At 55.4% G+C, this 140,184-nt stretch overlaps 2 protein-coding genes and 1 non-coding gene across 4 annotated transcripts in view; 2 read left to right on the forward strand and 1 right to left on the reverse strand.

Moving 5' to 3' along the window:
- Nucleotides 1-17,775: 17,775 nt before the first annotated feature.
- TRNAR-UCG (transfer RNA arginine (anticodon UCG)) lies at nucleotides 17,776-17,858 on the reverse strand. Its single transcript has one exon. It is a non-coding gene; the product is annotated as a tRNA-Arg (tRNA).
- A 21,957-nt stretch (nucleotides 17,859-39,815) lies between these two features.
- On the forward strand, nucleotides 39,816-121,674 carry UNC5B (unc-5 netrin receptor B). 2 transcript variants are annotated; one of them, XM_047825166.1, is made up of 17 exons: nucleotides 39,816-40,322; nucleotides 101,371-101,595; nucleotides 105,460-105,603; nucleotides 106,063-106,166; nucleotides 106,923-107,103; nucleotides 107,726-107,893; nucleotides 108,689-108,853; nucleotides 109,106-109,138; nucleotides 110,902-111,096; nucleotides 111,306-111,695; nucleotides 112,351-112,438; nucleotides 113,307-113,475; nucleotides 113,650-113,883; nucleotides 115,257-115,406; nucleotides 116,092-116,256; nucleotides 117,018-117,199; nucleotides 118,034-121,674. In XM_047825166.1, the coding sequence occupies exons 1-17, from the start codon at nucleotides 40,244-40,246 to the stop codon at nucleotides 118,197-118,199; spliced, it is 2,838 nt and encodes a 945-aa protein (XP_047681122.1). In that variant the 5' UTR covers nucleotides 39,816-40,243; the 3' UTR covers nucleotides 118,200-121,674. The 2 variants fall into 2 exon arrangements, with proteins under 2 accessions (XP_047681122.1, XP_047681123.1); XM_047825167.1 differs by lacking the exon at nucleotides 39,816-40,322 and adding an exon at nucleotides 92,989-93,232.
- A 10,253-nt stretch (nucleotides 121,675-131,927) lies between these two features.
- SLC29A3 (solute carrier family 29 member 3) overlaps nucleotides 131,928-140,184 on the forward strand; it is a 43,437-nt gene continuing 35,180 nt past the window's right edge. Inside the window, exons 1-2 of the mRNA XM_047825168.1 lie at nucleotides 131,928-132,025; nucleotides 135,048-135,346. Of these exons, the coding sequence (XP_047681124.1) occupies nucleotide 132,025; nucleotides 135,048-135,346 (300 nt within the window). The 5' untranslated portion in view covers nucleotides 131,928-132,024. The remainder of the gene's footprint in view (nucleotides 132,026-135,047; nucleotides 135,347-140,184) is intronic.

The raw sequence follows: 140,184 nt of genomic DNA on the forward strand, positions 1-140,184 counted from the left end.
CTGAGCAAAGTCAACAACTCCTTAGATCCATTAGACCATTGGGGTCATAAAAGCAAGATGCTGCCCTAAGACATGGAGACAGATATACAGAATCACAGCCAAGGCCAACTTCCCTGCAGAAGCCACTGGAACTGGTAGGAACACTTGGACAGCCTGCTGGAGGCCAAGTTGCTAGACTAGCTTGAAGTGAGAAATTCTAGGGGTTGCAGTGGTGGGGGTCCCTTACTTTTGTAGAGTTTTACCTTCATAAATCCCACCAGGTTCTCATGGTTAAGGTCAGACAAGAAAAAGTCTCCTCATTTCAGGCAGATGGAAGGAAAGGGTTACCATTTTGCGATCTGCCCAGAACATCCTCCAGGACAGAGGCTGGTCTTCCAAGGACCACTACATCAGGAGTCTTACTTAAGAGAAGGCTAGTTGGCCAACTCCAGTCCTTCTAGTCTTCTCTGAAAGGAGAAAGGAAGCCGAGCTAGGCTTCTGAAGTTCAGCCTAAGCACTCAGGCCCACTAGAAGTTCTAAAGCTTAGTCAGGAGACTACGCGTTACTTTCGCTATGGCTTACCCCTATACCCAATAGGGCTCTAGTCTAGAGTGGGTTCCAACAGAGAGCCATAAGACATAGACCCTATTTTAAGGAGTTCATAGGGAAAGTGAGGAACAGTGGAAGATAAGAGGAAACTAAAGCCTCCAGTCCTCACAGCTACCTCCATATTTTGTCCAACCTAATCATATCAGCCCCTACTTTCAACATTCACCACTCCCTCACACGGCATGTCAAAAAGGCATGAAACACCATCTAAGAGTAGACACCAGTAAGATTCAGATAGACCAATTTGGGAGTTAGCAAATACAGAATTTAAGATGACTGGTGAATATGTTAAGGGCTCAAACGGAAAAAGGCAATACACCACAGCAGAGGAGTAACATGCAGAGATGGAAACTCCAAGGATTAAACGCTGGCGATCAAGAACAGGAATAGAATGCCTTTGTTGGGCTCATCAGTAGAGCCGACACCAAGGGAAGGAATGGAGAACTTGAAGTTAGGCCAATAGAAGCCTCATCCTCAAATACAAAGAGGAAAAACTTAAAAATGGACCCAAATCCCTGAGTTGAGTTAGTCTTCTTCCCCAAAGATTCAGGAGCAAAGTGTTCCTGGAATGAAGAGGCTCCTAGATCAGCCACACATCAGGTCCTCGATCCCTAGATCCTGTCCATAGCCAACAGGCAGAACTCTAAAGGCTTCTCCATTCTCTACACATCCCTACCTCTCTGGCTGCACCTGAGGACCAGCTGGGCTTCCCTGCCCAATCTGGCCTCCTGGCTTGGGTCAGTGCTGGCCTCTTTTCTGTTGGCTTACTTGCTCAGGAGGAATAGAGAACAGGTAGGCTCTGTATTCCTGTACTTGTTACTTTCCTCACAGTTGAGGCATGTTCTTGATGATCTCCCAGAACCTTAGGGAGACTGCCCAGTTTCAGTGCATCCTGATGCCCTAAGCTCAAGGCAAGGAGCAGTTAGCACTATAGACCTGCAACTCTCCTTTGTAAGGACTCTGAGGCATATTCTAAATGGCCAGGTATCCTAGTCTTGTTAGCCCCATCCTGAAGCTTCCTCCCCTGCAAGGGGAAAACCTACCCAGATGCCATGTCCAAGGCCAGGCAAGTTATCTGCAGGTAAAGTGGGCACTTGGCCTATTCAACATGGCCCTAGATAGACCTTCCACTTCTTCCCGTAGCCTCTGGTCAACACAATGGAGGGATAGACAGTCAGGAATCACAAAGGATGCCCAAAGTCTTAGCTGGCAGTTTAACCTGGGTTCCCTTCCCAGATACCTGTACTTTGCCACAGGAATTCACTCTTATCAGTAGGGCAGTATTTTATGCACCTAAGATCAGACTTTAAAGACTAGGAATTCTTAAGATGAAAGAGTCTAGAGAAACCAGTCAAGAATTAGAAGTTTTAGCAGCACTGGATGTTAAGTAAACCCAGCCTTTTCACCAAGAAAAAACAAAGCCAGCTTTCTTCCTTCAAGTATGGAAAGCAAAAGGCAAAGCTGATAGAGGGTAAGGGACTGGGCCTCCTGAGTAGGCATCAGGCAGCTGTGACAGTTAGGGAATAGGACTAGGAGCCCCAGGTAGAGCCTGGATGTTTGGGAGCAGGAGGGTTAGTCCCTAACACAACTGGAACCTAGGAGGGGCCACGGGAAGAGAACATCTTCTGACCAGTACAGACACCCACAGAAGGGGACCAGGATGTTCACATGGCTTATGCTTTACTGGATAGCAGTCTACCCTGACTTGATCTAGGACACCTTTCTGGTCTTGGTCACAGTACCATCTTCTCTGGCCCCAGGAAAGCCGCTGGAAGGTCTAGTTGAAGGACCTTGATCTTTCTTCTCCTATACTTCAAGTCCTACCAGGTGTATAGTATTTGTCCCACCTGTTCCCTAGAAGTGGCTCATGAAGCAGAAGCCAGAAGATAAGGGATTAAGCCTTCATCTCCAGAGGCACTAGCACTCAAGCCTCGAGCCAGTATGCTTTTCTTCCATGACCTCCAAAATGAAAGGTACCTGCTGGTTAGTTGTACCCTCCAGGTCCTAAAGCAGCTCTCCCAGCTCAAGGTTAAGCTTCCCACCTTATTGTCCCTAGTATTGGAAACTTCACCGTCCCCAGCTCAGGAAGCAGAAGACCACCTTTCTTCAGGTTAAGTTTCAGCAAAAACCTAGAATTGAAATGGCTTTCAAGACCCCAGTGACTTCCTTTATGCCCAGAGCCAGGACTCAGAAGATCTTCCAAGTGTGGTCAGACACAGAAGAGAATGGGACAAAATGTTGAAAGTGGCCTAGAGCTTTCCAAAGGAGACAAGCCCAGATAGCCAAGAAGTTCAAACTTCAAATAGACGATCAAAATTGATACACCTAGACTTTAAGTCATTAGGTCAAGCCCCAAAAGCAGTCAAGGAAAAGACCATGAAGATTCATGATGGACTTCTCAAAGAGAGCTGGAAGACTAGGATGACCTCTACAGTCTAGAGGGAAAGCCTCTCGACAAAGGTCCTTCAAAGCTTATGAAGGGGATTTAGACAAAAGCTGAGAAGTTTACCAGCTAACCAGCTCTAAGTAGTATGGGCAGTTAAGCCCAAAGGCAAGGGGTTTCAGGTGGAATCCCAAGCATCTGGAAGGAACACAGTCACAGGGAAAGCCTCAGGTCAGAACGAAGTGTCTCAATTCAGAGAAAGTAGGACCACGTAACCGAAGCCGTGAGAAGTTAGCACGAACACCGCGGTCCCACAATGAAGGCTAAGGTGCATATCCGAGTAGCCGGTTACTAGAACAACTTCTCCCTGCAGGGTTGGAAGACCTGGACAAGGCTCACCAGGTCTTTGGGCACAGAAGACTGTAGTAGGCTTTCAACAATGAAGGTAATTAAGTCCTTTGGATCTTGCAAAGGATTTTGCATCTTCCAAAGATGCTGGACCTGATTGTACGTACAAGTCCTTACACAGGGTTTCCTAGGCCTTTCCACTGGCCCAAGATCAGCTGTTGGCCAGTCTTTGCATTTAGCAGTGAGGACACCAGGTCTGGTCTGGATGTCCTCACAACACTTGAGCAAGCAGAGACTGGAAAATGGGAATAAACCAAGGAAAAGACAGGCCTCAGGATCAAGGGTCGGCAGCCTTGCCAGAGAGGCAGCGAAAGCCTAGAGGACCTTCCATAAATAGTTTAAGATAGTTTAGAGAGGCAGTTATAGGAAAGCAGCAAGGACCTAGGAATTTCACCATGTACCTCTTAGTACATTTTGTTAAATATTTGGTTTCGAGTTGCTAGAATGGTCACAACCAACAGTCACGTATATAAGACTTTGTCAAACTCCTTTGGGAAAGGAACAAGGAGTTGGGTCCCGTTCCTGCTCTAAGAATGTTGATTACAACCGCCAGCTCCTTCTACCAGGATCAGGCCAAGACAAGGAACAAGGTGGAGAAAAAGCTGAGCACCCTCAGGGTGGGGGCCATGTGAACCTGTGAGGTGGGGGCTCTCCTCCAGGACAGGAGGCAGCCTGACAGGCTGTGGAAGTTAGGAACCAAAGTCATTCGACTTTTGCTTCCCCATCTCCCCCAGGACGTTGGGACAGGTCCTGCCCTCTACCTGGCCTTCTACAGGTCTCTCACTCATGCCTCCAGACCAGGGGTCTTCAGGAAGACAGCCAGGCAGAAGCCCTGAGCTAAGAACAGAGGCTGGGAATCGCTTGGCAAAGGAACCTCCTCCCTTCTGCCACCTTCTCCCCAACACTGGGAGATTGCAGTCTGACTCCGGCCTAATGCCCTTCTGCCTGGCAGGCCCTGCCCTAAGGGGGGCAAGCCCTTTGTGGGGTGAAGGGTGAGGATTAGCTGGGTTCCCAGCATCTGCTTACTCCATCCCGAGGCTCTCTCCCCTCCCACCCATCATCTACACCAGCTCAGCGAGCCCTTGGAGCATCTGGCCTCCTCTGCCCCCCACAGACCTTATTGGAAGTAGGCACTGCTGCTAGTGAGAAGGACTTCAACTAGTTCGAGATGGCTAATTCTAGCAGATTCCAGAGGTAGAAGCTTTAAGCACAACAAGGGTTTTAACGGTATCAGCTGTATTAAGTTACGCATGAAAATTGATAATTGAGGACCCCACTAAGGAACATACCACAGTAACTTGAGGTTGAAGGGTCTCCCGGAAGGAGAGCAACGTAAGAGAAGCAAAGACATGGAAGGTAGGCCAATATCCAGGGAGGCGACAGCTCAGTAGTATGTAGAGGAAAGCATCCCAAGGTTCAGAGATGTTGACCGTAAACAGGGCCGCAAGGAAGGAAGACAGAAGGAAAACCCCAAGGCCCAGAGGAGTTGGCTAGGAGATTCTCTTACTTTACTATGAAGTCAGAAGCTGGAGGAAGGCAGATGCACACTGTGACAGCTTTGGGGGGGGGGGGTCGGGATGGGTGAGCAGGGGCAAGGCCAGGCTCTCTGGAGGTGGTGAGCTTCCAGAGAACGGAGCCAGGAGATGACTGCCAGGGCACACACAGCTGCACCTGCCTGGGGACAGACCTCCTGAAGCCCAGAGAATGGCCAAGATCCGGGCACCTAAACGAGGGCCCATCACAGCAAGGCTATGGTCAGAAACGCTCGTCGTGGCCAAAGCAGAAGCACCCCGTCTCCCCGTAGGGGCTGCAGAGACAGCCAGGGGCGGCTGTGGGAACAGAGCAGCCTGGCTCATGGGGCCCCCAGTGCCGACCCAGGCCTGGGAAGAGCAGGGCTGCCCAGCTGAAGGGTCTGCTTAGCCAGCTGGGGAGGGGGCCCCTCAAGACATTCGGTGCCGTTTAACCAGCTGCTTGTACTTAGCTTGGAGCCAGCCTCCCTCCAGCCCCTTGCGGTAACTTGTCCTTCCACACATAGCCTACCCACTCTCCTCACCCTCAGCTTTCATTCTAGAGAGTCCTCAGCTTCCTCGGTGGAGCTCAGCTGGGTGTCCTACAGCCCGGCTGCTCTCCAGAAAGGGGAGGGGCATTAACACCCTTCATTGCTGTCAGGGCGAGAACACACTTAACCCCCTCCCTTCCCCCCACCCCCCGCAGTCACCCCACCTCCCTTCTACTCCGTAGAGAACCCTTAGGCCTGCTCTTCCCCAGCAGCCAGCTAATTTGGCCTCTCAGCTCACAGAGCAAGATGGTCTTCATCCTTGGCTCTAGCACCTGTCACAGGGCCAGGATCGTGCTTCCTGGAGGCAGGGGCCTCCGAGGCAATCCAAGGGGCTGCCCCAGGCCAGAGACGAGGGACACGGGGGGAGAGGGGGAGAGAACCCCACCCAGTATTGGGGGGGATCTCCTGCCAAGGAGGCGTGTACATATGAGCAGCGGGCCAAGAGCTGTGACTGCTCATTGAGGAAACAAACACATAGCCTGGTCTCCTCGGTCAAGCCCCCTGGTCCTAGAGCTCTCAGCCATTCCTTCTCCAGAAGGCACAGCTCAAGAACACGGCTGAGCAGGTCCTCGGTATATCCGACTGAGGGGATGTTTCCTGGCCCTGGTCCCAGAGTAGGGAGTCCTCAAGCCACCAGTCTAGACTTCCAAGCTTCAGGGCCTCCTGGCCACAAGCTCATCTTCCCCAGGCAGCACCAAGGAACAGACGAAAATTCTGCCTGCTTTACACACCAAAGCCCACCAGCGAAGCCTGGATGTTGGGGCAGCAGGTAGTCCAAGACTAGGGCTCCCACATAGGAGATGCACACCCAGGACCTGGGTCTCCACGTAGCGCCGCATTTCAAGCGCCAGACTCCTGGCAGGTGCACTGAGCTTTCATTCGCCAGCTCTTTCCCGAGAGCCACGGACTGAAACCCCATGTGGGTCTTCAGGAGAAAGTGAGGCTGCTGGCCACCTTATCATTGGCTTAACAAGCCAAATAGCTGCTTAAAGACCCCGATCTCCTTTCCAAAACCCAGCCCTGCTCAGAGGGGACTTAGTTCTAACAGCCAGGCCTGAAGCATGTGACCCCAGGTGCAACAGGAACATCCTCGGCAATCCTGCCGGTGACATTACTCAGACATCTGAGGCAGCAGGTAAATGGCAGCCCCTTTAAGAACAGGAGTGCAGGGCCCGGAACCGGTCTCAGCTCAGCAGCCAATGTCAGGACGGCCTCTTTTTCCTGGCCAGCTCTCCGAGATCTGCCCAGCCCAGACTGGCCCAGACCTCCTTAGGAACGCAGTCTCTATCCCACACACCGGAGTTCAGGGCCATCCAGAGACTGCACCCAGCAGCCACTCCCCTCCACCTCTTGGTGGGGTCTGCTCCAGCCGCACACTCCGTAGCCAAAGTCAGGGTCCCTTCTAGACCGGGCTCCAGCTTCCTTTCTCCTTCCTACCTCCACTTTCATCAGGCGGAAGCCCTGCACAGCTGTGCCCCAGGGCTTTCTCAGCTCCGTAGTACTTTCTTTCAAAGTGGCTGCTGGACTGAGCACCGTAGGCACCTCCCCTCCCCCAAGCAAGGGGGATGCAGGATTCCCCCCACTGAGGCAGGCTGCCAGGCCCCGTCCAACCAGAGCATCGTGGGGGGGGGGGGGAAGGGCAGGACGCTGACCGAGGTGGGACCCACACCCCTCAGCGCCTGTGCCCCGGCTGGCAGCCTCCCCCGCTGAGTGCTGGTTCACTAGGGAACCCCACAGAGGGCAGGCTGGCCCTCAGGGTTCCCACACGGTCCTTATCCACAGCCCAAATCAAGGAGGCACAGCCAGTCACCCAGCCAGGGGTCTTCTCCCAGCCCAGAGCAAGCACATCACCTGGAGAGGCAGTCTTCAGCTGTCAGACCACATCCCGTAGCCCAAACCTTCGGTCACATCTCCTCTCCTCTTTGCTCGGTGTGCGTGTCCTCCCAAGGTCACGGCTGTTGTAGAGCCTAGAGTCTCCTTCAGTCCCAGGCAGTCAGTGCTCCTCACCCACTGGTCATGGCCCACGAGCTTTACCCTCTTCACTCAGACGCAGAGCGCTTCAGCCCTAGGTGGGCAGGCGAACCCATCAGCCCAGGCAAGGGTCCACTTGATGGTTTTTATAGGGCTCTGATCCTGCCTCTTCTAGAACAGTAGTTCTCAGATGCTTTAACCTATATCAGAATCACCTGGAAGGCTCGTTAAGGCAAGATTGCTGGGCCCTATCCCCAGAGTTTCTGATTCCGTAGGTCTGGGGTAAGACTGGAGAGTTTGCATTTCAAACACGTTTCCAAGTGGTACCAATATTGTGAGTGTGAGGCCCACATATTGAGAAGCACTGTTCTAGAATTTCCAGAGATGCAGAGGGCCTGCGCCTCCCCCTTTCACGAAGACACAGGTGCAGCTGGGTTTATAGGAATAGTTTTACTGCTCTGGGGTTGGTTCCTCAGGGTTGGATAAGGAGAGTGGGCCGCCGTGGGTTTGAAGGGCCTTGGGGCCCCGAACTCCACAAACCCCAAGGGCTACTGATGTCTCTTGGGAAGGGGAAGGCAGTGCTGGGCACTCGTCCCTTTCCTACGTCTGGGCCCTCCTGGAGCAGAGTCTTGGCAGGTGGGAGAAGACAAGGTAAAGAGGGGGGTGGAGAATATGGGGAGCACACCCTGGAGAATAGAGCTGATGCGTCCCCTGCCCAGCTCTGCCACCAGCTCCCCCGGGACGTGGGTAGTCGCTTGCTGGGGCTGGGCCACGTCTGTCATCAGTTCGGCTAACCTTTACTGAGTGCGTGCTGTGTGGCGGGCACCGTGTGCTGGGAGGTGGCCGTAGAAGTTGTAGCCCTATGTTGCCTGGGGGGAGTGACAGGAAAGGGGGTGAAGGCAGGCGGCGGAGGGAGCCCCTCCTTTTCCCCTGCTGGGGGTCCTTCCATCCGGGACCTGAAGACAGGGGAAAGGCAGCCAGGGGGAAAAGGCCAGCACGGTCATTATGAGGCAAGCCGTCTCCCCAGCTCTGCAAAACAAGCACACCAGCTGCCTAGGGGAAAGGGTGATCCTTAGACGCGAAATTCAGCTTTAAAAACTTATTCTCCCCACCCCCGCTAGGCTCAGTCCGAGGCAAACTGCAGACTGTGTGTTTTATTATTTATCCTGAGCTTATAATTGGCCAAGTGTCATGTGGGGGCAGATATGCATGCCCAGGCTCCATCCCAGACCAGTGCCAGCAGACTGTGGGGGGGGGGGGGCAGGACCCAGGCATCAGGAGGCTCTCTGTGCAGAATCCTTGGTTGCTTGGGGAATCACCGGTCTGGATTAGGAGGAAAAAGATGTCCAAAGAGACAGGCAGAGATGGGCACTTCCGGTGGCTGGGGAGGCAGCACGGACAGGGGTCCTGGAAAGGTGAAACCCCGTGGTGACTACGGGCAGGGCAGGAGTAACAGAGTAGAAATGTGGGTCAGGCCCAGTTTTGCAAAGCGTTTTCCTTGCGGAGCCAGGGAACTTAGCTTTCTCCTCGTGGCCGGTGGGGAGCCACTGAAGGTCTCTGAGGAGGGGCATGACATGTCAAAGCTGAGTACCAGCTACAGCAGCCTCGGCCTCCTCCCGCCTCTTCTCTCCCTCCTAGGTTTTATTGTTTGTATCATGTGATATCGAAGAAGGGCTGGATCTCAAGAGCCCATCCTGTCAGAAGGCGTCGCTTTGGGAGGACAAGAAGATCAGAGGCTGAGAACACTCAGCGCTGACTCGTGCCCCTTCAAAACCAATAAAAACCTCCGGTGTGGCCTTGGGCAAGTGAGTTAGCATCTCTGAGCCCAGTGGTCAAAGATAGCTCCTTGTGCCTGCCCAGGAGCACAGTGTGCAGGAGCGTGCCTTGAACAAGCGAAAGCTGGGCCCAGAACAAGATACATTCGGTACCCTCTGCAGGAGGCGCGGAGGGGCCAAGGAAGCGGGTGATTGGGAGAACATCTGAGCAAGATCACCTCCTGTTAAGTCCCAAACCTGGAGAAAAGCGTCAGGGCGGGTGGAGTCAACACATCTATTTTTCATGATCCCGAGCTCAAATGTGAGAAGACGGTAGCAGGGTGATGTGGGATAGAAAGCAGATGAAACATTGATAAGCGCCAGATTAATATTGCAGGAGGGGCCAGGCCGCAGGTGTGGAGGCAGGACCCTAGGGTCCCTCTCCCAGACGAGGCTTATCTGGAGTATATGCTTGGCAGCGGACTAAGGGGCTGGGGCTGGACGGGGCGTTACGATGAGGCGTTTACTCTTCAGAATTCAAGCCTCGATTTTGCTGTGTGACCCGAACACGTGGGGTCGTCTCTCCGGGCTTCATCGGTGTTAATTCACCTGCTCCCCCTCATTAGGCTAGAACTTGAACCCTCACTTGGCTTACCATTCACACACTGCTCTGATCAGGTGGGCGTCCGTATAGGACCACATGGTGTAAAGCGGTAAGAAAAGTCTAAAATGAGCCATGAGAAATAAAAGGCCAATTGGAATTAACCAGAATCCTTCAAAGTGATTCCCTTGGCTCCCAGCCCCACCTCAGCCTCAGGCCCCAGGGAAGACTCAGCCAGCAGGGTGCTCCCCGGGCAGCCAGCCCCAAGGCAGCCCCCCTGTGGTCCTGTCTGATGCATCAGAGTCTAGCTCGTGGCCTGGGATGTGTCCTTTGAGTCCTAGCTCTGGAAAAAAGCTGCCCCCAGTTAAAGGTCTCGTCCCCAGGATGGGCTCACGGGTTGTACAGCCTGAGGCGAGCCAGCAGTCCCACCAGGAGGCACCTCCGCTATGAGACCTCAATCTCCTCCAACCCTCCCCACCCCCCCCACGCCCAAGACCATCCCCCCTCAATTCCCTTGCTGAGAGTCCGGGACTCACAGCCCCACCTCGGCTTTCTTGTTCTTTCTGTTTCCTTTTCTAACAGTTTTGGGTTTGTTTTTTTTTTTAACCAGTATGTCACATCAAACAGCCTAGCAGGTCACCTTATTTTAACAGCTGCCATGTTTCTGTCCCCAACCAAGACAGCAGGGAAATGGAGTGGCAATCAAGAAACCCATCTTCTCTTTCTACGTTCTCATTTGCACAAATGTTTACTGAGAACCTAACATGAGCCAGGCACCTCCACGTATGCCGTCAGCCTGAATTGTGGCAACAGCCCTACCAGGAGGAGGAGAGCCTCTGAGGGACGTGATGCCGGCAAAGCCAGGACCCCAATCCGGGCTGACCATCCCCTGAGCTGTGCTCTTCCCGTGGCTCCGCCACTATGGGGTCAAAGCTCCACCATGGCCTCAATATTCCCCTCTGGACAATGGCTACGGTTTGCTCTGCCCTGCCCCCACCAGGGCAGCCTTGAGGAACTTGGGAGGCAATGACCTTGAAAGCCCCATCGGACCACCCCAGAGGGTGGGCAGGCTTCTCTCTGTGGAAATAACACTGTTCCTTCCTACCCATAGTGGTGAGTCCTGCTCCAGACAGGATCATCAAGGCAGCATGCTATTGGCACAAAAACAGACATGTAGACCAATTGAATAGAACAGACAACCCAGAATAGGACCCACAAATGTGTGGCCAACTAATCTTTGGCAAAGCAGGAAAGAACATCCAATGGAAAAAAGACAGTCTCGTGAGCAAATGGTGCTGGGAGAACTGGACAGCAACATGCGGAAGGTTGAACCTAGACCACTTTCTCACACCACACACAAAAATAAACTCGAAATGGTTGAAGGACCTAAATGTGAGACAGGATAAGAAGCCATAAGCCAGAAATCTAAAACCCGCTTTGGGTCAGAAGACTGCAGCGAGGGATTGAGATTTGGAACTTGGTACACTTAGGTTTGAATTATGGCTCTCACGTTCACTGTCTCACGGTCTGTGTGACCTGGGGTAAGTGGCTTAACTTCTCTGAGCTTTAGGAGTTTCTGCTTATTATCTTTTCTTAATATTTTTAATGTTTATTTACTTATTTATGAGAGAGAGAGAGAGAGAGAGAGAGAGCCCACAAGGAGGGGAGGGGCAGAGAGAGAGACACACAGAATGTGAAGCAGGCTCCAGGCTCCGAGCTGTCAGCGCAGAGCCCTATGTGGGGCGCGAACTCGTGAACTGTGCGATCATGACCTAAGTTGAAGTCGGACCCTTAACCGACTGAGCCACCCAGGCACGCCAGTTTTTGCTTATTATTATTTTTGGCCTCTTAAGTAGGGACACTTCTCTCACAGGATTGGATACCTCTCTCACGTCTTCGTCGTGAAGACGCACGGTTAGTTTAGCAGCATCCGTCTGCCGGGCAGAATCGGGCCCTCGAGGGGTTACCTGCAGGTAATTGCCAAAGACCAAAGAGGCCCAAGGGGGAGGGGCTTCCAAAGAGTGACCCACAGGCTGTGGCCTGCAGACACTGGGGAGACCTGCGTGTGCGTGTGTGTGTGTGTGTGTGTGTGTGTGTGTGTTTGCGCGCGCGCGCGTGCACACACGTGCGTGCTTGTCTGTTCCTGTCCCTTCCTCTACTCCTAGGAGGCACGTCTGAGCCCTTTCTTCCCCAACCCCAGACTGTCTGGCTGGACACCTGCTAAAAGCCAAGCGCCTAGACGCGGCCAGCCCGTCTGGAACTTTGGGACGTTTCCACACTAGCCATAGAGCTGGAGGGAGCCTCCACCAGGCATCAAATCCGGCACCCCTATCGCACAGAGGGGAGATGCGAGTCAGAGAAGAGAAATCGCGCAATCCAAAACAACCAGGCGGGGCCGAGAGCAGACCAGGGTCCCCGACTCCCATTCCAAAGCTCCTTTACTTGCTCTGTGCTGGCTAGAATGAATTCTTTTCTTGGAAGAACCCAGAAAACGCAACCACGGTGTGGCCCACGCTAGTAGCCGGGGCCGATGTGGCCCACTGACGGGTTCGCTTTGCCAGCACCCCTCCTTCCAGTGTTTAAAATTTTTAACCCACATTCAAATAAAGGTCAGAGATTTTTTTCACAGAAATCCACAGTCCCACTTCTCCCTGCTAGGGAAGTGAATATGGTAACACTGGTAGGCACCTATTTGGGATGGGATGTGCCACTTCTCCACAAGCCACAATCCCCACCACTCCCTATAGCCTCACACCCAGCCAGCTTCATTCACTGTATATGACCTGCCTGTCCCCTACCGGGGGGTGGGGGGGGGGTGGGCGTGGGGGGCTTTTGAGGGCAGGGTCTCTGCATTCCTGTGTTCTCTTCCCTTTCTTTTTATTTATTTATTTTTTTATTTTTTAATGTTTATTTATTTTTGAGAGAGAGAGAGAGAGAGACAGAGTGCCAGCGGGGGAGGGCCAGAGAAAGGGGGGAGACAGAGAATCCGAAGCGGGCTCCAGGCTCTGAGCCGTCAGCACAGACAACGCTCGAACCCACGAACCGTGAGATCATGACCTGAGCCGAAGTCGGACGCTTAACCCACTGAGCCACCCGGGCGCCCCTGGTTCTCTCCCCCTTTCTAACCACCCCCAAAGCTTCTGGCCCAGATGCCGGCTAAATGGCAATAGTGCCCACCCTCAGACACGCATCCTGTCTGCAAAATGCTTGCAAAATGCTCTCCCAGCTCCCCAAGGCAGTATCACACCTGCCTCCCAAACCACAGCAAAGCATGCCAGGAAAGGGAGCAGCGGGTATCAGCAGCCCCATTCCGCCGATGAGGAAACTGATGGGCGAGTGGGCGCGGGGTTGGAGCTGAATAAACTCGTAGGTGTCCACTGGGGTGGGCTTTGGGGACCCTCGCTGCCTGTCTGAATTTTAGAGCTGGGAGGCAGGCCGCGCCTGGAGGGGCCCGACGCGAGGCCTGGTCTGGCCACGGGATCTGGAAGAGGCAGCTCCGTGAGGTGGGCAGAGGGGACCTTCCGGCCTGACATCATCCCTTCCCGCCCTGGCTGGCCCAGCTCTTGTCTTGAGCCACTGGGGGGTCCTGCAGGGGGAGGAACCCAGCCCTGCATACGTTAGGAGTAACACAATTGTGTGAGAGCTGTAGAACATTATTGCCTGTGCATTATTGATAGTTATTGTACCCTGCAAGCCATAAATTATTGACAGGATCCAGAGAATGGCGAGGTGGGGGCTGCAGCCTGGGCGGAGGGGAGGCGGCTAGGGCCAGCACGTGCATAATGCCTGCGGAGGTGAGGTGTGGTGGGTTAGGGTGGAGGACCCAGGTGGGGGGGGGGGGCGGGAAGAATGCACGTATGTTCACCCCCAGGCGGAAAAGTAATATGTGTGTGTCTCTCTCTTTCCTTCACGATTCGTCACTCGTTCCTCGATTTCCCCTTCCTACGCACCTTTGCTTCTTCCCTCCCGCCCCTTCTTCCTCCTCCTCCTCCTCCTCCTCCTCCTCCGGCTTCTGCTCTCTGACCTCAAAGATGGCCTCTGGTAGACAGTTGGCATCTAAAAGCAGCCTCAAGGACAATGCCAAGTGCTGGCCACCCAAGTGCTGGCCCAAGATGGGGCAAAGATGGGGAACAGACGTTGGGCGGGTTGGAACACAGAATCCTGTTTCAGTCAGGTTGGCTTTGAGAAAACTGTCAGTCCTCCGGGTGGAGGTGGGGCGGTGCTTCCTCACCTCCACGACGGCCATCACTTAGTGGGTGCTGAGAGCGTTAGGCCTGTTTCCTTCTTCCTCACAGCAGTGACAGGAGGAAACCACAGAGGGGTTAAGGCACTTGTCCAAGGTCACACAGCCAGTTAGTGCAGCCCAGGTAGTTAGACCCCAAGGCTGGCCTCTTAACCATTACCCTGGAAATGTGAATGAGACTGTCCCTGAATGGGGAGATGGGGGGGGGGATTTTTATTTGCTTTTTGTGCTTATCTCTACTTTCCAAATTTTCTACAATGAATATGCATTGGCTTGTAATCAGAAAAAACACACACAACAAATTACTTTTTTAATAGCATCTCCCCTCCTCCCAAGTCCCTTGATGCCTCTAACCTATCCCCTCCCCAACCCGTCGGCAGCCCCAGGGGCATTCCCCAAGCAGGCTGGAAGGAGGGAGGGGAGGAGGAGGAAGAAGGCGGCCAGCCGACCCCAGCATACCCCCTCCTGCAGGCTGGAGGGAGAGGTCAACATAGTGTCGCCACTTCCGTTTACCTCATCCAAGTCCAGGGCCCAGAGCACGGGCACGGGGTGTGGGGCCGCCTCCAGCCTGTCTGCCAGGCCTGGCAGCTTGTCCTGTGGCTCGTCAAGGACCGAGGGTCAGCCCCAACCTCAGCTCTATCTGCCCACAGCAGCTGGGCCGCCAGCCGGGCCCAGGGCCAGGCCGGTACTGCAGAAGGGACCCTGTAAGCCCTTCCCAGCCCCGACAGTGCCTCCCAGAACACCATTCTCACCTCTGGGCACCGAGTTCCCTGGATTGATTAGTGTTCTCAGCCTGGGTGTGCAGAGATTTTTCTCGTCCACACAGCTCCAGGAGAGAGACTCTCCTATGCCTCACCACCCCTGGCTCCCCCTGGAAAGACCACAGTCATCCAGGAGGGAGCGGGAGCCTGGGACGGGGCCTGCCGCCCATCTGCACACCCTGCCTGCCCTCCTTCCTAGCGCCGGGCACACAAGTCACGGCACCGTCCTCACTGTCACCCAGGCCTCTAGGTGGGCGTCGCGAGGAGCGATGTCGATCTTCGTGTGGTGACCTCACAACGTCAGTGTGATCACGTTAGGTGGGCACACAGACTGCGTCCCGATCTAAAGCGTGCATACCCATTTGGTGCTTAAAAGTACATATTTGAGCCATGTCGATATCAATGACGCGTCCGTGTAATCTGGGGAGTTGGTTTGAAAGGGCCCCCTGAAGCTGCTCATGGAGATTAGGAGGCTGGTTGTCGGCTGGGCAAGGACAACACTAAGAGAGAATGAACATGTCTTGTTTTACATAATCCAAAAAAAGAAGCGATGACATTATGGGTTATTTTTTCCTCACCCAGAACAAATAAAACTTTAAAAAGAACTAAACATGGCGGGCAAATTTATGCCTCTAGCAAACTACTTGCAATCCCAGTGGCTGGAGAATAAGCGCTCCAGGGCTCCTGCCTGGGAGCAGTGTCCCCCTCCGGGGGGTGTTGGGCACCCCGTTGGCAAGGGCTACAGCCAGCGGTCCCCGTGGACAGGTGGCTCCGGGCTCCTTGGCAGGACTGGCCTTGGCTCTGGGAAGATCCAATCACCCACTCAACAGTGATGTCAGAGACACCACCCAGGTTCCGCCTCCCTCCCTGGATCCTTCTGTCACCTTGCCGGTCTATGCCCAAAGGCTCCGTGCTGAGGACAGGGACCGCTGAGCTACTCAAAGGAGACCAGGTCTATGCCCTCTTTCCACTTATCAGGCCCCCCGATATGTGCCAGACATCATGCTATGTTCCTCCATTTCCCCCTCTTGACGTGCTTGTGTCACTATTCTCTGGGGGGAGGGATGGGACAGATAGAGGCCTCGGCCAGGGATGAGGTAGTCCTGTCCAGCTGGGAAATGCCCAGCTAACAAATCTATTGTTATAGACACGTCTGTCTTCCCACAGAAGACAGAGGGAAAGTGACTTTTCTTGAAAGGCTCGGAGACACCGGCCCGTTCACTGTTTGGAGCTGGTAGGACATCATATAAGCTCATAGACCAGAATGGGGGGGGGAAAGTCCCCCAAGGGGAAGAAACTGAGGGACAGAGAGAGTTGGTCCTTTTTGGATGGGGAATGGACAGGGGAGGAGCTGGTGGTGAGGTGGGAGCACAACAAAAGGGCCTCAGCTCCCATCTGGGTTGAATGGGACACCTGGGGCGTGGCTGAGCAGATGCTCCTGGTGTCCATGGAGACAGCTGCAAGCATGTCCTGGATTTGGCAAGCCACCCTGCTGTCCCTCTCGCAGGTCACCTCTTTAAAGAATGAGAAGCTCCCGTTGGGCAGATGGAAAGACTGAGGCCCAAAGAGGCTGTCCTGGGGTAACGACCATACCTCCCTGGGTGAGCCTCATGCCTCCTGTGAGCCCCCACGGTACCCTCCATTGTTCTGCTCCTAAGTTCAGCCCTCTGGAGGAGGGGAGCAAGCTGCGTGGGCCACCCCCTCTGCGGGCAAGGCTGGAAAGCCCTAGATAAGGGAATCAGGGAGAATGCCCAGCCTTAGGTCTTAGAGCATTGTGGCCATACCTACCTCCTGTTGTCTGGCCAGGCTCCAGGAGGATGCAGGAAAGGGGACGTGGGGGGAGATCTGGGAAAAGGGAAGGGAACTTTCGGTCCCAGCTCTCCTGCCAACTTTCCGGGTGATGACAGACAGCCCTCACAGGCTTCGAGACAGGAAATGACAGTGACAGTCAGGGACTATCAGGGTGAGGGTCTTGTATCACACTCCCTGCTGGTGGGGGTGACCCCGGTGGGGTCTGGGAAGAGGGCTTATCCATGTGGAAGGGAGGAGAGGGAGCATCTCTATGACGGGACAGGAGGACGGGTCCCCAGGCACATGCAGGGGAGGTGGAGGGAAGGGGAGATGAGCGTTGGGCGGAGGTGGCACTCTACCTGAGCTGTCCCATGAGGCAGCCACCAGCCAGAAGCGGCCACTGACCACTTGAAATGCGGCTACAGTGACTCAGGAACCGAAACTTCCGTTTTAATTTTTTAATTTTGATTTTTTAAAAAAAACTAATTTCGATGCATTTACATTTAAAATTTACTGTAAATTTAAAAACCAATACTCAATTCACTTATTGGAAAACTTTTGAGTATGTTTAGAACAACATGGATACTTTGCTGCTGTAAATTTTGTGAAATGTAAACACTGATCAAGTATTTCAGTTGGAAACGTAGAATTCAAACTGAGATATACTTTAAGTATAAAATACACACCAGATTCTGAAGAGTGAGCACCTTAAAACTGTAATAACTGTTAACAGTGTTCATATTGGTTACACGGTGAAATAAAAATATATTGGGCATATTGAGTTAAATAAAATCATCAAATTAATTCCACTTGTTTCTTTTTACTTTTTAAAATGTAGCTGCTCAAAAATTCTACTTATTTTTTTTAACTTTATTTATTTATTTCATTTTTTTAATGTTTATTTTTGAGAGAGAGAGAGACAGAGCTCTAGAGGGGAAGGGCCAGAGAGAGAGGGAGACACAGAATCTGAAGCAGGCCCCAGGCTCCGAGCTGTCAGCATAGAGCCCGACGTGGGGCTCAAACTCACGAATCGTGAGATCATGACCTGAGCTGAAGTCAGACGCTTAACCGACTGAGCCACCCAGGCACCCCTTAACTTTTTTTAAATGTTTATTTTTGAGAGAGAGAGAGAGAGAGGGTGTGAGCAGGAGAGGGGCAGAGAGAGAGACGCACACAGAATCTGAAGCAGGCTCCAGGCTCTGAGCTGTCAGCACAGAGCCCGAGGTGGGGCTTGAACCCACGAACTGAGATCATGACCTGAGCCGAAGTCGGACGCTCAACCGACTGAGCCACCCAGGCACCACTGGAAAATTTTACATTACATACGTGACTTGTTTTATATTTTAGCTGTGCAGAGCTCAGAGTCTTGAATGCTGGCCTAAATTTAACATGAGAATACACGTTACCCACTAAATGGCTCCCATGTGACTGGCCCTGGAAGTCGTCCTTGCTCCCCAAGGGTGAGTAGGGCCCCTTCTGTGTGCTTCCAGAGGCCCCTGTGTGCATCTCAACATTGAAACACAAAAAAGCACTCTGACTCTAAGGCTTTATAAGCGTATTTTACTTGAGATGTGCACTCTGTGACTGCAGCATGTGAGTTGGGGTTCTGCTTCTAGGCTCTGGTGTCCCACGCCACCACCCTGAGCTGTCAGCAGGCCCCATGCCCAGACTGTCCTAAATCCAGCCAAGCGTGAAGAGCAGGCGTCATCAGACAGGACCGGGGCAGGCGTCATCAGGCCAGGCCTCCGCAGGCTTCCTGTGGCCGGGTGCTGGCGGCGGGGGGGGGGGGGGGGGGGTGGGGGGTGGTGGGGGGGGGGGGTCCCAGGGGAGCACATCATGACACACGACAGGCCTGTCAGCGCTGATGCTGTAGAAGGGATATACAGGCCAGTGAAATATGACCCCAGTTCCTCCCTTGTAATATCTGGGCTAGGGTCACCCGTGTGCAGGGCCCCCTCGGGCTCCCAAGCCCGCCAGAAACTCTCTAGCTTATCACGGATCTGCCTGAGGGGAGAGGGCCCTGAGGGATGAGGAGTTGGGCCCAGAGAGGAACCAGATGGACTTGCCTGTCCTGTTACATTTCCCTCTGTCCCGAGTTTCTCTGGACCGTTTTCGTGGAGCAGGTTTTCACACAGTCCTTCAAACCACCTCTAACCTGGTCCTGCTCCCAGGGAGAGAATGTAAAGGCCAAAATTCCAGACAAGGTAGTTTCTAGGGGCTGCAGTGCAAGACAGGAATTGCTGTGTGGCCTGGGGAGAGTCGCTCTGCTTCTCTGTGCCTATTTTCCCAAGCAGGAAGATAATGCCGGAATCCCCTCTTATGTCCCACACCTGACGTGGACCAGACCTCTACGGAGTGAAGAGATGCCGGGGAGGAAGGTCTGCCGGTGCAAGCATGTAGAGATTGGAGACCTGAGCCCGTGGCCGATGACCCAATCCTAGACCCAATCCCCAAAGGAAGCAGATACCCTGTGGAGAGCTCGGTCTGCAAAGCAAGATGTTAAGTGAAAGCTACAGACATCCTGCTTCCCACTTCTCTTCAAGGATTCCTCTGGCTCTGCCTCCCCCACCCCCCACTCTATCTCCGCTTCTTCTCTGTACAGGAATAGACCCACGCTTTCACTTATTCGGTCAACAAACATCAATTTAATATTTATCATGAAAAGTGGCCAGTACAACGCTGAAAGCACACTGGATTTTATTACGATGATAAGACTGAAAATCACTTGGGTGAACAAAGACTGGGAGTCCGAAAGACAGGGCTACATAGCATAGGGCATTTGTCGCGCTGTGCAACTTCAGGCAAGTTCCTACCCTCTCTGGGCTTCAGGTCCATTCTGGTCCAACGAGGGGTGTGGGGTGGGTGAGTCAGAAGAGATGACCACGATCCTACAACGGGGAGAAGGGAGACAGTGACGATTAGCATGGGTGAGACAGCTGCCTCGCCCTTCCTGAAACAGGTGACCAGGGAGCAGCCGTATCTCTTCCCCATCTGGAGTGAGTCACTGCACACCAGGAAGGCTTTGAGGTCCTGCTTAGACACTAACTGCCCCAAAATATGTCTCCTCTAGTCTTTCACAATGTCTAAAATTCCACCATTAGCACCGCATCCCTTTGGATCCCCAGCACGTTATGTTCCACTCAGATCTCATGAAAATACAGAGAGCTATAGAGAAGAAACAGAAATAGCTCATCGGTAAGACACTGGTGAAAATAAGCTGGCAGGGAGGGGCTTGGTTTGGCAGTCAAGAGGGGGCATCCCAAGAACCAAAGGCTAACTTCACCAACTTCATCATGATGATCAGCCGGGCAAACTTGAGGTCCGGACCTACTTCAAGGCCAACCCAGGGCAGCCAAGTTTGCCCTACAGACACACCTCCCACCCCAGCCCGGTTCCCACCTCTCAACCCGGCCACCACGCTGTGCGAATTGAACAGCAGCAGCCGCCACGGCCCGGGCACCTGCTGTCACCAGGCACCGTTCTCTGGGCCGGGGTTCAACCCTGAGAGGACAGACTGCCCGCTGCCCTTGGGGGAAGACACGCGATAAACGAGTAAGCAAATAAACAAGGTCCCTGAAGTACTACGATCAGGTTTATGCTTTCGAGGGGCACTGGTTGCGGGATGAAGAAGGGATTTTTAAGGGGACAAGTGTAGAGGCATGTGTCCAGAAAGCTCGCCACCTGGTCTGCTCCCCCATTTCACAGCTGGGGAGACGGGCACCCAGCAAGGTGTGGTGAAAACAATCGGAGTCGACTGGTCTCATCATAAACCCCGGCCTTGATGTTACTCACTGGGTGGCATTGCTGGAGTTCTTCAGCCTCTCTGAGCCTCAGCGCCCACGTCTGCTAGTGGGGCTCCCACACCCCTTGTAGCCATTTGTGCACATCCATCCACACCCTGTGAGCACGGGTGAGGTGACCGGTGCACAGAGCCCAGAGCAGAGCAGTGCCCAGTAGACGGGACCGTCCGCATCAGGGTGACCTGCCCAAGTTCACACAGGGAGTGAGGACACACGCCAGAACTGGACCTCCGACCTCCCAGTGCCCTGTGCACCCCAGTGAGATCCAGTCAGCTATCAGTGAAGTTCCCAGGGCACATGATGGAGGATGGAAAAAAATTAATAGGATGTTATGCAATTGACTAACATCAGAATAAGCGATTTTTAAAAAGAGGGCGGGGAGGAAAGAACCTCGGAGGACGCTCTGTCTTCACACGCTGCTGCTCTCTGCTTCCCAGCGTGTTTTTCCCTGGGGTAAGTAAGCTCAGTGCGAAACACAGTAAATTAGTGTTCAACAGGAAAAGACCATCCCAGCCCGGGGCGGGGGGCTCCTGCCTGAGCAGAACCACGAGGAAGGGAGCTTGCTTCTCTAGCAAGAATGCCTGAAGACAGCGGGAGAGTCCAGCCGGCCCTGCAGGCCTGCCGGGATGGCCTCAGGGAGGACAGCAGCCCAGGGGAGGGGTCGGCTCGCGGCACTGGCACCGGCCTGGGGCACCACACGGAGGAAGGTGATGAGTGACCCGAGCCTGGTTCTTGACGCTCCCTTCATGAGCCGGCCGTCTTCAGGCAGGTTACCCAACTGCTGTGAGCCTCGGTGTCTCACGGTGTAAACACTGGGCCGGCAGCACCCTCCTGTGCAAGGGGGCTGTGGGATCCCATGGGACCACCTACTGCAGAGCCCAGGAGGGCTCCCGGAGGGTCGGGGTCTCCCCCTTTGGACAGTGAGGAGAGAGGGGGTTCCTCGCAGGTGAGAGCAGGCTGGGACCAGAGAGTGGGGGCGGAAGGAGCCGGATGCAGGGGAACCGGTAGCTGCTTGTCTGGGTGGGGCTGGGCAGAGCCAGCTGCCCAGCCCCCCCACTTAGTAGGGTGGGGGGTGGGGGCGGGGGCGGGGAAGACACTCAGATACAGAGGGAGCACAAAGCGGGGAGGGTAGGGGACTTGCACTTGGTTGTATGTAGAGGTATTAAAGCAGCACTATAAGGTGCTTGTGTTAGCTTCCTGGGTGGCTCAGTCGGTTAAGCCCCTGACTTTGGATCAGGTCATGATCTCACGGTTTGTGAGTTCAAGCCCCGCGACGGCCTCTGTGCTGACAGCTCGGAGCCTGGAGCCTGTTTCAGATTCTGTGTCTCCCTCTCTCTCTGCCCCTTCCCCCCTCACACACACACTCTCTCTCTCAAAAGTAAATAAACACTAAAAAAAAAATTTTTTTTTTAAAAAGGACATTTATTGTCCCACTGCCCTGAAGGCTGGAAGCCTGAGATCAGCGTGTCCACAAGGGCTCTCGCGGAGACTGGGGACAAACCCTCCTCGGCTCTCCCTGGCTTCTGGAGGTGGCCGGCAGACTCCCTTGGCCTGTGGCTGCCACCCTCTGTCTGTCTGTTCACAGCCTCTTCCCTCCGTGTGAGTTCGGATTTCTCCTTGCAGGACACCAGTCAGTCATGCTGGATTAGGGCCCACCCCAAACACCTCATCTTAACTTGGTTACATCTGCAAAGACCCTATTTCCAAATAGGGCACAGTGTGAGATAATGCGAGTTAGGACTTCAACATACCTGTTTTTGTTTTGTTTTGTTTTGTTTTGTTTTGTTTTGTTTTGTTTTTGAGGATGAGGGGACACAACACGACCCATAACAGTGCTTTTAGACAGACTTACCTATAAGCTGGAGAAAAAAGTGCCAATTTTCTTTACCAAGCTATATTATGTGGGGGACAGCTTGGAAGCAGAGACAGGTAGCAATTACGGGGGGGGGGGGGGACTAAAGGTCCTGCAAGGTCCCTTTGCTGTTGCCAGTGCTAAGGGTTGGGACTGAGGCAGCCCCTCAGAGAGAGACTGGTACTCTGACCTCAGGTCTGGAATAATTAAGACGGAAAAGGAGTTAATGTGTGTCAAGCCCCCGACCCCTCATACCACAAAGCCCAACTCATTTCCTTCTCGCCATGACCCCACAAGGCAGGTGTTGCACCCGCTTCCCGCTTCCCGGAGAGGGAATTGAGGGTTAGCCAGACTAGAGGGCTTTTTAAGGCCACACAGGCATCTGTCGTGACGAGAGCTGGGTGACGTTTGGAACTGTCGAATCACTATAATGTACACCTGAAACTGCTGTAACACTACATCGACTGCCCTGGACGGAAGATTAAATTAAATTAATTAAAAAAAAAAAATCGCGGGGCGCCTGGGTGGCTCAGTTGGTTAAGCGGCCGGCTTCGGCTCAGGTCATGATCTCGCGGTCTGTGGGTTCGAGCCCCGTGTCGGGCTCTGTGCTGACAGCTCAGAGCCTGGAGCCTGCTTCAGATTCTGTGTCTCCCTCTCTCTGACCCTCCCCCGTTCATGCTCTGTCTCTCTCTGTCTCAAAAATAAATAAACGTTAAAAAAAATTAAAAAAAAAAAAAAGAAACACATTGATTTCTAAATATATTGATCTTATATCCTGCAGCCTTGCAAAATTTGCTTCTTAATTCTTGTGGCTGTCTTAGAGACTCCGTCAGATTTTTCACATAGGCCATCATGTTGCAAATAAAGACGGTGGTAGTTATTTCTCACCAATTTCCTTGCCTCTGATTTCTCTTCCTTGCCTAATTGGCTTTACTAATCGGCTTTACTGAGATATAATTGATATATAACATTGTGCAAGTTTAAGGTGTACAACCTGTTGATTTGATACACTCATATATTGCAAAAAAACGGTATCACCTCCATCACACCACATAATGAACATTCCTTTTTTTTTTATAGTGAGGACATTTAAGATCTTAGCAACTTTCGAGTCTATAATATAGTACTATGAGCTATAATCACCAGGGTGTACATTAGATCCTCAGAACTTACTCGATCTTGTAACTGGAAGTTCGTACCCTTTGACCTGAATCTCCCCATTTCCCCCTCCCGCGGCTCCTGGCCACCACCACTCTACTCTGCTTCTATAAACTTGGCCGTTTAAGATTCTCCATATAAGTGATACCATACAGTATTTGTCTTTCTCCATCTGACTTACTTCACCCAGCATAATGCCCTTAAGTTTCATCCACGGTGTTGCAAATGGCAGGATTTCCTTTCTTCTGAGCCAGTGTATATATATCTCACACGTGTATATATATTTCAATTATATAAATGTATCTCTAAAGAGCCAATTGAGAGATGAACAAAAGACTGAAACAGGTGTTTCATCGTACCTAGTAGAATGGCTACAAGGAAAAAGATTGACCATACCAAACATTGGCAAGAATGTGGAAAGACCGCGACTCTCACGCCCTACTGGTGGGAAGGTGAACTGGTACAACCGCTTTGGAAAACAGTTTGTCAGTATCTTAGAAGTTTAAATACACACCTAGTGTACAAACCAGGGATTCCATCCCTAGATAGTTAAGAGAAATGAAAGCACGTATCCATATAAAGGCTTGCACACAGGGGCAGATGCGGCTTCAGTCAGATGAGCATCTGACTCTTGGTCTCAGGGTTTTGAGTTTGAGCCCAACTTTGGGTATAGAGAATGCTTAAAAAAAGACTTGCATGCAAATACTCGGGATAGTTTTATTTGTAATAACTGGAAACAACCCATATGTCGAGAGGCGATTGAATAATCAAATTGCGGTATATCCATATAATATGTTACTACTCAGTAATAAAGAATCGACTATGGATATGCTTAACAACATGCATGAGTCTCAAAATAAGTATGCCGAGAGAAAGAAACCAAACAAAAGAAAAGTACATCTTGTGTGATTCCATGTTTAGAAAACGCAAACTAACACCCAGTGAAAGAAAGCAGACTGGTGTTTGCTTGGGAGGGTGGAGAAGATAAAGGGACAGGAGGGTGGGATTACAAAGGAGCATGAGGAAGCTTGCAGGAGCAATAGATAGGGTCACAATCTTGGGGTGGTCATGGTTCCATGGGTGGTGTCTAAACTTACAAGTTATACACGTCAAATACGTGCAGTTTATTATACATTAACATACATTTAGGTTCCAATAAAACTGTCCACATTGTTTAGAGTATATGTTCTGGTCCACATGTATAACAAATACACAAAGTTTATAGCAATCAATTTGAAAGACTTGTTTGCCTTTTCTCTTATTGCTCAAGGCAGCTATATTTTCTATTTAAAATATTGTACTCTAACATATAAAACACGTTTTTCTTATTACGTAGGAAAAGGTTGTTGCTATGGTAATACCAGACAAACCAGCCTTCAAAAGAAAGTGTTACTAGCAATAAAGAGACATTACACCATGATAAATGGTCAATTTATCGAGGAGACTTGACCTTCCCAAATGTCTATGTTCTAAAGTACTTCAAAGTGCTTCAAAGTACATGAAGCGAGTATTCAGACAACTAAAAGCAATAGAACACTCTAACATTATTCTTTGAGTATTTGAATAAGATTAAAAAGGAAATATGATTTGAACAAAGGAAGTAGATTTGACGAAAACTATCAGTTTGTTAGTTGTTTTCAACAAATCACCTGACATTTATAGAACATTACATTTAACAATTACAGAATATACATTATTTATATATGTACACAGAATACTTATTGTGATATTATATAGATTATGGTTATAGATATTCATCAAAAACACATTATAGTAAATTTTAAACCTTTTTAAAGTTTATTTTATTTATTTTGAGAGATAGAACACAAGCAGGGGAGGGGCAGAGAGAGGGAGGGAGAGGGAGCAAGGGAGAGAGAAAGACTCCCAAGGGGGCTCTGCACTGTCAGTGTGAACCCCAATGTGGAGCTCGAACTCACACACCACGAGATCATGACCTGAGCTGAAACCAAGAGCTGAACACTTAACCGACTGAACCACCCAGGCGCTCCACATTATAATAAATTTTAAAGGACTGAAGTCATGAAAAGTTTGTTCTGTGACCACACTTGGATAAATTAAATATCAATAACAAAAAGGTGTCTAGAAAACATCACATATTTGCCAATTAAATAGCACACGTCTAAATAACTCATTGGTCAAAGAATAATGCTCTGGGAAGTTAGATAATATTTTGAACTAAGGGAAATTATTTTGAGATCTTTTCCTCTTTTCTGACATAAGTATTCAGGGCTATGAATTTCCCTCTCAGCACTGTTTTTGCTGCATCTCACAATTATGCTGTACATCATTATAATTCAGTTCTAAGTATTTTTTTTTAAGTGTTAGGAGATTTTCCTGTTATCATTCCATTATTAATTTCCAGTTTGATTCCCCTCGTGGTCAGACTACATGATTTCAATTCTTTTAATTTGTTGGAATCTGCTTTAAAGTCCAGGATATGGTACACTTTTGTGAATTTTGCATGAGCACCTGAAAGAATATGTATTCTACTGTTTGGGGACAGTGTTTTATAAATACCTATTAGATCTGTTGTCTGACACTGTTGCTCACTTTTTCTATATCCTTATTGATTTTTCTTGTCTGGTAGAGAGAAAGGGATGTTAAGGTCTCCAACTGTAACTGCAGATAGATCTATTTCTATTTCTCCTTCCAGTTTTGTCAGTGTTTGCTTCATAGATTTTGAAGCTCTGTCGTCTGGTGCATACACTTTTAGGATTTCTATGTCTTCTTGGTGTGTTTTCCCTTTTATCAATATTTAATGTCCTTCTTTGTCCCAGGTAATTTCCTTTGTTATGAGGTCCACTTGATCTTATTAATACAGCCACTCTGCTTTTTAAAAACTAGTGTTTGAACAGTATATTTTTTTCTCTTTTTACCTATATTGCTATATGTGAAGTGGGTGTCTTGTAGATACTATATGACTAGGTAATTTTCTATCCACTGTGCCAATCTCCATCTTTTAATTGACGTATTTAGATGATTTACGTTTAAAGTAATTATTACATGGGTGCCTGGTTGGCTCAGTCAGTAGAGCATGTGACTCTTGATCTTGGGGTTGTAAGTCTGAGCCCCACGTTGGGTATAGAGATTACTTACAAACAAAATCTTTAAAAAAAAAATAAAGTAGGGGCACATGGGTGGCTCAGTTGGTTAAGCATCTGACTCTTGATTTCTGTTCAGGTCATGGTTCTGTTCTCATGGTTCATGCGTTCAAGCCCCACATCAGGCTCAGCACTTACAATCTGCAGCCTGCTTGGGATTCTCGCTCTCCCTCTCTCTCTTTCTGCCCCTTCCCCACTCACACTTGCAGCACACTCTCAATAAACAAACAAACAAACAAACTTTTTAAAAAGATAAGGTAATAATTGATATGTTATGGCTTACATTGGCCACTTTATTATTTGTTTTGTTCGTTCATTCTGTTCCTTATTCCTTTGTCGCCCCATGCCTTTTCTTCCTCCTTGTAAGTATTTGAAGAAACTAAACGAGATGGAAAAGAAAACATATCAAGATGAATGGAATGTGAATAAAGTGCTGCTATGGGGCGCCTGGGTGGCGCAGTCGGTTAAGCGTCCGACTTCAGCCAGGTCACGATCTCGCGGTCCGTGAGTTCGAGCCCCGCGTCAGGCTCTGGGCTGACGGCTCAGAGCCTGGACCCTGTTTCCGATTCTGTGTCTCCCTCTCTCTCTGCCCCTCCCCCGTTCATGCTCTGTCTCTCTCTGTCCCAGAAATAAATAAAAACGTGGAAAAAAAAATTAAAAAAAAAATAAAGTGCTGCTAAAAAGAAAGCGTAGCTCTAACTGCTTGTACTAGACAGGAATAAAGCGAAAGATCAACGAGCCAAGAGTGCATGTTAAGAAGTAAGAAGAGCAAGTTCCATGGTAAGTAGAAAGAAATAATTAATAGAGCGGAAAACAGGGGCGCCTGGGTGGCTCAGGCGGTGAAGCGTCCAACTCTTGGTTTCAGGTCAGGTCATGATCTCACGGTTTGTGGGTTTGAGCCCCGCATCGGGCTCTGAGCTGACAGTGTGAAGCTTGCTTGGGATCCTCTCTCTCTCTCTCCCTCTCTCTCTGCCTCTCCCAAGCTCGCTCTCCCTCTCCCTCTCCCTCTCTCTCTCTCTCTCTCTAAATAAATAAATAAACTTAAAAAAAAATAGAGCAAAAAACAATAATATAAAAAATAGAGAGATAAAAGAAAAAGTTCTCAAAGACAAACCTGATCATTTGAAAGACTGAAAAGAGATCTTATCAAAAGACTGATAACCCCTTAACTGGACTGAAAAAGAAAGAAAGAGAACAAGAAGACACTCAAATTGCCAATACCAAAAACAAAACAGGGGATATAATTAGTTCTGTACTAAAACCGTACACAAATAAATATGACAATTGAGATGAACTGGAGAAATTCCATCAACGTAAAGATGACCAAAACTGGCCCAAGAAGAAATAGAAAATATTAACGGGCCTGAATCCATTATAGAATTGGGTTAACAACTAAAACCTTCAACAAAGAAAACACTAGTTTCAAGTGGCTTCACTGAAAATTCTTTCAAATACGTAAGGAAGAAATAATGCCAGGGCGCCTGGGGGGCTCAGTCGGTTGAGCGACCGACTTCATCTCAGGTCATGATCTCGCGGTTTGTGAGTTCGAGCCCCACACGGGGCTCTGTGCTGACAGCTCAGAGCCTGGAACCTGCTTTGGATTCTGTGTCTACCTCTCTCTCTGCCCCTCCCCCGCTCATGCTCTGTCTCTCTCTGTCTCTTAATAATAAATAAACGTTTAAAAAAACTTAAAAAAAAAAAAGAAAGAATACCAATGCCAATCTCATACCAACTTTTTCTGAAACTAGAAAGGAGGAAATGCTCCCCTACTCACTTTATGATACCAGCCTGACTCACCACTGAAACCTCACAACACTATTACAAAAAATAAAAGTATAGACCAACATCCCTCATGAACATCAATGTAAACATGCCTTACCAAAATATGGGCAAGTTGAATTCAGAAAGATACCAAAAGGATAATATAGGATGACAAAATGTGGTTTATCCCAGTAACGAAAGGCTAGCTTCTCACCCGGAAATAAATCACTGTAATTCACCACAGGAACCAAAGAAAGAAGAAAAAAGTTATGATCATCTCAATCAATGCAGAAAAAGCATCGGACAAAATCCAATCCCCATTCATGATCTAAAAAAATAAAAATAAATAAATAAATAAATAAATAAATAAATAAATACTAAGCAAAGTGGGAATAAAATAGAAGGAAAACAGCTGTGGAAAGCTGACGGACGGCTGACGTCATACTTGATGATGAAATATGAACACTTTCCCCCTATGATCCAGACCATGTGTATAATGTCTGCCCTCATCACTTCTGTTCAACACTGCGCTGGAGATTTTAGCCAGTACAATAAGGCGTGAGAAACAAATACAATTCATAACACTTAGTATGGAATGAGGAAAATGCTTTTTATTCACAGACGATATGTTTGCGCATGAACAGAACCCAGATAAAACAGCTAGTATTAATTAGTAAATTTAGTAACGCACAATATACAAGGTCATTATACAGAATCAATTGTATGCTTACACAGTCAATTAGAAAATGCCAGAAAAACCATTTTAATAGCATAAAAACCTGTAAGATACATAGGAATACGTTTAATAAAAATATACACAGTCTCTACATTGAAAATGACAGAATAAGGCCCAGAGAAGTTAAGAAAATGAAGAGATGCCTGTTTGCAGATTGGAAAACTCAATGTTAAGAAGGTTAGTTCTCCCCAAACGGATGTATACATTCGATGACATCTTATCAAAATCTTAACTTTTTTCAGGAAAATTAACAAGTTGCTTCTAAAGGTAATAAAAATGTGTGTGATCTAGAATCCAAAATAATATTGACAAAAAAAAAGAAGAAGATAAGAGAGTTAACAGGTTAACTGTAAATCTACGGTAGTGAAGATGGTGTGGTATTGGGGTAAGGATAGACAAATGGATTAATGAAACAGAACAGAGGATCAAGAAATAGATTCACACTTTCACAGTTCATTGATTTCTGATAAAGGGGGCCAAAGCGATTCAATGCGGAAGGGAAAGTCTTTTCGAAAAAATGACGCTGGAGGCAGTGAATAAAAATATGGGGGGAAAATGATCCTCGACCTCCATCTCACACTACACACTAAACATAATTAGCGACGGATAATAGACTTAAACAAAAACGCTAATGACAATAAACGTTCTGGAAGGCAACAGAAGAATAGCTCTATCACACAAAATGCAGTAATCATAAAAGAAGAAATATAAAGCATTCGATCTTTATCAACGTCGAAAACGTCAGCTCTTTAAAACACAGTTGTAACAAAATGCAAAAGCAAACTATAGGTGAAAGGACTCATCTGACAAGGGATGTGTACGTGGAATGTTCAAAGAACTCCTACAAACCAATAGTAAAAGGAGAAACATCCCAAGAAAGATTGGGCAACAGGTTTGAACAGATCCATCATAAAAGAAGACACCGAGTGGCTAATAAGCATATGAAAAGGTGGCCAGCATCACAGTTAAAACCAGAATGAGATATTACTTCACACCCGCTGGTTTCGTCAAAAACACCGACAATATCAAATGCTGGTGAGGACTAAAACTGGAGCTCTCCAGCATTGAAGGTGGGAGCACAAAGTGAAACAATCACTTTTGAAAAACTGCTGTGGCCATTTTCTCTAAAATTAAATATATTTTTCCCTGAGGAGCCAGCAATTTCACTCTTGCTTACTGCAGAAAAATGGACACCTATGTTTCCAAAAGAAAAAAAACAGAAAAGAATTTGTTCCAGAATATTCATAGAGGCTTTACTCATACCAGACTAATCTGGTAAACAATCCAAATGTCCATTACAAGAGAGTGAATAAACAAATCGGGATATGTCCGAATAATTAATACTATTTAGTAATAACAAGGAACGAACTTCGTTACCACAGCAAGCTGGAGTGGATGTCAGTCATTACGGTAAACAAAAGGAGCCAGTCACAGAAGCGTCCACATTATCTGATTCCATGCATGCGGCATTCAGGAATAAGCAAAATTCATCTACGCTGTTAAAAAAACGGAACAGTGGTTGCCTCTGCAGGGTGAGGACTGACTGGGAAGGAGACCAGGGAATTTTCCCAGATGATGGAAATGTTCATATCTTGATTGGGAGCGTGGTTACTGGGTGTGTTTGCTTGTCAAAGTCATAGAACTTGACACTCAAGATCTGTGCATTTCCTTGTATGTAACTTACACCTCAGCCGAATTTTTTAAAAGACAGAAGAGGAAGCAGTGGGCAGGAACGTGGGTGTGTCAGTTCTTGAACTTTCCTTTCCTTGACCTTGACCTCCTCCACCATTTGGGATCTCCTGGTTCCAGTAGGTCACCCCAACCAGAAAGCACCAATTTAAGTACCGATTTCTGCACAGGTCCTTTTTTTTTTTTTTTTTTTTAATTTTGAGAGAGAGAGAGTGCACAGGCAAGAAGGGAAGAGGGGCAGAGGGGGAGAGAGAGATAGAGAGATTAAGAATCCCAAGCAGGCTCCACACTCAGTGCAGAGCCCAACACGGGGCTCGATCCCACCACCCTGGGATCACGAGCAGAGTCGAAATCAAGAGTCAGAAGCTCAACCAACTACGCCATCCAGGCACTCCCCTGCCCTGGTCCTTGAGTGATAGAATTCTGGACAGCAATCATTAGAATTTTTTACAGCTCTCTTAACTTGGAGCAGAAGTTCTCACTGGTTTAGAAATCTCTCACCATACAACTTACCTAACTACTCGAAAGAAAAGGTAAAGCCCTTGAAAAGCTTAGCCATTTTAAGAAAGAATATGCATACCCATGCACACCCGCAGACTCGGCATCTGCTTAAAAGATACCAGCGGTGATAAAGAGTCATCAACAACCGCAGACTGAGAAGCAACCAATGAAAGGCTTAATAGGTCTAAATTCATAGTTCACAGTGGAATCGATTTTATGGCAAAAGAGTGGAACAAAGAGAAATCTAAATATCCAGAACCAGATGAGCTGACTGTTGATATTACAAGATGGAGCAGAGAAAGTGACAAGGGGTGCTCCCTATATGGCCCTTCGCTGTAGAGTCAGTGTGCAACAGAAAGGAAAGGTTTATACTATCCCTCTCCTCAAATACACACACACACACACACACACACACACACACACACACACACACACAGTCTATTCCACCACGGGGATTTTTTCCTTTCCCTCTTCTTCCAATTAAGATGTTCATTGCCCGTGCAGCCAATTCACAACTTGGGAGGCCCACCTCAAGAATACTCTCCCCAGAATAATTTCTTTGGCATTTACCCTGACAATAGTAGTGAGTTACTTTCAAAAGAACCAGCTACGGAAAACCCAGAGCCCCGCAATCCCAGAAACATGGGAATTTGGTCTCTTACAGATTAATTTTGAATTACCTCTCAGTTTCAGTTCGAGGAACTGCTAGAACTCAGTAATTATACTTTTGCCCAGATGAAAGTTTTACAGAACTGTAATGATCAAGACAGTGATTTGTAAATAAAGTCGATTTACATATTAATCTCGGCAAGTGAATTATCTTATACTCTCTGGATAGTATGAATACTGTGTTTAATTTGATTAGCAGCCCATTATTCCATGAACAATACTAGAAGCATCACATGAGCAGTTCTGAAATCAAAGGGCAAAAGGCATTTCTATACATGCCAAGTGCTGTATTATTACAGTTTTCAGACAAACATGAAGTGTCTTGATGTTTTCATTAGACAAACTAACTTGATGTTACCTGAATACATTTAAACCAGAATGTTCAGTCTTTTTAAAAAAAAAATTTAGTGTTTTTATTTATTTTTGAGATGGAGAGAGACAGAGCACGAGCAGAGGAGGGGCAGAGAGAGAGGGAGGCACAGAATCCGAAGCAGGCTCCAGGCTCTAAGCCGTCAGCACGGAGCCCGACACAGGGCTTGAACTCACAGACTGTGAGATCGTGACCTGAGCTGAAGTCAGATGCCCAACCGACTGAGCCACCCAGGCACCCCAAGTCTTTTTTTTTTTTTAGAGAGAGAGAGAAAGCACAGGAGTGGGGGAGGGGGGCAGAGAGAGAGGGGGAGAGAGAATCTTAAGCAGGCTTCACGCTCAGCACAGAGCCTGACGCAAGGCTTGATCCCATGACCCTGGGATCATGATCTGAGCTGAATCAACAGTCGGATGCTCAACCGCCTGAGCCACCCAGGCACCCCATAAACTACAATGTTTGAAACAGAGAATACCAAAGTTTAAAAGGTCTATCTTGCTATTTTAATAATAGCAAGTCCTTGTTAGACCATACTCTCTCCTCTTCCTCCTCCCTCTACAGAGATAATTCCCCATTCACAACTTTAGACTTCATCAGAAGAGACTGGCAGTGTGGACCAGTCCTAAGAATGTGAGTTTAAAGTTCAGAGTCAGGGGGCGCCTGGGTGGCGCAGTCGGTTAAGCGTCCGACTTCAGCCAGGTCACGATCTCGCGGTCCGTGAGTTCGAGCCCCGCGTCGGGCTCTGGGCTGATGGCTCAGAGCCTGGAGCCTGTTTCCAATTCTGTGTCTCCCTCTCTCTCTGCCCCTCCCCCATTCATGCTCTGTCTCTCTCTGTCCCAAAAATAAATAAACGTTAAAAAAAAAAAATTAAAATTAAAGTTCAGAGTCAGTACTGACTCTGACTGTTCCTTTCCTTCTCCCAGCCTCAGTTTCCATTTCAATAAGTCCAGGATCAACACTCACCTCCAAGAACAATGGAGAGGAAGAACGGGAAATCATGTGGTTACAAGAACACACGGGGAACTTACACAGGCGGTTCTGTGTGTTAGTTAGGTAGTGGTTTGGGCTCTGGAGCCAGACTGCTGGGGTTTCAGTCTGGCCTCTGTCTCCCACTAACTGGGGAAAACTGAGTCACAGTTTTCTCATTTAAAATTTCCTTTATTGTTTATTTATTCTTGAGAGAGAGAGAGAGAGAGAGAGCGCGCGCGCGCGAGCACAAGTGGGGGAGGGGCAGAGAGAGGGAGACACAGAATCTGAAGCAAGCTCCAGGCTCTGAGCTGTCAGCACAGAGCCTGACACGGGGCTCAAACTCAAGGACCACGAGATCATGACCTGAGCCGAAGTCGGACGCTCAACCGACTGAGCCACCGAGGCACCCATCGGTTTTCTCATTTTTAAAATGGGGATAAGCATAGCATCCACTTCGCAGGTCATCGTGGAGATCGAAAGAACTAATTCATGTAGAGCTCTTGGCTTGGTATCTGGCTCGCTGTTAAGTGCTTAGTACACGTTAGCTGGCTTTTTTAAGACAGTGGCCACTCCCCTAAGCACTGGTCAGTCCTGCGTTCACACAGGTACGTTGGGGGGTCCACAGGCACCTCGAATTTACCACGCCCAGACCCCAATTCTCCACCTTCTCCCCAACCCACTCCTCCTACACTTTTCACTACTTTTGCCATTGCAATCCTGCCTTCCCTGCCCGGCTCCCCCGGCCCCCATTCTGTCCCCTAGCCCCAAGTTCCCACGCTCAGTGAGGCCCCAAAGTCCAGAGTCCCCAGGTCCCACCCCCGCTGCCCCAGGCCAGTCACACTGCCTGGGCAACAAACCTCTGGCTTCCCTGCCCTGGGCTGTCCTCCTCAGTCTGCCCCCGACACCCCAGCCTCAAATATGCTCCCACAGCTCAGTTCCCATCAGGCCTTTCTCCAGCTCAGTCAGAACCCATGACTCTCCATTTCCTACAGAATCTCTAGCACAGCAACCCTTGCCTTTGCTGGGAGCTTTCCCCTCCTGCCTTCGCTGCCCTTTTGTCCCCTGGTGGAGCCACAAGGGCCTCGCCACACCCTGACCACACCATCCACATTCCTGACCCTGCAATCTTTCTCACACTGTCCCCTCAGCCTGGAATGCAATCTTCTTCCAGGTTTATGGCTTCCTTCCCACCCTGGGTCTTTCATCCAGCACTCCCTGTACAGAGCTCAAAGGCCCCTCAGGGCAGGACGGAGACCTGCCAGCCACAGCCTGGGGGCGCATCCCAGGCCCTGCTTTGGGGCCTTGTCTCTGTCCTGTAAGCAGGACCTTCATTTGTAGAACCCAATGCAAAATTATTTCGAAGAGGCCTCTTTGTTCCAAAGTTATTAAGAATGTTAAGATGGACAAATCCCAACTGAGGAACATTCTACAAAATACCTGACCAATAATAATCCTCAAAACTGTCAAGATCACATACACAAAGAAAAGGCTGAGAAAATTTCAAAGCCAAAAGTAGCCTCTGAGGTCAGGATCGCTATGTGTAACGTAGCATGCTGGATGGGATCCCGGAGCAGAAAAAGAATATTAAGTAAAAACTAAGAAACTATGAAGTTTAGTTCATAATAATATATCAATATCGGTTCATTAATTGTAGCAAAGATACTACATACTAACGTAAGATGTTCAAAGTAGGGGAAACTGGAGAAGAACTTTCTATACCATTTTGACAATTTTTCTGTTTATCTAAAAGTGTTTTAAAATTCAAAGTTGTTTTTTTTTTAATTAATTAACAGAAGCAAAACAAAGAATTCTGAGAAGGCAACAGCAGAGACAATGAGTAAATTGTCCAAGACAGAGCCAGGATTTAAACCCGGATCTGCCTGACCCCAAGGCTTTTGTGACTAACTGCTTCTGTTGCTTGAACCCCAGGGAGAAGGCCCTCGCCCGGGGACAAGAGAAAAGATGTGTGTCTGGGTGGGGGTGGGGGGGAGGGGGCTGTCACAGTATTTAGCGGAGGTTAAGAACCCAAGCCTGATGGTCACATAGTGTTATGCATCTGTTCATATGAAATTCCCAGAATAGGTAAGTGCACAGAAACAAGAAAGTGGATTCACGGTTGCCAGGGGCTGGGAGAGGGAAGAATGTGAAAGGGACACAGCGGAGGTAACTGCTTAATGGTGTGGGATTTCTTTTTTGGAGGGACAGGATTGCTGTTGAATTAGATAATGATGATGGCCGTACAGCATCATGAGTATACTAGGAAACACGGAATCATATTTATTTATTTATTTATTTATTTATTTATTTATTTATCTATTAAGCTCAATGCCCAACATGGAGCTTGAACTCACGACCCCAAGATCATTGGGGTCTGAATTGTACACTCTTAAATGATAAGTTTCATGTGATACAAAATTGAAAAAGAAGAGTATAAGCTTGAGATCCATTCCGTCTGGATTTGAATCTCCACTGGCCCATCTGCCAGCTGTATGTGACCGTGGGCCAGTTGCCTCTCTGTGCCTCAGTTCCTTTATCTGGCAAATAAATAGGGGTAACAGTGCCTGTCTCATAAGGTTGTTGTCAGCATATAAAGGACTCAGGATAGTACCTGGCACATAGAAAGCAATCAACATTAGCTACAATAATATTACAAAGAGACGGTAGAGCTTCAAAGGCCTCAACGTTAGGTGCCTCCCCACCAGGGTCCAGGTGTTTGGGGTCCATAATGGACTGGATGGGCCAGGGGGGGGAATTACGAATTCATCCTTAAACCTCCCGCCCCATCCCAAACCCCACTCCCCACCCCCTCCTCCCCCCCTCACGCAACAAGATCCTCGAAACCGAGCAGTCTGAGAGCTCCCTTCCCCAGACCACCCAGGGGCCCAAGAACCACTCCTGGGCGGCTCCCGGGTGGAAGCAAGGCTCTCTTCCTGACCCATGGCCTTCTCTCCCTTCCTTACCCGCGGCCTTAGAACGGAGGTTGCAGCGGCAGGCCGCGGGAAATGAGCTGCAGCGCGCCGCCTAGTGGCAGCTGCGAGCACACGGGTCCGGGTCACAGAAGGAGGGGCCAACCCGGAGCCGCCAGCCCCGCCGGCCGAGACAACCCCGACAGCGGCTCTTAAATCAGCATTGTTACTAAATAAATAGCTTGTGTTCAGCCAGATAAGGGGCTTTGTGTGTATTCTTTTTAATTCTAGGAGATAGTGTTTCCATTTTACAATCGAGGAAACTGATGCTAGGAAAGGCTCAGCAGACAGCCCCCCCCTTCTCCCAGCAGGTAAGAGCTGTCCCTGGACCATCAAACGTCAATCAGCTCAACTCCAGATTCCACAACTCTGGCTCCCACAGGCTCTTCTGGTTCGGGAGAAATGAGGGTAGCCCGTGGAAGCATCTGCAGCCCCCAATGAGGGTCAGAGCTGGTTCTGGAACTGATTTCAAAGCAGCTGTGTTGCAGAAAGGTGCCCCCCCACCCCACCTTCCTCCAGCCCTAGGTCCCAGGCCCCCAGGAAATGGAGGGGGAGGTGCAAGGTTCCTTCTAGGGCCCATTTGACAAGTCTGGGGACCCTTTGCTCAGTAGCCCCTCTTTTTCCAGCCTCATTGATGTTTCCACTCAATCAATATTGATTGTAGGCCTACCATGTGCAGGATGCTGTCTTACAAGCGAGATACATGATAGTGAACAGGAAAGGAGGGGCCCTGCCTCTAAGCAGCTCATCACCTCCTCCTCCTCCTCCTTAACTCACAGCAGGAACACCTTTACTGCGAGTGTGATGGCTCTGGGTTTGGGAACACCTTGGTAATTCTTAATCCAGTTACACTAATGAGTCATCCCAGGGCCTGGGCCTTGCCCATTCTTCACCCATCCCAGGGAAAGGTGTGGGCTCAGGGCCTCTGAAGGCCTTTCCCTGACCCCAGCTGAGGGCCAGCACTCACACTGTTACAGCATGGCAGGGGGGCAGGGAATTACAGAGGGATCCCCAGTGTGGTAAGTTCCCCACCCTGATGCTGGAGTCCTGGAGGGAAAACCGGGCCCAGGACCCCCACCCCCCTCCATGGGGATATTTTAAGAGTTGACAGAGTTTTTAGGCTGGGGAGGAAAGTGGGACAGCCGGGAGGAGAGGGGCAAATAAATGACCACATTTATTTTGCTTGCCCTCCCATCCCCCCCTGCCCTGCTGCCAGGAATTAAACAAAGTCATGAAACCAGGCTAGAAGGGCCTACCTGGTGCAGCTACTGCCTGAACAGCAAAGTCCAGAGGACTGAAAGTTTTTGGAAAAATCTCCAATTCCCACCGGCTTTCTGATTAAGAAAGAGAGAGCACGTGTGTGCCCATCAGCCCTGTGCTCCCCGCCTGCCATGTTTCTGCTGAGGTCCCTCCCTGCCGAGTTGTCCAGCATAGTGTCCTTGACCATGTGTCTGCACCCAGACGGTGATGGTCAGTTGTGGGTCTCGGTACCTGTGTTCCTGTATGGGTTTCCTCGTGGTAGTCAGGCATCTAAGTATCTACTGCTTCCGTGTCATCTTAGGAGTATGTTTGTTCTTTTGGGGGTGTATGTCTGTGTATATGTCTGTGGCTGTGACAAGGGGTGTGCGTGTGCCTTTTTTGGTCCTGTGTCTTAGGTATGTGGTTGTCTCTGCAGCTGGGTGCCCGTTTGTAGGTGTTTCTGGGAGGGTCAGTTTGCATTTGCACCTGTGGGTCTTTGCTGTGTGTTTACCTGTGTGTGCTTTTGTAGGTGTGTATCAGTGAGGTATGCCTGTAACTGTGTCCAGAGGTATGTGTACGTATGTGTGCTTATAGTTATATGGACGGGTGGAGCTGGCTTGGTGTGATCAGCTATTGACTCTCTCATCCACTACCCTTGCCTGGGCTGCCCTGGGCCAAACTAAAAATAACCCGCCTACCTTTGCCCACAGGGACCTTTCTCGGTTGGCCAAAGTTCTTCCCAGGGAGTCTGGCACTACCTGCATCCACCCTCCTGATCCTGAGTACCCAGCCACAGAGGGCGGAAGGGGCAGACTGACTATAGGACCCTGCCCCAGAGGCTCCGGACCCCAGCCTGTGGGGCAGGGTGTGTGGAGGAGGGTATGGGCAATACTTGTTGTTCCTCTGTCCCCACCAGGTCCCCTCTGGTCCCCAAATCCTTTCTTCTTCAGCCTAGAAAGTATCCCTGGGCATACTTGGCTCTATTTCAGCCCATCCCCTACAGGCTCCTCGGCCCAGCTGGACCAATCTCAGGCTTCCTTCACCCCTTCCTGAAGCTGCCCACGGCACCTGTATTTGAGGAGCTATTCTAGATCCCAGCTCCAGAAAAATCCCAAGTAGAGAACAGATCAGAGCTAGGGAGAAGAGGCATTCCTGCTGGCTGGCAATATCCTTCTCTGCCAGGCCAGCCCCTGAGAGGTGGGGGGTGGGGGGATGGGTGGGTGGAGGCTCCCCAGCTCAGAGTTTCTTTCTAATCCCATCTTTCCTGCCCCCTTCATTCACTCATTCTCTCCAAGCTGTGTGATCTTGAGCAAATGACTTTACATCTCTGTGCCTCTATTCCTTCATCTATAAAATGGGGATAGAGTTGTTGTGAGGACTGAGGTAATGCGTATCAAGTGCTTAACCCCATTGCTGGGGCACAAGTCTTTGCCAGTGTTAGCTGGTCCACCCCTTCTGACGTCTCTGTGTTTCAATCTTAAAACACCACCATCCCTCAAACTCCACCTAAATGGCCTTTGGCCTACCCTTGGGAGGCCAGGACTTACCCCCCAGGAATCAGCCTGGCAGGGAGGGGAGATCTTGGAAAGAGAGATTACTGACATTTCATGCAGTTTCCATACATAATTTTTTTTCATTCAATCCTATGCCCCCTTATGAAATAATTATAATTTTTTCTCTATTTTAGATGATGATGAAGGGAGCATCAGAATGGTTAAGTAACTTGCTCAGTTCAAGGTCACACAGAAGGTAAGGAACAGAGCCCAAGTTTCTCTGAGCCAAAAATGTTTGTACCCGTGCCCTCTACCCCACTGTTCCTTGGAGGACAAGTTTTTAACGCCCTAGTCCCCTAAAGTGCTACAAGAGGTTTAGAGGCAGTTCTGCCTGAGGTTATTCAGACAAGTAGACCCATCCTGGATGATCTACATCCCAGGTTCATACCCAAGTTCACATAGCTGTAAGCCCCAGCTTGATCACGGCTTCGGTGTTCAAGATTTTCTCATTTAGAGAGTCAGTTTTGGAAACATCCCAACATGTAGAAGGCATGGGACGTAATACAGACGAAGGGAGCCAAAAGTGAGACTCCTCAGTTTGATCAGATGAGAAAGCTGACACAGCCAAGCCAAAGGAGAGCTTAGATACACTTTCTTAGTTTTTGGAAAAGAAAATTGGCCAGACTCCACTTCCAGCTGATTTCCAGCGGCCGTGTTTTCCAAGTCGCCAGGCCCACCGGCTCGCGAGGACCCCCCTGAAAGGCCCCCAGCTCGGCAGAGGCCGCGCCCGGGTGGCCCTCGGTTCCCCCCCTCCGGGGCCCCCTGCCGGCCCCGCCCCTGCCCGCCCAGGCCCCGCCCCGGCCGCGCGCCGTCCCCCTCCGCTCGCGGACTCACTAGGGCGAGCGAGCGGCGGCGCTCGGCATTGTGGCAGGCGGCGGAGGCCGGCGAGGGCGCCGGAGCCGCGGGTAGCGGCGGGGCGCAGAGAGGCGCGCGCGGGGGTTCAGACGGCGCGGCGCGGGCTGCTGCGAGTGTCGCTGAGTGCACTCACCTTCTGTCTCGCAACTTCGAAGCCAGGGCGTGGGAGCGCGGGAAGCGCTCGGAGCCCCAGAGCCTGAGGAGCGCAGAGAGGGGCGCGCCGGAGCCTGGCGGGAGAGCGGGCGCCGGGCACCCACTGCGCTCCGAGCGCCCGGCAGCCCTCTGCGCAGCGTGGCTGCCGCTGCCCCCACGGAGGGCACGGGCTGGCGCGGCCGGGCGCCGGGGAGGACGGCGAGGAGGAGGCGGCGGCGGCGGAGACGGCGGCGGCGAGGCTGGGGCCAGGGAGAGAGCCCCGGGGGAGAGGCGCCCGAGCCTGGCCGCGGGAGCATGTGGGCCCGGAGCGGAGCGCGGGGCGCGCTGCTGCTGGCGCTGCTGCTCTGCTGGGACCCGAGGCTGAGCCAAGCAGGTAGGGAGCGATCGGGCGTGGGGGCGGACGTATAGGGGACATTTGCGCCCCAGTCTCCCGAAGTTGAAGTGGTCCATCACCGCGTCGGTGTGCACAGGGAAAGCGCCACGGCACCCAAGTTAGAAGGTAGATTTCTCCGCCCACCAAAGTGGGCGATGGCGCAGCCACCCCTCGGGCGGCGCAGGCCAGGTGGTTCAGAGTAAGCTTCCTGCCCCCGCCTAGAAGGGATCACTTCTTTTCCTTGGAACGGGTGCCCGAGTCGAGGTCTGCTCCTTCCGGAGGACTGGCCTCCAGGGGACCCCAGGTTCCCCGCGCACGGAGACCCGGGGGAGGGGGGGTGGGGGGGTGGGGAAGACTCGCCGCTTCGGTCAGGTGTGCGTTTATGTGCGGTTCGCCGGAAACTTCCTAGTCGGGGTCCGGGCTCGTCCAGGCTCCTACGCGCTGCACCCTCCGGAATCAGCAAACGGGAAGGAGGGATAGAGAGACCTGCGGAGCACTGGAAGTGCGGGTCTGCTCGGCCTGCCGGAGGAGGCAGGCTTGAAAGGCTTTGGCTATCGAAGGGGGAAGGGCCGAATACTGCTCGCACAGCTTTCCCTGCGACCGCAGGATCCGCTGGTCTGGAGGGATATTTTCTGGGGTTTGGTATGTATGTGTGTTGGGGTGGAGGGGAGTACATAGCGATCCTGCCAAGTTTCCGTCTAAATGGGTCACTGACATTCTCCCGGTCCGGGGAGCGGACGAGGTGCGCGTATCTACATTGGGCCTGTAGGATGCCTTAAGGGGGTTGGTGGGCTCCTGAAATAAAGTGCCTACCGCCACCGCCTCCAGCACCTCGCTGTGGTCGTGTACACGTCTCCCTCGTCTGTGGCTGGGCCCCGCGTCGCTGTCTGGGCTGTGTCTTCCCGGCGAGCCGGTGGACGCAGAGGAGCCAACCTTTCTTTGGTGCCGGAACCCAAGTAGGTGAGCTGGCAGCGGCGGCCGGACACCTCCGCTCCCTGGGCGGGGCGGGGCGAGGCGAGGCGTGGCGAGGCGAGGCGAGGCGAGGCGTGGCGGGGCGGGGCGGGGTGGAGTGGGATGGGTAGGGGGCGTCCCGCGCGGAGCCCTCTGAGTTGAGGCTGAGAATGGGGCTGGAAACCTGGCGCAGAAAGTAGACGAGGTGACGCAGCCCTCCCCCTCCCCCTCCGCGGTGCTGTTGGCATCCGCCCCCCACGTACACCCCAATAGCCAAAGATTCCTCACTCTGGAATTAATGATTCCCACGGCCTTGGAGCGAGGGCTTGGTTTTAGCACATCCTCCACTTTTTTTTTCCCCCAGCCCTGTGTTGTAAAGTTACGACACAATCATTTGATCCAGGTTAATTACGATTTGGGCAGACTCTGGTATTTAAAGCAGTGTTTTGAAGTTGGAAGGTACTGGTGGGGGAGGGGGCAGGCTGCTGAATGACCAACCTTGTTTTAAAGAGCGCAGTTTAATGCAGGAGGTGCTGGGCTGGGGTGTTGGTTTCTGGTTTGAGGGTGTTTGAGGGGAGGTGATTGAAGGGTAGGGTGAAGTCTTTGTGAACTTGGGCAGGATTGGCGCTTGGGAAACTGTTTTAGAACCAACCGGGCAATGGGATGGGGAATAAATACTGAGGTTACTGAGGGTGGGGGGAGGGTCTCCGCTGGGCAGGAAAAAGACAAGACTGGTTGGCCGAGAGTTCTCTGGAGCCAGGTTCCGCTGGGGAGGCTGGGGGTGGCCTGCCTTTCCTGCTTAACAAAGCATCCAGCCCCCACCTTTCCCAGAGGAAACCCCAGGCCCAGGGCTTTGATGGATTTGGGCACAAACGGAGCCCAGCCAGAAATGGCCTCTAATACCAGGCTTTGATTTCTCACTCGTGAGCAGAACCGGTGTTGGAATTGTGCTCATTACTTAGCACGGCAGGGGCTGCCTGCCCACCAGCCTAGAGAGGGGCCAACTGGTGGGGTTGGCCTGCAGCCTTCCCTCGGCCCAGAGTGTAAAGCCCTTAGAAATCTGCCTTCAGGAGGGAGAACCGGCGCCTTCCTCCTACACAGCTCATCTCTCTGATGCCACAGGCACAGAACTTCTTTCAGAATGTTCTTTGGGTCTGCCCATTGGATCCTTCATGAGTCCCATTTCACTGATGGGGAAAACCAAGGCCAGCGTGTTGGCTTTCCTCAAATCTTGCCTTCACTTGACCACAGGTTGCAGACGTGCGCACAGGGCTGCTCCTCTCCAATGGTCAGGCTGGTTCAGGTCACATTGGATTCCTCCTCGGAGCCCTCCTCGGGGCCCCATCCACCTCTGCCTCGAGGTTTATATCAAGCTGAGGGAGATAAGGCTGTATCCGTAGAAGGTGGGGGGGTCTTTCTGGGAGATGTGCAAGCTCCCCTCAGGTAGCAGGCGCCGCTCTTTCCTCTCACCGCCCCCCTCCCTGGTAAATATGGAGATGAGCTCCCTTTACAGCACTGACGATTTTTAAGCCATAAAGTTTGATGGTGGAGAAATCAAACCCAGAACCATAAAACCCCAGACCCTTAGAAGCGGATGTCAGCAAGTGACTGGCCAGCAGAGGCCACTTCAAAAGCCTGGGTTAGCCCTGAGGATCTCCTGTCACCCCACCCACCTGTTAGCCTTTCCTGGAGCTTTTAATGAGTCTTGCCATGGCCTCTGGCTGGGATGGTTAAGAAGGGACCACGGTGTCATGATAACATTTCCTTTTAAGATGCAATTAAAAATCTGAGTTTTCCGAGTGTCTCTGCTCTGTGTGCATGTGTGTGTGTGGGGGGGGGGTGGTAGTGTAGTGTGGTGTGGTGGCCCATCCGTGTCTCTCTCTACACGATAGCAAACACCCATCTCAAAAAAATGGAAAATCTAGAGGGTCTTAATGAGATTTCTCATATAGAGAAAGTATCACAGCAGGGGAGGAATTTCGGAGGTAATTTCTCTCCTCCCCCCTCCTCCACCCCCACCCCTCCGGAATTCCGGAGGACAAAACAATTCCTCTCTTTTCCAACCCCCTTATTTATGCTGAAGCTTTGGAACAGGCCCGGACGTGCCCCCCGTGCCCCCCGGGGTTACTCGGGGACTCAGGGATAGATCTGGAATCTGAACTCAGGCCTCAGACCTCAGGCTAGTTGTGGCTCCTTCATTCCACTAGCCTGCAGACTGGCCAGCATGGATCTGGGACCGAGATGCCAAATTGAGGCCCCGCAGAAGGCCAGCGGCTAAAGATAAGGTTTGTTGGGTAGTTAGGTCAGATGGGACTTGTATAGCAGGATGGGGGAGTGGGTGAAGAGATAGAGTCAGAAACTCAGACCCCAGACGGGTGGAACAGGGCTGGGCCAGACATCACAAGTAAGGTCTGAGACTAGCGAAGTGCCCAAAGGTTGCTCCACTCCTGGTGCCTAATCTGCCCTGGGTGAGACGAATCACAGGCCAAGCTCCCGTGGGCTCTGAGACTACCTGGCTCTACATTTTAAAGCTTTGCCTTCATATAAATGGGGCAGAATATATTTTTACTTTCTATTTTCAAGCTTTGGGGGCTCCATCTCCTCCCTACCCTGTGGCTGTTGGCTGTCGGGCCTAAGGTGAGATCTGCTTCCCATCTCTCCTTCCCTCCTCATCAGTGTCTTCTAAGGAGGGCGTGGGCTGCCTAGGAATTTGGGGATGAGGCTAGAGGAAGACCCCTTCTGTTCCCAAGTGCTTAGAGTAACTTTAGGGATTCTGAATGGCCCGACCTGGAGCGCCCCCCTCCTCCCCTGCCGGTGGCTAAGCGCGTTCTTTAGACTCTCAGCTCTGGAGTTGGGCTGGAGACACCCTGTAGGAAAGGGGGTGAGGCAGGGGCCAGGGTTGGGACTGGGGCTGGGGAGTGGAGTCATCTCAACCAGGTGCCTCGGCTGGGGTAGCCTCCGGGGGGAGAAAGGAGGAAGCGGGCATCCCAGGCCACAGGCGGCGCCTCTCCTGGCCCCCTCTTCACCAGTTTCCTAAACAGCTTCCACAAATGGAGTCATTAAAGCTGTGAAGGCAGAATGAAACCAAACAAGTGCCTTCTGTGCTTTTTCTGTTTCGTTTCTTTATTTTTTTTTAAAGGGAAATTTAAAATACCGTAATGAAGATAATACGAGGAAGGGCACTTTCGGGCAGGTGGGGGGAATTCATGCACTGCCCCCTTCGATTTGCTTCGGGAGTTGCGGCTGGGGCGCCCCCCTCCCCCCCCCCCCCCCCCCCGTGGGCCTGCGCTCGGCGGGGGAGCCCCGGCCGCCCGGGGAATGCCTCCCGACCCTCACTTTGCGGAGCCACTTTGCGGAGCCGGGCCCCGGGCGGGCGAGTCAGATTCGCACTCGGCCCCGCTCCGTCGCGGCCAATGCGCCCCCATGGGGTGGGCAAACCGCGGGTCCCACGGCGCTCCTTTCTCTCCCAGTCTAGGCTTTTCTCTCGCTAATGGCAGCGAAAACACATGCTGAAGTGCAGGCATAAATCAACCACCTCCCTGCTCCCATACCCCTTTTGTTCCCTCTTGCTTCTTTCCGAAAGCGCCGAGGTGCTGGAAGCCCCCGAATCGACCCTTGCGGACAGCGCGGCCTGAGCCCGACCCTGACCGTGATTAGCCCCCTCCGCGGGGGTGGACTCCGTGGCGCCCGGCTGGCCTCGCGCTTACCTGGGGGCCCTGCACCTGGGCGTCCCTGCTCCCTCTTCTCTCCCGCACCCCACCGAGCTCCTCCCACTCCTCCTCGGCACCGCCCTCCCCCCCAACCAGCCTTCCCTTCTTCTCTCCCCTCCCCTGAGCTGTATCCGTCCACACTGCACCGCCTCTCGACCTCCCAACAGCGCGAGTGCGCCCAGCCACCCTCCTCATCTCCCTGAACGGGCTGCCCCCAGTGCCTCACAACTTTTCCTGAGCCCTGTGGCTCGGTTTTCGGAGAAGGCAAGCTGTGGGTGTGAACATGTGTATTAGGGACGTGGGCCGAGGTGGGAGTGTGCGGTGGGAGGTGAGGATGGGTGTGGGGTGTTAGGCTGTGGAGGTGAAGGTGCAGGAGGAGGGGATGTGTAGGGGAGAGGCATGCCTTTTGTATATGGGGGTGTGATGTACGTGGCTATGTGTGTTTGGGTGTGTGCAATGTGCATATGGGCACAGCTGTGGTGTGTTTGTGTATAAATAGGTATGTGTAGTGTGGGGACAGTGAGTCACCACCAGGCATGGGAAGCTCCATCCATTGTATGCTGTTGGGAATGTCTCTTCCTGGTGGGACCCAGGCCATTTGCCCTTCAGCACTAAGGAGGCCTGATTTTGCCCTGTGCTGGTGGGGGTTGTGAGCAGGATTTGGTTCAAGTGCCAGGTTCCGGAGTTGGAAGGGCAGAGGCCAGCATCCCCCATTGAGGACAGATAGAACAGGCCTGATTGAGGGTAGGTCCCGCTGCCCCAGAAAGAGGAAGGTCAGCCATAGATAGGTCCTAAAGCCAGTCCAGGAGCTTGACTGACAGCCCCCAGGACAAGTATCTGAGTCCTTGGGTCGCCTCCAGTTGACTTCCAGCTTACCAAGAACAGTGGCGGCACCTAGGGTTTGGAGATCTGCTCTCTGACCTGGGTCAGGCTCATGCTGCAGCCCTCTAGGGGCAGTGGGGTCTCCTCTGGAATTTGCTAGAGAAGAGGCAGACAGAGCTGGAGTGAGTGGCACCCCTGATGGAAAGCAACATAAGCAGGCATGGCTGGGGCCGGGGCTCTCAGTGGAGGCGATTGAAGGAAGACACATGTGCACCCAGACACACACAGGAGTCCTACTCCACTGTCTTACCACCTCCTTGGTCACCAAGGGTTCCCCCTGCCTTCGCGCTTTGGCCTATATTGACTGCCACCCTTAGCTGTCAGATAAGGGATGAGCCAATGTGGAGCAGGGAGACCTATAGGAAAGTCACAGCGCCACTGCTGGTGCGTATGGCTTTACTGTTATCAACCCTCTTAGAGGTGGGACCTCACTTGGTCCTTGTGAGAACCCCACCGGACAGGAGGACGCTCACTAGGAAACTGACCTGGGACCCAGATCAGAGCCAGAGCCGCCCTGGCCCCAGCCCTCAAGGTGGTGACTATGCTGGATGCTGATGTCCACTTCAGAACCGTGAAATGCCATTCAGGGAGCCTCAGATGCCAAATGGGGGCAGTGACCATATAGGTAGGGAGAGCACAGCAAAGTGTAAACTTTGTAAGCCCTGGGGCTTCCTGGAGGAGGTGATGGGAGCCAGACCTTGACTCTCTCTTTTTCAGGTCTTTCTAACAGCATGTCCTGAAAAGATGGGATGGGGGCTAAGCCAGCTAGCTGGGGCACCTGGGCAGGGGTGGCCGGCCCCAGGCCTCTCCCACTCTCAGAGAATTGGCTGTATCGGCATCTGCTCGGCCACCGTCTTGGGCAAGCCCTGTCCTTGGTGAGGCACCCCCTGGCCATATTTCCACTCCTGGGCCTCTCAGCCTCATCCGAAGGGGTGCACCTTGGGGACCTGACCCTCAGCTACCTCTGACTGCAGGCTGGGACCTGGGGTGGAGGCTTGAGAGGAAAAGATATCTCATTTTTCGATTCGTTCCCTGTGGCTCTCAAAGATGGAGTGAGCTCAGAAAATACTTCTTAAGCACTAGAAGGCGTGGTGTCAGGGGTGGGAGCATGGGGTGGTATGCTTCTGTGCCTTCTGCTGTGCCCCCAGGGCAGACAAGAAGGGAAGGACAGGACCCTGTGCCCAGAACTTCTATGAGCCGGCCAGAGGGGAAGGTTCACTTGTCATTACCGCGGGCCTCAGTTTCCTCATCTGTAAAATGGGGTAATAATACCATCCTCATGGAGCTGTTTCAAGGATCCTGCGCCCTGGTTATGATAAAGTACTTCGCACAGTGCATGGCACACAGTGGTTACTCGGGTGCCTCCTCCTCAGGAGACAGCCCTGTGACGCCAGAGACGGCTTCCTCTAGAGGCCTGGGGGGAGGAGAAAGGATGGAGGCTTATGGCCTGGAGGCCCAGCAACTCCTGGCCTGGGAATTAGGAGGTTCTGGTGTTTGCTGTTCCACCGCTGTGGGACAAGTGTCTTTTCCTCTCTGGGTCCTGGTTGGTCTCCCCTTCTGTAAGTTTAAGGTTGGGAAAGGTGGAAGGATGACCTTTAAGGGCCTCAGGTTTTGTTTTGTTTTGTTTTTGTTTTTGTTTTTTTTTGCTTGATTCCAGCTGAAGAGGCCCCAGCAGCCAGCAAGAGACAGAGGTAGCTGAGGCCCAGAACCACTTGTGTTTACAGAGGCCCCTCTAGAACATCAATATATCGACTGGAATGCCCTTGTGAGCATTATGTGGCCCTGGGTCTCTCTCTGAAGCCATAAATTACCCTTCAGGACCTCACTCCCTTTTTCCTGTTCCATAAGCATCTCCTGTCTCAGAGGCAGAGAGCCCCAGATGCCAAGCAGGGCCCAGGGGGACAGAGAAGGACCCTGTGGCAGACAGCCTGAGCATTTGAGAGAAGAGGCCTTGTTCTCCCCGACCCTTCCAGGCTCAGGGGGGCCCCGTGGAGGATGTGGGAGGAACACACTCTCAGACCTAGCCAGACCATTCATTGTTTCATTTCTCAGGGATGGAGGGTGACTGATCTCGGGGTGGGGAACGAGGGATCTGTCTCCACCTCCCCCCCTGGAATATTGGCCCAGCCCTAAAACTTGGTGCACCCTCACATTCGTTCAGAGTGAGCAGGCACTGGGCTCTGCGGTGAAAGTTGGGCAAAGCCTGGGCCTGACCCTTGAATTGGTTTGTGTCCCTTCTTGAGGCACGAGCCGTGCATCAGGTGTGCGCTGCCGGGTGCAAGAGTGAGTGAGACGGCGGAGAGGAGCTCACTCAAAGACGAGCCAGGCCACGTGTGGCCTGGGAGGGATCCAGTGCCACGCTCAGGGGGCAGGCTGTGCAGTCAGACCGCTTGGGTTCAAATCCTGGCCGGGGCACCCTCCGGCTGTGTGCCCTAGAGCAAGTTGCCCTCCCTTCCTGAGCTTTGGTTTCTTCATTGGTAAAGCGGGACTGCTAACAATGCCAGTCCTCATCAGATTGCTGTGGGGAAGAACGAGGTCACACACACAAGAACTTTGCACGTTCTCAAGTGCTCAGTAGCCTCTCTGTCCTCCTCAGCGTCATTATTACTGGTGCCACGTATCGAGTGGTACAACAGGGAGTGTTGCTCCTGTTAAGAGAAGGCTCCTGGGGGCGCCCGGGTGGCTCAGTCGGTTAAGCGGCCGACTTCGGCTCAGGTCATGATCTCGCGGTCCGTGAGTTCGAGCCCCGCGTCGGGCTCTGGGCTGATAGCTCAGAGCCTGGAGCCTGTTTCAGATTCTGTGTCTCCCTCTCTCTGACCCTCCCCCATGCATGCTCTGTTTCTCTCTGTCTCAAAAATAAATACATGTTAAAAAAAAAAAAAATTAAAAAAAAAAAAAAAAAGAGAAGGCTCCTGTGCGCCTGTGTGGCTGGTCAGGGAAGGCTTCCTGCAGGAGGAAGGGTGTCATTTGGCCTTTGAAAGAAGAGCGGAGTTTGGGTAAGCAGAGAGGGCATTCCTATGAGGGGGTGTATTTGCGACCGGCTGGGGGTGGGGACATCTGGCATGTCCATCCAGGAAACAGATTCCAAATTCAGCCACTGATTAGTATCTGATCATCTGGTACAGTAAGAATTCTGGGGCCAGGGGTCCCTTAGTGCTGTGGAAAGAGCCATGGCTTTGGAATTGAAAGCATTCATTCACTGAGTGCCTGGGCCAGGTGGCTCAGTGTCTCTGGACCTGCACATCCCCACCTGTGAGGTGGCCCGCCCCCTTCACTGGGCCCTGGTGTGCTGTGAGATGGCATATGCCTCTCCCCTACCCTGATCTGGCTGACCCCTGCTTTTCTCCCTGTACATCTCTGGGCAGGAGAGCAAGCGGGCAGAGAGTGACAGCTTCTAGGTTGACCAGAGAGCATGGGAGAGGTGGCAGGATGAGAGAGGCTGCCTGCCTTTTCTGGTCCCCTAGGCCTGGTGGCATCACCAGGTCTGGGAGGAAGGCATCACCAAGGTCTGGGAGGAACATCTTCTACTGAGATCACCCAGGAGCCAGCAACCCCCTGAGGCCCCGAGTGGCGTCTAGAGGCATTACCGGAGTCAGGAGACAGCCGAAGGAAAGCAGCTCTGTAATGTGATCAGAGGCGCCCGCCTGCCCAGCCTGGGGCCAGAGCACCCATGGAAGATGCAGAACTTACCAGAAATTCAGTCAGAAATTCCAGGAAAGTCGTGCCTGGCTCCTTCCCCCATCCCACCTTGGAGCATTCTGTGACACACAGCAGGGCAGAGCGAGGCTCACAGAGTGGGCAGTGGCCCAGGACCAGGTGGCAAGGGTTCCATGGGACAGCCTGGCACCCTTCCCTTTCCTTGTCACTGAGCCAGGGCCCCGGGGACCTGGGTGGAGGCAGGATGGGGTTGAACAACCAGCTAATGAAAGAGCAGCTGTGACACTAGGTGACTCGGAGACTGGGTCTGAGTTCACTCCCTTGTGTGTCCCTGGCACCCAGCACAGACCCCAGCACCTAGAAGGTGCTCGATGAACACTCGTAGAACGGATGGATGCGAACTCGCGGTCAGGCCTTACTCACCCAGCTGCCGCTACGATTCAGTCCCTACCGTGTTTGGACTTGACAGTTGTTGACGTAACCAAAGAGCCAGAAGATTCTTGCTGCTTTGCTTGCAGCCTCCCCACCCCCACCCCACCCCCGCCTTTGCCTGCCTCTCTCCCTTCATCCTCTTCTGCTTCTGCCTCTGAGCACTTACTACGTACCAGTGACAAAAGTCAGAGCCCCCGGGTGTGAGAGAGTTGACTCACTAAGTCCAGTGGAGCCACAAGGAATTAACCAAGTAGTGCAGTCAAGTGCCTTTGACCCCTTTGTGTGGAGAGAGGGGACTCTAGCAGGCATTTGCCGGGCTGGTAAACGTTGTACTTCTCTGCCAAGGTGGCCTTCACCAGGCGCAGCTGGCCCAGGCCCTCGCGCAATGTTTGCTTCCTGCTTGCATTCCCAGGCCCATCGATCATTCCCCTCCAGCTTGCCTTCTAGGGCTCAAGAGAACGCCTGTCGCATGCACCTGGGCTCTGGGGCCCGGGAGTAGGTGTGGGCCAAGAGGGTGTTTCTAAAGGCCCATGGGTAGGGTCTGACCGCAGCCCTCCGCCTTCCATGGCGGCTACTGCCAGCTCCTTGGCTGAAGCTGGGTTTGGTGCAGGGGAGCAGTTTTGGCTGCTGGGCGTGGCTGAGCCAGGTCGTCCCTGGCTCTGTGTTCAGTGCTAACATTCAGGGAGCCTCCCTGGGAGATTAAACACCCTGAGGCCCTTGGCTGAGGCCGAGGTAGCCCTGGCCAGTATCACGCTCCCAGCTGGGCACCCCCTGGTCCTTGCCAGGAGCCCCTGTCCCAGGCTAATCTGGAATTCCTGCCTGGCAGCCGGACAGCCAGGGCTGCTGGGCACAGTGACCCCTGCTGTACATCTGACCTGGCCCCGTGTTCTCCTGCTGGTGCGCAGCAGAAAGAGCCCGGAGCTAAGGGTTGGGAAGCCTGGATTCTAATCCTGTCTACCAGTTAATGTGCTGTGTGGCATTGAAGTGGTCCCTTTCCCTCTCTGGGCCTTCAATGCCCTCCTCTGTCCAAAGGATCTGCCCTAGAATTACAAAATGGGGTTCAAGTCCTGTCTCCGTCCTTAACTGTAATTTTCTGAGCCTACATCTCCTCGCTATAAAAAAAGAAGCCCTGATTGGTTGTTGGGGAGATCGAATGAGATGGGGCACGGTCAGTAAAAGTTGGTTTCCTTTTCTTTCTGCCGAGGAAGAAATCAATCTCAAGTTGCTGGTTACACCCCTTGTTTCTTTCTAATAGTCCCCTCTTGACCTGGGGCACATTAGACATAAGGTACAGGGTGGCCCACAGCACGACTTGGTTGATCCACCTGGGGTTACAGCGAGGGGGAGAAGCCTGCGGGTCATTATGCATTTAGAAGGGCCCTGGACTAGACATCTGCAAGCTTCAGCTCTAAGGCCAACTCTTTGTGACAGAGAAGTCACTCGCCCTCTTTGAGCCTCAGTTTACCCATCAGCAAAAGGAATAAAAGAAGCTGAATGGGGGCGCCTGGGTGGCGCAGTCGGTTAAGCGTCCGACTTCAGCCAGGTCACGATCTCGCGGTCCGTGAGTTCGAGCCCCGCGTCAGGCTCTGGGCTGATGGCTCAGAGCCTGGAGCCTGTTTCAGATTCTGCGTCTCCCTCTCTCTCTGCCCCTCCCCTGTTCATGCTCTGTCTCTCTCTGTCTCAAAAATAAATAAAACGTTGAAAAAAAAAATTAAAAAAAAAAAAAAAAAAAAGAAGCTGAATGTCAGATAGGGCCAAAGGAGAACCGCCCTCCCCCCCCCCCCCCCCCCGGAGTTAGACAAACCGTTCTCCAAACCTCCAGAGCCGATCTGCGATGGAAGGAGGCGGGCAGAGCAGGGTCTGTTGCCCCAGACACCGTGCGGTTCATCCGAGAGTTGCTTGCTATGGGGCTGGAAGGGCCCACGATTTCACTTCCCTGGCTGGAACCTCCTGCTGGTAGGTAGGCCCTGGCCTTTCCCCTAACCCGGCTGGCCATGGCTATTGAGCTAGATGACAGCGTTTGGGTCACTTCCCATCCTTCTGCGTGCTCCACACCCCAGAGCAGAGGAGGCCGGGGTGCCACGTCAGGGAAGGTTAGCGTCAGGGCCGGCTTTGATGTGTCTGAGCCAGCACACCATCTGCCATGCCCACCAGAAGTTACATAATCCCTCGGCCGGCTGCCCGTTCTTAGAAAACGGGGCAGGCAGGACCAGCGGGGAGTAGAGGACTAGGGTTTTCTTCTCTGCACTGTATTCCCTGGCAGCCCTCACCTCCCCAGCCCGGTGTTCGTTCTCTGAGTTGCTCCCACACCATCCGGTGCCTGAGACATGAATGCAGGGTCAGAGCAAGACCGAGGTTGGGTGGGGACGTGGCGGGCCTCGAGGGCTGCTTGCTGCCTGGCCTCGCAGACCTCGGGGGCCTCTGGCAGGCTGTTTGCTGACAGCACCTGGCCCGCAGCTCACCAGCCCCTTGCTCATTCCTCTGCTGAGCTCTGATGGGGTGGGGCCAGGGGGGCAGCTCACTCTTCCAGGAAGCAAGGGCAGACCCTCCCGCAGTTGCTACAGAGACGTTCCCCTTCCCGCATTTTGTCGTGTACTGAGCATTTTTAATATATCTAAGTAACAGCCACATAATGCTATCCACTTATTTCCAAGACCCAAGATCCAGTCCTGTCTTTCTTATTTGCTAGCTGTGTGATCTCGGCCAGGTTTCTTCGACATTGTTGGTCTTTGTTTCCTCATCTGTGAAATGAGAATGATAAAGCCTGCTTCACATAGCTCTCTTGAGGACTGAATCAGATAATAAGGCATGCAGAGGACAGAGAAAGCATCCAATAAATGGTAGTTGTCATCCTTGGTTTCCATTTCCATTCTCTCTCTCTCTTTTTTTTTCCTAAGAAAATGATACAGAATGACCAACTCTGGTCCATTCTAGGAATGCAAGGTTGGTTCAAAATCCATTAATATTAATAACATATGCCAAATTAATACCATATACCATCTTTATGAATCTAAGGAAACAAAATCATATGATTAGCTCTATAAATGCTGAAAAGCGTTGGCCAGAATTCACCACCCATTCATCATATAAACACTCAAGAAACCAGCAACTTAAGGGATTCTTTTTTGCATGATAAAATATATACATACCCTAGTCCTAAAGCCAGTATCTTCTCTAATGGGAAAACACTAAAGGCATTTCCATTGAGATCACTAGTGAAGCACGGGCACCCATCATCTCTTCTATTCAACACTGTGCTAGAAACATTAGCCAATGTGATTAAATGAGAAATCACCTAGAGGCATAAAAGTGGGTAAAGATGAAGTAAAACTATCCCTACCAGATGTTAAAACCATACTGGAGCACCTCCATAATTAAAGCTGTGGCACAAACGTGTGAAGTGTCAGGCCAGTCAAACATAATAGAAAAGTCCAGAATGAGACCCAGTGCGTAGAGAAATCCAGCATATGACAAAGATGGTGTGACGGCCTACTGGGACAAGACCAGACTTTGAAATAACTAGTGATGGGACAACTGGGTAGTCATTTGGAAAAAGGTAAACTTTGATCCACATTTCATACCATAGAGAAAAACAAAACAAAACTCCAAATGGATTAGAGATCCAGATGTAAAGAGTGACACTATACAAAACAGAGGGTGAATTCCTCTTTAACACTGGGGTAGGAAAGGCATTCTCACTAGGATTCAGGATCTAGAGGCAACAAAATAAAAGAACGATCGCGTTTATCATATAAATATTAAAGAAAAAAATTTTTTGACAATAAAGCACCCAAAACTAGTCAAAAGACAAAATACGTGACCAACCAGGAGGAAATGTTTGTAACGGATACCTCAGACAAAAAAACCCTAATATCCCAGTACAGAAAGCACTCTAAAATATTGAGGAACAAAGGCCCAAAAACCTGATAAAAAGGTAAAGGCGGGGGGAAAAAAAAGACATGAATAGATAATCCACAAGATAAGATAATAAAACAATGACCCTTAAACACATGAAAACATTAAAACTTATAGTTAGAAAAACGCAGACTAGGGGCGCCTGGGTGGCTCGGTCGGTTAAGCATCCGACTTCAGCTCAGGTCATGATCTCACAGTCTGTGAGTTCGAGCCCCGCGTCGGGCTCTGTGCTGACAGCTCGGAGCCTGGAGCCTGTTTCAGATTCTGTGTCTCCCTCTCTCTCTGCCCCTCCCCTGCTCACGCTCTGTCTCTCTCTGTCTCAAAAATAAATAAACGTTAAAAAAATTTAAAAAAAAAGAAAAGAAAAACGCAGACTGTTTTAAAACGCAACCCTGAGATCCCACTTTCCACTTTGTAAGACTGGAAAACATTAAAAGTTATGATCACACCTTGTGTTGGAATCACATTGGCGCATGTTCCTGCCTGGAACTGCTCATTGGTGCAAGCCTTCGGGTACGTAATCTGACGATATTTAACAACCGCACATGCATCCTATATGCACCCAACCACCTTCTAGAAATCTTCCCCTTCAGGGTACCTGGACGGCTCAGTCGGTTGAGCATCTGACTCTTGATTTCGGCTCAGGTCATGATCTTGCGGTTGTGAGTTCAGACTCCACATCGGGCTCTGCACTGACTGTGGATCCTGCGTGGGATTCTCTTCCCCTCCCTCCCTTCTCTCTCTCTCTCTCTCTCTCTCTCTCTCTCTCTCTCTCTCTCTCTCAAAATAAATAAACTTAAAAAAAAATAGAGATCTTCCCTTCAGGTACACCTTTATCAATACAAAAATACATACGCACGTTGTTTGTAATTGCAAAATATTGGAAATCACCAGAGTGCCCCGCTGGAGGCCTTGAGTCAGCTACGGGACAAGCACATGCTGGGCACCGAGGCAGCTATGAAAAATGATAGCATTCTGCGGGGACTGATAGGGTGTGACTTCCCGGACGTATGGAGAAGCAAAGGAAGCACAAGATAGTATCTATAGGATGCTACCTTTCACGTAAGAAAGAAGTGGGTGCGAGACCAGGCCAGATCCGCACCTGCCTTCTCATTGTGTTTTCACGGCCATTTGAATACTTTCCGCTTCCTCATGCGTGCTCGTAGGTCCAAGCAGTGAGCGCCGCGTGGGGGGACAGCTTCCTGTGCTGCTCCCAGGGAAGATGGAGAGGGCAGGACCCACAGGTGCTGTCCCTGCCCTGGCTTCCTGTGGTCCTGAGCGCATCCCGTCGGCCCCCTCCCTCGGACTCGATTTCCCCTTCTGTAAAATGGGGGCTAATGAATCCCACACCGCTTGCCTCGCAGAGAGGAGGTGGGGTCATCACAGTTCATGTGTGTGCAAAGGGTTCTGCACGTTATTTATTATTTACCCCCGGGGTCCGCAGGTTGATCTTTGGGCCTCAGATAAGCCTTGGATCCTCCCTTTCCAGTCCCTTGCCACACACACGCATGCACACACACACACACACACACACACACACACCCCTCCATTCTATGCAGAGCCGCAGAACATGCTGAGGTGGCTGCTTAGTTGGCTTTCACCTTGATTAGTGAGGGTCCCACCCGCACGCACTCCATCTGTGTGCCAGGTGTAGTGTAGGCCCTCTGCGGCCCCGGCCTCCCTCCCGCTCTGGGTCTGTTCTCTTGCCCCCATCAGCCAGTTTGCACATGCTGTCTCATTTCGTCCTTTTAATGACTCTGCGAAGAAGGCCTTAGAGGACCAAACCGGGGCTCAGGGAAGTGACATGCATGACCCACCCCAGTCTTCCAGCAATTATGTCAGAGCCTAGTCTGGGTGTTCCCCTAGTCTGGACTCCACATTCCGTGTTCCTTCCGGGAACCCACTCTGCATCCACTGCCCGGGCTGGGAGCAGGTCTTCCCCCTGTGAACGTCCCTGGATGTCCCCGTGACAGCTGGCTGTGCAGTGATGGTGTCTGGAGTGATTGCGTGGTGACGCTCGGGAGCACTGAAGCCGCTTTGCCAAAGGCAGAAGCCCCACCGGGGTGACAATGGTCTCAGTAAAGAGCTGATGTGCAGAACTGGGCTCTTCCCACCGGCCTGTCCCGGCCAGCACACCAGCCTTGTCTCTCCAGCCTGTGCCATTTTAAGCGTTGGTCCAAGAGGGTGCATGCTCACGTGGGTACATGAGGAGGAACATTGGCAGCCCCAGGGGCACCTTGTCTGCATGCCTCGGGCCCCTGCAGGTCGGGCATAGTCTGAGGGGAAGGCGCCGAGGCAGGCCTAAGCCTCCACAGAGAGGGAGGGGGCCTCGGGCAGGCAGTGGAGGGCATAATTGCCGGAAGGTCATGCTCCGAGCCCTGAGAACTCTGCTTACCAGTCAATAAGTCGTTTATTACACCCTTGACAGCGTCCTCCTCTGCCTCCGCCCTGAGCCCTGTGCAGTTTGCAGAGGGAAGGGCCTGGCCAGCTCAGGGTCTGGCCTCTCCAGGGAGAGGGGCCGCTGAAAGCCTGAAGTAACTCCCCCACCTCTCCAGCACGGCCCACTGGACCAGAGTGCTCGCCCAAGCCCCTGGCGGTGGGGGGGAGGGGGTTGCGGAACTCTGCTGAAAAGAGCTGGCTGAACAAGTTCCCAGGAGCTTGAGCCTGTCCACCTCACTGCCCTGGACTTCACTTCCAAGGCTTCTCCTAGGAAACCCTAGTGCTTGTGGGGGAGGGCCAGCCTTCAGAGCTTCGCAGAAACCACAGCCCGGCAGACCTCGCGAAGGGGCCCGTGAGGGCCCGTTTCTGGCTCTCCCGCCCACCACATGCCAAGGTGGTGCCCATTATTGCTCACAGGCGTGGAGCACTTCGAGCAAAGAGCACCTTCGGTGGAAATCTGAGCTTCTTCACAGCCCAGGAGGTCCTCAGGGTGAGTGTTTTCACTTCCCTCTTACAGGTGGGGGAACTGAGGCAGAGAGAGAGAGAGAGGGATGGCTTGCCCGAGTTATTGGGTGTTGCTTTGTGGCTGGCTGATTTTTCACCCTTACCAGGCCCTCTCTGCCCTTGCACAGCTGAGAAAGGTTAAGAAAAGAATCATTTGAGACTATTCTAGATTGCCTTTCCAGGACACCCTGTCGTACCTGCAGGTATTACCTCCAGGGAACTCAGCAGGAGTTGAGAGGGGCTGTTGGGGCTTTAGGTCTGACTGGTCCGAGAGGCTAAGGGTGTTTACCTGTTCAGGGCCTGGGGAAGCTGGTGGTCCCAGAATAGGCAGCGCCCCCCACCTCCACCAGCCTCTACCCCTCCTGGCTACACCACATCCAAAGAAGGAAATCAAGCTCGAGGAAGATTGAGCCAGTGGCCGCTTTCAGTGGTCTGTGCAGAGTGACCTGGTGAGCTAGCTTGCTTCTGGGAAGAAATGTTGCAGAGACAGCCAGCCGCCTTCTCTCTGCCCATTTTGCCCTCCCTGCCACATCAGGCCTCTGACTCTGGGTACCTGGGCCACCTGTCCCCTCCCCGGAATATGTCACACCCTTCCCATGGATGGTCACCACGGGTGAACAGCTGGAAACAGCTTGCAAAGGGAAATTCCGGATCCCACTAGACTCCGAATTCCATGGCCTTCTCTGGCACCATTCTGTCTGGCCTTCGATGGGCTTCCTGGTGTGGGAAGAAGCTCCCCGGGTGTGTCACGGGTCTCGGCCATGGCTGGGACACACGGGTTGCTTCTGTGAAGAGCAGCAAACAGCACCTGGGGGGAGGGGAGGACAGTAGGCTTGACCGCAGCAGGCAGGCGCGCTCCACAGTGGAGTCATTGTCCCACGTCACCCTCTTGGGAGCTGAGATGCCACATCAGAGCACGCCACTGCCTCTTGCTAAGCCTCGGTTTCCCCGTTTGTTAAGTGAGGGGTTTGAACCTGTGAACTCTGAGGCCCTTGAAAGCTTTCAGCTGCACATTTTCTAACCCCCCCCACCCCCCCCGACCCTTAGCCCAGCAGCCTGTAGAATTTCCTGAGGTCCCAAGAGGGCAGTTGCGACACTGACTGGCTCTTTCCCAGCACATCCTGTCTAGCCAGGACCCTGTCAACAGAGGGGCTGATGAGAGATTTGGCCCTGTAGCTGCAGGGGTGCGTGGTCCCCATGTCTGTAGGCATGCCTCCACACAGAGTGCCCCCCTCAACCCACTGAACTCGGCACGGCTGGCTCCTCCCTGTCATCCTGGTCTTAGCCCCGCTGTCCCTTCCTCAGAGAGCCCTTCCCTGATCCCCTGCCCCTTCTACTTTTCTTCTAGCACCTACTACCACCTGGGATGATCAAACGAGCACGGACTCCCACGCTAGCTGGTTTATTATCTGTACCCTCCAGCATGTAAAGTCCACGCAGGCAGGCCACATATGTCACCCTCCCCCGGTAATATACCTGTAGGCCTGGAACAGTGCCTGGCACAGAGTGGGCCCTTGGTGAACAGGGGCTCGGTGAATGAATATGCAGGGTCGTGTGTGTGAATCTCCTAGAGTTTTTTTCAAAATTCACCTGTCTGGCCTTCACCCCTGGCAGTTCGTACTCAGGGAGTCTGGGCATACGAATTTTGACGTTTCAGACGCACACCCCTTGTTGAGAAGAGACCTGCTCGGTGGTATGATGGGATCACCTCTGCCTGGGTCCCCCCACCCTGAGATTCTGACTTAATTGGTCTTAGGGTCTGCCCTGGGCACTGGGAATCTTAAAAGCACCCCAGGTGATCCTGTTTTGCTGCTAAGGTAGAGGGCCCGGGATCCAATCCTCTCCAAGGCCTTTCTGGTCCAAAGTTCTGTCATTCTTGGAAAGCCCTGCAAGTTTAAACCACTCTGTGTCCCGCATGGCAAACCCAAACCTCCGGTGGGGGGGGAACCTCCTTGCCCTACCCTCCTGCACAGATAAAGAAAGCGATGCCCTGTTCGACCCTCACAGGCAGGCAGGCAGGGGTGTGCCCAGGGCCCCGTGGCCCTTCTCCTCCAGCGACTCCCCAGGAGCACTGGTGGCTCTGTGCACAGCCCCAGCACCTCCTTTTCCTGGCAAGAGGGCTGAGCTGTGTTGGAACCTGTCTCTTCCCCTCCCTTGGTAGCACACAGCTTTAAATAAGATCTTCATTTACCAGAAGTTCACACCACAGCTTATGTGTTATATGAGAAGCAGCAATCTTGTGCTCGTGGGGAAGTGCACTGAGACGTAGTGGGGGCGGGGGGGGGGCGGGGAAGAGGGGGCACTGGAGGAGAAGCGGCTGCAGGGGGCGTGCGGGAGGAAGGAGGGACCCTTGGAATCCGAGCTGGCGTCCTGCCCCGGCCCTGGTAGTGCCATGCTCCTCTGGGCTCAGCGTGTGGCGGGTGGGGGAGGTGCCCCTGCTCTGCCGGCTGACCTCATGGCTGCTGGAAGGCTCGGAGCTGGGTGGGAGTGTGAGGTCACCAGCAGCTCTGCCAGCGGGGGGTGGAGGGGGGTGGGCCCTCCACTGTGCTGCTCCGGGTCATTTACATGTTGTCAGTTGCTGTTGCTGTTGACCTGTTAGTCGCCTCCTGCCCCGCCTTGGAGGCTGTGATAAGGGAGGGATTCGGTGGCCATGGACAGATGCGGCTCCTCCCCCACGGTGTCCTGCCTCTGTTCTTTCTTTTTGATGGCATCAACATCAATAAACCAGTTCCAGTTGTCCAGGACTCTACAGGTTCCAAGGTGTCGTCCTGCACTCCCCCCAGCCGCTCTGTGAGGTGGGTGTGATTACGTCGCTTGTGCCGAGGAAGAAACTGAGGCTCGGGAGCGCTGAGTACCTCGTGAAGGCTCCCGTGGCAGAGCGGCGACCTTGCGCCGAGATTTCTCTTGGCTCCGCCTACACCTGGTGGGGGACTGGAGGGCAGGTCACCGTCACATCTCTGTGTGCCCTGCAGTATTTTTACTCCAGCGGTATTTGTGCTGGTGACCTGAAAGCAGAGAGATCAGAGACGGAGTATCCGAGTGCCTGTGACCTTGAGCAAGGCTGCTTCCCTCTTGGGGCCTCAGTTTCCCCAAAGATAAACCAAAAGAGTTGGATTAGGTGGTCTTTCGGGAAGGTGCTACCTCTTAGCTGCCCCTTGTAGGTTTCCGAGTGCGCCCTAGCATTGAGAAGCTGGGGAGGAGGGTCTTACGGTGGCCCCGTCACGGGATCCGTGGTACAAGGCCGAAGTGCATGTAATAAATATTGAGCCGACAAATGCTAAGCCGCATCCCCAGCCTCTGAATAAATAAAAAGTTGCCCAGAATAACAGCCCGGAAAATGCTGGGGCTCCAGCCAGCGCTCACCTTCACCCCTCCTGCTGGCCATGGCTTTGTGCCTCCTCCTCACACTGTCTCCCCTCCCCCTCCCGTCCACTGTCCATCACTCACTCCAGCCCCAGAGGCAGGCACTGTCCCAGACTGGCCTTAGTTCATGGCTCTGCGGATGACAGCTGGAGCTCACACCAGCCAGACCCTCATGCAGCTAGGGGTGGGGCTGAGGGGTGTGTGCTTTTAATCCCCAGTGCGAGCCAGAAGTCTTTCCTTCTTTGTGGGATCCTCCCTAGCATTGCCAGCCCCCTCCCTGGGAGATGAACTAGCCAACTCCAGCAAGAAGTCTTCTACTGTGATTGCTCCTGGCTGAGGCTAGCAGGAAATTAGGGCCCGGGATGCATAGGTGGCCCCAGGATGCTCCGGGATCCATTGGTCACACTTAGTGATAGTGCTTTGATGTGTATATGAGGGTGTATTTCCTGTCTCTTTGCGTTACAGCTCAGCATTTATAGGAGCAGAGACCCAACTGTCAGGTCAAACATAAAATCACAGACTGTCAGAGCTCTCTCTCTTTTCATAGACAAGGAAATTGAGGCCCCAGGTGAGCATGTGGGGGGTGAGGAACACTTTCCCAGGGTCACACAGCTACAAAGTGGCAGAGCCACTAGATTTGAATGAACATCTAGGGCCTGTGCCCTTGACCCCCACTGACAGTGCTCTCCTCCCAAGGCCTTTGTTGGAGCCCCACAGATGACCCGTCATCCTTGGGATTCAGTCTAGCCCCAGAGGAGAAGTCCAAGCCTGGGGGAACGAGGCTCCTTGGTGCTATTCTTGGTTTATGGACCACCCTGGGAAGACAATGCCCCATCAGAAACCTTTTCCGCTTCGTGAAAGGGACCACTGTCACGTCATGGGGTTTCACTGAGAGTGTAGGGGCCAGTCCCAAGAAGCAGAGCCCCTCTGTGGCCTTGCAGGCCCCCAAGCTGTGTGAGAGGCGAGCGGCAGCCTCCTGGCATAGAAGGCTCTCAGCACCAGGCAGAACACAGCCCCCCTTTCCGTGGCCCTTTTTAGTCTTCACGGACCATGTCTCCATGGAGGGTTCCAGTAGTTCAGTGGTGGTTTTAGCCCCCATCCTACAGGTGAGAGCACCAAAGCACAGCTAGTCAGGGAACTCGGCCCGGGTCTGAGGGCTAAGGCCACGGCCCAGCCAGCTCAGGTCTAGCTGGAAACCTGAGGGGGGAGTTCAGCTCAGCCCTCCTCTCCTGTTGTCTCCTGAAGGTCCCAGGGCCAGCCTGAACTGGCCTGGAGCCTTGGTATCTAGACACCCTCCGGGGCAGGGCCAGATTCCGTTGGTCCTCAGGCTCTGCAGGCCCAGAACAGACCACCCTATCCCCCTCCTCCCCAGCACCCAGGGCAGGTCCCCTCCTCCCCTCTGGCTGCCGCAAAGCAAATGCCGGGGCCTCCTTGCAGGACTCCTGCCCTGTTGCTGCTGCCTCTGACATCCCGCCCCAGAAGATAAGGATCCTGTCTGGCGCCTGAGTGCTTTTTTTCCTCCTTCTTTCCGAATCTGTTCCCTGATTATCTGCAGACAGCCCCTCACTGGGGGGCCACCAGGGAGAGGGCCCAGCTCACAGAGAAAGACAGGAGGGGGTGGTGCCCAGGAGGCCTGTAGCCACCAATAGGCCCTGCTGGCCAGACCCCCCCCCCCCCACGCATCTGGGGGCCTGACGGCCATTTACTAAGCCCTCACTCTAGCCTGAGCCCTCAGCTTAGCAGAGAGCTGAAGGCTAATATCTCTGGGTGCACTGACCCACTTTAGTGGGAAGAGGGGTATGTGGACGGAGTGGGCCAGAGGGTGGGGTCGCTTCCGTGGTCAGCGTTCCTCAGCATTGGGCCTGGATGGTGCCCAGAGGGGATGTGGTAGTGGCTACAGCCAGCCAGACAGCCACATCCTGTGGGAGACGCTGGCCCTTCCCAGGCCAGACAGGGGCTGAGGACACTTAGGGACAGAAGAGGGAGGGTGCTCAAGGGCTCCTAGGGCCTCTCCCCCAGCTCTGGGGACTGGTCTCAGAGATGGCCAGGGCTGGCAGGGCCTCCTGGCTTCAACCAGGAAATGAGGGGTGACTCCCCATCACCTGGGCCTAGGACCTGGCTCCATGGTAGAACCCCAGCCTTAGACTGCCAGGGCCACCCCTAGAGAGCAGCGAGTCACATTCAGGCAATGTACACAGATAGGGAGACCTGTTCAGAGCAAGAAGGGATCATGCCCCTGTCGCCCGCTGGCAAGTTGGATGCTCTTCCGTTTCCCAGGGGTCAGGAGTCTGCATCACAGGTCCACTGCACTGGGAGTTGGGAGCCCTAGATTCAGGTCAGTGTGTTAACGCTAACATGCTGTGTGACCTTGGGCAAGTTCCTTTTCCTCTCTGGGCCTTACACTCTTCAGCTGTAAACTGGGGAGGCAGCCCACGTGGGATGAGGACATACAGCCTCGTGTTGGAGGTAATATTCTGGCTTGGAGTAGGTGCCCCATAAAAACGATCGTGTCCGGCCATGAGCAGGGACCTCAGGACTGGCAAAGCCCGCTGCAGGAGCCTGGGTGGCGGTCTGTCAGGAGGCTGGGGATCAGCCATTTCCCTCCATGAGTCTTTTTGCCCGTGCAGGCTTTGGAAAAGGCCCTACATCTTCCCTGCTCCCAAGCTCCGCTCGCCATCCCCTCCCCCAGCCCCCTAAAACCATTTGGGGGGAGGGAAGCCATGCAAGATCATTTTTTATGGCTTCCTGGCCCCGGAGCCAGAGGGCTGAGGATTGGGTGGTGTGGGCTGAATTCCTGAGCCTCCCCGTCCGGAGCCTTCAGCTCGTAAATATGAAGCCCGGGGCTGAGAGGATCTGGCCGTTAAGCTGTCAGCAGAGCGCCCACTTAGAAAGTCATAATGTGGTTCTCGGAGCTCCTCGGAGCTGGACCCAGGGCTCTCCCACCCCACCCTGACGGCTGTGGGGCTCCCTCTGCCTGGGCCCCCCGCTTGAGCCACCAGTCACCCGTGCTTCCTCCTGCTGCCACCCTTAGCTGTGCCTTGGTTTCTTCTATGTGCAAGGACCCTTCTCTCTTGGTCACCAAGACTGGCGCTTATGTGGACAAGCTCTGGCAGCAGAAGGGGTCAGTTGTCACCTTTCCCACTCCTTAGCCGTGTGTCCCTAGGCACGTCAGCCCACCTGACACCCCCCTTCGACCTCAGAATGGAATTAGTAGCAATCTACTCCCATAGCACCTGTTGCCGTGGAGTTGAAATGACGTTATGTTGAGAGGGGAGGTATCACTCGGTGGTTAGGGGGCTCTGGAGTTGGGAGCCTGGATTCAAAACTCAGTTGCACCCCTCTCTGACCATAGGGCCTTGGGTGATCATTTTACCTCTGGTGGCCCCCGTTCTCCCGTCTGTAAAGCGGCGCACATACAGCATATGTCTCAGGGTCAGTGTCTCCGTCCTCAGCTTGTGGCCTCTATGGGGTCGGGAAGGGACGGCTTTATTGGGAGCAGGAATGGTCTTTATTAGGGTTCCCCCCCCCCCCCCCCCCCCCGTCTTGAGAAATGTTTAATGCTTACCTTAAGGCAAGTAAAAACAAATGCCTGTCCATTTCCCTCATTTGTGGTGAGCTGGGTGGGTCGGGGGAGGAGGGAGGGAGGAGGGACGGTCACCTGAGCTGGGGGAGAGGGAGTGAGGTGGAAGCAGCCCCACTGGGCAGGTAATTGGGGATGGAGGGGCCTCCTCTGTCTTCCCACAGTGGGTGGGAGAGAAGGCGGCTTCTGTGTCACTTCATTAAACTCCACCACAAATAGCCCGACTGCCTAAAACTCCCTGAGGCAGAAATCGGGGGGCCATTCAGCAATGAAAGAAATAAATAAGGAGTGTGATCATTAAAAATAAGACAGACCCGGTCGCCCTGCTCCAGGTGGAAACACCGGTCTCCCAGCGATCTGGAGCCCCAGGAAGGCATTGCTGACTGCACACAGGGGTCGACCATTCTGGAAAGTGCCTGCTGCTCCCGTAGGGGACGTGACAGCCAGGACACTGGCACACAGGCTTGGTTATGGCCCGGGGGAGGGGGGGGGAGGCCCTGTTCCTGGGCGGCTTCCCGAGAGATGTTCTTGTCTTCCCGAAGCTTCCACTGACTGCAGGCTTTTCTGCTCACACTCACTCTTGTCCTCTCTCCTCCGCACTTGCCTTGACCTTGCTCCACGAGTTCTGTCCCCCTCCCATTCCATCTACAGTCTCCTGCGGGGCCTACTGGGCCCAGACTTAGAAACTGAGGCCCGATAACTCCTGGCTAACTTCCCCGCCACTGAGCCGCCCTGGATGGTGGATGGTAGGGGAGAGGGTGGGTTCAGGTTTGAGTGGCCGGTCCTCCTCCGGCCACCATAAACCTGCCCTCTGTCCCCCGGGGCGGGGAGGGGCCTCTGACCCAGGAGAAGCTGGCTTCTCACCGTCTCTCACCTCACAGACACCTCATAGTCTGGGGTTTATAAGGCAGCAGATAACTTTGCGGGGAGCGGGGTGAGTTTTGGCAGCGGCCCTGGGAAGAGGCAACCTCTTCCGAACCTGAGGTCAACAGAGACCTCTCCCCATGGGGAAAGGGCTCCTGAAGCAGCAGGACAGCTCAGGCCCAAGGGGTGAGTGAGGCTGACAGTAGCCATCTCATTTGCAGGGGGGGTGGGAAAAGGGACGGCTGGGGAGCGGGCTGTGGTTCCTCGTCGTGCTGAGCAGTCAGGAGCTCCCCACGTGTGTCACTGGGCAGATCGCTTCACCTTGTGCCCCGTTTCCCCCTTCCCAGCAGCGCCTACCTCAAAGGAGGTTGGAGGAGCCCCGAGAAGTTCAGCCCAGGGCCGGGAGGCTGGAAGTACTCAGAAGTGCACCCCATGTCCCTCCCAGTGCCTGCGGGCTAGTAGTATTTGGGGCTACGCTAGACAGGGCCCAGCCAAGACAACCAACTCTGTCACCCCTCCTGCCACCCTGCCCCGTTCTCTGTTCAGCAGCACAAGAGCAGAGAGTTTCCCCAGGTGGGCAGTGGGCAGCAGGCTTCTCCTGGGCCCTGAGTGACAGCCAGTGCCGGAGGGTTCCTGGTGAGTCTGAAGCCCCGACTTCTCAGGGCAGCTACATAGGCCTCTCTCCCGCTTCTCCACACGCACCCTGTACATGTAAACCTCCGGGCCTGCCCTCGGGGAGCTCTCTGCTCCGTGGGGGAGATTGGCCTTGGCCTTGAGGGAAAATAAGCAGGTATCCTATGTGGGGTGCTGGGAGGCGGGAACAGCTGGGCTGTAGGAGCTTCAGGCTGGTGCAGGAGGGCGGCACATTGGATGTCGAGCCAGCCTCCCCTCCTCTCCCCACCCCTGTGCTGTGGTTTCTCCCCTCCACCAAAAAGCTCTGCCTCCGAAACAGCCCCAGAGATCGTAAGCCACGCTTCTCACGTGCCAACCTGCTCCACACCCCCGAGTGGCACTATTGCTCTCCTGCCATGTGGCCTGCTCCGTTTTGGGACAACTTGGGCAGCTGTCGGTCAAGCCTAAATCTGCGTCCTCTGGCTTCCACCCGGCTGGCCCTGGGCCAGCCATTTGCCGCTATGGTTCCTCTGCTGACATAACCTGCTGAGCCTTAAATTCCCCTTTCCCCGGGACCCAAATAGCCCCAGTGAGGAAGGAAGCTCCCAGGGCATGGCCAGTGGTCCCAGACATGGAGGCACTGCGTGTGGCCTGCCTCTGGTAGGCTCCAGTGTAGGCACAGGGCCAGCATGGAGGGTGTGGGTGGTGAGGCTTGGAAGGGCCAGCTTTATCCCTCGCCCTGCTTTCTGCTGCCTCTGACTCCAGCCTCCCAAGGGGCCCATGCATTGCTTCCCGTTAGGCTCACGGCAAGCAGAGGCCAGCAGCAATGATTTCCTCCCTGCCCAGCAGATGCCTGCCTTCTCTCTGACCCGAGCAGATAGATACCCACCCCATTCCTGCCCTCCCATCTGCCCCCTCATTCCTCCTCCTACTACGTGGTCTCATTTCTAGGAGATCGGGGCGGAGGGGGGGCGGGTGATGGGGGCAAAGGCAAGCGGAAGGCATATTTGATATTTCTGGCCATCCTTGTCTAGCCTGAGAATGCTTGTGACTGAGAAATCAGAAGAAAGTTCCTTTGATGGCCCTTAGAAGTAAGAGGAGGCAGGTTCTTTTGGTACCAGTCCCCAAGAGCCAAAGACAACTTTGGTGGGGATTCCTGCCTGGAGGGGGATTCAGGCAGGCCTGCTAAGCTTCTTTTCATTTAACAGCCTGGGAGTCCACGATTCCCTGATTTTCTTGCTTTGGGGCTTGATATTTCTAAGTTTTTTTTTTTTTTTTTTAATGTGTATTTATTCTTTGAGAGAGAGAGAGAGAGAGAGAGAGCACAAGCAGGGGAGGGGCAGAGAGAGGGAGACACAGAATCGGAAGTAGGTCCCAGGCTCCGAGCTGTCATCACAGAGCCCGACGCGGAGCTCAAACTGATGAATCGCGAGATCGTGACCCGAGCCAAAGTCAGACACTTAGCTGACTGAGCCACCCGGGCGCCGGGGGAGGGGGGTTGATATTTCTGAGTTAGTCGTCACAGGAGCGAGCCTCCACGTCTGCGAGTTCCATGCGCTCTCCGTGTATCGACCCCATTCATCCCGAAAGCCTCCTTAGGCAGGAATTCTGTCCCCATCTTCCAGAGAAGCCGGGTGCCCAGCTGGGGTTTTACACTCTGCCAGCACACCTCCAGACCCTACACCATAATCCCTGCATTGCTGCCGTGCTTGCATTATGCCTGGCTGCCTTCTGTGGTGCCCAGAGCCTGTGTCTTGAGATTCGGTTCCCTGTCACGGGCTTCAGCCAGAGGAGAGGTTGCCCGAGCATCCTTGAGAAACCCCTGGTGGGCCACACGCGCCCAAAGGACCCCCTAGAGAGACCACAACTGCAGCAGGGGCCCCCTGCAGACATCCTAGACATTGCCTCGGCTTGTTGCAAAGGCCCCCTCCACCACCCCAGGTTGGTACTGCAGCTCGGCCTTCTGGAATCAGAGGCTCGCGTCAGGGAGCCTGGTGGCTGGCCATGTCCCAAGGTCAGTGCTGGCTCCAGCGGCCCTCGGTCTGTTCGAGGAATGGGCCAGAGGCCACAGCAAGCACGCGAACCCGAGGGCCGAGGGCCGCCCTTAGGAATGACCTTGCTGTCCTCCCCCACGCTGAGCGCTGTCCAGGTAGCCCTGGATTAGCTGAGTAGGGGGAAGGCGCGCAGGGGAAGGTGCTATCAGGCATACTAGCTTTTTGTCCCTGGGAGCACGGCCTGGACTTGAACAGCAACAGTAGTAACGGGCACCAAGACACGAGGCTCGCCTTCTTCTCGGCCTGGCAGTGCACCGGGAGATCCGTGTCTTTAAATCACAGGCTGTCAGAGCCGGAAGGAGCCTTCTATCCCCGTGGCCCAAGTCGAGGCCCCAAGCCTGTAAGTGCCGCCCAAGGACATGGGATCATAATGGTGCTCCTGGGCCATTCGAGTGGGTTAAGGCCAGGTTCACCTTAATTATAAACCTCCAACAATGGGGATAATAACAGCCCAGGCCCCTGCCCCGTTATCTCGCACAGCACCTCAGATGAGATTACAGCCCAGAGAGGATGCAGCGCTGGCCTGGAGCCACGGAACGAGGAGGTGAGACTTCCCCGGGAGTCCCCGGCTCCTAGTGACATGCTCACCCGTGGCCTGGTGCTCCAGGAGGCCACGCCGAGGAGCTCCCTGAAGTGACAGGCGTGTTCCCTACCCGCACTGTTCAGCCCTGGCAGCATTGGCTGCATGTGGCTGTTGAGCACTGGAAAGATGGCTATGCAACTAAGGACCTGAATTTTTCATTCTAATTAATTAAAGATTAAACAGCTAGTGGCGGCCGTGTCGGATGGCACGGCTCTGGAGGTTCTGGGAAGATGCCATCCGTTGTGCGTCTGGTACGGCATCAGCATCCGCCGGGGAGTTAGTCCCCTCTCTCCTCCCCACAGGGGCTCCTCAGACACCACTCCCCACCCCACCCGGGCAGGGCAGGGGGACCCGAGAGGCCAGGGCAGGCCAGAAGTCTGTCTGCTTGACTCAGGAAGGCCCTCTACAACACAGAGGAAAACCGCAGCTGCGGCGCTGGGGGTCGGGGACGGTGGCGGCCGCTCGCTCTTAAAATCTTAAAATCTCCCCCCTGCCTCGTCCTAGTGGCAACGCATCGAGTGCTAACTGAGCAGCAGACGCCGTGCGAAGGGCCTGATGTTTCACGCTACTTCAGCTGAGCGTGGTTCTCTCCGTTTTGTAGTGGAGGGTGCCGGGGCCCAGAGAGGTGAAGCAACCAGCCAGAGGTCACACAGCTAGCGTGCAACAGCACCAGCATCCGTACCCAGGTTTGTCTGTCTCCAGAGTCCATGCCTTTTCCCAACCCCCCTTGGCCCCATTTTTTTTTTTTTTTTTTTTTTTTACCCTCCACTATTCTTCTGTGGCCAGCCCTGGGCCAGGCAGCTCTGGGGACACGGACTTGTACGGTGCCGGGTCCCTGCCCTTTAAGTCTCCACACGCATCACTCCCTGTACAGAAGTGGTAAGGGCTGCCCCGAGCTGTGTGAGCTCCAGCCTCCACAGGGTGTGCAGGGGCTGTTGCCAGCCTGGGCGGCCAAAGCCCCCAGGGAGACGGTGGCTTCCCACCCTGGGGCCACTCAGCCATTATGACTGTGCCCTAAACCTGGATGCCGAGGTTTGTATCGTAGTCTCTTAACAGGACACCCAGCAGCCAGCAGTTTTCTGGCATTGCAGAAGGCTTGCAGCAAATATCTGTTGCATGAACTTTCTCTAGCGTTCTGTCTTCGGTGAGCCAGGCCGCAGGATCACGTCTCATTTTTCAGGGGAGTGGACGGAGACTTAGAGGAGCCTCAGGACTCGGCCTCGGTCATGCCCTTGCTCAGGGCAAAGCAGGAGGGCTCCCCGGCTCTCCCGACGCCTCCTCCAGGTCTCTCGCGCGCACTCCCGCGGCTGCTTTTCTAGGATAACCAGGGAGCAGGTGGAAGGAAAGCTCTCTCAGCTTGCGTAGAGAGGCGAGTCATAAATATAATAACATCCAGGAGGGGGAGACGAGGGAGGAGGGGAGGCGGATGCTGAGAGCAAGGATGTCCGCTTCCGAGAACCCATGTTCTCTGGACCCACTGTGAGCAAGGATCCTGCAGGTCACTGAAACTGCTCCGAGAGGGAGAGAGACGGGGAGAGCGTATGCATGTGCGTGCACGCGTGCCCTACGTCCTGCTGGCGTGGCAGCGCGCATCTGTGTGTGATCACGGCACATAGACCGTCTCCAGCTCTCTCTGCGCCCCCCCCCCCAACCCACTTCCCAGTTCTCCGGCAGCCAGATGTCTCCCAGATGTTTCTCACTTCCTGCCTGGCTCCGTGCAGTGCGTGTGTGTGTTTATTTTGGACAGCCCACTAAATAATAACCATTTTAAGAAAAGCTTTTCATAACCCCGTTCCCACGGCGAGTCAGAGTTCAGGAAATAATCCCAACTCTATTCACTATTGTCCCCAGGCTCTCTTCTGTCTGACCTCTGCTCCCCCCACCCTCGGGGACCACTTTTGAAAAGATTTCTTTTTATTCTACATGACGTGTCCTCTCTTTGTGACGCTGGCTCTCTGGGAAGCTGAGGCTGGGCATCTCTGAAGACTGTAGGGAAGCTGGGGCTCAGAGCACGGAGCCCCTTAGAGCTCTGCTACTCAAAGTGTGGTCCCCAGACCAGCATCACCTGAGAGCTTGTTAAGCATGTGAAGTCTCAGCCCTGCCCCAGACCTCCTGAATCACAATCTACATGGCAACAAGCTCCAAGGTGATGACCCAGGCTTGGGCTCAACTTCAGGTTAACTGGTGGCTTAAGTGGGGACAACAAGATTCCCGCCTTCGGAAGGTTGAGGAAAAATTCAGCCCCAGGCCAGGAGACCACCAGCTGTCAAAGGCTGCCCGTAGAGCAAGGACATGAATGCCTTCCTGGCCAAGATGGGGTTGCAGGGAGGGGGGCTACAGGCTTCGAGAGGTGAGATTCTCAGGGAGTGAGGATGAGGAGAGGCCCAAGCAAGGGGGAGACCCCAGGGCCAGAGGCCCCCAGAGGTTCCTTAGGGATGGGTCCGAGGGCACGAGGTGAGTCCCTCATGGGATGGGGCTCAGGATGATATTGGGGCCCTCCCTGAGGAGGTGGGACCCGGGTGAGGACCGCCCTTGCGGGCACTCTGGCTCCTTTGCCGTGGAAGGTGACCAAATCGTGTGTCAGAGTTGGTGCACATTATACATTAGCTATCAGTGGATGAGTGTCCAGGTGAGTGAGTGGATGGAGAAGGGGGGGGGGGGGACAAGTGCATGGGTGGATGGATGGACGGACGGACGGACGGACAGACGGACGGATGGATGGGTGGAAGGATCGTCCTAACATTCTATACTGGTCGAAACCTCTCACACCCACCATGCCTTTGCTCCCACGCTTGCCGTCTGCGGGAGAAAAGCCATGAGTATTTCTCCACGAGACTAAGACCCAGACCCAGAGAGTTGCAGCCGACCTGCCAGCGGTCTCCCACGAAGAGCGCTTCTTTAGCACCCCTGCCTCCTAGTGCCCCGCTGTGGAGGGGGGCTGGGCACCAAGTCATCCACCCTCCCCGTCCCATTCCCCAGCCCTTCAGGCAGTCCACAGCCTGCCTCATCATGCCCCTGCGGCTCACAGGACGTGGGCGCCAGCACGGCCAGCCCCTTCCGTCCCCAGACTCCAGCACGAATCAAATGAGAAAGTCAGTGGCCCTGATTGTCCACCAGAGGCATGTCCGGGCCCAGCAGCGCTGTCCAGGAAGCTCGTCACTGAGCATGTATTGAGCACCAGCTGTTTGTCAGTGGCTCCTCAAGACAATAAAGGATAGTGAACGGTTTCTGCTGCAAAGGTGCCCACGGTGTCTGAGAACAAAGCGGTCGCGCAGAGGTAGCAAGCAGCGGCTCGGGCTGTGGTGCAGACGTCCCCAGAACATCAGGGTAGGCTTCTTGGAGCAGGTGCCGCTGGAGCTGGGCCTGAAGGGAGGGTCGGGGCCCATGGAGAAGGCACCGTTCGATCTGGCCAGCCACTCGAGCAGGCCCCCACCACCCCGGCCCGGTAACATGCTGGAGAGGAGAGGTGAATGGGCAGGCCTGGCTTGTTTCTTTTCTCTGCCACTGAACGCTCTACTCTTGGATGAGCTCCCAGACGGGGCACTGTCAGCCAGGGGCCTCCCCCTCTGAGCTCCCCAGACCTGTCCCTGTGCACTGTTAATCTGAGACCGGGTCTTCCTCGCCTCTGCGCCCCCAGCCCCCCGGGCCCTGGCGAGGATATAAGCAATGACCATACTCCTCACACTGGAACCTGCGCGTGGTTGGGAATTCTGTGCCGTATGGGTCTATGAGAAACCGGCAGTAAGTTCCAGACATCAGACAGAGTGCCTTAGGAAACACGTGCTTTCTTCGGTTTGCCCTGGTGTCTGTTGCCAGGGGGGTAAAGCTCCCCAGTGATTTGGGGTGTTACTTGTGTTCCAGGAGACCCTCTCAAGGCCTCGGAATAGGAAAGAGGACAGGGATGTCACTTCTGCCTTTGGCGAGCTGCCGAGTCCCTCCTCCTGTGTGCTTTTATCTTTCTCCTCTGTGTAACAAGGGGGGGGGGGACTCGTGACCCCCACCCAGAGTCCCTCTCTTAATGCTGCCCTGCCAGGTGTGTGATACCTCGGGGAAGGAGATGCTGGCTTCACCCTGGGGACCTGTCCGAGGGCCCCAGCCCCTGGACCAGCTCTCATCTCCTGGTGGCACAGCCTCTGAGCAGGGAACAGTCAGGGCCCCCCCCCCCCCCTCCCGGGCAGGCAGCCTTACCTCTGGCTTCAGCAGCGCTTACCCAAGCAGGAATGCCCTGGGAGGCTGCAGCCGGAGAGGAGGGAGGAAGACAAGGAGGGAGGCAGTACAGACAGTGTGGAGAGAACAGTCCCGGAGCAGGAGAAGGCCCTCCACTGCCCGGGTTCCTCTTGGGACCTGCACATCCTCACTCTCATCCAGGAGGGGTGGGCCGCTGGGAGGCCCGCCCTCCGCTTCTTCCCCTGAGTTGGCACTTTTTTTTTTCTCTGGGTGTTAAACTCAGCTCTTCCTTTTTCTCCCATTCCCTACTGCCTGTTAAATAATTTAAATATTTGGGCCTAAAGGGCTTCAATTATCCTTTAATTTACATTAGTAATTTATGTATTAGGCAGAATGGACACGCGGTTAGTGTAACAGCCCCCAGAAGACCAGCTAGTATCTGCTGCACTTGATGTTCTTAAGAATCTCATCATTTTCCTTTGCAGCCCAAGGTCTTTGTTTTAAAAGCAGTTCCTGTGCATGTACATTGACACAGCCCCATGCACGGGGTCATGTGTGCCCAGGGGAGGATGCCTGAACTCACGGTGAACACTGACGTGCACCCACTTACATGCACGTACACCGAGGCAGAGGACACGGGCGACACACACACACACACACACACACACACACACACACACACACACACTCACACAGCAAGATGTAAAGCCCACACCTCATCGGCCTACAATCTCCAACCCCACTGTCCACCCTTCCTTATTCCTACGGGCAATGGTTTGTATTTGCATATGTTTGTATTTGCATCGGCTGGCCAGGTGGTCCCAAATATAGCTCCTTCTGGCAAAGAGGTGGGTGGGCTCCAGCTGGCGTTCAGGTGGACCGTTCTGTGCCCTAGTTTTCCATCCCTCGTGCGCAGCCCCACGTGGGTGCCTGACCGAGCCCGGGGTTGAACACACACATGAGAGCAAGATCGTGGCCACGTCTCCACCCCACTCACACACCATGGGCTGGCACCAGCACCAGACTCCTATGAGTCTCTGGTAGAGACTGGGCTGCCCACCCAGTCTTGGCAACAGAGCCTTACAGCCTGGGCACGACAGACTGAAGCTAGGCTGTCCTGAAGCTAGGCTGCCAAGGGGAACCCATTAGGGATTGCCAGCTCCCTGCTGCCCCTCCAATCCTGGCCCAGCTGCCCCAATGCCAGCTTGTAAGGGCGGGGGCTTTCCGGGGGCGAGGCGGGGGGGACAGTAATGACCAAAAACAGTGTTCCTTCGGGTGAGTGTTGTATTTCCGAGCTCGTCAGCTGAGATGGGGCCCTAGCCCTGTGGGAACGTACCTTGCGGCTCTGTGCTGAGACCGTGCTTTCCAGGCAAGCCGCTTTGGATCCAGAACTGTCCTGGAGGTTGTGGCTTCCAAGCTGTCGTCCCTAGCTCTAGGAGAGCCCCCAGCATGGCCCCTCCCTCCCATCACTTCCCACTTGTCCCCTACAGCCCCCAAAGCACAAGTTGGCTAGGGGACAGGTGGCCCTCTGTGCAGTGCAGCCTCCAGTTGGTGGGAGCAAGCCCATTATACAGAGGGAAAACCAAGACTGCCTCTTAGGTCACGGGATAGCACTCAGAGAACCCCCCCAGAAAAGTCCCTCATAGGGTACTGGCCATGCATCCCAGTGCCCGTGGGGCCTTTTGGAGCCCCGATTTCTCTCTTCCTGCCCTGCTACCTGGGCTGGGGTGGGGATATGGTTCTCTTCCGCTCAGGAGAACAGCCCATGGGAGCCAGGTGGAAAACGTGTGGGCCACAGGTGCCCATCTCCTGCCCCCTCAGGAGGCTCCCGTAGCACAAGCACTGCCCCACTCCTGAGCAGGGCAGGGGCACTGGGAGCCCGGGATACACTGGGCCTGGGTCCCCCGGCCACTGAAGTCCTCCTACTCGTGGGGGCCCCGGCTCCCAGCTCCTGTTCCCAGAATGCCTTTAATGTGGGGGCAGTGCCAGTGGGTCAGACGCCAGAGCCCCTTCGACTTGGCCCTCAGGACAATCCTGACCTTCCAGCTGCTCTATCCAAACAGGATGCTCCCCGCCTTAGGTGGTATGTTTCCCGGTCCTCCTGGGGATTCCCACCATTGCCTTTCTCCCGGCCTTGGCCTCTCTCTCCCTCATCTGTCTGGTCTGGCTTGGGTGCTTGGGTACTTCCCAAGTCCCAGCTTAATTCCTGCCTCTCCAGGAAGCCTTCCCTGATAACCCCGGCCTCCCTAGTCCTGTAGCCTGTAGCTCAAAATGCAGGGCAGCTATGGCAAAAACGATTCATCTCCGGTGGCTGTTTCGAAAGCCGGAGGGTGACCGCCTGATATGTGACATTCAGAAGACTTCTAGGGCCGCATCTGGCCTCGTCTGTAAAAGTGGCCTCAGTTAGGAATGTCTGCTCTGGGCACGAGTTTGGAGTTGGTGGCGCTGAGGCCAGGAATTTGCCATCCATTCTAGGCCTCCGTCACGGTCTTGTTAACCACTGTCTCGTGGTTTCACCAAGGCTTATCCCCCCCCTGACCCCCAGCACAACAACATAGGGTGGAACTTACTTCTGCCCCTCACAGATTCTAACATAGGCCTAGATGTAGCAGAAACTGAGGAGGGGAATACTTAAGAGTATGCTAGGGGTGGAAGAAACCCCAGAGACCATCAAGTTCAAGGATGACAGATAGGCTACCTCTTGCCAGCCAACCCTGACCAAGCAGTAGTGACTTCTAAGAGTTGTGCTGATTCTGAGGCTAAGATCAGGCTCAGCTGGAAAGGGGAGAGAGTGCCGTAAGCAGCTAGTGATGTCTGTTACCGGCTCCGCCATGGCAACGATACCAGGGTATTGCCGTCTGGGCTCGATTTCAGTCTTCTAAATATACTGATCTGGAGCTAGGACCCCGAGAGGGGCACTCCGTCAGACCCCGCTGCATCGCTTGGTTGAATGATTCTAGAATCCTAGCTCCTGCTAAGATAGTCAAAGTATAGACGGCAGATTTCCCAGTCCATTCAGTTTTCACTTGTGCTTAACGGTATTCACGGTCCCACACACACGTGCTCCCAAATACATACAAACGCACACGCACACACACTCTGCCTTCTCCCCCGGTAAACCTCGTCCTTGCTCAGCTGGTCAGTGGGACATGGACAGACACCCTGGCGATATGTCTGTCTGAGTCTGCTCCCCGTAGCTGCGGTCTTCATTAGTCTCCGTGCAGCTTTTAAACTTTTACCTCTCACCCTTTTATAACGTAGGTGGTCGGTGTGACAGAAACACTCTGTAAATGGCATTTAAAGGCAAATTGGGGGCGCCTGGGTGGCTCAGTCGGTTAAGTGTCCGACTTCAGCTCAGGTCACGATCTCGCGGTCCGTGAGTTCGAGCCCCGCGTCGGGCTCTGGGCTGACGGCTCGGAGCCTGGAGCCTGCTTCCGATTCTGTGTCTCCCTCTCTCTCTGCCCCTACCCCGTTCATGCTGTCTCTCTCTGTCTCAAAAATAAATAAACGTTAAAAAAAATAAATAAATAAAGGCAAATTGGATTTTCTTCCGGCAGCTGCTCTGGACTTGGGACTCGCGGGCCACAGAACACAGCCCCCCATCTGCCAGAGCAATTTTCCATTTGCCCAACGATGGGAGATGAGACTGACTTGGGCCAGTGTGTCACGAAAGTGGCTGGCACTTTAATAAGTTTGCTTTGAAATGCCGTCTCTCAAATGCTTCGCGCGTGCCTGCGGACAAGGTGATCTAAATTGCAGAGTCGTATACGGCCCCTAAGGAGACCTTAAGCTCTGTCTCCATTGGAACCCTCTGCCACCCAGTCCTGAGCAGACGGAGGGATGAATGAACGAAGCAGGAACTCCTGTGCTGGGGGGGGGGGGGGGGGGTTCTTCTGTCTGCACACCCTGGGGCTCAGGCGGGGAAAAGTGAAAATGATCTTTGTTTTCCTGGAAGCGTTGTGGGTTTTTTTTTTTTGTTTTTTTTTTTCCTCTGAAAAAAATCCACAGGCTGGGGATGTATATTTCAAGCCTGTCATTTCATTCGCTGTCAGATTAACTGTACTTTTCTGGGACTCTGAAAGCAGCAGAGTGCCGTTTTTGTAAGTAAATGAAGGGAGATGCAGTGAGTTTTGTAAGCACGTGAAGTGAGCGCTTTCTTTCCCTCCTCGACAAAAAAAAGTGACTTGCGATCTGGGTTAAAGTAAATATCGTATGTATTACAATATTCTGCCCCGTGTCTGCCCTTTAAAAACGGGAAAAGGGGAAGCAGTGCTCTCCTCAGTGGGACCTGAATCTTGAGTTTTATCTTTCCGGGTCTGGTTCCTTCACACTTGCTCACTCGCTGTGTGCCGTGACTGTGGGCTGGTCTGTCGCCCTCTCTGGGCCTCTGTTTTTTCACCCATCAAACGGGACGACTTTGGGCTTGGGGCAGCAGAAATCGTGACGGAGCACCTGGCCACAGTATGCGGCTCCCTTTTGTGGCTCTGTGCTAGGGTGGGGCAGGCTTGACCTGTGCCTCCCAGGGGCCGGGCATCAGTCCCAGAGCACATGGCCTCATGCCCTCTGCACGTTTGCAGCATGCATTCGTATCGTATCTCCCATCTGTTTTATTTGTTTGTTTGTTTGTTTGTTTAGAGCATGCAAATGGGGAAGGGACAGAGAGGGAGAATCTCAAGCAGAAACCAGTGCAGAGCCCGACGCGGGGCTCGAACTCACGAACCACGAGATCATGACTTGAACCGAAGTCAGACACTTCACCGACTGAGCCACCTGGTCTCTGCTCCCCCCTCCCCACCCCGCCCCAATCTCTTTCTACTCTCAATCGCCCTGTGAAGGCAGGACTTGTATTGCATTGTACAAAAGAGGAAACCGAGGCTCTTAGAGGTTGCTAATAACAGCCACGGGCTGTTACTATTTTATCGTGTGCCAGGCTCTGTGCTGAGCTTATTTAAATCACCCCCCCCCATTTAGCTTGTTTAAATCACGCAAGAGGTTGACATCCTCTCTCCTATTTGGAGTGGAGGAAACAGGCTCAGAGAGGTGAAGTGACCTGTCCCAGTCCAGAGTCTTTCATGGGGACTTGCCTCACTAGACAGCACTTGTGTGAACTCTGGGGGAGAGTGAAGGCGGTAGAGGCATTAAAGTACATTCCAGAGACAACCAGAACCTAAGTCAGACCCTGGCAGTCTGTTCTCCCCAGAGGAGTAGAGGGCAAGCAGGGAAGAAGGGTAGGGGTTGGGGAGAAGAGCGGCTTTTCCTGGAGGACTTCGGGGGCGAGAAGAGATAGGGCAGAGCACGGGCTCCAGGGTGCTGAGGTCTAAGGGCTTTTCTACCCTCTCCCTCTTAGCTCTTTGCCTCTGCAGCTCAGACCCCGACTCCTCCCCTATACCCTACCCCGCATTGGCTGTGGGCTCAGGGGATCCCCAGAGGCCCAGCCCTTCCCAGCACTGAGGATCAGAGGTGCTCCACCCCCCAGCAAGGCCATACTCACCACCCCACTTGCAAGGCCAAGGCCCAGGCGCCGGAGTAGACCGTTCCCTGAGCTTTGGCCCTTCCCCTGGCACCATGCCCCAGAGATCCTGATGCAAGGAGCAGCAATGGCGCTTTCCAGAGATGAGGCTTGCTTTCCAGCAGCCCCTTTTCCATTGCCCAGGCGATACCTCGCAGGCAAGGCTTGGGGGCTACACGTCAGGAGTGGCGCTGTTTTGGTCCAGGCTAGAGTGTGTGTTGGGGGGAGTGGTACTTGTGTCTGTGAGTGTGTGTATGTACGTGTGCTGAGTCCACTCACTCCCTGGACAGCCTGGGCTTTGCCTCCCTTTCCCTCAGGCCCTGCCAGGCTCCCTGGCACCTGGTTCACAACATTTCCAGGGTGTCAGAAGCTGGGCTTCCCCAAGGGCTGCCGAGGGGAGCAGGAGCAGGAGAGCTGGGTGGGGCTGTGAACCCTCACCCGTCCGCCCTCCCTCCCAAGGGATCCCCACAGCCTGAGGGCGGGAGGGCGCCCAGAGGTTGGAGCAGCTGTCTCAGGAATGTCTCCCAAGAGGTGTTCAGGGAGCACCTGTCACAGGTGGGGTCACAGCTTGGGAGGGGCGTCCAGGGCCCCCCCTCCCTGCTCCACGTGTGTCCTTGCTCACTGTATCATTTCAGCTCACAGACCAGCAGCGCAGTCCCCGGAAATCTGTTCAAGGTCACATCGAGTTGGTGGTATTGTTAGGAGTGGACTCCAAGGTTTCTGACTTTTGGTTCAGTGCTCTTTCCACTATAGCGGGTGGTTATCAAATTAATGTAAATTGTATGCAAATGTCCATGGCTCTCTACCCCTAGCATGGTGGGGGAGGGGGGGGGTGTCGCAGGGGAGCTGATGGCGATCTCTTCCCTTCACAGACGATCAGATCCAATAAGGCCCATGGAGATCATCCTGCCCACCCCAAGGCTCGAGTCCCAGCGGGCTGTGGTGAAAGAGGAGGGGTGTGTGTTGACTCTGGGACTGTGAGCGCCTGGCGTCCTGCTGCGGGGATGACAACGCCAGGAAGTAGCCAGAGGAAGCCTCCAGGATGGGCCCCCAGAGTCTATAAGACGCCATGGGCCCAGCACAGGGAGGTTTTCTCACGCATCCTGGGAAGGTGACTAGCTCTCCCCAGGCCCCCTGGGTCCCCATCAATAAGCCGGCCTGAATGGAGAGGCTGGGTTGTGGAGATTTATTTCCTGGCTTTGGAACAAGCCATTCTCCCTGCCCCCCCCCCCCCCCCCCCCCCGCCACCTTCCTTCTGGCCAGAGAACAATGGGACATCCCCAGAGAGGCCTTCCTGGGGCAACAGGTGCACAGAGCAGGGGGGATGGCCTCTGGCCCCCACAACCTCCAGCCCCAAGTCTGTTATACACTCCATGAGCCTGGCTCATGTTTGCTAGGCTCTCAGAACAGCAGCCTGAGGGTTACTTGTTACAATCTGTAAGGCTCTTTGAAAGACCAGGCTCCAGCCCTCTCCCCACTGGGTCCAAGATGTATTTGTTTGTTTGCTTCTTTGCTTGCTTATACAGTCCAGATAATGTTGCCATCTTGCCCCAGATAATGGGGAACAAGGGTCTGAAAAAGAAGCATTCCTAATCCTCCCCACTCCACCCTCCCGCCGCCCCCCAGACCTAGCCACTGATTGCATATCCGTGTATAAACTTCCAGGCTCAGGCCTCGGTTTGTTTTATGGTGAAATCAAAGCGAGCACTTCATCTCACCCCCGGCCTCCTCACTTAACCCGATCGCACCAGCCTTTCCCGTGTGGTTGCACAGACTTCGTACTTAGCGCTCTCCCTACTTCAGCATCCTCCACGCTGGGGGTATATGCTTTCATTTACTCAACCATTTCCCCCATCGTTGGGTATTTTGCCCTGGTAAATAGCACCGCAGTGCTCTTCGGGAGAGCTTCCCAGAAGTGGAATTCTGAGGACGTGCCGTCCGTGACACATGTGGCCACAGAGTTTTGCGGATTTGTAGCAAGAGTTTATCCGCAGGTTGTCCTTCTTCGATGAATGCAAAACAGTATTTTGCAGACTTCGCCCGCTGCCGGACCCCACCAGGTGCCCCTCGTTATGGGGCAGGGGGATGTGAATCGCCAGGGCCCTGCCTCAGAAACACTGGGGAGCCCTAGGGACCTGCTTTACCGAGCGGGTCCCTCCTCGTTGGTAATTAGCGCCATCCGTCTGCAGTGAGATCTGGAATGAGCGGAAGCCCTTTAAAGCAATTTGCTCTTTTAATCTCACCCCTGTGATCTCATTTAATTTTCGCAGCCAAACTTGGTTCGCTGAGGGTGCCAGAGGCTTCCGTGCTCCACCAGCCGGGCTGAGTCCTCACCCTTTCCAGGCAGGGTCTGACTCCCAAAACACTGCTGGCATTTGTTTCACCCCAAGCAGAAGACCTATCCCTGTCCAGCTACAAGAGGGAAGGGTATAGCGTAAGAGACGTGGCTTCATGCGTAGGCACACAGGCCACCCTCCCCTGCCACAGGGAAGGCGGAACTGTCTACTGAGGTCTACTCTTTGGCGTTCTCCGTGTGTGTGCGGGCCGCCGTGGGCCGAGGGGGACCTCGGGCGCCCTCCCATGCAGTTGGTGTATGATCACCCCATTTTAAAGACCAGGAAACTGAGGCTTTGAGTCCCAATGACTTGCCAAGGTCCCTACCACGTCCCCTTCCCTGAATGATTACCAGGTGGCACCCCACAGGGAGCCGAGGTGCTGCCACAATGTCTTACCCCGAGGTGATGGGGTAAGTGGCCGTGTGCCCACCACACCCTGCACCAGTGCCCCTCACACAGCCACTCCAGCCCTGGCCCCGGCTCCTCCGGGACAGGAGACTCAGCTGAGCCAGCAGAGCTCCTTGGCGGTCAGCAGTCAGGCTAGGAGAGAGAGCCATGGTGATTTACGGCCGCCTTGTCCCCTAGCGCCCTGCCCGGGCCCGGTGTACTTACTGACTAATGGAAGGCCCAGCGCAGAGGGAAATAATTCTGCCAGGAGTTGGCTCCGGTGACAGGGGCAGCCACCCTTGCCTGGGGGTGAGGACGGGATGGGGAACAGAGGGAAGTAGAGCAGAGGCCAGAGACAGAGGCACACGGAAGGCTCTGAGAAAACAGATGGAACCCAGGCAGGGACTAAGAGGTGTAGAGGATAGCCCCGCCTGGCGGTCCAGTCCCTGGACCAGCTTCTTCAGGGCCCCGGTGGGGAGCCAAGAGGTGAGCCAGGAGCCCAAGGTCCCAGATGTCCACCGGCGCACCAGCTTGAACATTTGGTGGAGATTTTGATATTCACAGAACATCGGAACTTCTCACCGAACCCCTCGATGACAGACGAGCAAGCAGAGGCCCAGAGAGGGTCAGGGACTTGTTCAAGGTCACACAGCAGTCGACTACCGAACTGAGACAAGAGCCCAGGTCCCCTGCCTCCCTGGGCTGTCACAAGAACCCACGAGCTAGTGTGGAGCCCAGGGGGGATGGCAAGGAAGGCCGTAGAAAAGGCACAGAGTAAGAGACAAAGCGGAGAGTGTGGAATGTGGGGGTGGGCCGTCCTGTCCAGGGAGAGGGAGGGGCGCAGGATGAAGGAAGTATACTAAGGAGGAGCATTGGGACAGCCCCGGTAGCAGGAGGGGAAGGGGTCCAGCAGCCAGTATAGACCATCCTGGCAAGGACAGGTTAAGGGGGAGACCCTGGAAAGCTACACCTCGATGGATCCCTTCTGTTAGTTAGCAGGTGCTCCCTGAGGTCCTTTGCCAAGCACTAAGGGACAAGCCGAGCACCCCTAGATCCCGCCTTGCTCCTCTCCACTAGCAACCCCCCCCCCGCCCCCCGCCCCCCGCCAGCGTGTCTGGCCTTGTGGTGAGACGAGGAGAGCCCGGGGTCAAATCTCAGCTTTGCCACCAGCCCAGCTTCTGAGCCAGGCATGCCATTCAACCTCTGTGAGCCTCTGTTTCCTTATCTGTTAAGTGGGACCATTCTGCCCACCCTACCAAACAGATGGTGAACTAGGAAGTTTGAGTTGAGAGGAAGCCTGAGTGAGGAGTTGCCGCCGGCCTCAAATCGGGTGTCTAAGGACCCCCGTGTCTCTCTGGGACCCCTTTCCCCTTCAGGTCACCCAGACCAGTCACGTAGGTGGCTAGCCACCTCGGTGATGCGTCCCGTCTGTGGAATGGGCAGAATCGAGGCCGCCGCGCCGGGCTCCCGGGCTGGAAGGCATCCCGGACCGGGCAGTGAGCTCCCGCCTCCGCACGCCAGGTGCCGTGCGGAGGTGCTGTGTGGGTGTGGAAGGTGTTGCCCCTGGCTGGGGACCCAGCAGCCATCTGGGCCTGACAGCCAGAAGGAGGGAGCCAACCCGTGCCTGTTGCAGGGCAGAGGCGAGGCTCCGTTCCCTCCCTGGAGCTGGGGCAGGCTGCGGCCAGGTGTGTGGGGAGCTCTGCCAGGCCACCCAGCCTCAGCGGCTCCCGCAGACGCCCAGTGTGCCTGCCGTGCACCAGACCGGTGCCTGCCGTACGTGTGGTGTGTTCGAGGAGGGCGACGCCCTGATGCCCACTTCACAGATGCAGCACAGGGGCCCAGAGTCTTGGAGCGACATGGCCCAGGATGGCACTGCAGTGACCGGGCATGGTTGGTGAATGTCTCAGTCCAGGCACTGGACTAAAGCGTTCCACATGCGGTCACGGTCCTTCCTCCCAGCTATCTTCCAGGCCGGGGCTCCTCACAGCTCCATTTTCCAGGTCTGGAAATCGAGGCCCGAAGAGGGAAAATCAGTTGCCTAAAATCCCACAACTGTAGCTGCCAAGATTCTCCCCCGGGGTGCTGGGGCTCTTTCCGTTGAAAGCAAGGGCCCCCACCCTCCTGGCGAGACGTGGGTGCCCTCAGCTCCAAGCGGAGCTCCCACCTCCTGGTCCAGGCTGGAGGAATCCGTGCATTGCCTCGTGCTTGTGTCTGGCCGCCTGCTGGCCAAGTGCAGGATGGGAGGTGAGGGCTTGCAGATCAGGGGGTCCCGGAGGGATGCCCTGGTGCTTCAACCACTCTTGCTTCTTGAGTGTCCAGAGGCCACCCTACGTCCCTTCAGACCCAGCCCTGGGGTCCCCAGGACACCTGGCTTGTCACTGAGCTGTGTGGAGGGGATAGCTTCCTTTGTGTCTTTCCCAGAGCCCTCTACTCCGAGCATCCGAGAGCAGCAGGACAAACCATGTCCTTGGAGAGTGTCCTTATAGAAGAAGAAGGTCCAGAGAGAGGAAGGGACTTGACCCAAGGTCACACTGCTTGGGGCCTCCCAAGGAACCTCTAGAGTTCCCTCAGAGAAAGGGCAGGAAGAACCAAGGATGGGCTTTGCCCATCTGGCTCCCACCCACCCACCTGCTCCCATGGTCACTCAGGTCACCACCCTTGTCCCCACCCTACCCCAACATTGTCTTTTCTCTTGGGGTTGATGCCCAGATGAGCAGAGGATTCACCAGTGGGCACAGACTTCCCCAGAGAACTAAACATCCTGAGCCCCTCTTCCCCCTCGCTGTCCAAGGACCCGCAGTCACCAACCTGTCCAAGAGCCAGCTGGAAAATGACAAGAGATAGGCTGAGCCTGAGAGTGGGAAGCTGGGAAATGTCCCAGCCTCCCCTCATGGGCAGGGTGAAGGGAAGGCAGGTGTAGCTGTTCATTAGAAAAAGAATCATGGCTAATCTCAGCCGTGGACAGCCCTTTACCGGTTCTAAAGCACTTTCACAGGTCTAAGGAGAACCTACCGTTCACCCCATCTGAAGATTAAGAAACTCAGGCTCAGAGAGGTGAGGTGGTTTGCCTAGGGCCACACAGCCAGTTCATGTATGAGCAGGACTGAGTTTCCTAAGCTCTCCAGCCAGACTCCGTTGTGATCACTTTTACATACGTGACTGTTTAGCTGAACAACAGGCCTGGGAGATTCACGTACACCTCCCCATTTTATAGAAAGGAACTTAGCGCACAGAGAAGACCTGTGGGCACAGTGCCTCTCAGCCACAGCCAAGTGCACCAGGTCGGTGGGCCTACGCCCCCCACCCCACTCCTGCATTTAGAGGCAGACAACCCTAGGCAGCTCCAAATCTGCCGTCGTGGACGTGGGAACACTGCTGATGCCTGGAACAGCACGGTCTGGGTCTGAGCCAGAGCCTCTAGGAGACAGACCTTCGTCGTTGGCCCTTGAGGTGGAGAGAGGTGGGGGGCACACAGGGCCAGGGGTGGGAGCTCTAGGGCCCACTCCGTTTCATGGCCCAGCACAGGGGTGGCCCAGAACTGCTCCCGCCTCCTGCCCAGAGGGTGGCTTCTCTGCTTTTGCCAACTGTCTCCAGCCCTTGTGTTTCCACGCCTGAGATCTAAAACTTCAGCTCAAGAAAGACATCCAGTCTTTCTTTCCGGGGGCCCCACCCTGGGGGCAGCAAGCAGGGGTGCTCAGGGCCCCCACCTCCCTTCCTCACAATCCCAGGGAGGAGATGGCAGTAGGTGGAGGCAAAAAGAGGCAGGCTGGGCCTGGGAGTTTAGAGGCCTCTGATGGCACCGGGTGTGGCCTATAATCCTGCTGGCTGGCCGCCCTGTTCCCTAATTAAAGTGTCCTTTTGAAAATGCCCTCCGGTCCAGGCCTGGCAGGGCTGGGAGAGGCAGGCCCCTCCCAGAAACCTCAGCAGCGTTCTCACCTCCTCTGGAGGGCCTCTAGGCTCAGGGCCTTTGGTCATCTTGGTGAGGCTGGGGGAGTCCCGTGAAAGTGAGGACCTCAGGGTCGTGCCCGGCTTTTCAGGGTACTGGTGCCCCAGACCCACCTCTCCCACACCCCTTGCTGAAGGCACCAGGCTGTCCTTGTCCGGAGAGCCTGGATCAAAGGCACTATTGAAGAGGCTTGTTAGAGCGGGGGATGCCAGGGGCAGAACGGCGCTTGGGGGGAGGGGGGGAGTTGGTAACCAGAAGACTGAGTCACCACGGGCCAATTGTGGTGAGTGGGCAGCGGGTGGCTGGAGCCAGCTTTTTGGGCTGGGAAGAGAGCCCAGCCAAGAGGCCCAGGAAAGGGGTGTGCTGGCAGCCCTGTGGAGAGGTTGCCCCTGGCTCACCGGGACACCTCCACGGGTGAGCAAGCCTGTTCCTCTGCAGTCCCTTACGCAAGCCGCCTTAGGTCAGGGCAGCAGACCAGACGGCCAGGTCAGTACTGCGGGGGCGGGGGCGGGGGCGGGGGTGGGCTTGAGTCTCTTGAGTCTCCCCCACACTGGAAGCCCAGAGTTGGGACTGGGCTGAGGGTGCAGTGAGAGTGGCCAGTGTGCACCCATGGAGGCTGGTCATTGAGTAAGAGCCACTCCATTACTGGGACGAGTCACCCCCAACTCTCTGGGCCCTGTTTTCCCCTTGGGTTAAGTTGGGGTGAGTGGGGACAGTTCAAGCCAGAGATAGTGGAATCTGTTTTTCATCACTTGATTGGTGTGACTGGGTGTAGCCCTGTGTTGAGAAGGAGTCTGAGGCCCTGTCCAGGCAGGTGGAGATTGATGATTGATTAGTAATGTCTGCCACAGCCTCTGGATGGGCCCTGCTGATGTGTATTTGCACATGAACTAGGTTTTCTCTACAACCCTCATATTCTCTACCATCCTGAGATTCCGAGGCTTGTCTGACAAGGCCTCCCACATCCTGGTGCTGCCTCTGGATCCTGAGATGCCAGTGGAAATGGGTCTCGATTTTTCTATCTCCAAAAGGGAGAGAAGGCCTTCACTGAGCCGTTCAGGCCTTGACTCTAAAACTCATCGTTCTCAGGGTCACCGAGCCCTTTCTTGTGCCCCGCTGTGTGCAAGATGGAGCGTGCCCGTGTTCCACAACCTTCTCCCTGTGTGAACCTGGCTGAGCCCTGGGAGTTTCCCTTTTACTGGCTGTGTGATTCGGGACAAGTCAGTTAAGCACTGACCCGTGTGGTTGGTAAAGTGGGGGTGATGGTGTCCGTGCCCGTGGAACACAACTGCGTGTGTAGCGTGCTTAGCCCCAAGATGGGGGTGCTCATGAAAGGCTCAGAAGAGCCAGTTTCTTTGCCCATTCTTGACCTGGGCTTTGGATGGGAATTTTGATGAGGGTGGGCGGGGGAAGTTCAAGGGCAGTTTCAAAGCATCACAGGCCCAGACTTTCGGCTCTCCGCCGCGCTCTGCGGTGCCGAAACCATAGCCCCAGCCTGAGCTGGCTTCTCCGTAAACTCCCCGGTCCCTCCCTCTAACCAGCCCCATAAAAAGGGAGCAGGGCAGGAGGGAGTCCGGCTGCAGACTTTGTAATTTGGCTTGGAGGCGGCTCCTGTTCGTTTTAACCAGGCTGTAATTAGGGCTGGCACCCGACACCCCTCATTACCGGAGCCTGGAAGGAGGACTCTAATTATAGCATGCTGGGTCCCGGCTGGAGTGGTGGGGGGCCAGGCAGAGCGGGGTGGGGGGGAGCTGCAAGGCCAGCAAACGGCTCTCCGGGGTGGGGCCGCAGTGCGTTCCCCAAGGCTCCTCATTTCTCTAGCTTCCAGAGCCATTCATGGGCAGGGTGGGGCATAGGTTGAATGGAGGCCTCTTCCCCAGGGAGAAGAGGACCCAGAGGAGCCCAGGAGGCTCATCCATTCATGCAAAAAGCATTTATTAAGCATCTACTGTGTGCCATGCTGGCGCTGGGAGTCAGCAGGAGGCACACGTGTCCCACCCAGCCAGGGATGGTGTTCAGGCAGAAAGTGCCACTAAGGACATCTTGCTGCTGAAAACATCTGAGTATGTCCACCCGGGGTGGCAAACAGCCCCTGTCTCGAGGCTTGAGGGTCCCCAGTTGCCCCATTCACTCTCCAGGGACCCTTCCCCAGCCTCACTTGGCACAGCAGGAGCTCGAGGACCCTGGCCCAGAGCCCACACAGGTGGTTAAATGCTGCGACTGCCACCGTGCATCTGGCCCCTGGGACGAGGATTGGTGGAGACCTGGGCATTGAACAAGGAAATGCACGGATGAGTATGTAACTCGAAAAGGTGATGAGGGCAATAAGGAAAAGAAATACTAGAGGAGGAGCCAGGGCCCCGGTGTAGCTGGGAAGGGCAGGCAGGGCCGGGCTCTCTGGAAGTGACCTTCCAGGCGAGACCTGAAGGCAGAAGGACTCAGCCAGGCGAAGACGGTGGGGTGATGATGCAGCATTCCAGGTGTCTCCACTGGAGGCCAAAAGAATGGAGGCCTGCAGGCTGGGAGCTTCTGCTCTGAGGTGTCCCCACGCCAGGGGGAAGCAGATGCGGTGGGATTTCTCCTGCACGTGGCGCAAAGAGGGCTCGACCGTGATTGTGGATGTACAGTGCCGGCCCGGCTCTGCCAGAGTGCTGTGTGACCTGAGGCCAGTCACACCCTCTCTGGGCCTTGGCATCCTCATCTGTCCCCTGGGAAGCCCCTGCAGACTGCAAGCCCTCCTTCCCTGCCACCACCCCTGGCTATTTGAGGAGGCTGTAAGTAGCAAATCCCATTGAAATACCACATTTTGGGACGCCCTGACTGAAGCGAGGGCCCTGCAGCCGGGGTGGGGGTAGGGAGGCCCGGGAGCTCTGGCTGAGAGGCTGAGAGCTTGGGGCTGAGAACTCCAGGCTGTCCCATTCTCTTTGCTGAGTTAAGAGCCACCCGGAAGCAGACACAAAGGCAATTGTCCTGAGCTGGAGTCTGCCCCTAGCCCCCCAGCCGAGAACAATCGGGGAGGAAAAGCAAGGCCATTTGTCCAGCACGGAGTGCGGCAGTGACGGCGGCTGGGAAAATGCCGAGTATTTCTCAGCTAAAATTAGACACCTACTAAACCTTTACATCAAGGGCAACCTGAAGCCTCTATTGTTTTGAACTTGAGATCCCAGAGGACATGGGAACAAGAGGGTCTCAGGACAAGCACGTGACCTTCTCTCTCCCAGGGGCTGGACCAGCCAATCCCAAGCCATCCCTCACACCTCGAGGGTGCCCAGTAAGGAGGAGCAGGCTAGGGGACAGAGGGACAGACGGGGAGGGAAGGGGTCTGGCTGGCCAAGGGCACCAAGTGTGGTGGCTGTCACAGCTCTGGTTCTCTACTGGAGACCTTCTGCCTTCAGTAGTGACACCGTTGTGCCCTGGGCCGAGTGGCTGGAGCGGGAGGGTTGGGGGGGGGGGGGGTTGTTGAAGGAAGTGCAAGAAACATAAATAAGAAAACAACTCTCCATCCTTTGTGGAGGAAGTGGCCAGAGTAGGCATCTCTCTGCCTGTCGGGGACAGGTCCTACCACTGGGCTCCCAAACCTGGCTTAGAATCTCTCCTCTGCTGCCTGGGGACTTGGGCAAGTTCCTTACCCTCCCGAGTGGCTTCGGGTAAACGGTGGAGGCGGATAGGTGAAGAGTCACAGTGTTGGAAAGATGGTGACAATGGTGACAGTAAAAACAACAACGCAGCTTATACTCAATACGTCTTTGTGCTGCGTGCCAGGCGCTGCTCTGAGCGGTGTCATCACTCCCGTTTTGCCGATAACGACACTGAGGTCCGGAAGGGCTAAGTACTAAGGTCCGAGGACGCAGGTGCAGGTGACGGCTGTCATTATCCTTACTGCCACTCGCCAGAACCCGAGTCAAAGCTGAGGTAGCGGGCACCATGCTGCCATGTGATTCCTTCGGTTCCTTTCGAAAAGCATCCAGAGGAATCATAGAAGCTCAGGGAAAGGGAGCTGACTCCATCAAGCACTGTTAGGTGGGCTAAGCGTTTGATACTTCTGTTGGGAGACACGAGAGCATAGAGGACCGGCAGCAGCCCCTGGAAACCTGTTAGAAATACACATTTCGCTTGTTAGAAATGCCCCGCCGGCGACCCGCTGAGGGGGGACCTGGTGGGAGAGGAGGAGGAAGGCCACGGTGCGCTGGGATTTACAAGCCCCCAGGTGACCCTGGTGCATGCGGCGGTTTGAGAACACCTGGCATAGAGGTTAACGAGCAGGGGCTTAGAGTCGGTGAGATCCAGATTTAAGTGCCGACGACCCTGCTCTGTGACCTTGGGCAAGTGACGTAGCCTCTCTGTGCCTCAGTTTCCTGGGTACCGGGGATCGTGCTGCCTCAAAGGTTGTTGGGAGTATTCAGTTGGATGATGTATGCCAAGCGCCCTGGGCAGTGTCTGGGAACGGGCTGGCCTGTACACAGCAGGGGACCCACTATGACTCAAGGCCATTGCAAAGGGAAAGGTGGACCTGTGTGGCCAGGGAAGCCCACGCGTCCCAGCTGGAGTGCAGCTCTCCCTCCGAAGCAGCCTAGCAGAGCTGAAGGTAACCCCACTGGCCCGGGGCTGAGGGGTCGAGGGTGGCTGACCTCCTCCCCACCGGGCTGGCTCCCCGGCTTTCAGGAGCCTTCAGTGTTCATCAAAGAGACACATGAACCGCATGAGGCCCTTTTCTCCTCCCCTTTCTCAGGGAAAGAGCAGAGGCGTCTCCAGGGAAACCAGGTTTGAGAATTAGTCTGGAGTCGGGAGATCTCCAGACCTTGGGCTCATGGGGTCAGGGCCCTCAGCTGCACGCGGGTGGCCTTGCGGTTTCCAGGAGAGTGTCCTGGTTCTTGTCCTCACCACCTGCGTGTTTTTGACGGCTCCTTGGAGGTCTCTGGGGAGCCCTGTTCCCTTTCATGCCCTTCCTCCCCAAGAGGAGGCTCCTGGGGCCGGGCCCAGCAGGGAGCACAGCCCTACCTCCAGGATCCTGGTGGGAACCCTCCCACAACTGTCCCCAGGTCCCCCGAGCCACCTACACGCTTCAGTGGCCGCAGCTCTCGCTGCGAAGTGAGCACACGCGTTCATGAGATTGTGTCCATTTTCCAGATAAGCCAAGGCCCCAGAGGGTGAGGCAGCCGGCCTAGCCGCAGGGTGAGCGGGAGGCCAGCCCGGGACTATTCTGGTTTTTCCTTCCACGGAGCCACGCTTCTCCCCTTTCTCCTTTCCCCTCTCAGACTCCCTTACCCCCTGGTAGAAATCCACCAAAGAGTGGCACATTGAGGGCTGTGGTGGAACAGGCTCAGAGCCATGGGACGTCTGCCCTGAAGTGACACGGTGGCAAAGCTGGGGTTGACCGGGTCCTACTCTTCTTCATACTGTGTTTCAGGCCCTTTCCTCCCCTCTGTCCTCACTGGGGCCCAGCTGCCCTTCTCCGGAGAAGAGCTCCGTCACTCAGTGCACCGGCCAGACACCTGCCCTCTCACCCTTCCTCTGGCTCTGGCTCAGAGGTCAAGGTGAGCAGGCCGAGCCCTGAGCCAAGGAGGCCCAGGGATTACATCAGCAGGTACAAACAAGCAGGCAGGAGCAGGGCTGGGAGTCCCGCGGGGCCGGGGGTGGAGCTCCACCCGCCCCACGCGAGTCTGTTTCATTCCCTTCTTCCAGCTTGCATCAGCCTTTTGCAGCTCCTGTCATCACCGCGTGGGCTGGGGCAGGGTGGGCAGCGAGTGGGGCGGCTGGTGGGCACCTCGAGCCCAGAGGAACAACCTAGATCTACTGGTCAAGATGTCAGCCAGTGATCCCGGCAGGCCCCGGCAAGACACGCCCACCATTTCTTACTGCAAAACTCAACGATAAAGAATTAGCCGGAGCACTGGGCCGCCCACCTGGCAAAATAGTTTCACACTTGGGACCTTGATAGTGCCAACAACCCTGGGCGGGGGGGTGGGTGGGGGGGAAGCAAGTAAAAGTGGCCCCATTTCCCAGAAGGCAAGATTGAGGCCCAGAGGGAAGCGGCTTGCCCAGGGTTGCTTCAGAAGCCAATGACAGCGCCATGTGTTTCGGCTTGAGAAAAATATGAGGGATTATGGGGGCCTGGAGAATGAGAAATCCCTATGGCAGTCGAGGTGGGAGTAGTCAAAGCATGCTTCCTGGAGGAGGTGGGCCGGCTCCCTGACTGAGAAGGAGGGAGCTTCAGACACAGCTGTAGCTTTGTTTCTGCACTGATGGTGGGTCAGCAGGCAGAAGGGCTGTCACAGGACTGTGAGGCTAGGCTAGAGGCAGACGGAGCGGGAGCCTGAGTCAAGATTTGGGATCCTTAACCTTGAACTTTTGCTGTGAGCTTCTCCTGCGTGGGACTGAAGCTTGGCCATTGCTCTCCAAGGCCCTCCCATAGGCGTGATCAAGGGGAGGCGAGGATGTTTGATGAATGAATGAAAGAGTAGGGGTGAGTCCCTGCCCACCACCCTGTCCCCCTCGAGGTATACCCGAGCGGCCATCTGGGTCTTCCCCTTGGCTTGAGACACCTGTCTCCCCGCGTCTTAACTGCTGTTAACAACTCAGCTGTTCACCGGGCCCAGGGCCAGGGTCTTCTCCACCAGTGGAACCAGAGGGAGGCAAGGGCAAGAGCACTGGGCCGAGTGCCAGGATGCCCACGTTCCTGTCCAGCTTTGCTTCCAACCTGCTGTGTGACCTGAACCCAGTTGCTCCCACCTCTGGGAGGCTGAGTCCGCAAGGTCCGCCTTCCTTGGGGTCACGGAACCTCAGCCCAGTCCTGGCCGCGTGGTAGAGGCAGAGCAGGAGCGTAGGAGTGTGGACGAAGGCCCGTGATGGATGGCCACCTTCTTCCCCTGCTCTCAGGGCCCGAGAGCAAACCCAGGTGGATTCCAGGCTCGGAAACGTACGAGAAGCCCCCGCACTGCTCGGCTCACCCTTGGCCGCGGGCACCTTCCTCTGTTCCTCTCCCCGTGACTCAGCCTCCACCTCTATTCATCTCTCCTCCTTCGTCCCATGCCCCATTTCACAGATGGGCAAAGGCCAGAGTCTGCACCCCCTTTCTCTCTGTCCCTGCCGTGGTTCTCTTTGTGCGAACGTGATGCCAAGATACCAGGGTTGCTGTAGCCACTGACTGGCTGTTTGCCCCTGGACAAGTCACTGCTCCTCTCTGGACGTGAAGGCCTTAGACTCAGGTCTAAGGGCCCGCAGCCCAGGGTCTGAGCTGCCTCCCCGGTGCCTGCCAGGTGGCCCACAGCCAGCACCGGGGCAGGGTCTGGCCGGGCGTGGTGATGGTGCCAACGGCAGCGGGCAAGGATCGTAGCAGATTTTCCACTTTGCAAAGTGTTGGCAGTTGTCTCCCCCCTGCGAGGAGGGCTTGTGCAGCCCTAGAGCATGATGTGATGCCGAGAAGGCAGGGGAAATTTGTGCCTCGGAGCGCCCTAAGAACAGGCCTGACTCCAGACTTCCCGGGAGAACATGCAGGCACCTTGCCTGCAAGGGGAGTCTGTCAGGCAGCCCCCGAGCCAGAGGCTGCACGCACAGGCTTTTTGACTTTTCCAGAACACAGGGACAGGATGCTGGCATCCTTCTGCCCAGCGCCCAAACGTGCAAAGCCAACCTCATGTCACCGCCCAGTGGCTCCCACACCAGCTCTGCGTCCGCATCCTGCGGCTTCTCCGGCGGCCCGGAAAGCTGTGCCAGGGGCAGCCGGGCCAGCTGGCCTGCGCCCGTGACGTGATGTGTGGGACTGTGCCGAGCGCCAGAGAGATGCCTTGTGCATTTCGCTGTGGGTTCAAAGCGGCTTAAAAGTCTCCGGTTAACAGCCTTGCAAGGGAAACAGAACATGCCGCTGTATATGGTGACACCTCATTAAGTAACAAAATATGTGTTGTGTCTAGAAAAGTCCAAGAGGACCGACGTCCCGTGTTCATTCTGGGACACGGGGGGGTGGGAATGGGTTGGTTTTATTTTCATTCTTGTTTCTTCCCAAATTGTCATCAGAAAAGGCCAAGGGAAAAAAAGCATTTTTATTAGAAGGACAAGGAGGATTTTTTTTTAATGTTAATTTATTTATTTTGAGAGAGAGAGTGCACAAGAGAGGGGGGAGGGGTGGGGGGGCAGAGAGAGAGAGAAAGGGAGAGAGCGAGAATCCCAGGCTGACAACCTGGAGTCAGATGAGGGGGCTCAGCCTCACCAACCGTAAGATCATGACCTGAGCTGAAATCAAGAGTTAGATGCTTAGCCGACCGAGCCACCCAGGTGCCCCTAAGGAGGTTTTTTAAAATACAGTCCCTTCTCCTCCCCTGGGAGTCTAGAGTCCAGTTTTTTCTACTGGCTCTGCTGCTCAGGTGCTGTGTGGTTTTCAGGCCAGGCCACACCCTCTCTGATCTCCATTCTAGAGGACAGGAATTAGATGGTCCCTGAGGTTAGTGGCATCCTTCAGCATAGGGTTTCCAAAGGGGCTGCCCCCGCCATGGCTCAGGTCAGCCCAACCGGTGGGCATCCCCTCTGGCCACTCCCTCCCACCTCCACCTGCCACCCCAGGTGTTAGAGAAAGTCCTGCGTCCCCAGGAGGCCCAGCTAAACAAGCAAACAGGATTTCCAGGTTCTCCAGAAGCTTGCCTTCCAGAGAGCAGACCTGTCCAGACACAGACAGCAAACAATCAAATACAGGAAGAAGGTATTTCAGAGGGAGATGAACTCTGTCCAGAAAAACAGACAAACAAACAAAACAACCGTAAACCCCAGGACAGTGCAGACCTAGCACCGGGGAGAGCAGAGGATGACCAGAGTACATTGGCGGGTCAGGGCAGGCCTCACCTGGGAAGGAGCAGGTGGCACTGAGGTCTCCGTGACAGAGAGTCACCACAGGAGCACAGGGAGATTGGCCGGCGGGGCGCGTGCATTCCAGAAGGAGACAACTGCAAAGGCCCTGCGGTGGGAATAAAGGAGGCACGTTCAAGGGGCAGGAAACACGCATGGGTGGCTTAGAGCACAGCGGTGACGGGTAAGCATCTGAAGTCAGACTGTTCAGTGAGGGGTAGGACTTCATTCCAGGTGCAAATGGAAGCCAAGGGGGGGGGGGGGTAGGCAGGGGAGGAATTTATTTCTGTCTCATAAGATGGTACCGGCTGCTGTGAGGGGAGTGGAGGGAAGAAGGGAGCACAGTGAGGAGGTCTGAGCGGGAGCACATGGGCTTGGAGACTGAAGCCGGGGGGGGGGGGGGCAGCCATGTGGTTGAGGCACATCTAGAAGGTTTATCTAGCAGCCTCCAGGTCCATCAGCAATGTGGGTGGGATGCCAGGGAGAGAAAGGAGGCCTCCCGACATAGGACTCCCAGCAGCTGGGTGTTTGGTAGAGGCTGAAAGTGCAGCTCAGACCCCCCGCCCCATCCTAACTCTGAATGGAGGAGAGATGACCAAACACAGGGGTCCCCACAGGCCTGAGCCACTGCTGTTGTCTTAGAGCATGGACGTAAACGGCCCAGAGACAGGAGTCACTGTCCCAGCCCAGTTGGGGCTCCCTGGGCATCCAGGGGAGAGAGGTTGTGGACTGGAACCGTGCATGGGGGTCTGCATGTGTCTGTTGGTATGAGAATGCGTGTCTGACTGTGATGTCTTGGGGGCTGTACCGGGCGAGGTTGGATCCCTGTTTGGCCCAGGCACCCAGAACAAGTCTAGGACTTGTCAGGCCCATGGAGGTAGGGAGGCCAGGTGCTGGGGTCAGGAAGCCAAGACCCTGTTCCCTTCCAGCCAAGCTAGTAAACTCTGGAGAGACTCCGTTTGCTCATCTGCAAAATGGGCAGGAAAATAGCTGCCCCCCTGCTAATCCCTCGGGGGCATGGTGGGCCAAAGGAGGCCTGTGGTTTAACAAGAAGAGCTTTGGGTTTCTTGGCAGCTATGAGTCTGAGCATGTCTTTTTTATTCATTTCCTTGAGCTTCAGGGTCCTCATCTGTGAAATGGACCGCCTACGTCCCAGGATTGTCGCGCTGCTCATGTGTGTTATCCCATCGTGTGCTGGCAACTGGTCATTATCTGGAATGTGATGGATGAGAGGGCTTTGAGCCCATTGTCAGAGAGAAGAGGGGGAAGCAGAATGCCCCCTCCTGAGGGCCCAAGCCTCCAGGTGTAGTGACACGCTGGGACCCGGGGCTCGGAAGGGGAGCCTAAAATTAGCCCTAGAGACGCCCAGGCCAAGGGAGTCCAGTGACCGAAGGAAAGGTGGGGAGGAAGGGCCTGGACCCTTGAGTGTGGAATACAGCCTCCCCAGGTACCCCTGGGAGCCTGAGCCCAGTAACTGTAGTGTCCCTCCCAACTTTGTAAGCAGTGGGACCCCCAATAAAATGGGCCTGGGCTCCATTCCAGGATTCTGAGCCCACCCTGGGGCCTCGTCTCCAGCCTCCCGTCAGTTCCTTCGCTTGCCCCTGAGCCCTTCCAGGGGAGACATTGAGGATCAGCCAGACACCCCCCTTCAGGATGCAGGCTCCTGCCACAGCTGGCCGTCTCCGTGAGGCCACTTCCTGTGGCCAGCACAGGAAGTGATGTCATGGGCACAGGCAGGTCTACAGAGGGTATGGGAAAAGGGCTGCGCAAGGGGCCTCCTTTGTTAGAAGTAGCTCCGCGTCCCCCAAGCCCGCCAGCCCCCATTTGTCATCAGTAACGGCCATTGTAACCACCTCTGAGGGGGGCCCCAGCCTGAACCCCACAGCCGCCAGAAGCCAGGGCCAGATGGAAGAAGGGCTTTGTGTCCAGGGAGGGGTCCTTCCATGGGGGGTTTATGTGTTTTTAAAACATAATAATAAGTGGCCTCCGTCCCCCCCACCCTCCCCACTCCCCACTGAGCACATCAGCCTCACGGTGAATGGAAGAGATTTTCCATGCAGTGGGAGGTCAAGTCTGGCGGGAATTAGCCCGTGTCCAGGGGCTAGAGAAAGACTGATTGCTGATGATAAATGTGCCCAGCGTGGGGTGTTTCTCGCTCCCTCACCTCCTGCCTGCTCCCCTTCTCTCCTCCCAGTCCTGCCCCACCGGTGTGGGCACCGCCTCCTGCCAGCCAGCCCTGGAGACACAGCCCTGGAGATGCCCGCCTCTTGGTGCTGAGCCTAGGGGGCTCAGGGCTGGCCTTGTCACCCACCTGGGGACAAAAAGAGTGGGCGGGGATGTCAAGGCCCCGCATACCACCTCAGCCTCATGCTGAGGTCTCTGCCCTGGGCCAGACGAGAGCGGCCCCGGCTGAGATGGATGGTAGTGAGTTTCCATCCCAGGCAGGGGACATACGGAGACCGCGCGTTTCCCCAAAGTTTCCTCCTCAGTCCCGAATCAGAAGCCGCGCTCTGGCCCGGCTTGGCTACTGATTTGCTGTGTGATGTTGATCAGTCGCTTTCCTTCTCTGAGCTGATAGAATGCGAGACTCCAGGCCCCTCTCTGATTGTGACTTCCTGTGCTTCTGTCTGTTCTCCCCTTTCTTACAGGTGGGGAAACTGAGGCCCCAAGGGGTGAAACAACCTCCCCAAGGTCTCAGTGGCAGAGTGGGGGTTTGAACCCATTCCTCTTGGGGTCCCGGGAAGGGAAGCAGAAGCCCTCTGTGAGGGTTTCTCATTCAGGAATATCTGAGCACACAGCTCTAGCCTCTCGCTCCTCTCAGCGGCAGCTCTGGAACATACGGTTTCTTCCCTTTGGTCCTGAAGCCACGTCCTTCGCCTCCAAGGCCCTGGCTCCTGCTTATTCCAGTGGCTTAGGTGCTGGTACCTCTTAAGCCTGTGGCCTTGACTTCTTCCCTGTCAGGTGGGAGCCTGTGTCTCCACACTGAGTCCTGCCCGGGTCCAGCACCTGGCCGGGTCCTCCTGTCAGGCTCACAGCTCTGTTCTGCCAGCTCCGCTCCTCTCCTAGGGCCTGGTTACCCCGTCCTGAACATTTCGGGGACGGCGGGGGGCGGGGGGGACACCGACGCTGCCAGACCCACCCTGGTTATCTCTCCTCCCGCATTTTAAGTGGGTTGTGAGCAAAACAGAACTCGTCCGTGAGGAAGCCAGCTTGGTGGTGAGGGGGTGTCAAGCTGTGTCTCGTGAATATTTGAAAGCAAGGCGACAAGGCCAGGGCAGGCAGCTGCACGCCCCAGAGGCTGGAAGCTGTCATGCGGGAGAGGAAGCACGCTGTTTTGCGTGACCTCAGAGGTTAAACTTGTAGCAGTGGTGGGAACCTCAGACAGCAGATTTCAGCCGAAAGTAAGGAGGACTTTTCCGTTAGGTCTGTTCAAAGGAGAACCTGGCTGAGAAAAGCAGTGGTGAGTTCCCTGTCCCTGGAGGTATGTGAGTCAAGGTTGGATAGAGTGGATGGGGGATGTTGTTCAAGATGGCCCTTGAAGTAACCTCTATTCCTGTGAGGCTGCATCCGAGTGAGACTGGCTGACAGGAGCCCTCATGCAGGCAGCTGTGGGGAAATTGGAAGTGAGGGTTTGAATGGCACCCACAAGAGGTCCCCCCTGGAGGTGCTGGCGGTCCTCGATCTGAGACCTGGGGCGGGAGAACCTGGGCACGGCCGGGAGAGTCCAGCAGCAAATAGTTCCTCCTCCTCCCTCCCTCCTGCCCCCAGGCTCCCCTCACCTTCTGCTTTAGGACCACAGTCTGTGCTGGGCCTTTGAGCTAGGAATAACAGTGGCCAAAAAGGTGACCCCGCTTTAGGGAAATTGGCTTCAGGAAGAAAAAATCTACCCAGTAGGACACCGTCACACGCTGACAGATTCCATCTCAAAGTGATCAAACCAGAGTAGGCCTGGAGGGGTTGGCTCGACCAGCTTCCTGGCCAAATGGGGGCCAAGAGCAATGCCAGTCCCCAGCTGGGGTGCAAGCCCCGAGCCCCTGGCCCCAGGGGTTGCTCTTCTCCAGCGTGTGTGGTTACATCTGTGTGTCTTCCATACCTTCATCTTGGGACGGCTGGGCCACTCGCGTATGTGGCTGCGAAGGCAGGTTGCATTTTAAATGAGTTCTATTAGAAAAACGCACTTCACGTGGGACATCTTCCCGCCAGCAGGAAATCCAGATCCGGATCTGGCCTGGCAGGTGCAAGCTCTCTTCGTCGGGGGACTCTCCTGAGGTGTCTGTCTCTTCTGTAAAGATGGAGCTAAGGGGAGGACCGTAGTGGAAACCAGGGAGGCAGGTGAGGGAGGGACCTGGCGCTTCCTCCCACTGACGAGGCGACCTCAGGCAAGTCCCGTGATGCCCCGTGGCTTCGTCTGGAAAATGGGAAGATAATCCTCACCTTGGGGTTTGTGGGGAGTAAATGGGGTGAAGGGTGGCAAATACCTGGCACGTAGTTCCACACTTTTGTCGTAGAAATAAATGCCAGTTACGGTTCAGAAGTCGGATTCCCGTATCCGGCTGCCCGGATTTGCTCCCTAGCTCTCTGCCACTGACTAGCTGTGTCGCTCTGTGCCATTTACTTCACCTCGCTTGGTGTCCGTTTCTCATCTGTAGCATGGGCATAATGATCGTGCCTAATAGGGCATAGGGGCTGTGGTTCCCAAACCGTGCGCCGAAGCACCCCAGGGTGCCGCGACACATTCCCAGGGGGCGCAGCGGGGTATTATTAACCTTCGAGGAAACACAGACCCACTAAACAGCTGCAAGACACAGCGGCAACTGTTGATTCGAGGTAGCTTATGATTTCGACATCGCATCGCGCTTTTTCCCTTTATGTGGCCTCACGTCTTTGCAAAGGTGGGATTTGGGCGTTTGGAGGTACTCTGAGACAGACCAGGAGGGTGGAGGCTCCAGTCTGATTCCAAGATTTGAGAACTTGTGCAGCGCCCAAGTGGTGCACACACGCCCGTTGGTAAGTCATTGGGGCGGTTTAGGAATGGAGTACAAATGTTATTTGTTTCTTTCGGTTTAGGTGTATAATTTTTTCAAACGGCTACCAACTTGTTAGGACACACACACACACACACACACACGCAAGTTGTTCAGAGCTAACTGCTTAATAAACCATTAGGAATTCCTTTTGAATCTTGGGGTAAAAATTACCAAGACGCTAAAAACCAAAGAAGTTGAGGGGCCTCTGTCAGCCTTGTTGCAGGGACTCCGTGAGTTCGTATGAAGTGCCCTGTGACAGCATCGGGCAGGGTAAGCATCCGGGAACCCTGAGACGCCATTACTCTTCTCCCTCCAGGCTGGCCCCCACACGGCAGGCTCAGGTGGCCCTCAGCCGCGAGGACCCAAGCCAGGGCCAAGGTGGAGGAAAAGTGTCCACTGATGAGGGCGGGGGCCCAGCTCAGCTGTTCCCCAGGCTCTGGCAGCACTCCCCCACCCCCACTTTTATTTAATCTGCTTTCACTGAGCACCTACTACGTGCCTGGCAAGACTGTAGGCTGCCGGTGGTCCACCTGGGGAGGAACTCTCAGGTCAGACCTGGTTCTTGTCTCCTGGTGGCATCTGAATCCAGGATGCCTGGGGGGCGGGGGCATCGCAAGGGGGAAGCAGCTACATCTAGAGCCACCCTGCACTGCCATGCCAGAGACGCATCGATGAGGATGCCCTGCCAAGGCCAGAGATGAAGCTTCGTGCAGGGGTGGAGAAGAGGGCTGGGGCAGGAGGGCGGGGCCGGGGGCCGCCAGACTCGGGCCTGCTGCACTAATGGATGTCTGATGTTTACTTTGCTCAGCCGCGTCTGCGCCTGCTTTATAAATGAGCCGCATTAGGGTGATAAAACAAAGTCGTAAATACAGCCCGCAGTGCCGCAGAGAGCCACGGCAGCCATCACCTGGGGGCTGGGGGCCGCGTGGCTGGAAGGCAGAGCTGGCATGCACCTGCACCACGGGCTCCCACGCACCTTCTCTGATGGCCGCCACCCCCCAGAGGGAGGCCCGGTACCCCATGTCATGGACGGGGTGCCTGAGGTCAGTAAGGGCGACTTCAGACCCAGGGGTGTCTCAGTCTCAAGCCTGCACCTGCCTCTCACCCCTCGGGCCTGAGACAGAAGCAGGGTGCCGGCAGTGGGAGGTGGGCATGGGGCTCTGCCGCCCACACGACCTCTTGGCTGCACCCTGCGCTCTGGCCACTGGGAGGCCAGTGTCCAGCTTCCTGGGCATTGTTTCATCTTGCCATCAACCGCTCAAGCTCCCAGAACCTAGGGGCTGCCGGTTTACCTACCAAGAAGAAGGTGCCTCCCTGCCTGGCAGAGGGAAGTTTGTTTTATGACCCAGAATGCTCCGGTGCTCTTCCCGGGGCAGCTGCTCACTAAGCGGGGGCCTCGCATCCGTCATCACCCCGTTTGGATGGTCTTCAGTTTCTTCAGCTTTGAAACAAGGGCAGTTCCGGCCTTGCTGACCCTTTAACGAGAGAGCTCTTGGAATTGTAGGGTCTTGGCCAGTGTCAGGATCTGTTAAGATCCTCAGATGTGGGGACACCCACCATGTCCCAGAGCTACTCCAGTGAAGGCGGTGTGGAGCCCTGGGCGGCTCCCCAAACGCCAGGGTCTGTTTATTGGGTCTGCTTCTTGCTGGCTCTGTGCCCTCGAGCAAGTTGCTTAACTTCTCTGAGCCTCAGCTTCCCCATCTACAAACTGAAGACTAATATTAAATACCTTACAGAATTGTTAACTAAAAATACAGCACCGAGTGGGAGGTGAGCATTCGTTGCCATTTTCACGCTGCGACTTGTACCTACTGTGCGCCAGGCCGCTCCTGGGCACTCAGGCTTGTCGTGTGGCCCCCGAAACAGTCCAGAGGAGGGTGTTTACCTCCTGCCATCTTCAGAGATGAGGTAATGACATCAGAGTTCTGTCCTAGGGGCACACAGAACATGCTGGATGGAGCTGGATTCACACCTTCTTGCCAGCTTCACCTTTGTTCCCATAGATCACACACACACACACACACACACACACACACACACACACACACAGCTGCCCCACTCCCTGGAACCCAGAGCCAGCAGCCAGTGACAACCTGGTCCACTGAGGGATGGCCTAGCTTGGGCATTTTAGCCCCCTTGGCCCATAGGGGGATGCCTTGGCACTGAGCATGTCCCATCGTGGCCTCCTGGGTTGAAAGACAAGTGCCTGATCCCAGGGACCACTTGCGCCTCTGGGGAACCCCCCCCCCCCAATCAAGCTAGGACAGTGACAGGGCCACCGTTGGCTCTAAGGGGCTGGGCAGATGCACACCCCTGCAGCTTAATTCATGGTTTCCTCTGGAGCTTAGCAGAGGAGGACAGCCCCCCACCGCTTGTCCCAGCCACCTGATTATTTGGCACTTGGTGTTGGAAAGTCATTTTTCCTAAGTGGATTGCAAACCAATAGCCTGGCCTGGCCTGGTTTCCCTCCCTCCCACTACTGGTGGTGGCCAGCCCCTCTCCCTTCCTGTTTGTCTCACCTCCTGAGGCGCTGTTCTTTCCAGGGATGCAGGCGGGCCAGGGTTTCCATCTGGCCCCTTTTGGGGGAGGACGTTGCTGCGGGCACAGCCTATCTGCATTCCCAGGCTCTAAAGTTTCCTTGTCTGTTGTTAGGGTGGAGGGTGTGGATTTTGCTGTGGCAGAGACAACAGTCCAGAGGAGGGGAGGCTCTGGGTAAAGGCTGCTGGGAAGAGGGGCTCCATTTCTATGTGGCTGTCTGCCTTGGGCTTCCTGGAGGAGGGGGCGGGCCAAGCACCAAGGAGCCCAGGCCCGGCGCGACCGCCCCACGTCACCCCTCGCCACGCCTCTGTGGACCCCGGCTTGTCTCCCCACTTCCATCAGCCTGGCTGGCTGCAAAGGGCAGCTGTGCCTTCAGGGCAGAGCTGGCCTGGTTTGTGCTCCAGGCACAGTCACCCGCTCCCACCCTTCACCTGCTGCGACATCACCGCGGGACCCTGGAGGGAGGCTCCGGAGGTCCAGTGCAGGGGACGTTGGAGAGGGCTAGCGGGGTGGTATCCTCGCCCGGACGGATCGCTTCAGCATCCCGGGCCACCCTGACTGCTCCTCCTGGAAACAAGTCAAATCACACAGTATCAGAGAGCTGGGACTGGTGTGTCCAAAGCACAGGCTCTTAAAAGCTGGGTGGGATGGGGAAACTGAGGCCCCCGGGAGGTCACGGAGGGCATCCCAGCTGGTCTCCAGCTGCCCACCCCTCCTCCGAGCCTACAGCCTCACGAAGCCCGCCTTCCCTCCACAGGCACTGATTCCGGCAGCGAGGTGCTCCCCGACTCCTTCCCCTCGGCGCCGGCTGAGCCCCTGCCCCACTTCCTGCAGGAGCCACAAGATGCCTACATCGTGAAGAACAAGCCCGTGGAGCTGCGCTGCCGCGCCTTCCCCGCCACGCAGATCTACTTCAAGTGTAACGGCGAATGGGTCAGCCAGAATGACCACGTCATGCAGGAGGGCCTGGATGAGGCCACGGGTGAGCCTGCCCCCCCCCGCCGTCCGGTCACCCCCAGCACACCTGGGCCCAGGGGTTCCACCCTGGGCTCCCTGTGAGACTTCACATGGCCGTGGCTTCCCCCCCGCCCCCATCCGCCGCCTCAGTTTCCCCTCTGGGATTCACCCTTGATCAGTATTTCCCCAAGGGTTGTCCCAGTCTGACTTTGGGTTGCCAAATGAAAGTGCACCGAATCCTTGCTGAGTGCTCACTCTTTTTCTGGTTTCTCTCTGTCTCTGGCTTACATCACGGAGCAGTCTGGGGGCGGGGGTGGGGGTGGGGGGCTAGAGCTCTTACACACACGCACGCACACCCCAGCACCTGCTGTGCTCCCCGTTTAACAAAGAACTCCCCCCCAGCCCCCCACCGGCACGCAACTAGAATCCTAGACCATCGTGAGTGCGGGAGGGCCTCAGTGTCTGTGGGAAGTGATTCTGTTTCTTTTCATAAGAATGCTGCGTTTCCTTCATAGACATCAGTTGTTTTCAGTTTAAACAAGAGGTTGGTGATGTCACGTAAATAACCACGGAGGGTGCGCTATAGGATGTAGCCCAGATCCCGAGGGTGAGGTGAACTTGGGGTCTCCGGGGCACCCCCAGTGGGGCCCCCGAGGCCAGGTGGTTGCTTATCTGTCCCCAGGCCCCCGTTTACAGTACAGGACCCTCTGGGGTGGAGAGCCTATCTGGGGTTCGGGCCAGGGAGGGGGCGTCCACTGCTGGTTACCTGCAGGTGGCCGGTGTCGGGCAGACCCAGCCAAGCCCGGGCTCCGGGGGTCCTTCGCCCCACAGCCCGCCTCAGCTTTGGTTTTGAGGCTTTCACCCCTTCCCTCGTCCTTTCTTAGCCGTCTCTCCTCTCCTTCTGTCTCTCCTGCCTCTCCCCCTTCTCACCCCTGTCTCTCTGTGTCCATCTTTTTTCCCTTATGTCTGTCTGTCTGCCACCCCCCCCCCCCCCCGCCACCACATACTTTCTCTCCTTTCTGCCTCCTTCCGACTTCTTTTTTCCTGGAAAAAGCTTGCAGATTTCAGAACCACCCAGGCTTAAAACCATACCCCAGAATGTACTTAATGCCACCCCAAACCGTATATGTTAAAACGGTAAGTTTGGGGTTATGTATATTTTACCAAAATTCTGAAAGCATTTTAAAAAATAGATTTAGAGTGTCAGGCTCACCCAAAATCTAAAAATAAAAAAAGGAATGTTGAAAAGAGAAAAAAAAGGAACATACCCAGCTGCCCCTGTTCCCTGTTCTGTGTGGCTCTGGGAAAGTCACCCACCCTCTCTGAGCCCCAGGTCCTCTCGTTGTAAACTGGGATGTTAACGGAAGGTCGTGTGGAACAAGGTGGCGTAAAGTGCCAGGCGCTCAGTAAACCCCCATTTCCTCCGTCCTCTTTCTGGCTTTTTCTTGGCCTCTTTCCTCTTGAAGCCTGTCCTTCTTTCTCTGTCCCCCTGAGCCCCTCCAGCCTGTATCAGAGGTCACTTGTGGGGGTCCAGGCAGAGCAGAGGGATGGTGTACTCCCCCCCCGGGGCCTCTCAAAAACCCTGCAATTAGTAGTAATAGTAACAGCATGGCATCTACTCCCCTGGTACCGGGCTCACGAGCCATGCCAGCCCGAGAAATTGGGGCACTCTTGTCCCCATTAGCTACAAAGAATAGACTGTGGTCCTGTGGGCACTCCCTTGGCAGCAGTATGGCTGGTTTCATCCTCCTGCTCCCCACCCTGGCCCTCTCGGTGGCTCTGGAAAGACAGGGGATGATAGCCGTGGGCCAGAAGAGGCAGGACGAGCCCACCCTACCAGCTCGTGCCAGGTCAGGACAAGAGCCCAGTCCTGGGTGTCCTGGCCCAGGTCTCACCTGCCCCTTAAGCACCATGCTGGAGGAGGTGGGCATGGGGGCAGGGGCACCTGGTGCTGGGGACCAAGTCAGAGAGACTGCAGGTCCCTGTCCTCCTTCTGGGTGATGATTTCTCTGTCCAGCGGTTGGGCTGCATGGATGACCCCCTTGAGAGGGACCCCCCTGTCAGTTTCACAGCCTAGTGAATAAGGGGCGGGGGCCCCCTCTGTGCCGCCCTGGGCTGTGCAGCATTGGTCAAAGGCCAGGACTCCAGGCAGCCCCTGTGAGCAGCCAGCGTCATCCCTCTGAAGCAGCCTCTGCCCTCCTGGTGCTCCCCAGGGGCAGAACCCCAGCCCCCTCGCATTTAGATCCCTGGCCGTCGGGAGGGGGTTTCCCTCACTGTCTGGGCTCCTCGGGCAAAGGGCATCCTACCCCATGGTGTGGGAGAGTTAAGGCAATGAGTTCACTGGAAAGGTCCAAAGAGGTCACGTATCTGGAGACAGAGCTTTAACCAGGGCAAGATACCAGATAGCTGGCCTCAGCTCTGCCGATACCTCGAGGTGGGACTTTGGACCTGCCACTGACCCTCTCTGAGCCTCAGTTTCTTCATATGTGGAAGGAAGGGGCTAGATGAGACCCAAATGACCTTCCCGAGTAGATTTGTGTTCAGCCTTGGCTGGGTGCTATGGCAGAGTGATTGCCATGATCGCTCTAGAGTTTACCCCGAGTGTTTTACTATGATGAGGGAACAGAAGCTCAGAGAGGCTGAGTAACTTAGTGAAGGTCACACAGCTGGGGAGTGAGGGTGGGGCCAGGACTCAAACCTGCCCAGCCACCCAACCCTACACTTGACCATCATGCCACAGTACCACAGAGTATACAGCTGACAATCCCGCCTTCGAGAGGCTCATCAGAGCCCATGTGCGGGCATGAGAGGGTGAGCTGGGACACGTGGCAGGGAGGAACAGCTTTAGGAATTCAGAGACGGGGACAGTCAGGAAGGGCTTCCTGGAGGAGGGGGCCTCACGGCCCTCCCACAAGCTTTGGGGAAGAGCTTTGGATGGGCATCGTCATCCAGAGGGTTCACTCGTTCCCTGAGCACAAGGGGCTTTTATTAAGGGTTGGCAGGAGAGTGTGTGATCCCTCTCTGGGTAGGCTGGTGGATGCTGTTATGCAGGGAAGCCCCCAGGCCTTGGTTGGGAGCTGTTGAGAGGTCCTAGGAAGAGGGGCCTCCCCCCAGCTCCAGCTCCTAACCAGAGACAGGCCACCTGCTTTCTTCATGTATTTCTGGAGCACCTTTCCTGGGCCAGGTCCTGGGCCACAGCAGTGAGCAGGGCAAAGCCCTGCTTTATTCTCCCGCGGGAAATATTTAACAAACAAATTATCAGTAGGTAATACAGTTCCGGATAGCAGTCAGGGTCGTGGGGAAGTGAGGCTGGGCGGGGGTTGATAACTACGCAGCCCAGCGTCCAGTATGGTGCTTTGAGAGTGGGTGGAGATGGGCCAGGGTCAGAGAGGCGTTCCCTCAGGAAGTGAGGCCCAGCCCAGAGCCGATGGCGACCGGGAGTCCACTGGGCACAGAGGTGACGGAAGAGGGTTCCGGGCAGGAGACTGGGTGTGCAAAGGCCCTGTGGCAGGGGAGACCATGAGGAACTGGAAGATGCCCGGTGAGGCTGTAGTGGATAGACTGTGCAGGGCCAGAAGGCCACGTGGGGGATCTGGGTCTTCACGTCGTGAGGACTGGAGGCACAGCCAGGGGACGCGTGGCATTGTGCGCTGGGAGGAGCGCACACCAGCTGCGGGGCAGGAAGCGGACTAGACGGGGCAGAGGGCTTGTGTTAGCCCTTGCAGTCTCCAGGGGAGTGGCAGTGGTGGCTGGGGCCAGGGTGGAGTCGGAAGAGACGAAAAAATAGATGGAAATGGAAGCGCTTGGCAGGGACAGAGGTCCTGGTGCCACGTCCTGTGCTTCCTATCCTCAGACCCGCCCCCTGATGCCATCTGTCTCCTCCTCTCAGGCCTGCGGGTACGAGAGGTACAGATCGAGGTGTCGCGGCAGCAGGTGGAGGAGCTGTTCGGGCTGGAGGATTACTGGTGCCAGTGCGTGGCCTGGAGCTCCGCGGGCACCACCAAGAGTCGCCGGGCCTACGTCCGCATCGCATGTAAGCCATCCTGACCCCCCCACCCCGCTCCCCTGGGCCCCTTCCCCCTGCCCACGCCCCCTGGAGAGGAAACTCCACAGCTGTAGGGGCATCCCTTGCCCACTGCAGAGACGTGAGGGCACACGGATGCCAGCTCAGAAAAGGCCTCCTGGACCCAGAACTTAAGCCACCTCTGGCCTCAGGATTTCTAACAGCCTTTTGTAGCTACGTCTGTATAAGGGAGCTGCCAGCTTCCTCACCAGCCTGGGTTGTTGTGTGCTTAGGATCCCAGCGTCAGGGAGGGAGACCTGTTCCCCCAACCCCACCTGGTGAGGCCCCCACTTTGGAGGAGAGGCCCAGGCAGAGCCCAGTTTCCTTGGCGTGCACTGCCCCCTAGTGGCTAGAGTGGGACGCGTGAGGCTTCTGTTCCGCCCAATTGTGCCTGGTGACCCCACTTCCTTCTTCCACTCCTTCTTCCAGACCTGCGCAAGAACTTCGATCAGGAGCCTCTGGGCAAGGAGGTGCCCCTGGACCAGGAGGTTCTCCTACAGTGCCGCCCACCAGAGGGCGTGCCTGTGGCTGAGGTGAGCGGGGACGAGGAGAATACTTGGCATGGCAGAGACCATGATGCCTCAGCCTTCCAGAGCTCTCCCCGTTTCATAGATGTGAATATCGAGGCTTGAGACAGAGAAGAGAACTACAGCCTCTGCAGAACTCGGCGTGTGCTAGACCCCAGCTCGGCCCTCCACAGGCATAATCCCTCGGGATGGGGAAGAGCTGGGGCCAGATCCCCACGGGCTACTTGAGCAGGCCCCAGGCTGAGTCTCTTGCAACGGAGGTGCCTGTGGCTGTATCTTCCTCCCCCCCCAGAAGCCAAAGTCCCAGCTTTGTGGATGCCAAAGGGCCTCACCGTGCATGTGTCCGAGCACGTGGCCTTTGCCCTAACGGCAAAGGGCTAACACTTGTGTTGCATGTCCAGGGGGTCAAGTACCGTCCTCCACACTTTGCACACTAACTTGTTTAATCCTTGCATCAGCCCTATGCGGTGGGTGCTGATAAATTCTGCCTTACGAATGATGAAATCGAGGCTGGCGTTAAGCCCCTCCCCAGGGCCGTCTAGCTGGTGGGGTGCTCGTCGCAACCACTGTGTTCTGCAGTATTCGCCACGGGGCCCGGCCCGTGGAGGCCCAGCCTCACTCTGTCACCACCGCGGGTAGACACGGATAGAACTGCGGTCCTGTTTATGGCCGGGCCTCCCTTCCCCTCCAGAGAGGGCCCACTCCCTGAGATGCAGGTAAGCAGGTAGCGGGCCCTCATGCCCCCCACCCCCATCCCTGTAGGTAGAATGGCTCAAGAATGAGGACATCATCGACCCCACCCAGGACACCAACTTCCTGCTCACCATCGACCACAACCTCATCATCCGCCAGGCCCGCCTGGCAGATACGGCCAACTACACCTGTGTGGCCAAGAACATCGTGGCCAAGCGTCGCAGCACCACTGCCACGGTCATTGTCTTCGGTACGGGTCCTGAGGGGGGGGGGGGGCAGCTTGGGCCATATGCCCACCTCACCCCACCCTACACAGGAGGTTGGCAGGACCCTGGTGGACAGGAGAGGGGAGGTGCCTTCCCCAAGATCACACAGCAGCTAGTGGTCGAGTCAGGCACTCGTGGGCTTGGGGCTAGAACAGGGCCTCGTCAGCATCCTCATTCCCAAGCCTGGTGACCCAGCAGAGTGCGAACCGCTGCCCAGGCCTGTAGGATGTTCCTTGCTGTTCCCTCCTCTGGGAGGGGCAGAGCTATAGCTGAGATGCCCCGAGTATGGTAGAAAGAACCCTGCGTCGGGTTTCAGGCACAGGTCACCCGTTACCAGGTGACCCTGGGTAAGCGTCAGCCCTCCCTGGACCTTTGCTTGCCATCGCACAATGGGGCTGGGAACAGACAGTGACCCCCCGGTCCCCTCCAGTGTTGACGGTCGCAGCCAGATTTGTCTGCTGGAAACTGAGCCCCCAGTGCCGCAGCCGGTGGGGTCCGGTTAGGAAAGGCCTCAGCAGAAGGGCCTTGTCAGGACTGGAGATGGGGTCTAGGGGACCCACGGGCCGCAGAGCCAGGCTGACCAGGTGACACGTGCTGCCCTTGCAGTGAACGGTGGCTGGTCCAGCTGGGCGGAGTGGTCGCCCTGCTCCAACCGCTGCGGCCGTGGCTGGCAGAAACGTACACGGACCTGCACCAACCCGGCCCCGCTCAACGGAGGCGCCTTCTGCGAGGGCCAGGCCTTCCAAAAGACCGCCTGCACCACCGTGTGCCCAGGTGAGGCCCCGGGCCGGCGGGCGTCCTGCCCACACCCAGCCCGCCCCGGTCCCCAGCCCTGCCTTCTGTGCCGTGGCGTCTGCTGCGGTCAGGACAGCCGCTCTCTCCCCATGGTGGTGCTTGTTCTGGGGCCCACAGCTGGCCGAGCAGGCTGGACACGATGCTGTGGCCTGTGCCCTCTCGTTCAGCGCCGGGCTGCTAGATGGACGGAGAGAGAGGCTCTGAGCTGCAGTCTGCCGGCGGGGGGGGAGCCCCGGCGCTGGGGGGGGGGGGGAGGGGCGGCGCTGCCTGGGGTCAGAGAGCCTGTCCTCCTGCCCGAGACTTTGGCTGCCACCCCTAATCCTGCAAAGGTCCTCTCTCCCCTCACCTTTGTCTCAGTCTGCGCGTCTGCATCTGTGGATCTGTGCGCGGCTGGTTTTGTCCCGCCCCTTCCACGTTTGCGTGAACCATGTGGTATATTTCCGTTGGGTTTGTGTCTTCGCGGGTGCACCGGGCTGTGCCTGTGTGAGTGGCCTCCTGTGTCTGTTTGTGTCCTCTCTGCCCGCACGTTGCCCCTGACTGCGCTGGCAAGGGGCCATGTGGCCATGGGTGGATGGATCTCTTCGTGTGGCTTCTGTGTCCTGGGCTCCCGTCCTGCTGGAGTGTGTGTGTGTGTGTGTGTGCACGCACCGCTGTGTGCCCTGGGCTCCCGTCCTGCCGTAGTGTGTGTGTGCGCGCGTGCGCGTGCACCGCTGTGCTCTGCGCGCATACCTGTGCACGCATGTGCCCCACGTGCCGTGTGCTGTGCTCCTGCAGTGGACGGAGCGTGGACGGAGTGGAGCAAGTGGTCAGCCTGCAGCACTGAGTGTGCCCACTGGCGCAGCCGCGAGTGCATGGCGCCCCCGCCCCAGAACGGAGGCCGAGACTGCAGCGGGACCCTGCTCGACTCCAAGAACTGCACCGATGGGCTGTGCATACAGAGTGAGTCCCTGCGCCGCCGCCGGCGGGGCCCGGGGGCGGGAGCCCGAGCCGGATGAGGCCCCTCCCACCCCGCCCCGCCCCGCCCCGCCCCACCGGCCAGCCCCAGGCCTCCAGCGCTGGCCTCGGTGGAGCAGCCCCTGGAGCCTCTGCCCACTCGCCACGTGCATCACCTCATCTGCGCGTTTCCTGTCACATTCACCATCCTTTCTTTGCCACCTGTGTCATTGTCTTTCCCTTTATTTCCCTCGACAGATAAGAAAACTCTAAGTGACCCCAAAAGCCACCGTAAGTCCCATTTCATGGCTGTCCTTTTTTTCTCTGGGGGACCCTTGCTCTCCTTGGCTGGCTTTTCCAGGGTGTGGGGTGCAGGGCAGGGCAGGGCACAGGGAGACTTGAAGGTGCCCCCCCCCCACCAACCGTCCATGGGCCCCCCCCCTTGGCCCCCAATGCTGCACGTGCCACGCCCTCCGTCATGTGCAGACAGACAGACCCTCAGCCCACAGAAAGGACACCATCCCGACCCTCCCATTACGGGAGAAGATGAGCCTCAGAGAGAAGGGACTTATCCAAGGACTCAGCCAGGATTTGAACATCAGTACTTATGTGACCCACGCCAGTACTCTTAGCCTTGTCCCCTTAGCCTTCCTCTCCGCAACAGAGCTGGTGCAGAGGCCCATACTGTCCCTTCCGGTGCCCCTACTGTATCCCCCAGCGAGGTTCTCCTAGCGTCAGCCCCGAGGGGGTCTGGTCCACTTACCCCCCAGGCCGTCCTGCGGCCACACCAGAGCAGTAAAGCTGCTCGGGCAGATCGGCCTATGGTAATTAAACCATAATTTCCAAATAATTCTGGGTTCATAAAATCAGCAGTGGGGCCCTGGGCCCAGCTCACAGGGGGACCAGGCTCGTGACTGGTGAGCGATTATCAGGTGACCCTCGATGGTTAGGGAGAGCATCAGGAGGCAGAGCCAAGCCCCGAGGGCCTCCTGGCAGCTCTCCCGGGCGCCAGGGCCCTCCGGGGAGCCCAAGAGTGAGGGCCACCGAGGAGAGATGGGGCCAGAAGGTGGCAGAAGTGGGCGGACACCAGGACTGAGCCGTGCCCTGCCTCCCAAAGGCTCAGTCGGCACCAGGAAAGTGGGGCTTGGAAGGGTCCAGGCAGGGAAAGCAGGCCTCCCTGTCTGCGGGCCCTCCCAGGAGGGGAGACCGGACGTTGGCTTCCTGGAGGTCCCCAAACAAAAAAGAGGGAAGAGCAGGCATCTTGGCTCGGCCTGTGTGCTGTCCAGTGTCCTAGCCACTCACCATGAGTGGCTCTTCCCACTTCCATTTAACTTAGTTAAAACTAAATACATTTTTAAAGACTGAGTGCCTCAGTCAGAGCGGCCACGTTTTAGTTGTTCGTTAGCCACACGTGGCTAGTGGCTGTCACGTGGGACAACGCAGACACAGAATGCCTGTCATCGTGTCAATGCCACCTCCCTGCCTGGGCCATGTGGGGTTACTTGCAGCTGTGTGGCAGCCTGCCTGGGGGAGGAAAGTGTAGCCGGTGGGTGACCCCCCCCTGGGCCCCTTCCTTCCCCTCCCCCTGCTCACCTCTTCTCCACCCCATCGCCTTGCATCTCATTCCCTCCTCCTGCTCCCCCTCTGCCGCCATCCCCTCCCCTCAGCCCAGGATGTAAGTTGAGCTCAGGGTGGCTGCTTACAGAGATTACCAGGAGCCGGGACCTCCGGCCCTGGGATGTGCTGCAGGCCGCAGCGAGGGCCTCCGTTTGCATCCTGGCTGGGACGGGACATTGTCTCTTTCTCAGCAGTGAGCAAGGAGTTACCTGTTGGGACTGCCCATGAGTCCTCTTGCGTTTTTCTGCAACGGGAGGGAAGCAAGATAGGGGATCTGAGGCCGTTTTACTCGTCGAGACTGATGCGCAGAGAGGTTGAGGCTTGCCTGCGGTCCCGGCCAGTCACGAGGGCTCAGACTAGGACCTAGCATGGCGCCGGTCTGTCCCAGGACCTGGGTTTCTGCCCCTGCCCCTCACCCAGCCCTCCTGTCCCCGCAGTGCTGGAGACCTCGGGGGACGTGGCGCTGTACGCGGGCCTCGTGGTGTCCATCTTCGTCGTCGTGGGCGTCATCATGGTGGTGGGGGTGGTGGTTTACCGCCGCAACTGCCGGGACTTTGACACAGACATCACCGACTCGTCGGCCGCCCTCACTGGCGGCTTCCACCCCGTCAACTTCAAGACTGCGAGGCCCAGTAAGGACCTGGGAGTACCCGGGGTGGCAGATGCAGGCAGGGTACCCAGAGGGGCACGGCAGCCAGCCACACCAGCCAGACTGGAGTGGGGCCTCCCCCACTGGACTTTTGGGTGGGATTTTGCAACAGCAGGGCCCCCGGCGGGAGCAGAGGATGGGACCGGGCCAGCGAGGCACAGCTGGGTCTGACTGTAGCCCCAACCCCTGCAGACAATCCACAGCTCCTGCACCCATCCGTGCCTCCGGACCTCACGGCCAGTGCCGGAGTCTACCGCGGGCCCGTGTATGCCCTGCAGGACTCCGCCGACAAGATCCCCATGACCAACTCGCCCCTGCTGGACCCCCTGCCCAGTCTCAAGATCAAGGTCTACAACTCCAGCACCACCGGCTCGGGGCCAGGCCTGCCAGATGGGGCTGACCTGCTGGGGGTCCTGCCGCCCGGCACGTATTCCGGCGACTACACCCGGGATGCCCACTTACTGCACCTGCGCAGTGCCAGCCTCGGCTCCCAGCAGCTCCTGGGCCTGCCCCGCGACCCGGGGAGCAGCGTCAGCGGCACTTTTGGCTGCCTGGGTGGGAGGCTCAGCATCCCGGGCACAGGTGGGCTCCTCCTGCCCCGCTTGCCAGTCAGCCCGGCCTCCGCATGTCCCCTCTGGGCATCCCCAGCCCCTCCCCCCTCTCCCCCCAGCAGAAGATAGGGCTTCCCTGATCCCATTTCACAGATGGGGAACATGCGGTCCAGGGGAAAGAAGGGACTATAACATAGAAGACTTGGGGTCCAGGCGTTTCTCTGTCTCACGAAGGCAGGGGAACCTTGGGCCAGCCCCTCTCTAAACCTTATCTGTTAAGTGGGAGGGAATATGTCTTTGTAATTCAACAGGCCTACAGAGCACTACTGAGAAGGCAGAGCCATCAGCTGATAGTTTCCCAGTGTGACACTGATCTGGGGCTGGAGCTGGCCCTGGGGCCTTTGAACTTTGACACTTTGCCCCATCTCTATACCCCACCGCAGTGCTAGAGGCCCCTGTGTTAGCAGATGTACCCACAGCTGTCAGTGGCCTGGGCTCCCCCTTGTACCTAGTCCCCGAGCTTCTGTCCCCCCACCTTGCTGGTGACCACCTGGAGTTCAGGAGATGCCTTTCTCCCCCTGCCCCAAGCTAGGAGCCAACCAACCCCCTCCCCCACCCCCCCATCCCCCATTCTAGGCTCTTAGATTCCCTCCAGCCCCTCCCTGCTGACCTCCTTCTGCCCCTAGGGGTCAGCCTGCTGGTACCCAATGGAGCCATCCCCCAGGGCAAGTTCTACGAGATGTACCTCCTTATCAACAAGGCAGAAAACACCCTGTGAGTGGACAGACCTCAGTCTGGCATGCGCTGCCCCCCTTCTCTTCCTCTCCCTGCTGCCTGGCCACCTTGGGTTCAAATATCACCATCTGAGCCAGATCCTAAAGTAGCCCTCCAAGCAAAGCATTGACAGATCTTATTACGTCCACATTTAAAATGTGAAGCACCGACACAGTGAATCATAAAACTGAAAGGCGATTGACAAAGTAGCTACAATACGACAAGAGGCTTATCCTTACTATGTAAAGAGGCTTTAGAGACCAATAAAAAAAGTAAATATTTCACTGCAAGAATGGGCAAAGGATACAAACAAGTGATTCACACATACTCTCTGATGCAAGCACGTATACACACACACACACACACAGTGGCCAGTAGGTTATGAAAAAATGGCCAGCCTACTTTGTAGTCAGAGAAATAGAAATTCAAACAGCCATGAGACACTAGGAGTTCTTTGTTTCTCGAATTTGCAAAGATTTTTTTCAAACGGCCTGACCTCCCTATTGACAAGAGTGTGGGACCTCGGCCCTCCCATGACACGCAGGCGGGAGCACGGGCTGGTACCAGCTTCCCAGAGGGCAGTTTAGCAACGCTTAACCAAAAGCATCCCAAGCGTGCAGAACCTTTGCAAATACGAGCAAAGACATAGCTGAGAACGCTGCAGTGGAATAGCAGAAATCTGAACACACTCTCAAGGCCTAGGCCGTCTTTCTTCCTCTCCTTAACCGCTCACCTCCGGGGGCCCAGGGGTGGAGACCTGCCTCTGTCACCCAAGAGCCGGGGTAGAGGTGGCAGGCCCACACCGGTCCCTTGTTGAGCTTCAAGCCTGCCCTCACTGCCTCCCCCCTGCCCTCTGCCCTGTCCCCAGCCCGCTTTCAGAAGGGACCCAGACGGTATTGAGCCCCTCAGTGACCTGTGGGCCCACGGGCCTCCTGCTGTGCCGCCCCGTCATCCTCACGGTACCCCACTGTGCTGAAGTCCGTGCCGGCGACTGGATCTTCCAGCTCAAGACCCAGGCCCACCAGGGCCACTGGGAGGTGAGGAGCCAAGGCTGGAAGGGGCGGGGAGGGGGCAGGGAAAGCGGGGCAGATCTACTATCTGAACCTGCCCTGGAAGGCCTCAAAAGCTGAAAGAAAGCCCCTCTTCTCCCGGCCCAACCCGGGTGGATCTCTCCATGGCCTTGACTGTGACCTCTTTGCCTCCCCGTGTAGGAGGTGGTGACCCTGGACGAGGAAACCCTGAACACGCCCTGCTACTGCCAGCTGGAGGCCAGGTCCTGCCACATCCTGTTGGACCAGCTGGGCACCTACGTGTTCACGGGTGAGTCCTATTCCCGCTCGGCAGTCAAGCGTCTCCAGCTGGCCATCTTCGCCCCTGCCCTCTGCACCTCCCTGGAGTACAGCCTCAGGGTCTACTGCCTAGAGGACACGCCCGTAGCGCTGAAGGTAAGGCCAGGCCGTCGGTAGCACACAGCCCTGGCACACGGTGGCTGTATCACCCCCTCCCCCAGCTGACCGGCTGTGCGGTAGCTTCCAGTGCCCCCGCTCCCCGGAATCGTGGTACTTTCCAGGCACCCCTCTACCGCCATCAACCTCATTAATCACTCATTGCTCAAACATTGAAACGGCATCAGACCCGCGAGATACAGTTTTGCCCTCACCAAGCTGCAGGCTAGAGGCGGGGGAAATGACAGGGGGCCTCGCTGATGGAGGGCTAGGCGAGCACCAGCCTGGGAGGGAGAGGATCTGAGAAGGCTTCACGGCACATTAACCTTAGACTTGTGCTCCGAAAGCCAAGGAAGGGTGCCCGGAAGAGAAAGGTGAAGGCCATCCCAGTGGGCGCGGCCACTGACGCAAAGGCAGGTGTGTGGTCCCATGTGACCGAAGCACGCAGGGGCTGTTTCTAGGACCTCGAGCTCATCCTGACACCGGAAGAGCATAGCCCCTTGGCCTTGTGTTGACCTTCTCCTGCCGCCCACCTCTCTGCGAAGCCTCCGGGGCCTTTCCTGTAGCTCCAGACCTCCCTTGACCCAGGTCTAGGGTCCCCTCTAGCTCCTGTCTCCCAGTCTCGCGTGACTTGTCCCCAGCTCCAAGTCGAGGACCGAGGCAACATGGGTGAAAAGGCCTCATGGGAGAGTGAGTGTCTTCTGCTGGGCCAGGCTGGCCTGAAACTGCAGAAGGCCCACAAGGGATCGGGGGTTCCGCGGAGAGGCTCTCGCGGCCTGGATCTCTGAGTACTGGGGCGCTGGCCAGTGTCCAGCTTTGATCAGAGAATGGAGAGGACAGCAGGAGGAAAGCCACCACATTTGAGCTTGATGGCATCACGTATTTATTCAGTCCCCGTCTGTCTGTCCGTCCGTCCGTCCATCCATCCATCCATCCAGCTTGCTGCCCATCTATCTGTATACTCATTCACTCAGCAGTCCATCTGTCTGTGCAGCCATCGCCAACCATCCCTTCGTCTTTCCTTCCGTCTGTCCTTCTGTTTGCATATCCATCTACACATCCATCGTCTGTCTGTATCTATCTACCCAACTATTTATCCATCCGTTCATCCATCTACCTGTCCAGTCCTCTATAAATCCAGTTATCTATCCATCTGTCCCATTATCTGTCCATTCCCCCGTGTATTCACACAGTGTGTCTTCTCCGAGCACTTGCCAAATGCCCAGCCCTGTGCTCAGATGGTGGCCTGCCCTCAGTCTTACAGCCTGGCTCCTACTGCCCGCCTGTGTCCCCACACCCCGAGCTTGCAGCAGGAAAGACCCCAACTGGCCAAGTATGACGGGCTCCCCCTACCCGTTGCCTCCTGCCCACAGGAGGTGCTGGAACTGGAGCGGACCCTGGGTGGCTACCTAGTGGAAGAGCCAAAACCCCTGCTGTTTAAAGACAGTTACCACAATCTGCGCCTGTCTCTGCACGACATCCCCCATGCCCACTGGAGAAGCAAGCTGCTGGCCAAGTACCAGGTGAGGGCTGGGCCACAGGAGGTGGCAAATGACGCCGGGGAAGGGGAACGAACATTCGGTCTGCCCGCGGAAGATCGGTTCCCCCTCCCGGGCCTTGGCCTTCCTGTCTCCTTCCTCTAGCCTTGCCCCCGCCTCCCCGAGTCTCTGTCTCCCTCCCACCCCACTCTCCATGCCCCTAGTCGTCCCTAGGCACGTCGTCACGTCCGGTGCCACCGACAGCCACGTTCCCCCCACCCCCCACCCCGTTACACTCCCACACACAGATGTCTACAGACGTCATCTTCAAAGAGGCCTTGCCATCTCTAAGAGTGCTCATGCCTGGCCGACCATCCAGAGTCGTCTCGGATGGTCACTCCCCTGTGCCTACACCTACCTGAGCAACCCCATGGACTCTGCAGGGCCTCCAGCCCCAGACGTACATGCGCGTGTGTGCGTGCACATACACACATGCGCGCACGCATCCAGACTTGTGCCGCCTTCCCCAGACACTCGTTTCTCGGCTGAAGGGCCCCTGACCAGCTCTTCCTCTTCCTCTCTGGACGGAGAGGCCTGCCCTGCCCCCTGGGGGGGGGGGTCCCATCGCTCCCTGAGGTTGGCCCCCTGACCGGCCTCTGCCTCCATTCCCTGAAGGTAGGGCAGGGCAGGGCAGGCTGGCCTCACCTTGACCCTGACGCCCCTCCCTCAGGAGATCCCCTTCTATCACATTTGGAGTGGCAACCAGAAGGCCCTGCACTGCACCTTCACCCTGGAGAGGCACAGCCTGGCCTCCACAGAGCTCTCCTGCAAGATCTGTGTGCGGCAGGTGGAAGGAGAGGGCCAGATCTGCCAGCTGCACGCCACGCTGGCAGAGGTGAGGCGGGAGGACAGACACTCGGCGGGGCCGGGGGAGGCAGCGTTCAGACCCGCGCGCCTGGGGATGCTGCCTTCCGTAGATATGTCCCCGTCAGCTCCCAGGTCTGAGCTGGGACTCCGTCACTTTCTGCACACTTACTCAGTGGCTGGTCCTGTGCTTGGCCGGTACCAGGCAACAGATGAAATGACCAAGTCAGAAGGTAGGTCTTAGGGAGGAAGAGACCATCGACCTTGTGTCAGGTCAGTGCTTAGCCCAAGCCTATGGCTCTCCTCCACTATACATCCACATTGAGGTTTACAAAACCCAGGCCACCCAGGCCAGCAGCGCGAGAAGTTCCTTGGGCAATGTAAAAAGCGCCGATCAGAGGCCTAGACCCAGCTCTCTACCGAACTTGGCACGTGACCATGGGCAAGTCACTTCCCCGTTCTGGACTTCATTCCCACATGTGTCAACGTGCATCTGTGTGGAGTAGACTGTGGCTGAGGCTCCTTATGGCTTTGGAATCACGAGCCTGCACCCGCATCAGCCTGGGACAGTGCATTCGCCTGGTCCACCGCAAGGACCGTTGGGCACGCAGCCCTGGCCCTTGGAAGCCGACCTTCTGGGGGAGGAGGTTTTTGAGCAGCTGACCTGCCCAGAGCGTGGGGAGGAACCTCCACGAGCTCACAGTCCCCGTGCAGGAAGGTCGGAGGGGCGGATGCTAGTGCTGTGCATGGGGGAGACCCCTGCCCCTCTCACCTTGCCCCCTGCCCTTCTAGACACCTGCTGGCTCCCTGGACGCCTTCTGCTCTGCCCCTGGCAGCACGGTCACCACCCAGCTGGGACCCTACGCCTTCAAGATTCCACTGTCCATCCGCCAGAAGATATGCAACAGCCTGGATGCCCCCAACTCGCGGGGCAATGACTGGCGGCTATTGGCGCAGAAGCTCTCCATGGACCGGTGGGTGTTGGGCCAGGCCGGCCCCACCCCAACCTCCCTTTGTCCCCCAAGGGGCAGGTGGGGCAGGCAGCCCGACAGTCCAGGATCAGATCCTTCCATTTGCGGTAGATCAGGAGCTGAGGCTTGGGTGTGCTCAGTCTGAGAAGCCCATTTTTGGGGAGTGCCATACTCAGCGTGCTGGCCCGTGAGAATCAGGTGAGGCCAGGACACCAGGGGTCATCACCATCTGCACCCCCGGGCCCAGGACGGAACAGGTATTCTGGAAATGTTTGCTGAGTGACGGTGTATTTTGGTGTCGAAGCCCTTCTGGAGAATCTAAAATGCTGCATAAATATAATGGCAATAGTAATTATTAGAATTACATTATACTTACTGAGAAACCATTTAATAAACCTGCATTGAGCAGATGCCACGTAGAAGACACCTGACTAGAAATGGATGGGCTTTACAAAGAGTCTAAGGCTCTGTTCCTGCTCTCGGGGTAGTGTGTGGGGCAAAACCAAGCAGGGAACAGATGCGGGAGGAGGAAAGATCGGAATGCCAGGTTTGGACAGTCTCTCCTGGGGCCAGTGTCTTTCAACGGGTAATAATAACAATGATGATGGATGATGACGAGCAAGACAGTTTCCATCTTAGGGATGAGGAAACCGAGGCTCAGAAAGGAGCAGTGGCTTTCCCAGGGCCACACAGCCCCCAAGCAGAGGGGCTAGGGTTCCGACCCAGGGTCGGGGGACCTCAGAGCCTTCCCACTTCCTGGTGCTCTGTCCACTTCCAAGCTCCTGGGAGGTGCTGAGTGTTGGGGGAGCCCAGTGACCCTCTCCTTCCCTCCGCCAGGTACCTGAACTACTTTGCCACCAAAGCGAGCCCCACGGGTGTAATCCTGGACCTCTGGGAAGCTCTGCAGCAGGATGACGGGGACCTCAACAGCCTGGCGAGTGCCTTGGAGGAGATGGGCAAGAGTGAGATGCTGGTGGCCATGGCCACTGACGGGGACTGCTGAGCCGCCCCGGACCGTGGACTGGGAGGGCTGGCAGGAGGCGGGCACAGAGGAGGCAGCCTCGTGTGAGGCAGTGCGGCCCCTGCTGCCCCCCAGCTCACAGCCAGAGGTGCCCCCTCCTCCTCCTCCCCTTGCCCCATTCCCAGACCACAACCAGCCTTAGAAAATCCATGTACTCTGTTGTCAGGAAGACCCAGTGTTCCTTCTCCACCCCTTGCTGTCCCCCCTGCCCTTGGATCTCCGTGGAGGAACCGAGACGAGGCCTCTGGAGGCAGCGAGGGGGCCCTCCCTCCCTCCTCCCACCCCCACCAGCCACCTCCGCCCCAGGAGCTCTGGGTGACGTTTGTCTTAGATGCGTTCTTCGGTTTCTTCCTCAGTTACTGGTTTCTCCCTCCCGCCTAAGTCCTCTTCCCCTTTCACACCGTTTTCCTCTTTGAAGAGTCAAGTACAATTCAGACGAACTGCTTTCTGTCGTCCAAAGCGAAAAGGAAAAGGAAAGGAAGAAAGAAAGCTTCAGACCCCTAGTCAGGCTCAAAGAAGAAAAAAGAGAAACACCAAAACCACAAGGGAAAAGAAAAACCCAGTTTCTTAGGAAACGCAAATGATTTATTATCCAGATATTTGGATAAGTCCTTTTTAAGAAAAAAAAAAAAAAAAGAAAATGAAAAACAACACAAAAAAATAGAAAACTCTTTTCTTGAGTGTGGATGAGTGCGGGCTTGCTCATGGTTCTGGCCAGGAGTGAGCGTGTGTGCGTGTGTGGGGGTGTGTGTGTGTGTGTGTGAGAGAGAGAGAGATTATCAGGGAGAGAGAGACAGAACAGGGAACACCTTGCTGCTAATGATTCTGTCTTAGGCTAAATTCCTACAAGGCCTCAGTTTCCCCAGGTGTACAGGGTCGAACGGGGTTTTAGCCACGGTACCATGTTTCCCTCTAAAATTCTGAGCAGATGCTGAATCTTTAAAGGCAAGGAGCCCTGAGATCCGGAGTGGGCGGGGGTCCTCCCTCCCGCATCCCCAGGCAGATGCCCCACAGGCTCCCTGGGCTCCTGGAGAATCCAGATTAAGAGGCCCAGGGATGGAAACTGGGCAGACCAGGCCAGCTGTGAGCCAGGGACAATGTTTCCAGTGCCCCGGTCTGGTGGCTCCTGGAAAAGGGGGTGGGGCCCAGAAGTGGGGCTCTAGCAGAGAAAGAAGTGGGCGGGGAGAGTCTCCCATGGGCACTTCTCTCCTTCACCCCAGGGTGGGAGCAGCCAGGTCACCCCTCTACCTAGCAGCCCCCAGACCAGGTGGGCTGGCGCAAATTGACATTCCGCTAATGCCCAGGAATCCGGGAACCGGTCTCCCCCAGCCTCAGTTTCTCCGTCTGTAAAGCAGGAGGGCTGGATAAGCGGGCCTCTGACTGCAGAAGCCTGAGCTTCTGGGCCTCAGCGTGGCTTTACGGAATGTGTGAGCAGTCAGCCCTGCGGGCCGGGAGGCTGGGAGGTGGGCGGACTGGCTGTGCTCTACGTGCACGCCCCAGTGAAGGAGGACCTGGGGAGGGCTGTTTTCCCAGCTCTGGCCTCCACCGGCAGCTCCCTTAGCCCTGTTCTCACCCTCCCACTGCAGTCTGGGAGGTCTGAACAGGCGGGACTGCCAGAGTGGAGGGGGCTGGTACCGCCTCACCAGCCTGCTCCGGGATGCTCCAAGGGCCCAGCAGGATCCCTTTTGGGCTGGCTGATCATGGCCGGGACCAGGCTCTTACGGCTGGCACAGAGGCCTCCTCGCAGGCCTCTCCCTGGCACCCGGGGCAAAGCAAGAAGTTCTGGGCACTGACCCCAGGGCTTGCCCCAGCTGGTCCATGACCAGCCTGGGCGCATCCTGGCCCTTGAAAGTCTGGTCTCCAGGGAGGAGAACAGGTTTGGGGGCTCCAGTCCTAGCCAGCAACCTCAGCCTACCCTTCCCTGCCATGGACTCGGGCTCATGGGGGTTCTTGCCCCCTGCCGGCGACCCTGGGCGGGGGGGTAGGTTGGCCACGGACAGACAGAGGCCTGCTCAGTTTGAGAGAGGGTCTCTCCTATCAGCGCTGCTGAAGGAGCCGGGCCTGCACTCAGGGCTGGGCAACAACAGCTCTCTGCCCCAGGGCCTGTGTGGTGTTGCCTCGCAGGCCTCGAGGCTTCCCTGCCAAAGGTGCCCATCCGCTGTGGGCTCAGCATCCCTGATGAGTCCTGGCCTGAGCTGTGCAGGCAGGGGTGACAACATGGCCCGGAGACAGCAGCCTGACCAGTGCCACGAGAGGCTTTACCCGGACCCTTCCCATCAGTCTCTGCTCACAGGCAGCCTGGAGTCCAAAGACCAGCACCCCAGCTCCAGCTGTGCCAGTAGACTGCTCTGTGACCTTGGGCATAGGACTGCCTTCTCTGGGCCTCACTTCCTTTTTACATCTGCAGCTGCTGTCTGACCGCCCTTGGGTTCTGACACACACGGGCGGTCATTCTGGGTTTCTCGTGGGAGGGAACCCTGCCGTGTTCTGCCGGGCCCCTCCTCCCTGCCCCACTCGCTCAGCAGCCACGATGGGAGCTCTTGGTGGATGAGGCCAAGCCAGCCGCACACGTGCCATTTCTCATCTGATTTCCAGAAATTGTGCACCAGGGCCTGGAGCACAGAACCGATTGGCTGGGGCCTCCTGGGAGGGTTCAAATTGTCCAGCTTTATAAGAAACGCCGAGAAAGGGTTTGCTGCCTCCATCAATCAAACCTCTGCTGAGGCTGCTGTGGCTGCGTCCCTACGCTGCCCGCCTTAGGGTAGGATCAAGATTTCTCCTCTGATTCAGGCCTGAGAGGCAGCCCCACGTGGCCTGTCTACCCCCAAGAGTGGCAGATCAGGGGCCACCGCAGGCTTGCAGGGCCCTCCCGTGGGCGTTTACGTCTCTCATCTCCGGGGTGTGTGCTTGCGTGTGTGCGTGCCCCGCGCGCGTGTGCTTTTATCTGCAGGCACATCAGGGTACCCCTCCGGGAACGTGTCCCCACCCGGGTGCGAGCGTGTGCCCTCTCCGAGTCCACAGGGTCAGTTGGTGTATCTTCTACGTGCCTCTCCCTCTGCTTTCTCTCGCAGTGACCCGGGCTCCAGAGCTCCGGGCCAGGGGTCCTCCTGAGGGTGTGGGGGACCCCATCTCCTGGACGATCCAGGACCCTCTGGTCCTTTCCCCAGCAACCAGGCAGCTGAGCTAGGTCCCTTAGTAGGCCCTCTGAGGGAAGGTGACCAGGAGTTCGGCTGCAGGGAGCAGATCTCCTGGGGGCAAAGGGCTGGACCCCCTGCCTGGGCCGTGGACATGCGTTATGTGTCCCAGGGATGTAGGGCTGCACGGATGGCCTAATCCCACCACTGTTGAGTCTGTAAACTTCGATCTGTAAATAACGTTTAGCATTCCTATTGTAACAAAATTAATTTTTACAAAATAAATTATATTTCCTAGTCTAATTAAAAAAAACCCAAAAAACCCTGGTTGTCTTCTGTTGTCTTCTTGACTGTCTTTCTATCAGCAGTTGGAACGACCTTCCTGCTTTCCTCAAAATTCCACGGGTTTGGGATCGGGCGGTCGCTGTCAGAGCTCTCTGAGCTCCTGGAAACGATCAACGTCAACTGCTTCATTTTGCAGAAGGGAAAACTGGCCCAGAGAGAGGTTAAGGATTTCTCCGGGGTCGCGCAGCAAGTTAGAGCCCGTGCTGGATGCCAATCCCTGCTCCCCAGTCAGCACTCTCCATGCATAAGCACCCAAGGAGTGTGTTCAGGGGTCAGTCCGTTGAGCCTGCTGTGGGCTAGGTGATCGGTGGAGATACCCGTAAGAAATTCAAAAGGGCCGAGGCAGAGAGGTCAGTTTAGAGTACTCACCTGGAACATAATCATGCACGTAGAAAGGGATTGATGGGTGGGCTGCGATCGCGTGACTTTGGACCCAGGGCTGCTATGCGTGGCTGGGCAGGTTACACACTGAACAAGAGTACCGTGCCTAAAGGGGAGGATGGGGCCATTCCCACAGAGGGTAGATTTGCGTGTTTATTGCAGGATGTTTCCAGCAGGTGGCAGTAGAGGGTCTTGTTCTAATAAAATCAACCTCTTGGCGTTGTTGATTTTCCCATAGGTGGAAGTATTTCGAAGGGGCTTTTTTTTCCCCCCTACTTTACAGGAAGGTGCCGAATGACCGGCAGGGACCCTGTGGGTTGGTCCTCAGGCCTCCCTGTGTGCGTTGCGTCTAGTCCCAGCATTTTCCAGCTTGCAGTGCCTGCTTCGTGGGGGATTCTGTGATCTCTGAAGTGTGGGGGTGAGAGTACCCTCTGGTCTCAGAGTAGAGACATAGTGTTCATCAGCGCAAGAGGGACTCTGAGAAGTCCTATGAGAACAAGCCGGTCTCTTCAAGTTCATGTAGTGTGTCCCCGGTGTATCTGGCCTTTTTAACCTTTCCACGCCCTGAAGTATATGTATATGGTATGCACAGGCCCTGCCAGCTCTGACTCTCAGGAACCTGTGGCAGCTGTCATTTTGTCGTCCCCCCAGGGGTAGGGAGCACCAGTGGGCAAGTCCCCTCGGAGCTCATGGCCTAGTGGAGCCGGCAGGACAGTCAAGGCACACACCCCCGCCACTCAGATCGTCGTCATTCCCTGGGGATGCAGGAACATCCGCATCGTCTGGGGCGGGTGTGTAGGAAGGGGGGTATCGCCTGAGGTGAGGCAGCGGCGCAGGGAGGAGGTGGGCAGAGTCAGGTGAGGGACAGTTATTTCATCCAAGTAGCCCCCACCAGCAGGCAGATTGTCTAGGGTCCCCTAGGAGCCAGGGGTACCCATTTAAACCACTCCCCCTCTGCCCACTACCTAAGCGGGAGGGCCTCTCCTTGCCACCTGCCTCTTGTCGGGTGACAAGAGTTCTGGCCTGGGGAGCAGGGACCTGGGTTCTAGTTCTGATGCTGTGTGGGTCCCCGTCCCTCCCGAGGCCTCAGTTTCCTTACCCATGAAATGTGGGCCTTAGACCCGCTGGTCTGTGAGTTCCTTCTGGCTGGTGTAGTTCCGTAATTTGGGTGTCCTGGTTCCAGGCGGGCTGGGACAACCCCACCCGGTGGTCCCTCCTCTGTCACCGTCCCGGGGGTGCGTGAGGAAAAACCAGAAGCCGGCAGAAGATGGGCTGGTTCTGACCCTGTAACCGACTGGCTGCCCCATGAGGTGTCCTAGAGCAGGGCTGTGAGGTGACAAAGCTGGCCACCAGCTGCCCCCCTCCTCCACCAGGGGCCATGAGAAAACCCAGTCCAACCCCAGCCTAGGGCTTGAGATCGTGCATAGGGAGACCTCAACCAGTTCCATTTAGCAAACTGGCCAAAACTCCTGCCCGTTTCAAGAGGTGACACATGTTTATGGCTAAAAACATTTTTTAAGGAACAAAAGAATAGGTAAGAAGCAGATGCCTCTCACTCAGGTATCACCCCCTCCCCCTGCTCCCTCCCTGTCCCCAGTACCCACCCCCCCCCCGCCCCCACCCCCCACCCCCCACCCCCGCCACCACCAACCCCAAGAGATAATTGTTTCATTTTTTATATATCCTCTCAGGAAGATCTATGCAAATACAAACACACACGTCTGCACGTAAATATTTAAATATAATGGATCTGAGCCAAGAGTCTCAACCCCTTGAGGTATAAACATGAAATAGTTTTATTTTTCCAATAACTGCTCGGAAATTCGTTTTGCCAACACTGTGTTTCCCACAGGATAACAGGCCCCCTTAATGACGTCCCCATGGAGGTCCCTAACTTTTCCCTCCCTGGCTGTCATCAAGACGGTCTCGGTCTCATTCTGGTTGCTAAGGCTCAACCCATCCATCTCGGATCTCCAGCCTCCTGTTTAACTAAAGCCTTTGGCGCGCCTGCGTAGGCCTCTGGGGGCTGCAGCTGCCTGTTCTCCATGCTGTTCCCTTCGCAACCTCAGCCCAGGGGCACCTGCCTCCCTCCAGACCACTCCACAGGAGAAGCTGCCGTGAAACCCGGCACTCTGAGCTGGGCACAGGCATCTCACACCAAGAGCCCAGGCTTCTTAGCACTTGGCCCTGGAGAACTGAGTGACTGTCTTCAACAGAAGTCTGTTTCTCTCACAATCGCTGTCCTGGATTCAGCATTCCAGGGACAGGAGGCACCGGAGATTTGGAGTTTCCCCGGCCCTAACTTTTCCAAACACAAACTGTCGGGGCAGGGAGTGGGGTTCCACGGTCATCCAGCACACCGTGTCTGTCGGTCAGTCCTGGGCACGAGGGCCAGGCCTCACACACTGCCCTCAGAGCCTGTGGCCTAATGGAGAGACAGAGAAACCGGTGGACAAGGGGGCCACGGAAGCCCAGAGAGGCTGCTGACTCAGCCTGGGAGTCAAGAAAGGCTTTCTGGATCAGTGATATTTTAGAACACAGGGGTTGGTTTCCCTGAGCCATAGTTTCTCAGTTATGTATTTTAGGGGAGATGCTTTTAGGCAAAAGTCTGCAGCAACTTTCTTTTATGAAATGTCTTGCTAAGAGAAGATACGGATGCCCCTTCAGCAGGTAATGGGCCAGATGTCAAGGCCGCTGTCAGCCGCAGGTGCTGAAATAGTCTCAGGGCCCGATCTGGGTGTGTGGGGGGTGGGGGGAGTGTGAGGTGGTGACCTCTCAGAGACCCCGACCCAGGAGATGGGGGTAATCCCCGGGAGGGGGCACCCGTGAGTCTGTGCTCCTCCAGCAGCCATGAGGGCCCGACCCAGCCCCGGCCTCACTGCAGGTAGCTTGAATCTACCCACCACAGCTCCTCAGCCTGGGGAGCTTCCCCAAGAGAGGGTCTGGGATTCCTGGAAATTCAGTCAATGTTTATGGACCTAATCCATAGATGAGCACAGCACAGGGGATACCGGGCGTTAAGTCATGCCTGGACTTGGCCCTCTAGCAGCTCACCGCAGAATAAAAAGTGAGTTTCCATAGTACACAAGGACCGGGAAGCAGCCAGCTGGGAGTGGCTCCAACATGGTACGAACACGAAGCAGGGATAGGGTCATTCCGGCTGCCTGCCTTGTGGTGGTGTCTAGGCTGGTGGGGGGATAGGGTGGAGGGCTGGGTGCAAGGAACCACCAGGTAGCAGGGACCGTGTGATCAGAGGTATGGAGGTGAGAAAGCTCGTAGCGGACAGACTAAAGGATCAGGTTGGGATCTGGGAAGGTCAGAGCGGCCATCCTGACCCAGCTGCCAGGGGCCACCCACTCCAGGTTCACGCAGATCTGTTCCTCGACATTGGAGTCGAGGGCTTGGTCTAGAAGCCTGGCTCAAAAACAAATGCCTCCAGGATCCAGGCTGCGCATGACATGAATAGAGAAGCAGCCATATTAATACTTTTGCCCCCTTGGCCGGTTCTTGAGACACAAGGCCGTCTTAGCTCGCTTGTTTCCTCCTTTTGTTGGGAGCATGGATCTCCATCAAGCGGCCTCTCACATGTGGCCTCAGCGTGCTAGGGAGCGATAGGGAGACGTGGAGACTGTAGCTAAGTGGAGACCATACAGCCCAGTGGAGAGGAAGGCCCTCACCACTGGCTCTAAGTTGTGGTTCCAAATAAGACCCCCCCCCCCCCAGTCTAGGATCTGCTGGGCACCAGTGGGCTGTAGAAAGGTGCTTAAGCAGGGGAGGGTCAGGCTCAGAGCTGCTCTGGTTCAGGGCTTTGCTGGCTGGGACGGTCCGGAGCCCCCGGCCCTCTGTGCAGACCGCCGAGAGGCCCCTGCCTGCGTGCCACTTGGCGGGGATTGCGTCGGGGGACAGTGGCGCCTGCCTCGGTGCCCCTCCGCATCCCTTCACGGGATGGTGGCCGTGGCTGGTCCTCTTCCCAAGGGCTTCCCCATGGCCTGATGAAACCTGAGACAGGGCTTAGCTGCCAGGCCCCGGGGCCCCAGCAATTCCGCTACCACCAGGTCCCCAGGGACAGATAGATGCCCAGTACTCAGATCAGTAAATACTGTGATTACCCAAGGGGGTTACAGTGGGCAGAGGCTGTCGCTATGAACTGCAAAGGTTCACTGGGATCAGTTTCACTGACTTTTAGAAGAGCGGAGGTCGGGGGCGGTGGAGGGGGGCTGTCCTTGGCCACCGTCTACTTCCATTTCACCTGATGCCAGAATTCCCTCCACAATAGCCCAGACACAGGCTTGTCCAGACTCCACTTGACGACTTCCAGAGATGCTGAACACACTACTTACTAAAAGAATAGTGATAAATGTTATTGATTGGGGGCTTACTTATTTTCACTGTAAGGGCTAATTAACAAAAAAATGTTTTAATGTTAATTTTTGAGAGAGAGAGAGAGAGAAAGTGGGAGAGGTGCAGAGAGAGGGAGACACAGAATCAGAAGCAGGCTCCAGGCTCCGAGCTGTCAGCACAGAGCCCGACGCGGGGCTCGAACTCACGGACCGTGAGATCATGACCTGAGCCGAAGTCGGACGCTCAACCGACTGAGCCACCCAGGCGCCCCTGTAAGGGCTAATTTTACCCTCAGCTAGTTTTACCATCACTAGGAGGATGTCTAAGTGTTACACTCCCTGCCAGCTTCTCAAAGATTTGGACACAGCTCTCACACTCCACCCTGAAGCCATTCTCCCTCCATCCAAACACTGCCAGGTCCTCACGTGACGTGGGTCGGCCTCCACATGCTCTTTTGCTCTCCCTCCGGCTCCTGGTGGCCTGTCCCCCTTCCTTCGACTCCCGCGGGGGCGTTATGATGGGCCAACCTCACAGGGTCAGGGAGGCATAGAGCCGCTGGCAACTGGGAGGTGCTGAGCACAGGGCTTGGTCTGACGCTCTCCTGGCTCCGGATCCCATCCCCTCCCTAGGACGGAGGACAGCAACAGCCCTGTTGTAACTGGAGAGAGGAAAACAGAAGCCGATGGGGCACATTTGGTGTGGAGAAATGAGGATGTGCCTCCCTGGTGACTTCTGTGTTCTTCATCGAGGGGGAGGCGGGAGGCAAGGCCATCTCGGGGCGGGGTGCGTTCGGGGGTCTGAAGCCAGCGAAGGAGGAAGGTGGCAACAGTTCTGACGGAGAGCAGGAGCTGAGATGTGCCACGGGACCGCTGGCATCCCGGAGGCCCATCGCAGGTTGGTAAGCACGACCTCGGAGTGGAACCCTTGCCTGCTGCGCACTTTCTCCAGCAAGGCTCATCCCCCCAGATGTAGGTGGCTGCATCCCGGGTTGGCCAGCGGTACCACCAGGAGAGGATGGGCACGGGAGTGTCGGGCATTGCTGAGACTCCATTGCAATTATGGACCATGGGCTCCAAGCCGACTCGGGGGGGGGAGGGAAAGATGCCTGAAGCGTGGAGGGGAGACGGAGGGGTCAAGGGCTGGCATCTCCAGGAATCTCCAGCAATCGCCCCCAAAGGGAGCCGTTGGACGCAGAAGGGGAGGTAGAGTGGGGGGGTTGAACTGGTGACGCGAGAGCAGAGAATTAAGGCTCGGCAGTTATGGAGGAGTCCCTGTCTCCCAGGATCCACGTGCCCCGCTGGCGGGCCCAGTAAAAACCCCCGAAAGGCAGGACGTGCAGCCTCACTGAGCCAGCCCGCACGCACTGCAGTGACGGGGCGTGATCACAAGATGGCCTGCCAACCCCATGCCTGGAAGCCTTAGCACACACCCGGCTGACCTCCTAAGCGCTGGCTGTGTGAATCTGCAGGAAGAACCTGCAGACAGGTCAGCGGGCTTTGGGTAAGAGCTTGTGTGACCCACCCCTCTGACGATGCCCTTGACTTGGCTTTCAGTAAGGTGCCAATCTGAATCTGGGCTCTGCCACTTAGCTGTGCGACTCTGAGCGAGATACTAACCTCTCCGTACCCCAGGGTCCTCATATGCAAAATGAGGCTAATCAGAGTACCTCCCCCATGGAGCTGTACATTGGACTCGAGCCGGTGGTCCCCGCGGGACGGGGCGGGGGCAGCCGGAGCAGAGCTCTGTGAAGTCTCGCCTTCCTTGCCAGGCATCGGTACTGCTTACTGAACACCTCCCCTGTGGCGTTGCTCTGAGTCAAGTTCTGGGTCTCTCGAAAAAACATCCGCCCAGCCCTGGGAGGCCAAGTACAACAAGAGGGACCTCCCGACTGTGCCCCCTCCCCATCAGGGACAGCCTCCAGGAACAGTCTTCAGCCTTTAGGTTCTTGTCATTTCCCTGTGGACAGTGGCCGTTGTTTCAGCTGTGCAGGATGGTGTATAGGTAGGAGCCTCTTGGGGAAATCTGGCTGCTCTCCCCGATCTGGACATCGCATCAGCTCCACGGGACAGCCAGCTTGCTTGAGCAAATGTAGATTCAAGACAGGTCTTCTGCCTTCCCCCCAGCGACCACACAGGGGCCCCCCAATCCTCCAAAAGAGTGTCCTGGAGCCCCCTGCACCTCCCTCCTCCTGCCCACCCCATCTCCAGATTGCAGGTAGGGTCCAGGTGTCCGGGGCAGGGTGTTACCAACTGTATAGACTTGGGTGGGGGAGGCGGGGCTAGGAGCCAGGACGGTTCAAGGCCTAGAAGGGATAAGATGCTAAATTAAAACTTCCCAAATGTGGATCTGATTTCTTAGGCTGGACAAATCTGTCGGATATTGAAGCCAAGTGGCCCCAGCCTCCAGTCCGTTGCCCTGACTTTGATCACCATGGTCACCTCTCTAACCCCCCCGGGACCCGTTCTCCTCGTCTGCAAACCCTTACAGAAGGCTGTGGCCTGCAGGGCGATGTGCAAATGTCCATTCTGGCTTTTGTGACCCTCCCAGCCCGGGCCCAGCCTCTCTCACAGCCTCACAGCCCTCCCTCCGTGGACATGTTGCTGCTCTGCCCTCTGCCTTTGTTCAGCCTTCTGCTCCTTCTGGAAGGTCCTCCCTGCTCTTCTCAATGGGCCACAAGCATCCTATAGATTCAGTTCCAAGGTCACCTCTTCTGAGAAACCCTTTATAGAGGCTACTTTTAGGCAACAGGCTTGGACAAGGTAAAAGGGCCCACGGTGACCACCCAAACAGGCTCCTTAGAGAACCCTAGGGGGCTTGTACCAAAAAAGGAAAATTCCATACATTCCCACACCTCCTCACTCTCTCCCCTTAACTACAGCTCCTCCCCCACCGCTGCCTCCAGACCGACAGGCTCTCCTTTGTTCCCTTGCAGTGTATTCTGTAAACTTCTATCTCCTTTGTTCTGCCTTGGGCCAATCCTTTCACTGCCCCCGACACCAGCCGCCCGGCCCGATCCACCCTTCTCCCTCCATCCCACCTCCCACCCCACCCGCCTCCAGACCCTTGGGAAAGGCACATGATGGACCCGCAAACAGGTGCCAACTTTAGAGTCAGACACACCTGGGGGGCAAACACAGGCCCCACCGTCCTGTGACCTCGGGCCAGCTACTTAACCTTACAACCTTGGACTTGCACCCTGTGAGATTGGGCTCACAAGGATGCGAGGCTTCAGCGAACGCGGACGGGTGCCCAGTCCTTGCTGACTCCGGTCACCGGCCCACCGCTGACCCCGCTGCACCAGGCACGTCCCTGCAGGGCTCCCAGTGTCCTCTGCGCTCACTGGCCTGTCTCCCCTGCGGAGGGTGGGAGCTCCTCCAACAGGAGAACCGAGCCCTTTGTACCTTTGGGCCTCTGCACGATTCTCGTCCTCGATACTTCTGACACCAAATGTGGGGGGCGGGGGCGGGGGGGCGGTTCCCCACCAACAAACCGATTCTCCAACTCTCCAGACACCGTGGGGTGTCCTGCAATTCAGTTCAGTTCTGACACTAACTACCTGGAGCTGGCATCAGTCCCGGAAGACTGTGCCCACTTGAGACACGAGTCGCAAGCATGGGGTGCCCAGGGCACCCAAACTTCTGTCTGACTTGGCTGTTGGCTACAAAGTCAGGGGTTCCTATGACACCCATCCCTTCAGTTTCCGGAATTTGCTAGAATGGCTTACAGAACTCAAGAAAACACTATCACTGGCTTATCGTAAAGGATGCAGATGAACAGGGTCCAAGGTCCCAAACAAAGGAGCTTCTGTCCCCATGGAGTTAGGGTGCACAACCCTTCCAGCAAGTAGATGTGTTTGCCAACCCAGAAGCTCTCCGAACTCTGTCACTTGGGGGTTTCTATGGAGGCATACCGGCATGATTAATTAACTCATCGGCCATTGTGGTTAAGTCAATCTCCAGCCCCTCTTCTCTGCAGAGGTGGGGCGTGGCGTTCAAAGTCCCAACCTCTTGATTTCACACTTGCTTCCTTCGGCACAACCAGCCCCCATCCCGAAGCTATCTTGGGGCCCAGTAGGAGTCACTCGATTAGCATAAACCCTGGTGTGACTAAAGGGGCTTGTTATAAACAAAAACCGCTCCTCTCACCCATATTACCCAGGAAATTCCAAGAATTTCGGAAGCTCTCACGTCGGGAACTGGGACAGACCTATGTTAAATAACAAAATTCAACCAAGTAAATTTGAGAATCTAATTGGTTTTATTAAATGATCCATGGGGCCGGGAAGCAATCCATCTAGCAAGGAGAGAGGCACTCAGGAAAGTTGTACATAATGGAAGGTTTTTATAGACGGAGGGTGGGGGTGAGAACGTTATTAGCAAAACAAAGTAAATAAATAAAGATTGTTTCAGAGAAGGTTGTTCGCCAGGGGAAAAGCAAGAGCCTTATCATGAGGATTGCCTTATCTTTCTTTGAGGGAGGGGAATGGGGAGGACCCTAGGTGACAGATTCTTTGGGGCTGACGGAAAGAAGTATTTCCTGATTGACCAGTTAAGGCCACCTTTCTGGAGGGGACATTGAAACTGCGCTGAGTTTGGGGATTAAGCTCCGGTTTGGGAACTCAGTCTAAATGGCCATCTGGGACCTGTGGCTTTCTTTTCTTATATCACGAAATCACAGGTCCTCACTGCAGGGCCTGGCACGCAGTAGGCCAATTGAATGAAGGAAGCACGGTGTTCTGAGTCTCACCTTGCCCCAAAGGCACCTAGCACTGAGCCCACCCTGTGCCTTGGGGGGCATCCATCACAGACCCGCAGAGGCTTTAGAACCGCGGCTGCATCTTGGTTTCCCATATGCCCAGCTCTCCTTGCCCCTCAGGCATGTGAGGGGTTAGGACACAGTGGAGGTAAGGGGCATGGCAGATAGAGAGGGTACGTCTGGTAAAGGTGGCCCCCTCGGCCTGTCACTCAGACACAAATGTCTGGGGGCTGGTGGGAGGGCCTGGCAGACGATCCTGAGGACCGTGTGCCCTCCAGCCCAGCCACCCCTCTGCCTCAGCCAGACAAGGAGTCTCCGGAAGGCGGTGACAAGGCAAAGCGCCATGGCGCTGGCCTGGCATACAGAAGGCCGGACACCATGCGCAAAAGCTGGGTGGCTGGGCCAGCAGAGGGATCAGGGAGGAGCGAGGCGCTGCAGTTAGAGGGGGCGCCCTCTGCGGGAGTCTGGGGGCAAGGTGGAGCTCTTCTGGGTCCCGGGGTGCAGGCTTTGGAGACGATCGGGTCCCCGGGTCCGGCTCCCGCGGGGGGGGGGGGGCGGGGAAGGAGCGCGCAGGGCCCCCGCGAGCTCCGGGGCCAGCACCGGCGGTGCACCAGGCGGCCGGCGCCTCGCTTTGTCCGCCCGCGCAATGGGCGCGTAGCCGCAGCCCGGCGCCGACGCGCGGGGGCCGGCCCAGGACAAAGGGAGAAGAGGGTTTGCAAACCGGGAAGCGCCGGCGTCAGCGGGCCGGGGCGGGGCCGGGAGGCGGAGCTCGGCCTGCGGCCCCGCCGAGCCCCTAGTCGCAGTGGCCGCGGCGGCCGGGGAGGCAGCGGCGGCGGCGGCGCGGCGGCGACAGTAAGTGCGGGCCGGAGGTCGGGCGCGGGCCTGGCACCCGACCAGCTCTTCAGGCTCCCGGCGGTCCCCTGGGGCTCGCGCTTCGGCGGCCTCCCCGCACGAGCCCTCCGGGGGACTGCTGCACGGGAGAGACCTCAGGGCCTCCGTCCCAGCCCCGGCCCCTCCTCTTGGGCGCCTGTCGCTGTCTCCCATCCCATCGTCCCTTCTCTTCCTTCTTGCTCCCCTCGCCCTCAATTTCCCCCTTTCCGGGTCGCTATCCTCTTTCTCTCCCCGCGCCCCATTCTCTGCCCTCCTCTTTCTCCTCCTCGTGGATTTCCTGAGACCGGACCTCACCACCTGGGGGGCCCGGGTATGGACACATCAGCCCAAAGTATCCAGAAGGTGGCTGACGCTCAGTTGCAACTGGGGAGTCTGAGGCTGGAGGTGTCCACAGCCCCAAAGCCCATTCTGCCACGGCCTCTGGGCGGCGCCCTGTGTTCCCCAGCAATGTTTTCCCATAGGTTAGCACCAGCTCCCCTGCCCCCCGTTTCACAGGCGGGGAAATCGAGGCCCGAAGGGGAGATTGACTTAGCCACAGTCAGAAACCAGGTCGGAACGGGCAGCCACTTCCAGATGGTGGCCTGCAGCGGCCCCAGGCACCACCCACTTCTGCTTCTTGGTGCAGGCGCTGCCCCTACCCCCACATCCCCCAGGAAGGGAGCAGGGCCAAGCCCGGCTGGCTCCTGCAGGTGCCTGAGGGTCACACGCCAGGCCACAGCCCGCCCGTGCTGACGATACCACGACTCTTCCTTCGGTTTCTTTTTCTTTCGTTTTAATCCAAAAGCCAGCAGCTAGCTTTTATGAACCGTAATAAGACTTTGCTCACTCCAATGCCCTGGCCTGTGACCCAGGTCGGAGAAAATTTCTGGCTCCTTCTTCAGAAGCTCAGTCAAGGCTGAATGGTCCCGGACAAATAAATGCCTGGAGATGAGAGTGGGCTGGAGTGACCCCACCGTTGGCCCCCACACCCGCCCCTGTAGCTGGAGCATCTGGAAGGAACCACTTGCCCTTTATGTCTGTTGTCCTACACGGGTCATCATTTTTACATTTTTCCACACTAATATAGAAATTTGTGTGTGTCTGCACATGCCTGTGTGCCCATCCTGGTTAGTTTGTTAGTGCTGGGCTCCCTGTGGATCAAGGCTAGGAAGGGCTCTGCTCAACCAGGGGAGTTGAAAATAGACTTGCTGGCTTGGAGGCTTAGGTATGTACCTCTTGCCTGCCGCTCCGGGGTACAAGCTACCCCGGTAGGAGAGAATATCCTGGCCACGCAAAATCCATTCATTCAGCAAACATCGCTGAGGGTGCCCTGCACCCTCTTTGCCTCTGCTCACAGCTCCCTGGCCTTGAGGCCTTCTAGAAGGAGATCTGGACTTGGAGCCAGCAGACGTGGATTCACACTGCCAGCCAGCCTCCTCTCCCGCCTGGGCCTCAGTCTGCTTGGCTGTGCGACTTCTCTCTTGCCATTTGGGGGGCTGTGTGATCTCGGGCACCTGACGGAACCTTTCCAAGACTCTCTCTTCCTCTGAGAAATGAGTCTCAGCGTAGTGCCTGTCACGCTGGGCTGTTGTCAGGCTCAAGTGCGGGTCTTTGGTCGGCATTGCATGGTACCGGGTTGTGTGTTAACTCTTGGCGATTCTTACTGCTCGAATGTGGGACAAATCAAGGCCTCGTTCTTCGCCCCTGAAAAAAGGAGGCAGTAATTCCTGTCCTGACTTCCAAGGAATGTTGTGTGGCCCTCCTGAAATAGCAGAGAAGGCTCTGTGCCTGCGGGACGGGGTGTTCCCCTGTCCCCAGGGAAGAAAGGCTCTACTTGGCCTGGCTTGATGCTGTGACTTAAGGCTCAGCCTCTTAATGGGAGCCGAGCTGCGCTGCGTTGATTTCTTGATGTATTGGGTGACGGAGGGGGAGGGGAGCTGCTACGGGAGACACTACAGTGTCCCATCGTCAGCTCTTTGGAAGTACTGCCATTTATCAAGCTGCTGCCATGTCCTAGGTGCTATGTAGAGCATAGAAGCAGGCATACGACTTTTCAGCCGAATCCAGCAGCCAGCCAGCCAGGTGACAAGCCCACGGTGGCGGGGAAGACGCTGACGTCTGTGTAAGAGCTGCTCCCACGGTCCAGGCACTGACAGCCAGCTGCGGTTGTATAACCATCGTAAGAAGGCCTCCCTCGGTTTGCAGACGGGGCAATCGAGGCTCCAAAGCATGGCCACTTGCCCAAGGTCATGTCGGCGATGGTTCCTAGCAGAAATTTCGGTTAGTCTTAGGTGCTATCGCAGATTGGGAGTGGCCGTCTCCTGGTGGGATGTGAGGGACAGAGGTGGGGGCCGGGGCAGGAACTGCCAACCCAGCCTTGGCCGTGGACCTGGTGTGTGACCTTCCACTCTTCGGACCTCTAGCTCCCGCAAATTAAACGAGCGAGTGGACTGTTAGATCTCTTAGACACCATGGATTTTTGGTGGTGGTTCTTTTTTTATGCTATTTACTTTGAATGTCTTTGCTTCTATTTATGGTTTTATTTCTGAACACATAATACATTCATGTCGTTCGAAATTCCAAAGGCACAAAAGAGTAGGCAGTGAAGATCCCTCCCTCCCCATCGCCCCCAGCCTCCCGCCTCAGACGTAGCCACTCTTTGAAATTTCTTGTGTGTCCTTCCAGAGGACGTACATACGTATGTGTATATATTCTCCTCCCCACGCAGCCCAGCCCTGCTTTCTGGCTTATTTGCTACCTGTGTTGGCCTGCGTGGGAGTCGGGGGCGGGGGGGCGGGGGGTGATCCTTTGGTCACTTACCGTTCCGATATCTTGTCTTTCTCCCTGATCCTTTAAACGTGAAGCTCTCTGTGAAGCTCTCTAACCGTGCTGTGGTGACCCAGGGTGGGGGTGTGGTCAGCTTGTAGGACGGGTGCGTCCCTAGCTGTGCCCAGGCTAAGCTTCTGATCACCTGCCCTGTCTCCGTTTCCCTCTCCTCCAATAGTGGCCATGATCTCAGAGGATGACTTTCACCACAGTGCAAACGCCACCTACAGACCTGCAGGCAGCAATCTCCGAGCTGACCAGGAAGCACTCCTTGAGAAGCTGCTAGACCGCCCGCCGCCCGGCCTGCAGAGGCCCAAGGACCGCTTCAACGGTACCTACATCATCTTCTTCAGCTTGGGCATTGGTGGCCTACTGCCATGGAACTTCTTTGTCACTGCCAAGGAGTACTGGCTATTCAAACTCCGCAACTGCTCCAGCCCAACCGCAGGGGAGGAAGCCACGGGTTCGGACATCTTGGTAAGGAAGTGTTCATCCCGGGAGCGGGTGGGGGCGGTGGGAGCAAGCAGCCTGGTTGGGGCGAAGGGCAGCTTTGCTTGGGTTTCCAGGATGCTGAGAATATGGATGCAAGCCAGTGAGTTGTGTGGAGCACAGTAGAAAGGCTTTAATCCCGCAACATGCTTTGCGTTGTGTGTGAGGCCTCATGCTTCATGTGGTGGGGAAAATGGAAATAGATAAGACACGATGGCAGCCCTCAGACTGCATACTGTTTCACTCGGGCGGAAGACACGAACGGTGATTCTGTGCAGTGTCACAGGGTGAACCCAAGAATCCAGAGTTCGTGACTCCGGGGATTGGAAAAGGTGGCTCTAATAGCATTAAGGTCAGCTGTTACAGAAAGTTCCAAAAAAGCAGTGCTAAAACAAGCTGGAAGGTAATTTTTCTCTCGTGTTCAAGTCTGGAGGGGCCAGCCCAACGCTGGTATGATGTTCCGTGGGGTCAGAAATTTTGTCGCTCTATCAGGTATAGCTTCCATATTAAGGATCACCTCACAGTCCAAGATGGCTGTTGGAGCTCCAGCCATTACCGCAAGAGGAGGAAGAGAGGCATAAGCACATTCCTGGAAGTCACACTCATTGCTTCTGCTTACATTGCATTGGTCAGAACTGAGTCACATGAGCACACGCGCTGCAAAGGAGGCTGGGAAATGTAGCCTTTAAATGTTGTCATTATCCCAGAGAACCGTGTGCCCGGATAAGCTGAGAGGTGGTACGGTTAAAGGCGATGGGGGGAAACGAAGACTCGAGGATAAGTCCTTGTCACCAGGGGAGAGATGGCTGTGACTCAGAGCAGGTGGATAAGAAGGGAGAGGAACTTTCAGGTGGGAGAAAAAAACCTGAGCAGAGGCAGGATGGGGGAAAGTTCTGGTGTGTGAGGGGCAGTAAAGCACCGAGCGTTACTCGATGTGGGGTGCACCTAAGAGAAAAACGAGGCTTGAGGTCATTGCCCGGGCCCCGAAGTCCTTGCTCAGGCCTTGAATGCCAAGGTGAGGAGTGGACATCGTGTTTAGTCGGCAGTGGCACCACGCCCCCTCCCACCATCGGGGCCCTTCACTGTGTGGTATGACTTTTCCCTCGGGCAGGGGCAGGGTTGAAGAAATTATTCTGCCACTTGTTAAAACGGTAAGGAAGGCTCCACTAAGGGAGAGAGGTCGCGCTCAACTCCAGATACTACAAGGACGTGTGGGGATTTATAGCCAAGGAGGAGGGTGAGGGCTCAGTGGATGAAAAATTAGTATGAAGAGCCCTCAAGGGCAGGGGGATTCTTGCTAAAGGCAGGCCAAGGGCCTGTCCACCAGGGGTGGGGGATGTGGAGCTTGCTCCTATATCCAGGGCGATCAGATATCAAGGATGGGGTCTTCTGGAGAAATTGACTTAGCAGGATTCTTGCTAGGACTGGGCTGGGCCAAGGTCAAGGCCTAGTGGAGAAGAGGACTCAGAGGTTTGGTTAATCTTTATCTGGAGCCTCGGTGCCCACAGCCGATCTAGGCTGGTGTCTGCTCACTCCTGAAAGCTCACAGATGGGGAAGGTGGGGCATCTCTGAAAGCCTGCCAGATTGGGGGTTGCCAGCTGCCTCTCTCCTCCAGGAGACAAGAAGAGGGAACGCTAGCAGACGGAGCCATACCCCTCAACTGGCCCAGGCAGTGGCTCACCACCCCCTTTTCTGAAAGCACTTTTGAAATCCCTGACCTAACCCTGAAGAACTTTCCCCAGTCTTGTAGGGATAAATCTGACTCATTGACTGGAGCAGCCCTGTTGTCTGTCTCAGGGACTCTACGTGGCTCCACGTTGGAATCACCCAGGGAGTTTTAAAAAAAATCCCAGTCTGCGGCGCCTGGGCGGCTCAGTCGGTTGAGCGTCTGACTTCGGCTCAGGTCACGATCTCACGGTTTGTGAGGTCGAGCCCCGCGTCGGGCTCTGTGCTGACAGCGTGGAGCCCGGAGCCTGCTTCGGATTCTGTGTCTCCCTCTCTCTCTGCTCTTCCCCTGCTCGCGTGCTGTCTCTCTCTCAAAAATAAGCAAAGATTAAAACAATTAAAAAAAAAAAAAATCCCAGTCTGAGCCCCACCCCAGAGATTCTGATCAAATTAGGCTGAGGTGGGGAATGGACAGGGTTATTTTAAGACTTCACGCCCTCTCCCCTGGCCCCAGCCCCTTGATTCTGACCCCCTGCCAATGCCTGTTCCTATTGACTGAGGAATTTGTGGACACCCCCAGAGCCAGAGCAGTGTGGTGTAGACCCATTTCCACAGCTGAAGGGATGTCATGGGAAAGTAGTCTAGTAGTTTATGTTTATTTATTTTTTATTTTTTTATGAAATTTATTGTCAGATTGGTTTCCATACAACACCCAGTGCTCATCCCAGCAGGTGCCCTCCTCCGTGCCCATCCCCCCCCTCCCACCCCCCCATAAACCCTCAGTTTGTTCTCAGTCTTTAAGAGTCTCTTATGGTTTGCCTCCCTCCCTCTCTGTACCTTTTTCTCCCCCCTTCCCCTCCCCCCTGGTCTTCCGTTCAGTTTCTCAGGATCCACAAAGGAGTGAAAACATATGCTATCTGTCTTTCTCTGTATGACTTATTTCACTTAGCGTAACACCCTCCAGTTCCTTCCACGTTGCCACAAAAGGCCCTATTTCATTCTTTCTCGTTGCCACGTCGTATTCCATTGTGTAGCTAAACCACAGTTGCTTTATCCATTCGTCAGTTGATGGACATTTAGGCTCTCTCTGTCATTTTAGTCTAGTAGTTTAGAGCCTCCTACTCAAGGTGTGGTCCCCGGATCGGGCATCACCTGGAAGCTTGGCAGTGAGGCAGGCCCCTGCCCCAGACCAGCTGAGTCAGGAGCTGCACGCTAACAAGCCCCCCGGGTTCCTGAGGGGCGCAGTAGAGTTTGGGAAACACTGCCTGGGGCCTGGCTTCTGGAAGCAGACTGCAGGGGTTCACACCCTGCCTTTGTTTGTGCCTGGCTCTGTGGCCCCCGTGCTGCCTCATCTCCCTGGTATGTGACAGGAGAATGCTGCTATCACCAGCTTCTTAGGGTCCTTACGAGGATTAAGTAAATTAAGACGCGTACAAAGCCCTGAGCACAGGCTCGGAGAAGCTACCCCTCTAAGTTGCTGTATAAACATTATTATCGTTATTATCACTCGAGGGATGGGGCCCACACTTCTAAGCTGCGTGTGGCCCTGGTGTATTTCCAGACGTCTGGCTTGGCTGGGGTGCTTTATGATCCGCTTTTATGGACCAGTGACTCAAGCATCCCGGTTTCTGCCAGCCTCGGTAAATTACCCAGCCCACTTGGGCTTCGTCCAGAAGATCCCCGTCTGTCTGGGCCAGCACCCGGCCATGGCAGCGCCCAGGGCTAGACGGAGCGTGCACCTGTTCTGTCCAGCACCTCCCCCCTTCCCCCCACCCCCGGCCCCGGGAGCAGGCTGCCCGGGGCAGGAGAGGAAGCACAGGCCGGTGTCTGGGAGAGGGGCCTCGCACAGTGGACGTGTACCGCGAACTGCTCTCGCTGTAAGGCGGTCCCTTCCCAGCTGCAGGCACTTAGCATTCCAGGCCCTGCTACGATGCTTTATTGCCTCTTTCCAAGCGTTGGCAGGTGCAGATGTAGTATCTGCGGCTGCCCGGAGCTCCTGGCTCTTGGCATCACAGATGAGAGACCTGTCACCCCTCGATTCATGGGCCGGGTTTGGGAAGCGAGCATGCTGGGGCGTCTCTGCATTTCGCAGGCCGTTTTTCTTTGCCTAATTCCTCGTTCCTGCCACCCACCTCCCCAGTTCTTTCCCGCTCTCTTCCCGATTTCCCTGCAAGAAGGGGCTGGCCGGCTCTGGCACCTGAGGGCCACTTTGGGCCAAGGAGGGGGAGAGTCAGATGGGTCTGTCTCCAGCCGCCACCTGCAACTCCATAAGCTGTGGGTCTGGATGTCGGGTTTTTTCTGTACTTTCCTTTTAATATTTCCCAGGGATGGATACCATTGGATGGGGAGTTGGGCTTAGTAGGATTGTTTGTACAGAGCCCCTCCCCTCCGGTTTATGTCACTTTCAAGGTCACCTCCCGTCCCAGGCTCATTCCCTTCTGCCTAGAACAGTTTGGGGGATGATTTAGAAAGCGTCCTGCTCACCCGCCCCCTTGTCTCTAGTCCCCGGAATAAGAACTTTGAATAAACCCACCACAGGCCTTTGGGCCCAGAGCCCAGAGCCCAGAAAATTACAGCATAAACAAGGAAGAATTTCTCTGAAAAGGTTGTGCCGCAGGGCACCACGGTGGCCGCCGTCTTCTGTCTTCTGTCTTCTGAGCCCGACTCTGGGCCCCCTGAGCTAGCAGGGGTGTTCAACTCGCCTCTCGTTAATTCTGCTTCTTCAGACAAAAATCCAGGCCCAGAGAGGTTCAGTAACCTGCCTCAAATCACATAGCGAGGAAGGGCTGTTGAGAGTGTCACGGAGAATTTAGATGAACACATGTTTGCAAACTTGGTCAGGCTCAGAGAGTGGCGTAGAGGGGACTCTCCCGGAGACGGGACCACCCCGCACCCTGACTCTGCCAGATGGAGAGCCTGCCCTTGGTCCGGCCTCCTTTTCCACCCTGGGAGAACAGGTGCCTCAGCAGAATCCAGCCCCTGGATTCTGGACCCACCTTCCAAGCTGTCGGCATCCCCGATCCCTTCCCCACCCCCGCCCTCCTGGCTCTGGGGTTTGTAAGCCATCCCTGATCCCGCGGGGCATTCCTGGCCCTCCACTGGCCTCTCCTGCAAGCCTGTCTGGGCTGCCCCTGGGCCAGGGAGGATAAGCCACACACGC

This window comes from Prionailurus viverrinus, chromosome D2 (assembly GCF_022837055.1).
Source record: "Prionailurus viverrinus isolate Anna chromosome D2, UM_Priviv_1.0, whole genome shotgun sequence".
Taxonomy (NCBI): Eukaryota; Metazoa; Chordata; class Mammalia; order Carnivora; family Felidae; genus Prionailurus; species Prionailurus viverrinus.

Bases quoted from the DNA above. Each gene is read 5' to 3' on its own strand.
- UNC5B (XM_047825166.1), top strand. From the start codon at position 40,244: ATGTGGGCCCGGAGCGGAGCGCGGGGCGCGCTGCTGCTGGCGCTGCTG. The intron at 106,167-106,922 runs GTGAGCGGGGAC...CCATCCCTGTAG, and splicing joins AGGGCGTGCCTGTGGCTGAG to GTAGAATGGCTCAAGAATGA. The intron at 108,854-109,105 runs GTGAGTCCCTGC...TTCCCTCGACAG, and splicing joins CGATGGGCTGTGCATACAGA to ATAAGAAAACTCTAAGTGAC.